Source organism: Malaya genurostris, chromosome 2 (assembly GCF_030247185.1).
Source record: "Malaya genurostris strain Urasoe2022 chromosome 2, Malgen_1.1, whole genome shotgun sequence".
In the NCBI taxonomy this organism is placed as follows: Eukaryota; Metazoa; Arthropoda; class Insecta; order Diptera; family Culicidae; genus Malaya; species Malaya genurostris.
This window is the reverse complement of record NC_080571.1, coordinates 271,068,497-271,212,675: the sequence shown is the minus strand read 5'-3', so window position 1 is coordinate 271,212,675 and position 144,179 is coordinate 271,068,497.

Below are 144,179 nucleotides of genomic sequence, written 5' to 3'. Positions count from 1 at the left end.
ATTAACTGATGAGCTTTGTGATCTAATGTTTTTCGGTTCAAGTCGCGCGCCGTTACTATTGATCTTTTGTTTTTTATTTCATTAGACTTACAAACCACACAATTCTACAATTCTTGAAAATAAATTCGTGTGAAATACATCCCTCCGCTTCCGTGCATCCTAAAAGGTGTAAAATCACAAAAATTTTCCGAACTGTGAAGATAAACTTAATTTGAAAGAATTATGATAGGCTAGCTTTTCAAATTTCCCAATAACTGGCAGCTTCCTTTTTGTTTTTTGTTTTTTGCGCAAACCAATTTTACCGATTAAAAAGATACTTGAAAGCTAATTTTTATAAAATATCACTTAACCCACTTTAATATCTGCGATTTACTGCATCTATTTTCTTCTCAATTTGTTTCTCACTGGATGGGGGATACGACAGAAAAAAGCTATAGCAATGACAATTTTGTGTTACAACGGGAAACAAAATATACACCCAAACCTCCGTTTACGAACACTTTTTTTACGTTAACTCTTTTTACGAACCAAATCCCAAATAACGTAAACTTTTTTTACGAACCAACTTCGTAAAAAGAGGTTTTTGCATCCAATGAAAACAATTTCCGGCTTCATGGAAATTTTCTACAATATGGGTATTTTCGGAACGGGTACTCATCAATCCCGTTCCGAAAATACCCATATTGTAGAAAATTTCCATGAAGACGGAAATCGATGTTTGAAGTGGTTCGGAAATCCAAGATGGCGTTTTCCGGTTTGACGAATTTCCTTAAAAACCCTTACAATGTGGGTATTTTCGGAACGGGATTGATGAGTAGATGACGGAAAACGATGTTTGAAGTGGTTCGAAAATCCAATATGGCGACTTCCGGTGTGTCGATATTCGTTAAAAACCCTTACAATGTTAGTATTTTCGGATCGGGATTGATGAGTAGATGACGGAAAATGATGTTTGAAGTGGTTTGGAAATCCAAGATGGCGACTTGTTTAAAATCCCTTACAATATGGGTATTTTCGGAACGGGATTGATGAGTAGATGACGGAAAACGATGTTTGAAGTGATTCGGAAATCCAAGATTGCATCTTCCGTTTCTTTGATATTGCTTAAAAACATTTACAATATGGGTATTTTCGGGACGGGTTTGATGAGTATATACCGGGAAATTATGTTTAAAAGCGCTTCAAAAATCAAAATGGTGAGTTTAGTTGTATCGGTATTCTTTGACGATCATTACGATATGATTATATATCGTTTAAAAATAAGTTATGCTTCTGACAAAGGTGTTTCCTGCTAATCATTATTGTTTGAATATTGTACTATATTTTCGAAATGACCGTCTGAACAGCTATAATAATTTTATATTGTTATAGTTATATTGTATGCATTCAATATTTTATTGAACAACTGGAAGTCTCAATCTAATATTTGGAAGCAACCACAAACATTAAATTTTTTTTCAAATCAATGACCAATTTTTTTTATTTTCTGTGTTACACTTATAATTTCAGTTGTTTTAGTGTACGTGATAAAGTCGAAATAAGTACTGTTACTCTTATCACGAGACATTTGTTTTTATTTAAACTTGTCAGAATCTCATGTCAACTGGCCCGTCGGAATATGATTTAACATTTTGTAAGCCATTGAGAAAAAGGGATATTATTTAGCTCAAGTGGTAAGAGTCAGTTAGACAACCACATGACACTGAATTTCTAACATTTATGAGCAATTCCAGAAATAAATAACAGATAAACTAGCAGGATCGACTTTCTCCGAATCGGATAAAACAACGTACACCTCTTCAGTATGGCAATCTCTTCTTCCTGATAAAGTACCCCTTTCGGCTCAATATTAATTTTTAGAATGTCGAAATTTAAAACCGTAACAAATCACTTCAAGCATCGTTTTCCGTCATCTATTCATCAATCCTTTTCCAAAAATACCCACATTGTAAAGGGTTTTTAACGAATATCGACAAACCGGAAGTCGCCATCTTGGATTTCCGAACCACTTCAAACATCGTTTTCCGTCATCAACTCATCAATCCCGTTTCGAAAATACCCACATTGTAGAGGTTTTTAAGGAATATCGACAAACCGGAAGTCGCCATCTTGGATTTCCGAACCATTTCAAACATCGTTTTCCGTCATCTATTCATCAATCCTTTTCCAAAAATACCCACATTGTAAAGGGTTTTTAAGGAATATCGACAAACCGGAAGTCGCCATCTTGGATTTCCGAACCATTTCAAACATCGTTTTCCGTCAACTACTCGTCAATCCCGTTCCGAAAATACCCACATTGTAAGGATTTTTAAGGAATATCGATAAACCGGAAGTCACCATCTTGGATTTTGAAACGACCCCAAACATCATTTTCTTGCACCCACTTATCACATCCGTTCCGAAAATGGCCATGTGATTATGGGTTTGCACATTCATTACACAAAACTTTTTTTTACGAAGTAAATTCCAAATAACGTAAACTTTTTTTACGAACCAAATCCCAAATAACGTAAACTTTTTTTTAAGAACTAACATACCTCCATTTACGAATCCCCGTTTAGTTCGTAAATGGAGGTTTCGGTGTAATCATCAAAGTAACGATGAATTTTCATTTACACCGTAAGGCAGTTATCAAATGGACGCAAAATTGATTGGGGAACTGACAGGTGTCTCTACCCAACCGGCGAAAGAGCTAAGAAAATCTATTGAATGGTTGTGTACTTGTAGCGATGTTAGCGGAAACTAAATTCACCAAATGCTAGTGACATAATTAGATATTCACCAGCCCACACATTTCGTATTTTTATACCTTGCCGAAATATTTAACAATCATGTTCTCACCATTCTCATTCCATTCGATTGTTTCTTTTTTCATTTTTTTGCCATGCATGATATCATATCATTGTCAGCCCGGATTGACGGTGCGATGCTTAGGGCGCTTGGCTTACATGCCAGTTGTCGTATGTTCGATCCCCAACCTGCACTGCGCATACTTGCATATCAGTCCCATATGGAAAATTGGCATGTAGAGAAAATGACGATTAAAATTTTATTTCCTAATTTTTTTTATTTATTTTGCTACCTAACGCCAAATCATCGTATTATTACATGAAATATCGGTAATACACCTTTGCTATTCCAATATTGTAACAAATGGAATTATTGAAATTTTATTTCACTGAACAAACCCTCAACCTTTATAGCAATTTTTGAGAGTATATTGCGAATAGATTGCATTCCTCAAGCTAACTCAATACTGGCGAAAATCGATATGGCACGGATTGCATGAAAACGCAGGCTCGAGTCCTGCCTCCGGGCGTATCTTTTTCGAAAAAGTCATTGCAAAACTAAACTTAGTTATGACGACTTTACGTCAAAGCAACAAAAAATATTAAATCGACTAATGACCACATAACAACAACAATTTCCAATTTTTTTTAAATCGAAGACTTTTTTGTAGCTTAGATCCTTCAATAAACGCATGAAAAGTCCGTGAAGTATTTGTTCATTTGCATTAAAATTTATGTTGCAATATTGAATGATTATCGCGTGAAAAACGGAAACACTCCCCTTAATATTCTAGCAGGTAGATTTGTCTATCCTCAAGCAACTGTTAAAAAACTATTCGAATATTTCTGGGAAATATTATTATTATTGTTTTGTCAATCACTTATCAGGTCCTGAAACCCCTAAACACTTTATCGAAGAAGTCATCCTATTTTAACATAATGATCTTGAGATATAGGAACTTCAAAACTTGGATTACACACTAGTGCCTACACGAAGTCGCCAACAATTCCCACTCAGTTTAGAACTAGAACTGATTTCAGATTCTGTTGATGTCATCCGATGACGCCCCAGTGGAAATTAATTATATCGAATTACCCAAGTAACGAGGTAAGCAAACAATAAACCAACCGGACCGGGAAAAGTTCATTTCCCAAGAAGGGTATATTTCAGTGGGCGGAACGGGGTCCCTCTTAGTCCATTAAGCCGTACACAGATGCCATTGTCATTCTGCTTAGCACTTCCGTGGAATTTTCAGTACACGGTGATGGTAGCCTACGGATCGGCCGATACCGAGCAGGAAGAGCTATCTCCGAGGAAACTATTTCCACAGAGCATGAAGGCACGTTTTTCCCAGAAACATTCACTCGGCGGCAAGAAGAGCATGCAACGGAATTAGAACTGCCGTATTGGTCCAGAAACACGTGCTTGGAAGTTGTTTAGAAAATGGAAAGTTTCTTTTCGTTTTCCCGTCATTAGGCACCCGGAGAAGCTGGTGTGTTGATTGTATTTACACCAACCGTGCTAGAAAGGGAAGGCCAGTTATTAACTCGGGGCAGTAGAATTGGAATCGATTCCACTCACGAAGGAAATTGAATTTGAATCTAAAATACTTATTGTTCTGAAAGAATTGCGCAGAGTTTTCAAAGTAATTATGATAATATATTTGCTCCGCTGATCCTTTTCTCGCCACTGAACCTGTTCAAAGGCAATCTCATAAAACTTGAGACCAAACAAAAAAAGGATCACTGCTAATTTCTGGAAGTCCTTTTTATGCAAAACAGTGCCCCTATCGGTCCGAAGATTCGGCCGAAATTGTTGTTTTAAAGAGTTGCTGCATAAAAATGAAGGTCAACAGTTCCCGTATAAATTACGCTGGGTTCGCTCGTAAACAGCAGAACATAGGATCCCAATTTGGATTTAATTTGCTGCGCCGATTCCATTCGCTTCAATCATTTTACTACCGCCGGAGAGGGACTCGGGGCTCAAAACGCCCGTCATCGACGATATTGGCTAGATTTATGTTAGCGCTTGATCCGCAGCACCGGATTATTGCAAATGCATTTGTTGAATGCGGTCGAACGGAGAACACAAATCTCCACCGGATTTGAACTGTCGGTGGTGTGGAATAACTTTGCACAAACCGGATGGAAATTGTTTTGCAGTATAAAATATTGCCGGGGCTTATGGGATAATTGAAAAAATCTGTTATGAAATGTATATAAAAATAAGCGTTTTACGATGAAACATCGATTAGGCAATGGTCTCACTTAAGCTCGACGAATCATTGAAATCGGGTTTGGTCCCCGTTAATGTGAAAATAATTGTAGATACAAATCTAGTTGAAACTGTTGTGTTCCGTTGCTTTGACTGACAGGTCTCGTTATATAAGAAATTTTTGGATACTGCATACCAGTGCAAATTTTTCGGTTTATACTGACTTTGTTTCCGGTTGATTGGCTGGACAATTTCATGGCAAATCTTAAGATCGTACTGACACGAAGAATCCTTACAGGTCGCTGCTCCAACGATGAAAACGGATTTCCCTCACCAACCGAATCTGATTGGCTTTCGTTGGCAAGAGTCAATAATGATGCACTGTTAAAAAACATATCCCAGTACAATAGTTCCAAAACAATTATACTTCTGATAGTTTTGGAATATTGTTATAAAAAACTGTTATCATTAAATTAGCTTGACTGTTAATCTAAACGTAACGCAGAACTGTCTGGAAAACGCTAGATGATGAGATGGAATTTTAAAGATGAAAATGTTTTCCTCGGAAAGAAAGATTTCTAAGTTCGGATGGATGGAATTGATTTAGTATAAGCAACCTGTTTTGAGTAACGTCCCGGATTGGCGGTTCAATGCATAGGACGCTGGTCTTACAAGTCAGTTGTCGTATGTTCGAGCCCCGACCTGGAAGGGTTCTTAGTGTCAGTAGGATCAATAGTATTAGCCATGCAATGATTCTGTACACTAAGAATCGGCTGCGAAGTCTGTTGAAACAGAAAGGCCAAATTCCACAAAAGGAATGTAATGCTAAGTCTTTGCTTTGCTTTGAGAAACTTGAAAAGTCACGTGGAATTTGTTCAAGTTATCAAAAGTTCCACGTGTAGTTTTGGGCAGTAAAACAGTTCACGCGAAACTGAAACTTCAAAGTGAAGTTGAAAGTTTTGTTACGTAGGACTACGTCATTATTTTCTTTATAAAGGTGCGAATTCAAACTACGGAAAATAAAACTGTACAAATAGTGGTGAGGATTTGAACAAAAATAGCTTAACCCATCTTAAATGGATTTTCGATATCCTAACACCATCTCCTTGAAAATATTCACAGATAAAAATATTTTTCAAATTTCACTCAATTTTTAAAGAGCATATATGTAGCACAGATTTAAATATAAAATCGATTCATAATTTTTTATTTCCTAATCTGATTTGAAAGTAGAATACAGCTCGAATTTAAAATTTAAGTTCAATGTGTTTCAAATCAGTTTTGCATTAACGATGATTCACAATCAAATTTTCTGTTCAAGTGAGGCTTATTTTATATTCTTACGATATGTCGATTTAAGGCTTGTACGCAACAAAATCTGGACTGATTAAATTTGAAATAAAACAAATTTGCTGTTAGTTCAATCTGGAATGCTTTTTTGGCGTGAATACGTCTTTCGTTACTAAAGGCGCCTTTTCGAAATTCACCCTCTGGTAGAGTGATAAGTTTTTGATCTATATCTCTTGTTGTGTCTCACTTAACAGCATAGTTTTTGCTGCATGTCATCGAAAACATTATCAGCGTTGCATGATAAAATTTCCAGCTATATGACATAACCACAAATATTTCAAAATTAAAGTTTCCCAAAATGTATGGTTTCAGTATCAAAAATCCTGTTTCTGAATATAGTTTCAGGTTTAGAATTCAATTCCAGATACAGAATCAAGCATTCAGTTCCAGGTTTCAATTACGAATGAATTAGGAATATTCTGCTTTTTATTCGTTGTACATTTTAGGGAAATGAGATGAATATTGTGGAGCATCGAAGGGACTCAATTATTTGGTTCTTTTTGGAGTCTTCACAATTTTTCGCCAAGAGTTACCATATTTTCCTTCTTTTGGTATTAGCAAATCGTTTTTTTTTTGCATATTGCACTTGTGCATCGTTCGTTGTTCACGCAGTGCTTGCTTTAATGTGGGAAAATATACGGCGAGATTCATTTTATGCACCGTTCGCAGTTTGAGTTTCGCTTCAAACAAGGGCAATTACATCAGCATTCAACTGCTGACCGTTTGTATTGGAGTAAAATATATCGAAAAGTGAACAACGAGTGAGAAAATCCTGCAATTTTATGGTCTAAACGAGTTTACCAAACACCTATAAGAATTATTCAACTGTTGAAATATGCACACCGAAAGTGAACATAATCAATTTAGTGAACCATTTGCAGTACACATTTCGTATCAAACGAACGCAAATAAAAGTTCGCGTAGTCACTCACACATTAAATGACGGGAAATACTCACACACAATGCAGAAATAAAAGTAATGTTGTTGATACGCTTAAAAAAGTAACGCTTGTAATACGTATAATTCACAAAAGTTCAACGCAAGTAACGGTTCGTAACACCCATAACATACAGAAAAGTAACGTATGTAATACCTGTATTTTATGAACAGGTGACGCATGTAACGCCTCATAACATATTTACCTTCCAAATGGAACTCCTATAACTTACAAAAAAAACATACAGAAAAGCTACGCATGTAACGCTTACAAGTTAAAAAAAGTAACGCATGTAACGCCTATAAGTTACAAAAAAATGCATGTAACGCTTCGTAACACCTAAAACTTATAAAAAAATGCATGCAACACTTCGTAATGTCCATAACTTACGAAAAAGTAACGATTCGTAATACCTCTAATTTACGAAAAAGTAACGGATATAACATTTATAATTTACAAAACCTGTTTCAATCCACTTAGTAGTGTAATCATGCCTTTCTCATATCAATCATACTATCATATATATTTTCTTCGATTCTTTAAAGAATAACCGAAATCGGTTTGTTTGGCCGTCTACTGACAAAAACTATCAATTGAAGAAGATTTGTGGTCGATTTAGAAATCGATTGCAAAATTTTTCACAGACTTCACCTTATATTTCCGGATCTGGAGGTCGGATCCGGATGAAATTCAGGAAATTAGTATGGAACCTAAAGACCTTTCATTTGAATTTAAGTTTGTCAAAATCGGTTCTGCCATCTGCAAAAAAAAATTTTGTGCATTTATTTTCACAATTTTTGCACATTTTATTCCATAACTCCGGAACCGGAAGTCAGATCCCAATGAAATTCAGGAATTTAGTATGGGATCTGAAGAACCTTTATTTGAATTCAGGTTTGTAAAAATCGGAAATTATTTTAACAATTTTTACACGTTTTACCCCATAATTCCGAAACCGGAAGTCGGACCAAATAATATTCAAGAATTTTGTATGGGATCACAAGACCTTTCATTTGGATCTAAGTTTGTGAAAATCGGTTTAGCCATCTCCGAGAAAAGTTAGTGCAAAAAAACGTTACATACAAACATACGCACATACACACACATATATATTTGGCGCACTCGACGAACTGAGTTGAATGGTATATGACAATCGGCCCTCCGGACATCGATTCTAAAATCGGTTTTCACAGTGATTGCATAACCTTTCTATGTATGTGAGAAAGGCAAAAAGTAACGCATGCAATGTTTCGGAAGGCCTATAACTTACCAAAAAGTAATGAATGTAACACTTATTAATTACTAAAAAACAATGAATGTAATGCCTTATATTTGAAAAAGCAACGCATGTAACGCCACCAACTTTAAAAAAAGTAAATGTAACGCTTATAAATTACAAAAAATACCCATATAACGCTTTGTTACACCTATATAAGAATTTTTTAATAAATATACTCCGTTCATGTACTCAGAATCTGTTAGTTTATAATGAAATATTGTGTCAAAAAATCATCAAAAACGGAAATTCCGCTAAATTGCCGTAATCAATCAACAATAAAATCTTTGAAAACGTCTTTATATGGGACTGGTACAAGGATGCAAAGCATAGAAAATAAAAATCTGTAAATTTCTAAAATTAAGACTGCTGAAACTTGGTGTTCTAAACAGAAGAAGTAAAACTCAATTTTCAATTAGCAACTCTATAATCTGCCCAGCGTTTTTCGAATTTTAATCGAATTTTAAACGATCGTCTCAATCATATTAGATTATTACAACTATTACAAGGTTGCGTGCAAGAAAAGACCGATTACAGTAATTCAAACATTAACAAAATTATATTAATGGTCTCAAGTTACTAACTCAAGTTTAAATGCTTATTATTTTGGATATCGCATGCGAACTATAAAAAACTATTTTTATTATTTCCTATACATTCATTATGTGTTATCACATTTGATATTTAACTTGTTATTATTAACTATTTGTTTTATTTCATCCAATTTCAACATGTATCGCTTGGGTTGATATCGTGCTTTGAAAGGGCACAGTTTGAGTTTCAGCGAGCCAATGTTATTCGTATTCACGTCAATCCGGTCATGTCTCTAATATTACGCACCAGCCTTTTTTTGTTATATTAGCATTAGCATTAGCATTAGAGACCGCCCGTGTGTTGCTACTCCGTTATTGATCTGGACCAATTAAGATTGCAAAATGATTTTTCGAAGTAACATGTTTGGGAATAACACATTGTTTCACACTGTGCAAACTGTATTGAACCATGCATGCTGATCAATACCGACGCCGGCCACGTCCGAATGCAGATCTACTTGGGAGGGAAAGGATTGTTAGTTCGATGCCTGTTGCTACTAAGAACCGAGGAATCCTCTGCATTCCCACATGCATCACAGGAGAGGATACTTTGTTAGTAAATGTTTTAATAATGTTATCATGTGTTTATTGCTCTGGGTAGACGGCTACCAAGAATGTTTTAAAGTATTATCGTTTTATGTGTTACTTTGTGCTGGCAATATAATGCACGAAACAGTCAATCTCAGAAATTGACAAAACTCCGGACAGCCGGCTGTCGAGTATGCAGTCACTCGTTTATGCATCTACCTTTCGCGTTTTTTTAGTCATGCAAAAAAACACATGCGGATTGATAAATCATCTCACTGCTAGGCGGATTAAGCACGCTTTTATAAATGAAACTACGTGATACAAAACAAACGAGCGAATAGGATCTAGACAAAAAAGTTGATTCATTGCATTGAAATATTCTCAACAGTCATTACAAAATCATTATAATTCACCAAACAAAGGTCAACAGATCTCACACGCGTCTCGACTCTCCACCATCTCCGCTTTATTACCCCAATCATTTATTTAAACCATCAACCAGCTATACTAGTTGATCCGGGCAGCCGGCTACTGAGAAAAAACATCAATTTACTATTTGAAACATTAATATCAAGTGTATGTATATATTCAATACACCGATATATGCCATCTCTGCTATTAACCCCGCAATATAAACGGATTTGCGCAATGTTTGATTTTTATCATTCACCCCACAATCCTGAAAGACAATCAATAACATGGAAGAAGAAATCATTCCTAACAAAACTCCTCTCCGAAGCCAGACGGAAACTGATAGGTTGAATAAAGAGACGACCCAGTAAAATAGAGTAATCAGAAGTAGAACATTGAAAACATCTGACAACTGAAAGGAAAAAGAAACTCCTGCAACTGTCGCCCTCCACGACATGGAAGCAGGAACCCAGCGGATCCACTCCTGGTTCACTCCCCTCCGCCGGACTCCACACGGCATCTAGGCTGGTACAGTCCGGAGAGAGCTAACAGGTACCATCAATCTCCCAATGGACCCCAGCCCCTAATATAATATAACATAATATAATACACCATAAAATAATTCATTGCAATGCCTATTTCAAAGTCTTTTTTTGTCCGATGCCCTGACGTGCTTGTAAAATTTTCATCTAATATATATAGAATATTGTCATATATGATATAAATTAGTAGGAATAAAACAAATGAGAGTACTACCAAAATTCCATGAAAATAACAAATTACTCCCCTTGTCTTCATAATGGGTAGTAACCAAATCATTGTTTACTCAAACCTCGACTCGACTGTAGAAAAATGGGTGATGAGCATTGCAAAAGTTGCCATGACACATCCTAGGCAATCCCCCATTTACCCAAACATTGAGGACACCTCTCGCTAGCCTGGTCTATGCAACACGCCAACTACCCAAAAATGCGGAGACGCGCTCTGGTTGATCATCCCAATCCACCCAAAATAAGGTAGCGAGTAATAAGAGTGTATCCCGATCAAGCTCTCGCTGGCATATGCCGTATCAAAATCAATGTTTCAGCCCGAAAAATCTATGTGTCGCATGTGCTGCATTCTCTCGATTATACTCCGTGAAAATCCGTGAGAAAATTTCGAGAATCTTTCATTTTGGTGAGCTTTTCATAAAAATCTGTGAATGTTACAAAATGTATGGCAAAATAGAGGAAAAAATCTATGGTTTTGCATAAAAATCTGTAATTATGGCAACTCTGTCGCAGACTGACGCTACTGATAAATACTTATAATACTAATACTTATAAAAGGTCCTAGCAAAACCAGCACCCAATGCAGATACATGTAGAACAACACAAATATGCACGAGTTGTACAGTACAATTCATGTGTAATTTGACCAGCAATGCCTGTATGTCTGTATAATGCCCTGCTTAGAATGGCGATGATGGACTTTCGCGAGTTTCTGCGGTTGCCTACCCTGCTGCAAAATTTTATTTCATGAACATCACATTCACACACCACGTCAGCGTTGCCAGGTCATTTTTCCAAAAATCTGTATTTGGCGCAAAAATCTATCTGTACCATATCGGTATCAGAATCCCGTAACATAAGTACCAGGAAAATGTCACCAATGCTGAAAGCTGTAACCGAAAATCGGTATTTATCTGTACGATCCGTGAATTATTGGTATTTTGGGAATACATATCTGTATTGCGGTATAGAGGTCAAATATGGAGAAATCGGTATACCTGGCAACGTTGCACCACGTATTGTATGAGGGGCTATTAACAAACCACGTAGACTCCATGGAGTATTATCAAACAGGCTAGACCCGAAGGTATCTATTCTCGGTACCGTTATCGATTTTTACGAATTATGATATAAAACAGTTTTCCCAGACCTTTCATAACAGGCCCAAAGTAAAAGTAGTCAGATTCCTTACACAAGAGATGTCTATGCGATAAAAATCATTAAGATTCGTTGTACGTGGTTTCTAACCTAGCCCTAATTCTTCGGTACTGTGGCACCAACACAATTAATATCGGTTTCTGGACCAGAAAAAGAGTATTGTTATAGTGGTCAGGGGCTGTCCATAAAAGACGTCACGCCGCAAGGGGGAGGGGGGTGTTTCATAAAACGTGACTTTTTGTGACAGGGGGGAGGGGGGGAGGTTTTTGGAATGTGACGTCCAACACTTTCAATGAGCGCACCTTTGAAATACCTAATTATATCACTGCTTTGCCCCACTTCCCGAAAAAATCTCCACAATAAACGTCTACATTCCATAGGAAAACGTGTATTTGTTGATGTAAAAGCTTCTTCTTGTAAATTCGGAAATGAGTGATGCAGGAAATCATTTCTGCTGTGATCAGCAAAAGTGCACGGAGGAGCGAGTAAATTAGCGAAACTAACAAATTTTGCCTAATATGAGTAAAAAAGAAAAAGATGCCTTCAAACGGTTTAACTCAATTTATGCACTGACAATTTTTTCGGAAATTTGATTTTCTAGCATTGACAATAGTATATCATAAGAACCTCTCCTATCTGATTCAGATGCAGTTCATTCAATTGTACTCCATTTGAAAAAGGGCGGTAGATCAACGATTTCAGACGTAGATCATGTCATGTCCCATCTTGATCATATGTGATTTCCTTCACCAACATCAAAGCTTACCGAATCATCCAATGATTGAACCTACATAAATCAAGAATCATTCCAGCTCAAAATCACTACCCATTGTGTGACGGAGGATCAGTACCGACATTGATCGATATGATTTAAAATTCACTGATCAATTGATCTTGAAAAGATTCTCCGGCAGTGATCTCGTTTTGATGACGTTTTGGTCCTTATTTTCTCAGCCCTGTATGCTACACTAAGGAAATATTATTCCTTACCTAAAACAACAATATATCTGTGTACCCCCAGGAGGAGTAAAACAGATGATCCAAATGTTTCACCAACTCCAACCAAATACTTTTGTTAATTTATATAATTGATATTAATAAAGCAATTCCGATGATTTTGGATATGGCATCATGATACAAGTTTTCACATTACTGTGAAAACTGATAGATTGTGAAGAATTCTAAAAGCGCTATATCAGAAAGATCTCACCAGTTTGGGTCCTTTTTTATCGCATCTTTCCTTAGTTTTTGTGCACTCACACTCTCCTAGCATATGGAAGTCACTTGACTTTCAGCCAGTTGTCTGGTCCTGTCCTAGAGAAAAATAGTATCCTTTTCTCCCATTCGCATTCCAGTTAACAACGCGAGATGGAACACGACTACTGTGCGAAAAAAATGCTCTCTTCTCTCGCACCAGCCTTTTTTTGTTATATCAAAACTAACTACAGTTACTTAATTTGACTGCATGAAGAAACTACGAACTTTTGAGATTACTGCAGCCATCCGATGCAGCTGCTTTTGAACCAAATTTTTGAAGTTTTTCTTTAGTTGTTGTAGTTTATATTGAGAAAGTTCTCGCCTTGCGAGAGTCCAATACCAATAGGTCACAACTCCATTCACTTTATACCTTTCCTGGACATCTATGGCCTAGTGACAAGATACCAAATCCGACCGGAATAGTGAGCGAGCATCATGGCTGCATAGGAAAAGTAAATATTGCTTCTTCAGGCATTGTTCACGGTATATTTCCTAGTTTACCGTTTCGCTAGTGATGATGCTCAAGCTTGCTCGGTCACAGCTGTATATTGCCTGCCAAACTAAATATTTTTTTTTTGAAACTTGCCTTTATTCTTCGTCCTGAAATGCTCTTTACGATGTTACGTTGCATGGCAGTATAAATTGACATTCCGAAAAGCTGCTTAAAATAATCCAGCACATAAGCTGAATCGTCAATTACCACACGGAGAACCCGCAGATCACAAAATTACAATATTGCAATTGTTGTTTCACGCCCTGGTTGTTTCAACTAAAATGTTGTTGATTTAACTAACATATCTGTTGATTTTATTATAACCATTCAGGTAACCGAAATTGTTGTATTCAAATTCTGTCACTTGGCGGAGAACGAAGACAGCAAAACGCAGAACAAAAAACCTCTTCATTTCACCAGAAGCGTTTCATATTGAAAATTTTCAATGGTATTTGTGTTAGTTACGTAGTGGTCGTTTTATGTAAGTGAAAGTATGCAGAAAGTATCAGTTAATTGTAAAACAAGTTTTCCATGTGTTAAATAGATAATTTCATCTGAGAGTAATGTATTCTAGGACACTTCATGTCAATGTTATTAAAACCGCTTAACGCTTAAAAATTTTCTGCTAAAGTGAAGTGGTACTATTTGTATTTTCTTGAAATTGTATCTGTAGCATTAGGTTTACCAGCGAGCCATTCTGCAAGTGAAGGAAAAATTTCCTAATTCCCTGTGACCAATTCCCTGTTGAGAATTGTAATCTTTTGGTGCATTTCTATATCCTTTGTGAGTTTAGTGATAAAGATATAAGCAGTTAATTAGGTAGACTTTCGTTGTTCAAGCATTGAACGATTAGCTGCCCCCAGAAGAGGCTAACAGTAAAAAATATTTATTGCAATTGGCGTCTTAAGTTCAAATAACTGAATAATTGGTTGAAACAACTGAGACATTTTTTTGCTTTCATGCATACAAGTAACTTTGCTGGGATTGTGTCTTTGCTCAATTGAACGAGTGACACCTCATTGAAACGTTTCATTGTTCGCTCAGGGTGTTTGGCATTGCTCAACTGAAACGTTTCATTACTTGTTTGTGGTGCGTGTCTTTGTTGGGTGTCGTTGCAAAGCTGCCAGCACGATAAATCAAAAATGACAGATTAGTTAAAACAATAGTCGACTAGTTGTACCAAATTTTAACAAATCAAAATCAAAAAAACAACTAATATTTTAGTTGTTTTGCGATCGCTGGCTTTTCCGTGCACTCAGGAAAACTTCGTCAATTATACGATCTGAGTAAAATTTAATAACAACCCGGCCAAGGAATCTTTCATTTGAATCTAAGTTTGTGAAAATCGGTCCAGTCCAGTCTTCTCCGAGAAAATCGTGTGCATATTTTTGTTACATACACACAGACATTTCGCGTACTCGACTAACTCCAGGTCTCGGTTCAAAAATCGGTTTTCTCAGTGACTGCATAGCCTTTCTATTAAGAAGGGCAAAAACTGTAGTATTTAATAAGAATTGATTAATGCTGAACGGCCTATGAACAAAATGTTATCTAAACTATCTTCGACAATTGTTTGAAATCGAGCAATCTATGAGAAATCGATTTCTCTATTTGTTGCTTTGATAAACGGTTGCATTCGATTGCTTTCCAATGAAGCGCATTAAACTTGAACTATTAAAAATAAACCTATATAAACCTAGCGTTGTGATAAGGTATTTCTCTTGTCATTGACGCAGTCTCATCAAAGCATTTCTTGTCTTGTTTTATTAAGATAATATCTGTAATTAGTCGCGATTTAAAATATTTGGGTCATCGAAATCCGATCAAATTGAACGGTAATGAATTTTGTCGTGTATGTCACGTATACCATTATATCTCCGGAACCAGAAGTGATAGCGATTTGATCTGTAAACTTGAACAATGATTAAATACTAGCTTTCAAACGAGCCGAAGCTTGTTGGAATCAGTCAGCCAGATTCTGCGCAGTAAAATTAAGAAAATGGATCATTTTGTCTAATACTTCATAGTGTGCTCCTCCTCCCCCATGCTGACTCCTTCTTCAAGTAAGTAGGATCACAAACATACATAAATCAAATCTCACAGTATGAGAGCCCCAAATCTTTAATAAGCAGATCAACCAGCAGAAAAATTGTTGCTAAGAATTGAATTAGCCGCCTCAGACAAAACCATGCACATTTCCCACGCATCGTTGATCGGCTGGTAATTAAATGTCTATTTAGTGACGTACATTCCAAACAAAATGAGAATAATATAGTCAGTAGTATTCAGTAATCAAGTCAAGGTATGATACCATAGAAGATTTAAAAAAAAACAAACTATTTTCAATTACTACGTATTATTTTCCTAAGATTTTATTGCAGGTGAGTGAGACATGTATTCGGGTCTTATGTCCTTGTCAGGAAGAAAGAGAGAATCTCTAGAACCCACTCGGAATGAAGTCACGAATCTGTTTGACTAGACTCATCTTCCGTTTTAACTCTGGTGAAGGTTTAGGCCACGGATCGCGTCAGTATTGAGGCACCCATATGGATTTTACTGGTGGCTCATTACATTAGAATGGCTAGGAAATCCAGCTGAAACATATCAAATTGTTCCGCAAAAAAAACCGTACAGTTGGGTAATGTTCAATGAGTCTATTAAAAGTTCATGTCATAATATATATCCACTATTAAACCCCTATCGATATTGGAATTAAATTACTGTCGATATTTTTCTACAAGCAATGGCATTTATATGCCGTAGTCATAATTGTGGTCACAATCCGATATATTCCTGTACATAACTCGTGAACGTCGCTCAAAGCGGAAAATGGATCAAGCTCATATCAAAGCGGTGTGATGTTATTTCCGGACAGACATTATCTAACTCTAAAAATGCTGATTCGAATCTAAAAGTTAAATTACTCATTAAACTCGGTAATTTTGCCCCTCCCACCCTGTTTCACGAGTGACGATAATTAGCGTCAAGGCTTGAACTCCCATTGTGGTGGCCGCTGGTAGCATAAAACGTGCCTGTTGCTGGCGGTAGAATGAGCATCACCCTTTCGGCTTTCGGTGTGTTGTTAATACGATAATGTTTACCATTATTAGGATCGTTTTGAACCATAAGCGATGCGACCAACGGTTCTGTGGATAAGGTGTAATAAATGGGATTTAACAAATTGAGCACTTGCACCGAGTTCCGCACTACAAACTTCAATAAATTGGTCTGCTGTGCAAATAAAATTAATGACATTGAGCGCTCGGTATCAGTGGATCGTTTAATTATGCCACACCGATGAACGCTTTGATAATATATGGTGCGTTAGAAGGCTATCATATCACACGCTTCCATCGAAAAGGGAGTTTGCCCACAAATTTTCATGATATTAGCACGAAATTTTCATGGAAACGTCCGTTTCACAATTTTGCTTGAAAAGATACAAATTGATTCACCATATTCTTTAACACTTTTATCTCTTTCTTTAGAAAGATGTATTCTAACGACTCGTTGCCACCGTTTGTTTGAATTGAAAATCTTTCATAGAGATTGTACTCCTGAATCGAATCAACAACTTGTAAAATTCTGTGCGAGTGAAATATTGCGTAATCTGTGAAATTCATATTTTTTACCTTTCTCATATAGAAAAGGCTTTGCAATCACTGTGAAAACCAACTTTTTAACCGAGGTCCGGAGGGCCGAATATCATATACCATTCGATTCAGCTCGACGAACTGAGCGAATGTATGTGTGGGTGTCCGTCCGTGTGTGTGTGTGAATGTATGTAACAAAAATATGCACTTACTTTTCTCAGAGGTGGCTGAACCGATTTTCACAAACTAATATTCAAATGAAAGGTCTCATGGTCTCATAGCCTGGAATTGAATTTCATCCCGATCCGACTTTTGATTCCGGAGATATAGGATGATCCAAAAACAGAATTCACTCCGATTTCTCTGCGATGCTTGAACCGATTTTCACAAATCTTAATTTGAATCAAAGCTCATATTACGTTTAAAGCTAAATTTTATCCGGATCCGACTTCCGGTTCAGCAGTTATATGGCGATGAGTGTGGAAGCTTTCAAACTGGCAAATAGAATGACAATACAATACCGCGTAACGTGGAGCAAGAAAACACAAAACGAACGATGCGTGTTTTGTTCTATTTCGTACACGCTATAAAGAAAACGACACGGTCACGGATGTCTACTACTAGTGTGTGATATTGATAGAAGACGGTGCTGCGGTTGATAAAAATTTTTGCTATTTTATAAGTGCGACCGAAAGAATAAAAGAATGTTGATGAATTGAAATTTATTTGAAAAAAAAGCTATTTTTGCAGCCGGTAGTGCAGTAATACCGTGTCAGTGGGTTAGTGATGTTAATAATAGTAATAATAGAAATAATAGTAATAATAGTAATAATAGTAATAATAGTAATAATAGTAATAATAGTAATAATAGTGATAATAGTAATAATAGTAATAATAGTAATAATAGTAATAATAGTAATAATAGTAATAATAGTAATAATAGTAATAATAGTAATGATAGTAATAATAGTAATAATAGTAACATCTTCATTTTTCAAAAGGCACGGATGGGATAACCATCAATCTATAGGTTTGAATAACAGCTTTAAAATAAAAATTATCAAAAAAACATGCTTTTTGCCTTTCTCTATAGAAAGCTATTAGAATTACTGGAAAAACCGACTTTCGAACGGAGCCTCGGACACCCATATTGTTATATACCATTCGACTCAGTTCGACGAGATCGGAAAATGTCTGTGTGTGTATGTATGTGTGTGTATGTGTGTGCACTTTTCGAAGATATTTGAACGCGCTCAATTTTCTCAGAGATGGCTGAACCGATTTTAACAAACTTGGGCTCGTTTGAAAGCTACTGTCGGGCCATTGATCAAGTTCGGAGATCAAATGGTTGTGACTTTTGGTTCCAGATATATGATGGTATAAGTGACGTAACCGACAAAACACATTGATTTTTACCGCTCTTATATATATAAGGGTGCCAAAATTTTGGGATCACCTCTATTTTCGTAAAACTCTAGTGCTCAAAAGTTTAAGCACCTCGAAAAAAGCCTTCATGCAAAATTTGACCTAAATCAGACATGCTTAAGGGGTGCTGCCCGGTGGTAAAGATTTGACAATTTTCGATCTTGAAAAGGTACCATAGGGGGGAGTACATGAAATTTCCAAAATCGAAAAATTTTTTTGATGCCGAAACTCTTAAAACTGCATGAAACATCGAAATTTAGTGTCATCTCAAAAAAAAATTTTTTTGAAAAAATCAACTTTCTGGGACTTTTATTTTCATATTTTTTCTAAGTCCCAAAAAGTCGACTTTTTCAAAAAAAATTTTTTTCGAGATGACACTAAACTTCGACGTTTCATGCAATTCTAAGCCTTTTGGCATCAAAATTTTTTTTTCGATTTCGAAAATTTCATGTACTCCCCCCTATGGTGATTTTTCAAGATATATGAAAATTCCACTGAGTGGACTAAAAAGGCTTATTTTAGAATAGCATCACTGTTCTCATACAAATAGGCAACGCAAATGTCAAGCACTAGTTTGGGAAAATGATGCTGACTGTGTGACATAAACACTGAAGCATGCTTTTGTGAACTACTCGAATACTGGTGTCATAATTAGTATCCAAAATTATTTGATAAAAGTATGAAACATATTTTCATGAGACTGTTATGAAAGAAGAGAAAGGCATTATCACACCACTAGGTGGATTAAGAAGGGTTTTTTTATTTAACTTTTTCGGATTATTTTGTAATTATTGAGAAAAAAAATGAAACATTTTTTTCAGTGTGTATTTTTTTAGAGTGCCCAATCGATTCCCTACAACTTCTTCCTGAACGCCATTTTTGTACAATTAACGGTTTCCGAGTTACAACCATTTGAATAAAAATAAAAAAATAGTTTTCCGATAGATTGCTGTACCGGCTGAGGCTGGTCAAAATACATAGATGATAATGCCATTAAAGTGAGTGTGTACAGTGCCTAACGAATTGTCGTTTCAGTGACAGTTGTTCTTGTTTTCGTATTATTCATGCTCGAAAATGTCTGTTTATATGCCCAATTCTCGCCATTTGCGGGAAGTTTTACTTTTCTGTTACAATTCGAAAAAAATGCAACTGAAGCGCATTGAATGCTTTCAGAAACTTACGCTGATGTTTCTCTGAGTAAAAGAACGTGTCGGGAGTGGTTTCAACGTTTTAAAAATGGTGATTTCGATGTCGAAGACAAACATGATAGTGGAAGAGAAAAAACCTTCCAAGATGAACAACTAGAAGCATTGCTTGATGAAGACCGGGTGAAACCATCACAGGAGCTCGCTACCGAACGCAACTGATGCGCCTTAGTAGCGCGCTAAAAGAAAAGCGGCCACAATATCACGAGCGATATGACAAAGTCATCCTCCAACACGACAATGCTCGGCATCACATCACAAAAGTGGTCAAAAAGTACCTGGAAACGTTGAAATGGGAAGTATTCCCCAGATGTCACCCCTTCTGACTTACACTTATTCCGTTCGATGGCACACGGCCTGACAGATCAACATTTTTAAACCTTCGAAGAATTGGAAAAATGGATTGCTTCATGGATACCGTCAAAAGGGGACTTCTGTTTTAGAGCCGGAATTCGAAAATTGTCGGAAAGATGGGAGAAAGTTGTCGCGACAATACTTTGAATAATACATCTGTAAGCACTTTTTCGCAATAAAGCTCTTAATTTTGGAAAAAAACGGTGGATGCAAAGTTGTACAGTTTATAAGAGGAATATGTTTTATTAAATTCAAATCGTTGTGACTATATAAGAATTATATTAGGATAAGAATTCTATGTAAAAGTGATGCTACGGCGAAGAAAAACTTATGTAAACTGCCTTAAGTATTTCATATTTATGGAAAAAAAAATTTTGAGGTTGCTCCGAAGTCCAAGATGGTGTCTCCCGGATTATCAATATACCTTCAAAACCCATCGTAAACTTGTTTACATTTGAGACTTCATCAGTGAAAACACTGTGCTTTGGTACAACTGGAGTCTCAAGTAGAGATAACTTTACGTATTGTTAGTGTTTTACTTGTACTCCTAGATGACAACCAACAACAGTTTACAAGTTACAGGGATTTCAGAAAATTTTCATGTAAAATACATACCCCTTTTTCGAAAATTAGTAAATTAGTCTCGATCCGTTTAAAACTAGCACTTTGTCACACTGAAGTTTTGTCGATCCTTAATTATCCAATAACAAAACTGTGGTCTTTTATTTCGCGCTTTTTATGTGTGTTTTACGCGTATTTTCGAAGTGACGCGGTTCTTTTTAAGGCGGATGTCTGAAGTTATGCGTTTATTCACTTGAATTTTTTAAAGTTATCCGGTTTTCTTGTTTCGTCTTAGAAATGTATGAAACGCCGGGATCTGGTGTTATCCCGATTTTTTTAAGTTAACTATCTGACACGATTATTTTCAAAAAAATATTTTTTGAGATTACACCAAATCTTCATTTCTAAGACCAGAATTAGTTTCATGCATTTTTAAGATATTTGGCATCAAAAAAATAATAATTTTTGGTTTTGGAAATTACACCAGATCTGGACGTTTTATGCATTTATAACACACTTGGCATCAAAAAACAATTTCGATTTCGAAAATTTGTAGATTTTTCTAAATTCCTAAGTCGATTAAAAAAAATCTTGAGATTGCATTTCTAAGATGTTTGACACCCAAAAAATGCGGATTTCCAAAGTTATGTGGTCCCAAAATCCCAAAATCATTTTTTTTTCAAACGGCTTCTTTATTAGATTAAGGAGTGTATCGAAAAGTAGTTAGCAACATTGATTATTGAAAAGCGAAGCGAAAAAAAAACATTTTTTGACATCAGTTTTCGATATATTGTAGAAAAATTACAATTTTATGCATTTCACTGATTATATTGAAGAAAATCCTAGTTTCTGTGAAACGCTCGCACTTTGGACTTGACATTCTTCGTTAAATTCTGCACAGTTACTTTTGTGACTTTCCTGGTGGCAGCTGTCCAGTTTGTTTTTAACTCCTGCATGTTTTGGAGCACTGTACCTTCCTTCCGAAAGTGCCGCTTGACAATTGCCCAATACCTTTCAATTGGCCGAAGATCCGGGCAGTTCGGTGAGTTGATGTCCTTTTCCACGAATTGTACATTATTTTTTGACAACCACTGTAGAACGGAGTTGGCGTAGTGGGCTGAAGCCAAATCCAGCCAGAAGAGAGGAGGAGCCTTATGCTTTCTGTACAGTGGCAGAATTCTCTTCTTCAAAAATTCTTCCTCGTATACCTTGGCGTTAATTGTGCCCTTCGTGAAGAAAATCGACGACCGCAAACCACAGGTACAAATTACTTGCCAGACCAACACCTTCTGCCCAAACTTTTCCATCGCCACTGTGGTGTCAGCGTCGTCCAGGTCCTGGTACACCGATTTCGTATAATATTGCGGTCCGGGCAGCACTCGAGAGTCTTCCTTGGCGTAGGTTTCGTCGTCGATCAGGATGCATCCGTCTTTATTCTGTAGAATCCGGTTATACAGTTTTCGCGCTCTTGTTTTGGCCTGAACTTGCTGTACCAGGGACTTTTACGGCACCTTCTGTTTCTTGTACGTTTTCAGAGAGTTCCAAACTTTGATCCGTTGAATCATCCCAATGCTGGTGTTGAACTGCTTGGCCAAATCCCGCGTCGACGCCGATGGGTTTTTCCTGATGTACTCAACCACTTTTAAGTCCCGGCCGGGCTGGCTGGGACCCGTTTTCCTACCGGATCGGGGCAAATCCTTCATGGGAAGGGTCGTACCGAACTTCTCGATAACATTTTTGACACTGGTGTGGTGCACTTTCACCCGTTTTGCAATTTCGTTGTTCGTGACACCACTTTCTGAGCCCCAAGTGTGCAGAATTTTCTTTCGCTTTTCCGTATCAATTCGACTCATCATTGAAACGATAAACCGTACCGAAACCAATCGATTGCGCAGCTGTTATTGACATGTAAACAAACATATCACCGCAAACCACGCTGCAAAAAAATTAAGCCATTTCAGAGTAATAACTGTTTGAATGTTGCCAACTACTTATCGATGCACTCCTTACACCAGATCTGGAGGCTTCATGCATTTCTAAAACATTTGACATGGCAAATTTCTAGTTTTGCGTTTTTTATGCGGATTTCCGAAGTTACGCGTTTTTTTTTGCGCAGTGGTTTTTACGAGGTTTGTATCCCCCGCGTAAAAAAGACCTCAGTTCACTGCAAATTTTTGAAATATAACTATAAAAGTTTTCGAAATATAATTATAAAACCATATAACAGAAATGAAGATCAAAGTTCTCTTAGAAAATCCAACTAAGGGGAAAGTGCTAAATGCTCACAAGCTTCAAGCTCTCATACCTGTTGATATATCTCAGGTGGCATTTGGTTAAAAGAACGGGTATTATCGTTTTCTGAGTTAGTAGTTAAATATAGGTTTAGAGATACATATGCTATATCTAACTCTCGTATCCGTACAGTATTTTATATATTGTACTGTAATTTGGACCCAAATACTGTGTACTGTTTTTCCCCTAAAATTTACTGTATTTTAATTTTAATGTGTTTTCCTATTGAAATGTACTTTATTTTTCTCATTAAAAAATAAATAAAGAGTTGTAACTCATCGAACTTATGTTCGATATTGTCGCAATACAAAACGTCCGAAAGAACAGTGACAATGCCCCCGAAGTTACGCGGTGTTTTTTTGCGCGAATTTCCCAAGTTACGCGGTTTTCTTGTTTTGTCTTAGAAATGCATGAAACTTCGAGATCTGGTGCTATCCCGATTTTTTTAAAGTCAACTTTTTGACACAAAAAATTTGTACAGATTGCACCAGATCTGGACGGTTCATGCATTTCTAAGACAAAACAAGAAATTGACATAAAAAAACATCTTCCATATTGCGGTTTTTTCTAGGCGGATTTCTGCTGTTACGCGGTCAATTTTTTTAGGTTTGCACCAAATCTTGACGTTTCATGCATTTCTAAGATACTTGGCGTCAAACAATTTGTTTCTTTAGTTTTGAGGTTTTCTTGCTCGGATTTCCGAAGTTACGCAGTTTTTTTTTACGCGAGACCTCAGTGTATTACAACTATATAGGAAGCTAAAAAATATAAAAATTAAAAAAAAAACATAAAATATATTCGCGTTGAATTTTTGTCATTCACAAAAAAACCAAATTTTTCTCTGTAATATTTAAATCCATTTGATCCAAACATTGCATTGAGGCGGGGCTGGTCGATGTAAGCATGACTTTAGAACACAATTTGCTCTATATACGAAATGGGTCTTCGGAATGTAACTTTCAGAACATGTTGATCAATTTCATACGTATTAAAATATAAGAAATTTGTTACAAACACACTTTGACAGTTTTCAATTCTGATTATTCACAGTAGCCGCATCTGGTAACGGTCACATAGGAGAAACCGAAATTGATGGTTATTTACAATGACATCTACAGTTATTACATACTTAACCCGTTGTTACAGCGATGGATGAGACCTCGTAGTAAATATCAATGACCAGTGAATCGAGCGAACACGTGCTGTTATGGAGCACTCTAATGTCTCCCAACGTAATGGATACGCTTCATATCAGAATTGATCAGATTTTCAGCACACCCACTTATTTCCACTTCGTTTTCTGTTGTGATAACTACTTTAATGGCGGACACCATCAGGCTCCCATTTATCTTCTGCTAATGAGTCCATCGCTTCTATTCACCGGAGCCACCGGGGGGAGAAAAAAAACCCCGACAGCAGTCTCACCTGCACTTCAACTTTCCACACCGAGAAAACCAATTAAAGTTAACCAACTCGTTCGCAAACGGAATGAGTGCGATCGGGAGCTACGCCCGGAAATTCCCGGATTGCCATGGAAAAGTTTTGATTAACCTCAATTCAGAGCACCGCAGCGGACGGACGTGGAGGTATCTTCTTTTGCCCAAGTGGACCGACAACAACAATTCCATTGCGAGCAGTTGAAGACCAGCTCTGAGCTGCAGTATTGGCTGCAAACAAGTCCTTAAAGCAAACGTTCATTCGGCTCAACTTGCAAATCCGGGCTGCGCTTTATGCCAGTAGGGAGATTCAATTAAACAGAACCGATTGGATCCTCTCGAGCGTTAAGACGCGGAACTAAGTTGATGAACCTGAACCGACTGTGAATCTTTCGAAAAGAAGCTAAATAAGTAGTTTCAGCACAGTTTTCCACGAATTGAGTTGCTACTTGTTACACAGGGGATCAATTTTTCGGTGTAAGCTATGTGTGCCTTCCTTCGATTTTGGCAGAGTTTCGGTCCAATACAACCATCGGTTACGACTCCATAGGATTCATGTTGGAATAAAGCTTTGTTACAAAGAAAAAAATTATAATCGTGAAATTTTGATAGACTACCAACCATTTTCATGTATAAATAATGCAATCTAAATCTAATCAAATTTTATAATTTGGAACAATTCCATAGTCAAGAAAATTTTCCTGAAAACTCAATTTATTCATAAGAAAAACCCAGATTGATCACCACTACTAGCCTTATTTCTAGTTTCCCAATTGTAGAGAACGGTTCTCAAAAAGAAGATAGTGTCCGAGAAGAAGAAATTCTCAAGTGACATGAAACAGTGCCGGGAGAAAACGAATCAAAACTCGGCGATGTAATTACAGTTGGTCGGTGTTAGATTATTGTTATGATAAAATTTATAGAATGTGAACAAGCACTCGAAAGGCAGATCCCAGGCACCCGATGCTCTGCAAGGCGTTCGGTGAAAAGCTGGATGGCACAGTGCACTGACAATGGATAGTTTTCTTCGAGACGGTTAATTAATTTTAATTGCGTTTTAATTAGCAGAATCTCTCGACATCGTGATTTTCTGCGCTATGGTTTCGTTTCGTTCAGAAATTCAAATTGAATCGTAAATTTCGTCTTTGCGGGAGATTTGCTTAATTAGAACCTATTATGCCTATTGGTTTCGTTTTAATGAACTAGTTTTTAGAGTAGATTCTGAAGCAGAAGAATCCTAAAAATAATAGATTTTATAGAGCAGATGATATTAACAGCAATTATTTTAAAGTGTCGTGACCATAATTTATTTACAATTGGAGTCTGCTTGCCAAAAAGTTTTTTATGTAATTTCATGATCATAAGATTATATTAAGCAATAGCAAATAGTGAAAACTAACTCAAAGGTCTGTGAAAATAAAATCAAGAAAAATGAAGCGTGAAATGAAAAGAAGTGAAATGTAAGGACGGTAAAGTGATACGTTAAAATTAGAGACTAAAACGAAGAGATTGAAAATTAGCAAAAGAAAAAGAAATGACAGAAAAGTAAAGAGTGAAAAGTATACTAAGAAGTTTTAACAAAAAAGGTGGATGGGTAATGTCAGAAACATAACTGGATGTCGTGAGTACGAAAACACTGACACGCTCCCATCACTTTTCCGAATATCAGTTAGTTTATTGATTGTATGAATTGTGCAAGCTTTCTCCTTTTTCACTAATAGAGTTTGAAGCGATGCACCTACATTAAAGTACAGATTAGTTACATTAACACTCCTAATACCAAGCCTAAAAAAGTTACGCGAAGCACCAAGCCTCAAAAAAAGTTGGAACGGTAACTTTGAGCTATCATAGCTCAGTTGTTACTTGACCAATTTCGATAAATTTTTCACCCTCGAATTTTGTGAAGTTTGTAGATTATTTTAAGTATATCATTATTGGCAATCTTCTATCTTTTTTTTTCCCCCCCCGTTCCAAGTTTTTTTTCGAGCTCAAAACGTGCCCTATCTGCATTCATGAGGCACCTGCATCGCGAATCGGATATTGAGAACTTCAACTTTACCGAGCCATAACTTTGTTGTTAGTCAACCGATCTTCAAAATTTGTTAACCATTGGAAAGGTAATACTTCCAGAAATAAAATGCACTGAAAATACCGAAAAATACCCAAAGTTATAATGAAAACTGTAGATAGATGACCTAAGAAAAGATGAGACTTTTTACAATGATCGTAAATATCACGAAATTCAAAGCGAAAACCTATATATTTTTATACATCATTCGATTGCTAGTGATACCAGCTACAATTTTCGCTCAACTACCATTCCTACACAATCAGAAGAAAACATAGAGAAATCGATGAATTTAGAAATATATATATGAATTTTTCATTTTTTTTCACATGTTTGTATATAACTCAAAAATTAAAGCGATGACATGTACATTTTTTTGATTCAAAATATTGAAATCATTACCAGAAACAATGTATTGATGATCGAAATTATATATCCGTTCAAAGAATCTCAAGAAATTTGGTACAAATACAGAGAATTTGTGTTATTGGGAAAATTTTGCCAAACAACATGAAATCAAAACTTTTAAATTTTATGACATATATTTTTTTATTATTTTATTTGGAAATTTATTATAAACAAAATTTACAAAAAAAAACTGAAACTTGGATTTCACTGAAAATTTTAAAATTTTTAGTAAATAACCTAAAACTCTTAAAATATTTTTGTATTGGACAAACGATCTAAACAATTTTTATGCACAACTCAAACGCATTTGATAACTACTAAAATTCTGATTTTGTTGTAGGTTTGTCGTAGAATCTCAAAAAATAGGTAAAAGATCGGAAATTTTAAGATTTCCGAATTAAATTGCATTGTACAGTGGTCCGGATTCACAATTTAGGGGGACAAAAACATTTGTGGCTTATACTTTAGAGCTGTGATGTCTTAAAAACAAATGATCAGTGAAGATAAGCCATATTCGATGTACATGGTATTAGGGTGGCTCTTATTATTAAGGTGATCCAAAACTTATTTTCCGGATGTATTGAGATAGAGGACTGCATTTTTCGGCAAAATTGTAGGTAAACTTATATCGAGCAGCTTTGCTGAGGACACCATAGTAGTATCTGCAACGGTTTTAGTGTTACAGCTATTTTTAAAGAGCAACTTAGGGTGTTCCTCAAAAAATCAGATTTTTTGCTCTTTGAACATCTTTTAGAGTTTGTTAAAACCAATTTTTTAATGACTGGCGTGTTCAGGTAGCGTTTTCTGAACCGAAGTTATGAGCAAAACTAGCTCAAAAACAGGTTATTTCTAAACTGCTATATCTAACATTGAGGAAAACGAAAAAAATCCGTTTCTTGTATTTTACAGAAAATATTTTCGACCATGTTTATAAAAAAGGCGGAGGAGATGTTTTTTAAAAATTTTTTAAATTATGTTCATACATTGGGTTTTTTCAATGAAAAATATTCGTATCAGTCATTTATTAGCTATATAAGGTATTTTTGTCTTCTAAAGTGTCAAATTAGTTCAAGTGCATATTTGGGAAGAAATTGTTCTGCATTCTTCGGGGAATGCAGAATGGTGTCGCTTTTGTAAAATCTCTAACGCCTCTCGGTGGTTGGAGGTTTTATCAACCGTGCATTTTGGCACCTGCAGATCGTTCAGCATCCTTTCGGGGATGCAGGACGACTTATTTCTTTATGTTTAGTGCTGTTTTTCCACCTCACCCAATTCTCAATTTCTTTTTATCCTTCCCTTCCCATCAGGAAGTTGATGAGAAGCTACGCAAGGCACGAATCTGACTAGGGGAACATGCCACTTGAGCCAATTAGTTCTGTTAACATAGGTGCAGGGTTTCATTCAGTAAAAAGCATTCAAACGAAGAGGTCGTTTTTCGAGACGAAGACAACTGTAAGCTGCAAATAGATTGGTTGGTTGGTGCTAATTGCAAAGACTGCTGCAAAGCCAATATTCGGGGCAATTCCAGTTTCATAAGTGCCTAAAATAGTGGAACTCACTTCACTGAGAAAGATGGCCTAACCAATTTGAGAACTGTTTCAATTTGTAGGTTACACTAGTTCATGCACTAACTTAGCTTTCATGTTTTTCAAAAATCAAACAAAACTGTTTGAAGAATACATTTTTATATGAGAATAAGAGAGATATGAGAAAGGCATCATTACACAACTAGGTTGATAAAAACAAGTTTTACTTAATTTCGTATGATTGTGTTAAATTCAGAATTCTACTTTTCTGAATTGTTTACTAATAGAAAATTCAAATAATTTTCGAATTCTATACATTCCGAAATAATTCTAAGTTTGAGATATTTAAATTTTAATATTCTATCGATTATAATTGATGTCGTTTAGGAAAATTGAAGATATATGTTTTTGTTCTTAATTGCTTGTAAAACAAAAATCATTCTATATTTTTTTTTTAAATTGTAGTTGGTTTCTTTTGCCATGGGTTAGTATATTGAATTCATATAAATTTACGTTCTATTTCTTTTTGTGTTGTCACAAAATTTATTTTATTAATAGAAACAAATTCTACGTCTCTTTGAAACAGATGAAATCAAAACGGATTCCAATATTTTCACTTTTCACTTTTCCAACGTTTCTGGAACGCAATATATATCAGAAATTTTGAAATTTCCGATCTTCTACCGATTTTTTGAGATTTTACGGAAAACTAAAACAAAAAAACCTAATTTTAGTAGTTAACAATTTCGTTTGGGTTGTGCATAAAAATTGTTTAGATCTTTTGTGCAATACAAAAACATTATTATTTTTAGAGCTTGGGTATATTTACCAAAATTTCTAAGTTTTTCAGTGAAATTCAAGTTTCAGTTTTTTTGTAAATTTTGTTCATAATAAATTTCCAACTAAAATAATAAAAAAATATATGTCATAAAATTTAAAAATTTTGATTTCATGTTGTGGCAAAATTTTCCCAATAATAGAAATTCTCTGTATTTGTACCAAATTTCTTGAGATTCTTTGAACGGATATATAATTTTGATCATCAAAAAATTGTTTCTGGTAATGATTTCAATATTCTGAATCAAAAAAATGTACATGTCATCGCTTTAATTTTTGAGTTATATACAAACATGTGAAAAAAATGGTATCACTAGCAATAGAATGATGTATAAAAATATATAGGTCATCGCTTTGAATTTCGAGATATTTACGATCATTGTAAAAAGTCTCATCTTTCCTTAGGTCATCTATCTACAGTTTTCATTATAACTTTGGGTAGACAACCCTATTTTTAGTTTTTTTCAGTGCATTTTATTTGTGGAAGTAGTACCTTCCCAATGGTGAACAAATTTTGAAGATCGGTTGACTAACAACAAAGTTATGACTCGGTAAAGTTGAAGTATTCAATATTTTCTATGCGACGTTTATGCCAAAGGAAAGAAAATTTGAAAGCAGATAGGGCATATTGGGCGCGTGAAAAAAACTTGGAACGGGAAAAATCAAATTTTCATTGGTTTTTCTTTGCCAATCGTCTGCTACAAAGTTTTGGAATCAATCTACGAGCTTCACAAAATTCGAGGGTGTAAAATTTATTGAGATTCGTTGAAAAACAGCTGAGCTATGATAGCTCATAGTTACCGTTCCAACTTTTTTCGAGGCATGGTATTTGAAGTGTTAAACAGCTACTATTCTACAACTATATATTCCAAACTTGAAACAATTCCTTTTTAATTTGCTGTAGTTTATTTTTATTGAAGCTTTAAATTTCGAAGATATCAGATTCTTCTCGAAATTTCAGTATGAGACAATTGCAATGGCCTGGTCTGAAATGTATCGACGATCTTCGGTATGCAAGAGTAATATTAATACTAATAATGATAATAATAATAATAATAATAATATATATATATATATATATATATATATATATATATATATATATATATATATATATATATATATATATATATATATATATATATATATATATATATATATATATATATATATATACATATATATATATATATATATATATATATATATATATATATATATATATATATATATATATATATATATATATATATATATATATATATATATATATATATATATGTATATATATATATATATATATATATATATATATATATATATATATATATATATATAAAGAAAATACAGATTAATCGGTATATATGAAAACCCTGTTTCGCATGGCATATTTTCACAAGACCCTATACTAGTATAAAGATGTGTTCAACATCACCACTTTCGCTTTCGCATTGCCGTTCGTTATTGAATGTGTTAGTGACGGTACAAATTATTTTAATTTCCATCTTGATGAATCTTTTGGTAGGAAATATTGAGATCTGAGATGGTTCTCGTGTGTGCCTTGTTTCGGTAACAGTTGTTCAGAAAATAGTAAGAAAGCGACAAAATTCAACTAGTCCTTTAGGATGATCTTTAGCACTTAAAAGTGCTTTGAATGGGCCATTCTGAACTTTTTGGCTGTCTTTCTACCGGTTTTCGGTGTCATCGTGCTGACGGTGTCTCTTACGTTCAGAGTAGCTGCTTTAACTTAAATGACGCTATTTCTCACATCACAATTCATTTTATACCTGCTACTGGCAGCGGTGTACGGACAGCCCCTTTGGTAAAATTCCTTTCCTGTTCGCAGAACGGGAAACAGTGAGACGACAGGTCCTTGATGTTGCTCTCGTGTCTCTTATTTCGGGAACAGTTGCTCAGCAAATGGTAGGAAAAATGAACCACTCAACTTTTATATGGATGCTCTTGTATAGATGCAGACATCTCGCGTTCTGATTGGCTGGTGCTGTCATGGGTTAAATCAAACAGGTTTTTCAATAGTGTACTATTGAAAAACTTCAATGTTGTTGCAATACACGTTCAAGTTAAAGAATTTTGATTCTATTGGTAGTTAGATTATATAAATCCTTTCACAGATCACTGAGCTATGAGCTTTCCAAATACGAGAAAGGCAAACGCGCCTTATGAATTATTCTCTTTGATACTCGTTTATACCAAACATTTCAGAAAAGTTTAATTTTGAACTATTTGAGATTATGTCATACAACTGAAAATTTTATCATAAAATTGTGATCATATTTCCGATGGCATGTCGCAAGAATTATGTTGATTCATCAGATACAACAGGAGATATTCACGATCAAAAACTTATCACTCTCTCAGAGGGTAAATTTTGAAAAGGCGCACCATAGTAAAGTAAGTCGTATTCACGACAAAAAAGTGAAAAGAAAGGACGGTGATGATGATGAGGGTGAGGGAAAGGCTGAAAGATAGAGACTATAATTCAAAGACTGTAAAGTGAAGAGTTAAAACTATAAGCTGAAAAGCAATGCAAAATAATGAAACACCTATAAGAACAGTGCACTTCGGAGCAAAATAAAAAAATGTTCTGCAAATAGCAGATACTTTACGTCTGTTACGTGTTCAAAGGTGATCTACTAGATGGCATCACATTTTAGCATAAACTTCTCTGCACGGACAATTCGAATATGAATTTTTAAGTAAATTGAAGATAAAAAGAAAAGTGTAAAAGATGAAGTGCCAAAACTAAGCATGGCCGCGATGAACGACCAAAAAGTTTAAATCTGGATAAAATAAATTATTTTCAATGAATTATTTAAGGAGTAGAAAGTTATTACATAGTAGTGAAGAGTGAAACGTAGGGACAGCAACAGGAAAACTAGAAATAATGGGTTTGAAGTGGAGAATGAGAAGTAAAACGTAGTAAGTAAAATACTAAAAGGGACTATGAATGGGAATGAATAATAAAAAGTTAATAGCGAAGAGTGAAGAGTAAATAGTGAAGTTCAAAGAGTGAAAATAGAGGAAATATAAGTGAAGAAAGAGAAAATAAAGAGTTAAAAGTAGAAAGCTAGGAAAAATGGGTTATAAATTAAAACTAAAAGTAAAATTGGAATGAAAATTCATTAACAAAACAGAAATAGTAAAGAACCAAGAGTGAAAAGTGAAGACAAAACACAAACCGGAAGAAAATTTCAAGAATGAAAAGTAAAAAGTAAGTGAAGAAGAAAAAATAAGTAAAGAGTTAAAAGCAGAGCATGAAGGGTAATGCAGTAAAGAGGTGCATGAAAAAGTAAAAAGTAAAAATTCTAGATTAATTAGTAAAAAATAAAGAAAGTATTTTACTGAGAAGTAGAAACGAAAATTTGTTAAAAGAAATGTATAGAATGAAAAACGTGAAGTTATCAGGTGTACAACTTTGCTTCCGCCGTTTTTTTCCAAAATTAAAAGCTTTATTGCGAAAAAGTGCTTACAGATCTATTATTCAAAGTATTGTCCATCGCTAGCGACAACTTTCTCCCATCTTTCCGGCAATTTTCGGATCCCGGCTCGCAAAAAAAAAGTCCTCTTTTGACGCTATCCATGAATCAATCCATTTTCCAACTCTTCGAAGGATTAAAAATGTTGATCTGTCAGGCCGTGTGCCATCGAACGGAATAAGTGTAAGTCAGAAGGGGCGATATCTGGGGAATATGGCGGGTGGGGCAAGACTTTCCATTTCAGCGTTTCCAGGTAATTTTTGGACACTTTTGCGATGTGAGGCCGAGCATTGTCGTGTTGGAGGATGACTTTGTCATGTCGCTCTTGATACTGTGCCGCTTTTCTTTTAGCGCGCGACTAAGGCGCATCAGTTGCGTTCGGTAGCGATCTCCTGGGATGGTTTAACTGATTATTAAGAATAAAATGTAAATTCATAAAGAAAACAAGTAATGAATAAGTAGAAACTTAAGAAATGAATAAAAAGTGGAAAGCAAAAAGTGAATTGTATTGGAAGAAATATAAAAAATCAAAACTAAAAGTATAATTTTAATAGTGAAAAGTGAGAAGTAAGTATAAAAGAAACAAAAGTGAGGTGTGAAAAGTAGACCATGGTTGAAACGTGTTTAATCCACCCAGCAGTGAGATGATACCTTTTTTTAACAATCCGCTTGTGTGTTTTGCATGAATATTCTTCGGTGTTTAAGTTTTCATGACATTATTTTAATGACCGTCGTTTTAAGCGACAATTTAAGATTTTAATCACTCATTACTCTGTAATGTCGAAACTGCAAATCGGATCGAATTTGAATCTAAAAGTGTGATAATCGATTAAACATGCCATGATATGTAAGTTCCACTTTAGAGTTTAGGGTAATTTAAGGTACTTCCAGAGCCGGTATTCAGGAACCAGTATAACACAAACCGATTCGTATGGCCATATGACGAATAAATTACAACAGTTTTGAGTCCAACTTCGAGGCTTTTCGGGATAGTCATCGTCTATATCGGTTTGAATTTTAAAAATTCATCATCTCGAAAATAAGACGATATCGAAATTTTTGTGTAAGCGACTTTTTCCCTATTCGAGAATCGGAAGTCATAATCGAATAAAATTAAATAATTTCTGTATGTATGTATAAAATTAATTGATTTTGTATATAAGTTTATTTTAATTTGAATTTTTGTTTCTGAAATTTGATTAGGCTTTTTTTGAGAAAACGATTGAGCTTTGAGAAACGATTTTATACTAGAACCAGAATTCTAAAATCGGTATGGCCGAAGTCAGATAAATTCACCTGAGTAGCTGTACAGTTTACATTTGTTTCAAAATATTTGAAAATCAGTGAAGACATCTTTCAGAAATCATAGCACGAATTAAATTTTTAGGTGCCTTCTGAATCGAAAACTGAATACCACTTAAACTGAAAAAAGTAAATGTTTTTATCGACTATCCAAATCTGCTAACACGATAAACCTGATTAATTTATGTGGAATAGACATTTTTATACTAATCACCATGTATCCCCGAAACCGCAAGTTGGATCTGACTGAAGAGCAAGATGTTTTATACGATCCTAAAATTTTTCATTTGAATCTTAGATGATTCTTAGATTTCATTTGAATCTTAGATCGGTTCAGCCATCTACGAGAAGACACAATTTTGATTTCGTTTCACATATCATCCTGTAGTTCCGGAACCAGAGGTCGGAACCAAATATAATTCAGGAACTTTGTTTGGGAGCATACGACTTTTCGTATGAATCTGAATATGTAGAAAAGAAATTTTCCGAGAAAATTGAGTGAAATTATTTGTCACACACGCATTTGCTGATCTCGACGAACTGATTCGAATGGTATATGGATGTTATGTTCTTCCAGCATTTATTGCTGTAAGTAGTTTAAAACAATATAATTAAAAAAAAAATTCTGCCATCATCTGGTTTATATATGTCATCTTCGAACGATTATGTTGCCAAAAACGAGCCGTGCTAAAATCGGTCCGAGGCTAAATGTCATGAAAAAGGATGCTGTACACAGTCTTTTGGGTACTTAGAAACAAATGTATGTAACAGTATAAAAAATCGTGTTCTATGTTGCTCCCAAGCATTTCTTTGTCAGACAGCGCTCAAAACTTCTACTGCTGGAATAGGGGAAAAAGTCGTTTACACAAGAATTTCGATATCTCCGTTAAAAATGGACGGATTTTAACAATATTATCGAGAAGTTCGGTAAGACCCTTTCCATGAAGGATTTGCCCGATCCGGTAGGAAAACGAGTCCCAGCCAGCCCGACCGGGACTTAAAAGTGGTTGAGTACATCAGGAAAAACCCATCGTCGTCGACGCGGGATTTGGCCAAGCAGTTCAACACCAGCATCGGGATGATTCAACGGATCAAAGTTCGGAACTGCCTGAAAACGTACAACAAACAGATGGTGCCGAAAAAGTCCCTGGAACAGGAAGTTCAGGCTAAAACAAGAGCGCGAAAACTGTATAACCGGATTCTACAGAATAAAGACGAATGCATCCTGATCGACGACGAAACCTACGCCAAGGAAGACTATCGAGCGCTGCCCGGACCGCAATATTATACGAAATCGGTGTATCACGACCTGGACGACGCTGACACCACGGTGGCGATGGAAAAGTTTGGGCAGAAGGTGTTGGTCTGGCAAGTAATTTGTACCTGTGGTTTGCGGTCGTCGATTTTCTTCACGAAGGGCACAATTAACGCCAAGGTGTACGAGGAAGAATGTTTGAAGAAGAGAATGCTGCCTCTGTACAGAAAGCATAATGCTCCTCCTCTCTTCTGGCCGGATTTGTCTTCAGCCCACTACATCAACTCCGTTCTACAGTGGTTGTCAAAAAATATTGTACAATTCGTGGAAAAGGACATCAACCCACCGAACTTCCCGGATCTTCGACCAATTGAAACGTATTGGGCAATTGTCAAGCGGCACTTTCGGAAGGAAGGCACAGTGTCCCAAAACATGCAGGAGTTAAAAAAAAACTGGACGGCTGCCACAAGGAAAGTCACAAAAGTAACTGTGCAGAATTTAGTGTAGAATGTCAAGTCCAAAGTGCGAGCGTTTCACAGAAACTAGGATTTTCTTCAATATAATCAGTGAAATGCAAAAAAATGTAATTTTTCTACAATATATCGAAAACTGATGTCAAAAAAATGTTTATTTTCGCATTTTATTCAATAATCAATGTTGCTAACTACTTTTCGATACACTCCTTAGCAAAAAGCAAAAATTAAGAAGAAAAAATAAAAGATTGAAAAGTGAATATGAAATGATTGAATATCAAAAAAATAACCAGTAAAGTGTGAAGTGTGAATCATAAGGATCAAATATTGGTAAGAAAAAAGTGATATCATTAACAGTAAATATTGAAAAGTAGAGAGCGAAATATAAAAGTAATGAAATATTATGAACAAAACCGATAAATTCCAATACCCGATGTTCAAGTTCATTCATGAATTGAAAATTCCGAAACAAATCGTTTTTAGCCATCTAGGATTTCTAAATTGAAAAAAAAAATATGATATTAATTTCAATAACTTGTCAAACCCGTCTCGAAACTACTAATGGAATAGCGAATCTAGGGATTATCCATAAACCGAAGTTAAGAATTCAAAAATATAAACTAATGATATCCACTCGCTAAGCGTGGACAAAAAAAAAATATTAATAATTCCATAGAAAATTTATGAGAAATTATAAAATATTATTCAATTATATACTGATGTGATATGTACTTCACAAATTGGATATTTTAAACACTCCGTTTCCCATAACATTTACTTCTTTATGTTCCTTTCATTCTCTTCAGCAACTTCACCATCATCACTCACGGAAGGCCGCTCCAGTCGATGACCAACATGCGGACCACCTGTCAACGTATTCGTAGCCTGGAGGTGTTTCCCGTGGATCCACAGAAACAAAAGACGAAGGCCACCATCGACAAGTGCTCATGTCATCTGGATAATCCCAATGTAAGATCCATCGTATCAGCTACTGTCGACCACCAACTGAAGTCAGGATCATCCAGAGTTGCGGTGGTCAGCATAGGATAACATGCACCAAATACAACAATGTTATAATTCAAGAAACTATTCTAAGAAATCAACAGATAAGAAATGTCCTCGGCATCTTAGAGCTAAGGCACTGATTCTTATTAAATATGATATTCAACTAATCAAAAAGTTGTCAAAAATTTTAAACTGCAGGAAAGTTCATGTTCATAAAGCTGACGTTTTCGTGAAACTGAAGGAAAATTTTCTATCTCATACTGTGGAATTTTTGGTTTCTAATGCAGAATATAGAATGAAAACTCAAAAGTTAACAGTAAAAAAACAATATGTGAAAAAAGGCGGGTGGGTAATGTCGGAGACATAACTGGATGTCGTGAATACGAAAACAACTGACATGTTCCTTAACACTTCCGAATATAAATTAGTTGATCAATTGTATGAATTATGCAAGCATTCCCCTTTTTCACATTAGTCGCAAAAACAAAGAAGGCTTCACTTGATTTCGATTACTGTGAATATCACACAGCGAAAAGTGCACAAATCTAATCAAACTGTTCTAAATTTGCACTAAACTGAGGATATTTACCTTCGATATGCGAGCAAGAAATCCTAATAGTTCTTTAGAAAACTTTTAGTGTCATTAGAATGGCTGGTTTTGTGTGATGCTCTCCACCGTTGTCCTCTTTTCCTTGTTTTTATTACCAATGCAAACGATTGGCAGCTGTGACGTAATCGCTCTTGTCAGAAGCGAAACTAGCTTTGCAAACGACACACAATACATCTACTCGCAGTGGCGACAGAATCCAAACTGTTTCAATTCTTGTTAAGAGGTTTCTTTTTACGTAATTTCGTTTGTAGCTTTTTCACTAAAGGGCGATTCTAACGGCTAAAAAAATAGCCGCATACAGAATTTTAATGTCGATTATTTCATTTCAGATTTGCATTTCATTGAAAGAAACTATCAGGATGCTGTACGGGATTCATTCCTGCCTTTCAGAAGGACCAAATTGTGGAACTCACTACGATATTAAGCCCTGTTCGGAACATTTTTCTCGAACGATTTGTTGTACAGTAGCAAATGTTTTGTTCTCTTCCTCAGAACGCGTTCTGATTGGCTGGTGTTGACATGGGTCAAATGAGACAGGTTTTTCAAAAGTGTACTATTGAAATACTTCAATGCTGTTGCTATACACGTTTAAGTTAAAAAATTTCAATTCTATTGGTAGTTAGATTATATAAATCTTTTCACAGATCACTGAGCTATGAGCTTTCAAAATACGAGAAAGGCAAACGCGCCTTATGAATCATCCTCTTTGATACTCGTTTATACCAAACATTTCAGAAAAGTTAAATTTTGAATTATTTGAGATTATGTCACACAACCGAAAATTTTATCATAAAATTGTGATCATATTTCCGATGGCATGTAGCAAAAATTATGTTGATTCGTTAGATACAACAAGAGATATTCACGATCAAAAACTTATCACTTTCTCAGGGGGTAAATTTTGAAAAGGCAGAATAAATGATTTATTTATTTTTAGTTGGTTTGACGTAAAGCCGCCATAACTAAGTTCAGTTTTGCAATGACTGAGCGGAAACATATATTGGAGAAGCCCAATGAATGAAAACTGACAGAAAAGATGATTTATTGGAAAAAGATACGCTCAGAGACATGATTTATTGGAAAAAGATACGCTGTTAGTTTTTCATTTATTTGGCTTCTCCAATATATGTTTTCGCTCAGTCATTGCAAACCTGAAGAATAAATGATTGATTAACGATAAGTAAAAAGATATAAATGGAAATTTGAATTACTTATTGGAAAAAAATTAGTACGAACTGAAAAACTGCTAAACAAAAGTATAAGCATTGAAGAGTTCTAAACTTCAGAATCGAAAAAACTAAAAGCGTAAATCGAAAAGCACACATGAATACATTAGGCACAGTATTTATAAGGGAATCAAATATTTATAAAAATACGTTAGTCGGCTAAAAAACAAAATCGTATTTCTGCACACTCTGGTGATCGTACGCTAGCCTCAGGCACTCACGCTTTGCAACTTGTATTCGAGACAATTCCAGCTGCAAATGGGATGACATTCTCGTGTGGCTCCCTGAACGTGATGTGTGCGATGTAAAAACGACAAAAAAAATCTCATAACCGAAACCATCTATTTTATTACATTCAACAAGCCAACATTACGCATGATGGAAAATTGTTATTGAAATACATTTTTCCCTTTACCACCCCTTCCACACATCTGCTTTAGGTGCAGTACGACAAGAGTGGCTCATGCGAAATGCCAATTCCTAGTTGGAAAATATGCTTCCATTCATAACAGGCGAGGGTGGTGGCAGTATCTGAAGTTTCATTAAAAAGAGAAAAAAATATATTATACCTTTCAATCAAGACGAAGAGTGGGCAATATAAATAATGAAATTTTGCTCGTTTTCTATCAGCTACAATCATAATGGTATTTTTTTTTAGGTTGACTGTTTATACAACATTATTCACACATGACACAATACATCCTCAACCCATCCTCGGCCGCATCCATGCGCTAATCGGATCGCCTGTATGCGGTTTTGCGCCCGATTCCGTGCGTCGTACGTACCGAAATGAAATTTAATCCATTTTCATTTCCCATAGCGGAAAATAGAATCGAGCAAATAGAGTTTATCCCACTCTCTACTCAATCGCATAGCTCGGCAACGGCATTCTGCATCTGTCGGGTGTAGTGCACCTGATTCCGCCCGGAAGAATAATTTAGTACTGCAAATGGAAGTGTATTTAAATTAAGACTTGGCCATACCATTCCCTGGATTGTGGGGCATGAACATGAGCTGCTGGAGTGGGCACCACTTGACCTTAAGATCATTTTTGTTAAAATTATGAAAGCTAAATAGTTTTCGTGTTTAACACATTCATTCGCTAAAACCATATATAACCTCAAAATTTTGCATTTCAAATTCGCTTCAACAAACCCAACTAATTGATTGTAGTGAACATTTCCATCCAGACTACAACGATTCATCCATCCCCAAACTGGTAAATAATAACTTTTATCGTAACATGTTACACATCCACTCATGATACCCACTAATAAAACCTATTAATGACTTAATATTGAATATAGCCAGGTATTCATTTAATAAAATACAATAAATTATTTTCATAAGCAATATACATTAGTTTTTCTTCGTCGAAGATTCTGTTTGATATAACATGAAAACAAAATGTTCCTTCAAATTTATCTAACACTAATTCATACTAGTCATCAGAAATATTCATTTCGAGGTTCGAATTCCATGTAGGTAATCTTGAAAGACATTGAAATTTTTAGGTATGTGTTATTTAACTTAATAATAAGAGAATATAATAGAAAGATCCAGCTTCCCATTTTACTTTTTGCTCACCATACAGCTTCAAACGATACAGCTCAAGGTAGCGGAAATGGTAAACGCGTGTGCACGGAATACAAAAGAACGCAAGTTCGAGTCCTGCCTCTGAGCGTATCTTTTTCGAAAAAATCACCTTTTCTGTAAGTTTCTCGTTCATTTGGCTTCTTCAATACATGTTTCCACTCAGTCATTGTAAAACTGAAGAAGCTACTGTTAATATCACAATTTGTGTAAATTTTGTTTGATTTACAATACTCATTAACTGAAAATTAATATTTGCTATCTATTGGTCGATCTCATGAAAGTGAGTGACTTCCAACTTAAAAATTGAGGGTCATTAAATTTAAACTACAGTTGTCTTCATGACATAATAATAAGATGTGAGATTTGACTGAATTGTCCACTCTCTCCTTACCTGGAATGTAGCAATGAGCCGGGACCCAAACTGTTGTTATTTGATAATGACTGTTTGATGTGTCGCTCAGATACTATCTGTATTGACCACGAAAAATGGTTCATCTTTAATAATACTGTTCAAGCGATTAGTTTCATTTTTGCTCAAACTGTGAAAAATCTGGTTTTAATCCACCTAGTGGTGTTATAATGCCTTTCCCATAAAACTCATGTTTTCAATAATATTACTAAGGAATTGACTTGACTTAATATTACTAAGGAATTGCTTTTCGACCACTGCTTGCCGTACTTTCAAAACCGGGAGCTGGAAGCCGGTATAGCTGAAATTGGTTCGTTCGGCCAACAACTAGCATAACCTATAAAAAGAAACTGTTTTGAAACAAATTTGGAAGAATTTCATACACCCCAAGTAGCAAATGTAACTTATTGAACTTTCAAGATGTTTTACAATTGATTTAGAAATGTTATTTATGTTAGATATGTTTAGGAATATACATTAAAATTTGTTGTGCAACTTATCAATGTTAAGTTTCACAATACTACCAAAACAATCAGCGGTAGAACAACTTTAAGTACATCTAAAACAATTGTGCAGTAAATCGCCAACTTGTTAATGTTTCACTAGAAGCTCTACAAAAAATTTCACATCGTCATGTAAAACGGGAGTAACTATAACAATTGTGCAACTTATCAAAAACTTTCCAAGCGGCTGTCATAATTGTACCGAGCACAATATACGTCGAAATTGCTATAAATCTTGTGGAAGAAAAGTTAGTGAAATGATTGATGCTCTCCGCAAGGCAAAAAATGCTAAGCCGAATTGATAACCTTGCTGTAAAAAATATATTTCTGCAAAGTCCGCATTGTTTTATCTGCCTCATGAATTTTTAGATCAGTGTGCGCAGTTTTCTTCAGTTTTAGAAAAACATTGCTATAAAATTCAAAACTTGCAAAAAAGTTGTGCAAGATGTTTGAATTGAACGCAAAACTTGCAGACATGAGATTAGTATCATAAAAGTTGCAGGAATACAGCGTTATATACGCAATGAAAACAAAAATCAATCAGATAATTTGTATTCGGTTTTCATCTCGCGAAAAAAAAGCAGACCTGACATTACTTTTCAAAGATATTGAACGAAAAGTTCATTTCATCACAGTTACTCCCACAGTTATATATTACCGCTTGTGCAACTTGTTTTTGCAACTCCAGCACACGGACTACTTATAATACCTACAGTGCGTATCACAAAAGTCGGGTCCTCTAAGATAAATGACTATACTGTGTTGTTGTTTAATTCGACTAGAAGATTAAAACTGATAAAAAACAAAACGTAGAGAATTTCTTTCCGAAATATGTTAATGTTTCCTGTTATTTAGATAATATATGTCATTACGTTGGGTGAACCATTTTCTATTCAACTCACTGTTACAATCGATGCCATATTGCAAAATATTCAAGAAAAAATCATTTCGGGATTTTCCAGGTTTAATTACACATTAGTTTGATCAAAATCGTCTGACAATTTTAACGAATGTTTGAATACACGTATTTTAACACCATTCCGATGATTCTAATTAAAAATAATAGACTTTTATTTTCACAGAAATTTGTGTACAATCATCAAAACACGTTAATTTAAAGGCCCTTGAAAATGTCGAGCGCACGAATACATGTTTCACCATAAAAATGCAGTTCGTTGTTGATTTTTCATTTACAAAACTTAAAAGATTAATTCTACAGTATGTGCATTATCATTTTTCATGTGCAGATTATTTTACAAGATCCATATTTGTGTTGAGAGCAGTTGTATTGAAAATCAAATGTGAAACTTATTTATTAGAAATTATGTTTGTTATGTTTTTGTAAACGTCATTCCATTTCTTGTTTACATTACGTAGTAGATTGCACGAGTTTCACAATTGTTTTATCTCTGATTTTATTACTGCCTTTTTGATGGGATGGACGCATGAGTTTTTGTATCAGTTGTGAATAAATGTAATCGTTGTGAATAAATGTTCTTAATAACGGATGAACTTGAAAGTATGTTGCACAACACAGAAAAATTGCGCTTTTTCCATAAAACAACGGTTACTAGAAGAGTGATGTAAACTAACTTGATAAATAGCACTGTCAGTAGAAAAATACAGGACAGCTACTTAACATGCTACTTGGAACATTTAACCCTGTATTTCCGCAACCGAAAGCCAAATCTTTATAAAATTCTACATCAACTTATGGAAACACAATAATTTAAATTTGAATCTGAATTAATTTAAATAAAGAGCTAGTAGAAAAGAATCATCAGTAAGGAGAGAAAAGTGAAGAACTGAAATTTTATGGGAAAATTTGAAGTGAGAAGAAGTTAGGAGTAAAATATAAAAAATAAAGATAGACAATTAAACAGTAGAAAGTAAATTGTGAAAAGTGAAGAATGAAGAGTTAAGTGAATCTAAAAAAACGACAAAATGTGAAAAGTAATGAGTGAAAAACGAAGAACGACGAATGAACTTAAATAACAAGAAGATTGATAAAAAAGAATGATAAAGTTTAAACGCTTTCAAGCAGCCCGAGTCTGCACTCGTCACAATACTTAACTAACTTCTAAGAAGTTTCTGGAATACATTGCACTGTCAGTTCCTCGCGTAACAGAAAGAAAGGATTAAATTTAGTTTGATTATATGGGCTTGTAAAACCTTTCAGTTGGACCTAAGTTTGCAAAGTTGGATGAGCAGTATCTGAAAAAATCGAGTGCAATTTTTTAGTTCATTTTGCACATTTTATTCCGTTATTCCAGAACCGGAAATCCGATTCGGGTTAAATTCGATAGCAACCCACTGAACCAAGAGAACCTTTCATATGAATTTAGGTTTGTGGAAATCGGTAAAGCCATCTCCAAGAAAATCGAATGCACATTTTTGTTACACACACACAGACATTTTGCGTACTAAACGAACTGAGTCGTATGGTATATGACATTCGGCCTTCTGGGCCTCTGTTCAAAATTCGGTTTTGACAGTGATTGCATAGCCAAAGGCAAAACGGTTGGGATTGTATTTTTGTTATTATTCGACCATTTAAATAAATAATAATGTCTACTGTCTTTCTTTGACACAGCGCCGCTTGAACATGTATTAACTTTTGTAGAACGATTTATCTTTTGCCTAAAAATAGACCTCAGTTTCAGCGATATCCTCTTCATTCGTGCGAAATTTCTTGCCGGCGAACATTTTTTTCAGGTCTATGAACAGCCAGTAGTCGCTGGGAGCTAAATCTGACGAATACGCTGGATGTGGGGGCAATTCGAAATTCAATTCATGTAGTTTTGTCATTGTCTTGATGAAACAATTTATTTTATTGTGCTTTCAGGCGCTTTAGACGAAGTTCATCAGTGGCTGTCCACTCAGATGACGATCGTTTTGATTCCGGAGTGAAATGATGAATCCATGTTTCATCCATTGTCACATATCGTCACAAAATTCAAATAAACATGACCACTGCTAAGAATCGTTAACACATTCTCGTTTTTAATCAACAGCTAGCAAACGCGGCACCCATTTTGAACAAAGCTTTCTCATAGTCAAATGCTCATGCAATATGAAGCCAACACGTTCTTATGATATCTTCACGATGTCAGCTAACTCACGCAACTTCACTTTTTGATAATTCAAAACGATTGTCTGGATTTCACTTATGTTTTTTGGTGTTATCGCCTCATTTGGACGTCCACTGTCTTTACGACCAAGTCAGTAAACCAACGTTTTATTGTTGTTTCTGATCGAGCGGAGTCATCGTAACACTTTTCAAACCATTGCTTCGCTTGAACGGTATTTTCTCATCAAGAAACAGTGTATAATTAAAACACGAAATTATTTTTGATCAATTGTTCTGAAAATATCAAAAGTAGCGTCACTCTTAACGCAATAACTCACAAAAATATTAGTAGAATATCATGAATTTTTCACAGCTGTTTTTTAAAATGTTGTAAATGTTCATTTACATTTACAACATCGCATAGTTTTTTGGGAATATTTTAATGGTTTTAAAAAGAATCGATTTGTGAAGTTTTTCCGATGTTAACAACTCAAGTTCTTAAGTTTCCAACACCATTTATTTATCTGCACCAGAATGAATGGAAATGAAATAAAGAACTTAATTTGGAACCTCGGAATTCAGGTTCGAAATCCGGATTAAGAATTCAGTTCATGAATTTAGTTCTAGAATTTTGGAACTGAACTCATTTTCAGAATCCTTTTCCCACGCTTAATTCTAGAACTGAATTCTAAACTTGAATTCCAAACCTGAAATGAGGAACAGATTTTAGTTCCAGATCCAGAGTTCCGAATTTAATTCGCACATTCAGATTAGGAACCTGAATTTTGGAAAACTCTTGAAATCTCAATTCACGGTGTAATTAAAAGGAGCTCTAGCACCATAATAGTTGTCCATCTTTTACTTCCAAAATTGTCCTTATGTAGAACGAAAATTTTTTTTCCGAAATGTTTTATAACATGAAAAAAATGAATGTGTAAATAGTATGTTCCATAGCAAACGATGAACTTGTACGAACCTTGGGCCCCCTCTCTGAGTACGTACCTGATTTGATGTATGCCATACTAATTAAACAAACAACAAAAGTTCATACATTTGAACTTCTTGGCAGCCGTGCACAACCGAACATTTTTTTTTATTTAATAGATATTTTTATTCAGGCCTATTTGCGTACAAGCTTTACGTGGCCGATCAAGCCGATTTTTTAAATAATTTTTTTTTTGAGTTGGATCTCATTGTCACCCTTTTTCTAGGGGGAGAGGAGCTTCCATTTCCCTCCTGCGAGGATTGAGGGGCACTTCGTTCGTGGTTCGTCTCGTCATCCATTGCCGCATCGAGTGTATTGTTGTCGATTTTCGTCTTCTTTTCGTTGCTAGTTGCTGTAGATACGCTTTGTTGCACATTGTTTGCAGTTGCTGGTTGGTTGGATGGTAAGTTGTAAACTGCAGCTGGTGTACTTTGTTCTATAGGTAATACGTTGGATGGTTTCGTTGAAGGGATTGCTTCACTGTTGTTGGCGACTGTCATAGGTGTACTGGGGTTGCTTAGGGTTGATGTTAGGGAAGCACCGTGGTGTGGTTGTCTCTTTGTCCAGTTTATCACATGGCTTACCATAGTGAACAGCTTTTTGGCAATATTGACATGTGGCCATCTGATTGTCATAGGTAACAAGTGATTTGCACGGAATTTTTGTATCATGACCGAAAATCACATAAGAAGGTATAGGCCTCTTCAAGTGTATGCGTGATAAACGTACGCCATTTAGAATGCCGGGGAAAAAGTTCTTCCACTTTTCTTTTTCGATTTCTCTGTATTGGGACATAGTTTTGCGAATATAAGAATTGGTGACGCTTGAGGGAAGATCATGCACACGCACTTCTATAGCACTATCATCCATATATACTGGAATGTTGTACTTAATGTTCTCGTGCTCCACATAGTGCACATTGTTATTGTGTTTTGCGAATTGAATTGCATCCATCTCTTTATAAAACTGGATGTAAACAACATTATTTGTCTTATTGCATTGAAGTTAATGCAAACGTTTAATGCCAAGATGCATTTTCTCTTTAAGCAAACCTTAAAGTTCTCGTATCGAAGATCGAATTTTGCACTGCCTGAAATCAACAACAATTGTATTCTTTCGTGTCGGCGGTAGCTTTTGTTCGTTTGGTTCACTCATTTTCGAGGTCGTTCTATTGTTCACTACACAATACTGTACTTGGTTTCTTCTGTCCCGAACGTAAGCGGTTTTGGTTTATCGACTGACTTGGATAAGATGTGAAACCGAACTGTGACACAACCGAACATGTTCGGTTCTTCTGTTCAATTAGTGCTTTTCTTCGTGTGTTTCATATACAAGGTAGATTAATTTGTAAAACGAACATTTAAGGGCTTTTTGGTGTGTACAAAAAGTACATATTTCGTTTCTATTTCTTCCCGTTTCGCCTTCGGCTCATCAGTGCTTATAGCAGTTCAAATTGAACCGCAATCTCCTGAAACACTAAGAAATCGAAACGAAATATGTACTTTTTGTACAAACTAAAAAAACTCTAAATGTTCAAATTCTGCGGCGGCCAGTAGTCGGTCGTCACTCGTTTTTATCCGAAACGTCAGACAGGATATGGCACCTAGTAAAATATTTTTAAAGGGTCACATAAATTGTGTGAGCTTTGCGTCTGTTTAGCCGTTCAAATTGATCTGTTAGGTGGAGATGGTGGTTCAATTTGAGCTGCTATAAGCACTGATGAGCCGAAAAAAATGGCAAATCGATTTCCCCGGATAGAAGAAAGTCTCTACAATGACTTTCTCTCATTTTACATCGCACTGTAGTGTTCGTATGTACTTTTTTCAAGCTGTTTTCTTCGTTAGATACAAATCAAATTTTATTAGAAAAGTTTCTTTTTGACCGATGATTCTAGAATGTGTTTAAAAAGGGAAGTTTCTTTAATCCTACAAGCCACCTATAATTTTAAATTTCACACTTTGATTGCTTTGAAATTTGAAAACTGCGGTATTTGTAGAATTGGGGTTTTTAGGTTTGTGCGAACCAATTTTTTTTATTTCGATTTCTGCACGTTATGCCTGCGGCTCATCAGCGCTTGAATAAGTCCGAATTGAACTGCTTCAAGCACTGATGAGCCAAAGGCGGAACGTAGAAAAATCAAAACGAGTTTGTGTTTTCAGAGTTTTCTCTAGTCTTCTACTATAGATTTTAAGAAAGGTGAGATACTGCGGGAAAATCTAAATGATTTGATAAATATATTATTTATATTTAAATTGAAGCGTTTGTCATCTTTAGGAAACGATACCTGAGACTCATTTGAAGGAGATCACGGTAAACCAGAATGCCTTGGATTGGATGGTTGCGCAATCTTTCTCGGACTATCCACTAGTTGCGAACTGACAACTCGATAATTGGTGAGGCATTAAAAAAAAGCTCAATAAAGACGAATAAATTACCTACAATTTTATGAGGTAGAATTTCCTAGAAAAACAAAAATTTCTGCCCATAAAACAAACATAACAAGTTACCAAATAACAAAGGGGAAAAGAATGACGGATTAATTTATATGTTACATATTTATCTCAGCCGAGCGCTTGGACCGGAATTACAATCTGTTTCTGCCAAACGGACACTTTCATTCGTGGCATTGTGCTATAAGTGATGCCCCAGCAACAAATTTATTGACTCAATGAAATTCAACTGTGGCAGAACAACAGCAGATGGCGCACACACAGAAAAAAACAGAAACAAATGCAAATAAATCAAAAAAACTGAAATCACCAGCCTTGATCATCAACCCAATAAAGTGGTATTTCCAATAAGTTTGCACTTGCGCTAACGATGATGCACCTACGCAAACAGAAATTCAGAATTACCCAGGCGGATATTTTTCTCATTCGTGGCTTTCGGAATTGTGAAAAGCTATCAGCCGATTGATTGATGTTTGCATTTCGAGTATGGAAATTAGGCTTGCAATATTTTTTTTTTTTTCATAGCGTCGTGTTCTATGTTTCGACTGTGAGGCGTGTAGCAAAAAATGTTTTTGGAACGTATGAAATGAATATTAAAAAATACATATTGGCGAAATTCAGTTTAGCATTTAACATTTTATCATTTTTCGAAATAATAAAAATTTCCACTTCCATTGATTGATCAATCACCTTCACCAAACAACTCGAAACCCATGCTGCCAATGCTAAGGACTATGGAAACTATGTTACTCATCAACCACTTGACCTGAATTCATAAACCGCCGGGTTTCGGCGATGGGACCAGTTATGTAATTGGCACATCACAAGAGTTAAACTTTCCACCACCAGACATTTACCCCGTGAGTTGTGCGGGAATCTAATTTTTCGCAACCGGTTCCGGTGCGCCCGAGATACCGCATGTCAATTAAAAATAGGTAAAATCCCGCTCGACTCTCGCTGAGGTGGCTCCGTGGCTTCCATTGTGTAGCGGCACACGAGTAAGACGTAGAATTCAATTAAAAGTTTGCCACATGAATAGGAGACGGTTGGTAACATGACAGCAAACCCGAACCACGTTGATTTAAACAAGTTGTCGAGTTTTTTTTTCTCTACTCTCGTGCGACACGTGCGATGACAGTGTCTGTTCGACTCTGTTCTAGCTTTATCCGAAAGTTGTTCGAGCAATTTTACAACTTGTGATCTTGATTCACTTGTATGAACATTGATTTAACGCTTGCGAGCTACTGGTAATGAAATTTTGTGGTACTTTGAAAGGGAAAGTTCCGTTCCAGTGCGGTTAATGACTTTATAACGGGCTTATGCAGAAGAAAAACTTCCGGGTTCGGTTGTAATAACTTATTGATCAAAGTTTTGATGAATATGGATGAAAGATACAAGATTTTAATGAGCATCCCGCAAAGTACAATCTAACAAGTCATGACGGTTTTTTGAACAACTTGTATATTTTGCTAGTACAAACGTGTTATATTTTTTTTATTCAATAATAACATATTCAAGATGCCAAGGGCATTTTCTAATTTAAATTAACGACTAACTTAAAACTAGGATATTATCATTAGGGGGAGTGTCGTATCAAGGTCGCAATAAGGTCCGCTTAGATGCGCTAACTCAATTTCATATTCTCCATTGATACATGATAGCACTGTTTTAAACAACTCAAGCAACCCTTCGAATGGATCTGTATCAATATATTATAAAAACGTACGTGGTCTGCGCACCAAAACAAATGAACTTTTTTCGTTTCGTTCTGCCTTCGACTACGATGTCATTGTTCTAACAGAAACCTGGCTAAACGATAATATACTTGATGCAGAACTCACTGACCAGTGTATCATTTACCGACGTGAACGCAACAATCTTACAAGCCGGTATCTTTGAGGTGGCGGTGTTCTGATTGCAATTGAATAAGGCAATTAGAGCAGTATCATGACTGTCCAAGGAGCGAATTGTCTTGAGCAGATAGCGGTTCGTATTACGTGCGGAGGCATTTCGTTTGTTATTTGTGCTGTTTATTTACCACCGAACTCCGAACCCTCTTTATATGAGCAACATGCAGCCTGTGTGAATGAGCTTTCTAATAAACTAACTGATCGTGATAGAATTGTAGTAGTAGGTGATTATAATTTACCAATGTTGCGTTGGAGTTTTGACGAGAAAGTTGGATGTTTTCTTCCTAATAACGCATCTTCAGAACAAGAAATGTTATAAGTTGAATCCATGATCGCTACTGGATTGCAACAAAATAACAATTTGACGAATTTAAACGGAAAACTTTTAGATTTAGCATTTGTTAGTTGCTCCATTGACTGTTAAATTTTTGAACCGCCCTTACCTTTGAAAAAACTGGATCAGCACCACTACCCTTTTGTTGTCACAATTCAAGCTTCACACACTTTATTGACGAAGGACAATGCAGACTTTTATTATAACTTCAATCAGTGCGATTATCAACTACTGAATGCGGAAATCTCTCGTGTAAATTGGACGGATATACTCAGACAGGGCGCTTTGGATGATGCAGTAGACTTGTTTTATCGTGAATTAGATTCGATTTTTCAACATCTCGTGCCGCGTAGGACATCTATTGACTCAGCCACTCTATTCTCGTCTCTCTTTCAAAGCGTGTTAAGTAATAACTCACCACCTTTGTCAGAATCGTACTTGAATAGTTTACCGTTGTATAATGTGAATCTAGCCGCTGCTGTTTTCACCCAAGACGAGGTGCATAATAATCTACGATTAGTTGATGGATCAAAGGAACCGGGTTCGGACGGTTTTCCGCCATATTTTGTAAAGCAATGCTCATCTGCTTTGACTTTGCCGGCATCCCTTATTTTTAATTGTTCTCTCGCTGAAGGCTATTTTCCTGCGAAATGGAAAGAAGCTGTAATAGTACCAGTTCACAAATCCGGAAACGTACATGACGTCACGAACTACAGAGGCATTTCCATCCTTAGCTGCCTCCCAAAAGTTTTCGAGCGTATGCTGTTGGATATTATTTACCCGTCAGTAAAGCACATCCTCACAACCGATCAGCACGGCTTTGTCAAAAAACGATCAACTACTACGAATCTAATGAGCTACGTTTCTACTCTGATTGACAAGCTTGAAAAACGACAACAAGTTGATGCGGTGTATTTCGATTTTTCCAAAGCTTTTGATTGTGTGCCTCATGTACTCGCTGTTGAAAAGTTGAGACGAAATGGATTTTCTGACTGGATAACAAACTGGATTCTTTCGTATCTTACAGATCGTAGTGCTTCAGTTCGAGTCGGAACTGTACATTCTGATCCTTTTGATATTACATCAGGTGTTCCACAAGGGAGTCATCTCGGACCACTTCTGTTTGTGCTGTTTGTGAATGATCTTTGCAATGAACTGTCGTCGTTCAAAGTAATGTATGTCGACGATTTAAAAATTTACCGAATCATCACAAGCCTTGTAGATTGTTGTGCGCTACAAATGAAAATTGATTGTGCCATAGATTGGTGTGATAGAAACGGCATGAGTGTTAATGTCAATAAATGTAACATAACATTTTCACGAGCTCAGTCTTCAATTTTATTTGAATACTCAATGATGGCGAATCCAGTCAAAAGAGTATCTTCTGTAAAAGATTTAGGCGTAGTTCTAGACCGTAAGTTACGCTTCACCGAACAGCTTCCGATGGTTATTGTTAAAGCTTTTGCCATCCTCGGACTTATCAAACGCAACACTAAAGACTTTAACGACGTTTATTGTCTCAAAGCTGTTTACATTGCTCGAGTGCGCAGTATTCTAGAATACGGAGTTGTAATCTGGGCTCCATACCACAACGTTCACATTGACCGGATCGAACGAGTGCAGAAATGTTTTGTCCAATTCGCGCTTCGAAGACTTCCTTGGCTTAATCGGCTTCAGCTACCACGTTTCGAAGATCGCTGTGTTCTCGCTGCAAAACGCTGCGGATATTTCATCAACGACTTTTCGTTTTTTAATTGCTTAATAATAACATCGACTGCCCCACACTTTTGGCAAGAATTCATATCAATGTTCCGGGAAGATTTTTGCGAAGAATGGACTTCATACGACGATCAGCTCATCGCACACAGTATGGACAAAATAATCCAATGGATGTTTGCTGCAATCAATTCAATAGTGCTTATCATCTGTTTGATTTTATTATGAACAAAGACACATTTAAATTGAAAATATTGTTAAGTTAATGTTTTTAGACTAGATAGATAATAATAAGTCTGTGCGATAATTTTTACTCAAATCGAAGACAAAAATAAATAAATAAAAAAAAACAATGTTCGATTCGGGCAGATTCATCCTACAGTTGGCGATCGGCAATGACCGGTGGATTGAATATAACACGAGTGTCTTCCAGATGACGATTATACGTTTCAATAAATATCACCTTAACCAATGAGTCCACGCCTTTTCATTGCCCGTAATGGAACAATGCAAGGGACCCAGACTAACGATATTGAATAAGACCGTTCAGATAAAGTTCTCAAGTGTTCCCGTATTTTCCCCAGGAAATATGCGAGATACTTTCCTGGCTTCATTGCCCGGAGAGCTTCTAGTGAGCTTAGACTGTCCGTGACAATGAAGTAATGGTCTTTGGGTAAGGTTCAATGATCTCGAGCAGCTAATTCTGCGACGTAAACTGAAGCCGTATCACTGAGTTTGTACGAAGCGGTGATGTTTTAATTGAAGATGCCGAAGCCTGTGGACTATTAATATTAGGGACCACTTGAGGGCGTACGTGCTCCGAAATTCCACGAATCTTTTCTTTCATGGATGTGTCAAAAAACACAGTAGAATCAGAAGTATCCAAGAAATGAGCACATTCAGTAATAGCCGTTCAACCGAGAAGGTTGTGTATAGAAGCGTACAGTTTAATAACGCTGGTTGGTTTACACGCGTTAAATACGACAACGGTTGAACTACAGGTAGAGACCTGTTGGCAGCAGCCGTTAAAACGTATAGTCGTGCTGCATAAGAGAGCCCTAGTGCTGGGCCAAGCTGGTGAAGGAAACAACAAAGGGCGTTTCCCAAACTCTACCCAGGCCGCAATATACAGCCACAAGTGCTAAGCAGGAGAGTGCAAAGGCACATCGAAGAGGAAGAGTGCAAAGGCACATAGAAGCAGGAGAGTGCAAAGGCACACCGGTGCGAGGGCACTTCGGTGCAGAAGCATATCGGTGCGGAGCACTAGGAAGAAGGAGACAAGACAACTCGGTCTTTCCACTGCCATACAACACGCAGGTATACACCGGTGAACTGCGCTGGTTACAGCTGGCGAAGACGAAAGCAAATCGGAATTCGAGTGGTGCTGGATGTCAGGTAGCAGTAGCATCACATCATATTCTATCGCTACAGTGAGCTTCAGCATTGTATCAACGTCCAGATACATCCAACAAGAACATCTAGAGCAACGAGGATCTACACGGCAGTGCAACGGAGATAGACAACAATTTCAAGGTAGAAGTTTTTTCTTTTCCTTTTGATTGAGTACTGTGTAGTGTTGGTTTCAAATTTTATTTTAAAGTTTAGTTAAAAATTTTAATGTAATGGATGAATCCATGGACGTAAATCCTAGCATGAATCCGATACCCCCACGAACGAAAAAATATCAGGAGAGCTCTTCTGGGCCTTGGATAGTCTTTTTTAGACGTATATCAAAGCCATTAAACATTTTTCAAATTAATAAAGGTTTGACATCACGATACTCTTCAATCAAAGAGATCATAAAAGTAAATAACGATAAAATTCGTGTTGTGGTAAATAATTTGAAACACGCGAATGATATTGTCTCTTCGGAACATTTCAATAAAGAGTATAAAGTTCACATACCCTCCAAAGATGTCGAAATTGACGGTGTTGTTACCGAAGCGAGTCTTTCGGTAGATGATTTACTCAAGCATGGTGTTGGTCGTTTCAAGAACTCTATGCTTGAGGGTGTGAAAATACTGGAGTGCAAACAACTGTACTCAGTAGTTCATGAAGAGGAAAAAAAAGTTTATCGCCCATCAGACTCGTTTCGAGTGACATTTGCCGGGTCTGCGTTGCCGTCCCATGTCTATGTCGATAAAATTCGCCTCCCTGTTCGGCTTTTTGTTCCAAATGTAATGAATTGTACGAACTGCAAAAAATTCGGCCACACAGCTACTTACTGTAGTAATAAACCAAAATGTATTAAGTGTGAAGGGCCTCATAAAGATAATGATTGCAACAAGGAAATTGAAAAATGTATTTATTGTGGGAATAGTCCTCATGATGATATTTCAGTATGCACTGCATTTAAAGTGCACAAAGACAAAATTAAGCTTTCTTTAAAAGCACGGTCTAAGCGCACATATGCAGAAATGCTTAAAACGGTCATTGATGTCCCCCCTTTGGAAACCGAAAACGGGTTTTCAAATCTAGAGGAACCAGAGGACTCTGACTCTGACGAAAATAGTGAAGGTAATTCGTTTATCACTACCCAAGGGTCAGTTAAGAGAAAGAAGTCTTCCTCCAAATTACCAAAAAAGACACCTAAAATTTCATCTTCAAAAAAAGATCCCCGTGTTAAACAAAAAAAGTCAAAACCAAAGACTGTGCCTCCTGGTTTGTCAAATTCACAAACCAATCCAGGATCTAGTACAGAAAAAGATAATAATCCAGTGGGCTCCATTTCACAGCCACCAACAGGATTACTGAAGTTTTCGGAAATTGTTGAATGGATTTTCTCAGCATTCAATATATCTGAACCCTTAAAGACCCTCATAATGGCATTCCTTCCAATAGCTAGAACCTTTTTGAAGCAGTTATCAGCTCAATGGCCAATTGTCTCAGGTTTTGTATCTTTTGATGGATAATTTATCACCCATCGCAAATGATACAATCACTGTCCTGCAGTGGAATTGTCGAAGCATCATGCCAAAACTTGATTCATTTAAAATATTATTGCATAGTCAAAAATGTGATGTATTTGCTTTATGCGAAACATGGCTTACTTCAAACATAGCTTTAAATTTTAATGATTTTAACATTATACGTCTCGATAGAGACTCTCCGTATGGTGGAGTGCTTTTGGGAATTAAGAAATGCTATTCCTTTTATAGATTAAACATCCCTTCAACTTCTAGTATAGAAGTTGTTGCTTGCCAAATAAACATTAAAGGCAAAGATATTTGCATAGCTTCGGTTTATATTCCTCCAAAAGCACAAGTTGGACAGCGACAGCTTAATGAAATGGTTGAAGCCCTTCCTGCTCCACGATTGATTCTGGGAGATTTAAATTCGCACGGTATTATGTGGGGTTCCGTTTACAATGATAGCAGATCATCTTTAATACAAAACATTTGTGACAATTTTAGCATGACGGTATTAAATATGGGTAGCATGACACGGATCCCAAGACCTCCGGCACGCCCAAGTGCATTAGATCTATCTCTTTGCTCAACATCAATTCGACTAGATTGCACCTGGAAAATACTGCCTGATTTACACGGTAGCGATCATTTACCAATCATCATCTCAATTAGCAGTAGCAATTGCATTGCTACTTCCGCTAGTATTCCATATGATTTGACAAAAAATATCGACTGGATTAAATACCAAAGTAGTATCTCTAGTATTTTGAATTCAATGGAAGAGCTCCCTCCACTTGAAGAATATGACTTCCTCATTTGTTCGATTCTGGAGGCAGCAGAACAATCCCAAACTAAACGCTTTCCTGGGCCAACGACTAACAGAAGGCCTCCCAACCCCTGGTGGGACAAAGAGTGCTCAGAGGCTAAACTCGCAAAACAAAATGCTTGCAAGATGCTTCTAAAACGGGGAGGAGGAACTCCTCAGAATTTTGAAAAACTTATGGTTTTAGAAACCAAGTACAAGAGCATACTTCGAGCCAAAAAATGTAGCTATTGGAGACATTTTGTCGAAGGTTTGTCAAGAGATACCTCAATGAGCACTCTTTGGAACACGGCCAGACGAATGAGGAATCGTAACGTGGGCAATGAGAGTGATGAATACTCGAACCGATGGATATTTGACTTTGCTAGGAAAGTTTGCCCAGGTTTGGAGGAGATTCCCGTATAATGCCTGTTCCTACGCAGAGCATTATACGGGAATCTCCTCCAAATAATGGTTTTATTAATAACCCATTTTCAATGATGGAATTTTCTATAGCACTCTTGTCTTGTAACAATAACGCTCCAGGGTTGGACAGAATTAAATTCAACTTGGTGAAGAATCTGCCCAACCTCGCAAAAAGACGTTTGTTGGAATTGTTCAACAAGTTTCTTGAGCAAAATATTGTTCCACCTGACTGGAGACAAGTGAAAGTTATCGCCATTCAAAAACCGGGGAAACCAGCTTCCAATCACAACTCATATAGACCCATTGCGATGTTGTCCTGCATCAGAAAATTGTTCGAAAAAATTATTCTACGACGTCTCGACACTTGGGTCGAGACGAACGGTTTGTTGTCAGATACTCAGTTTGGCTTCCGTAGAAATAAAGGGACGAATGATTGCCTTGCATTACTTTCGTCTGACATCCAAATTGCCTTCGCTCAAAAGCAACAAATGGCATCTGTATTTTTAGACATTAAAGGAGCATTTGATTCAGTTTCCATTGATGTTCTTTCAGACAAGCTTCACCAAAATGGACTCCCAGCGGTTATAAATAATTATTTGCACAACCTTTTGTCAGAGAAACACATGCATTTTTCACATGGCGATTTGGCAACACTCAGAAATAGTTACATGGGTCTCCCGCAAGGCTCATGCCTCAGTCCGCTCCTCTATAATTTTTACGTAAATGACATTGACAGCTGTCTAGTAACCCCATGTACACTAAGACAATTGGCAGATGATGGCGTGGTTTCAGTTACTGGACCCAAAGCTATTGATCTGCATAAACCATTGCAAGATACCTTAGATAACTTGTCCGATTGGGCTGCTCATCTTGGTATCGAATTCTCTGCGGAGAAAACAGAGTTAGTCGTCTTTTCAAGAAAGCATGATCCCGCGCAGCTTCAGCTCCATATGATGGGAAGAATGATCCAACAGGTTTTAACTTTTAAATACCTCGGGGTGTGGTTCGATTCCAAATGCACGTGGGGAGGACACATTAGGTATCTGATAACAAAATGCCAACAAAGAGTAAATTTTCTTCGAACAATAACAGGATCTTGGTGGGGTGCTCATCCGGAAGATCTAATAAAATTGTATCAGACAACGATACTTTCAGTGATGGAATATGGATGCGTTTGCTTTCGTTCCGCTGCAAACTCTCATATTATCAAACTGGAGCGAATTCAGTATCGTTGTTTGCGAATTGCTTTAGGGTGCATACATTCGACACATACAATGAGTCTTGAAGTTCTGGCGGGAGTTCTTCCATTAAAAGATCGATTTTGGGAGCTTTCATCACGCCTGCTAATAAGATGTGAGGTGCTGAATCCCATGGTAATTAATAATTTCGAACGACTAGTCGAGCTTAGATCTCAAACAAAATTCATGACAGTATATTTTAACCATATGTCACAGGAAATCAACCCTTCAAGATATATTCCTATCCGTGTCAGCCTCCTAAATGTCCCTGACTCAACTTTATTTTTCGATACATCCATGCAGCGCGAAGTGCGTGGAATCCCGGATCATCTACGTTCGACGGAAATCCCAAAAATATTTTCAAGTAAGTTCAGGCATATTGACTCTGAGAAAATGTTTTACACGGACGGATCGCGAATTGCAGAAGCGACAGGGTTTGGTATGTTCAACAATAATGTTTCGGCCTCATTTAGGCTTCAAGAACCTGCATCTGTTTATATAGCAGAGCTAGCAGCAGTTCATTATAGTTTGAGTGTAATCGTCACATTAATTCCAAACCATTATTTCCTCTTCACAGATAGTCTGAGTGCAATTGAAGCCATTCGCTCAAACATGACTGGCAAGACCGTTTTTCCTGGGCAAAATAAAACAGTGCCTGAACGACATATTGAACAATAATTATCTAATCACTATAGTCTGGGTCCCGGCTCATTGCTCCATTCCTGGCAATGAAAGAGCCGATATTTTAGCCAAACGTGCTGCTATTGAGGGTGAAATTTATGAGAGACCAATTGCTTTCAACGAATTCTATAGCTCGTCTCGCCAAAGAACACTTGCCAGCTGGCAAGCTTCTTGGGATAAAGATGATCTGGGTCGGTGGATGCACTCAATTATTCCGAAAATATCGACAAAGGCATGGTTCAGGGGACTGGATGTGAGTAGAGATTTCATTCGTGTGATGTCCAGACTCATGTCCAATCACTACACGTTAGATGCACATCTCCTTCGAATTGGGCTCTCCGAGACTAATCATTGTGCTTGTGGCGAAGGTTATCGAGATATTGATCATGTCGTTTGGACATGCGTGGAGTATCGTGATGTCAGATCTCAACTAATAAATTCTTTGCGTACCCAAGGTAGACTATCCAATATCCCAGTTCGAGACATTCTTGCTTGTCGTGACCTTTCATACATGAAACTTATTTATCATTTCATAAAGAAAACTGGAGTTTCAATTTAATAAAGGCCCCTTTCAAGACTTAGTTCTGATCCCAGCTGCGTCCATGAGTTCAACCAATAGCTAAATTAGAATAAAAATAATGTAATGATACAAACAAACTCGAAACAGTTTATGAAATTATTAACAAAATGTCTGAAAATAACAGCTTATTTTATAATTTATAGAAGTGAATCGTTTGGTTCAAATAATATTTCCGAGTAGATTTCATAATTAATGACGAGTTACCTAAGATGATATTTAAGTAATAAGAGAATATGTTTTAATAAATGCAAAACGTTGTGACTATGTTAGAATTAAATTAGGATAAGAATTTTATGTAAAAGTGATGCTACGGCGAAGAAAAACTTATGTAAACTGCCTTAAGAAATAAACGTATTTATGGAAAAAAAAAGAAATGAGCACGGTTGAGAACAAACGTTAATATTCTTAGCCATGTAATCAAAATACAAGGACATAAAACGGGTCTGAGAATTAAGCTCGACAAGCCTTTCGAAGTTTTCAATCACCATCGGATTCAAGATATCGCATCGGACTAGCAATCGATATGAGAGATCCCATAATCGATTTTTAATGGTAAAACGCCCGCAAGCACTTCGAGACTCATCGTATGAGTCGACTGCATGCAACCTGAGGCAATACGCAAACAACGATACTGAAGAAGCATCCATATTCCATTACGGACAATATCGTTGTTTGGTAAAGCCTGATTAGGTCTCCTGGGTGGGCACCCCACCAAGTTCCGGTTATCGTACGAAGAAAGTTGATTCTCTGTTGGCATTTTCGTTTCATATACCTAATGTGACATCCCCAGGTGCCTTTGGAGTCGAACCAGACCCCGAGATCAGAGATGTCCATTTCCTCTGTGTGACGAAGAGCAAGAAAAATTTCTCCCCTTGCACTGACAACTTCAACGAGAGCTCTTCTCTTTCACATATATATATACCACTGTTGTATAAAGTGTGCACGCATCTTGAGTGCGTTTGTTTATTTCCTTTTACCTCCTCCAATGAATCGCACCAAAGTGCTAGAGCATTAGCTAATAAATTCTCTTAGGTGGATGCAGATACTTTCACAGAGGTGTACACGCCGGTGAGCACTCTGGTGTATGGTTTGCGTAGAAGAAGCGCGGGGCACGCAAAATCAGCAAAATAAAACAATTTATCGTTAAATTTTCGGTTTTCATTGCAAATTTTTCATAGCAAGGTCAGATCTACTCTCTATTAATTGAAGTTCACAGAAGTGTTCGCTCACCATCACGCGCCAGTGATCACTTGGGTGTATTTAGGCGAGAGCACGTGAGAGCGATTTGTGCGAAGAGAATGTTATTCTCTCGCACCAACTTCTTTCAACACAAGCACGCACTCAAAGTCTGTCTGGACACTGAGAAGAAGTGCGCTTTCCTCTTTGTGTGGAGCGGAGCAAATGTATCCGCAGTGTATAATTGAAACCTATGCCCTGGTGTATCACTCTAGTGAAATGCCATCTCTGCCCGAGATATTTAAATGTGAAGACCTGTGCTATGGTTCCACCCCCTAGTAGAAGCTGCAATTGTGCTGGTTCTCGCTTCCTTGAAAATACAACCAGCTCAGTTTTCTCCGTAGAGAACTCGATACCCATTTGAAGAGCCCATGTCGACAAGTTGTCGCGGGTATCTTGTAATGGTCCTTGGAGATCGGCAGCTTTGGGTCCTATAATGGACACAACGCTGTCGTCGGCAGTGCAAGATGTGTTGACACATTCATCGATATTACTTACGTAAAAATTGTATAAAATACGGACAAATCACCATTCGTGAAATACATGTATTTCTCGGACAATAGATTATACAAAAGGTTATTCAGATTTGACGAAAGACCAAGCCGATGCAACTTCTCGGATAGGATGTTTATGGAAACTGAGTCAAAAGCCTCCTTGATGTCTAGGAAAACTGATGCCATTTGTTCTTTACGAGCAAATGACATTTGAATTTCGATTGAGAGCAACGCCAGACAATCGTTCGTTCCTTTGCCCTTGCGGAAACCAAATTGTGTATCGGAAAGCAAGCCATTAGTCTCCACCCAATTGTCAAGACGAAAGAGAATCATTTTTTCGAACAATTTCCGGATGCAGGGAAGCATAGCAATCGGCGGATACCAATTCCTGGTTTTTGGATGGCGATCACTCGCACTTGTCTCCAGTCGTGTGGGACAATATTACCCGTAAGAAACTTGTTGAATAAATTCAGCAAGCGCCTTTTGGCAGGGTCGGGGAGATTTTTCAACAAGTTAAATTTAATTCTGTCTAGCCCCGGGGCTTTATTGTTACACGACAAGAGTGCGAGTATTTGATGTCGCGGCGCGGGAGATCTTTTGTTCTGGGACAGAGTCTGGGCATACTTTTTCTTAGCGAAATCGAATATCCAGTGGTTGGAATATTCCTCGCTTCCATTCGTGGCGTTTTGGTTGCGCATTCGTCGGGCTGTGTTCCAAAGAGTGCTCATCGATGTTTCTTTTGATAATCCGTCAACAAACCGTCGCCAATAACCAAGTTTCTTTCATTTAGGGGTTAGTCAAATTTTGTGCTAGGGCACATAACCGTTTTTATTATTTTTACGTTTCGTCTTTGACTTATCACTATGCAGACGTAAAGTTTCTGCTATTTACAGAACACTTTTTGTTTTGCAACGGAGTGCAATGTCTTTTCTGATGTGCCGACCGAAAACGTGTTTTCGACTATTTCTGGCCGATGGTTAAGTGCCCTAGCACAAAATTTCGCGCCATGTACACGTTTCGTCTGAGCTTTAATCGCAGTATCGAGATTCAAGCCAGCCATAAACGTGTAGTCTTCCTCCGGAGAAAGTTCTTGTGCTGTTACAACTTAGGCCTATTTCAAAGGTACTATCTTAGATAAGTTTTGGAAAATGAAGTATTCAGTGATATCTTGTGCAAAATGTACATGAAAGCTTCATTAAAGTCTGAGAAGATGTTGAAGCATAATGGGTGGATTCTTCAAAAGGAAACTTTGCTTATATTAAACTCAAGACTACCACGTATGCAAATGTCCTACATCATCAGATCGAGCAATTCACATAGCTGTTTCTTGAAGTGTTTTATTAGATCATGCATAGAACATCAATTCATAGAACTGCTCTGTGAGTTGAGCCACTTTCGCGCTATCACATCACATAAAAATGAAGATTTTAATGTAAATTCCATTTCTGAGTGTCTCGTGTTTTCTCGGAAGACCAAACTCTGGTCTCGATGCCCCATTTTAATCATCTCCATGGTATCCGTTGATTGCCCGCTGCATGCGGAACAAATAGCTCATCAGATTTTTTTTTCTTTAGTTCTATTCGACGATTCCCTTTCATCGCCAGTGGCATACACAGTAAAGTTGAATGCACATAATACACATCTTTGAGCGCGGTTGGATCGGCACGAATGGGTGGTGGGTGGGAAATATGAACCATGTCTGTGTTGTATTAGTCTTCGGCACACATCACGATCCGGTTTAATGATACGAATATCATTTTCCATAGCTTTGATACCGAGTCTGCCACAGAAAACCGGTCGGTCGGGCATTGAAAGGCGTACAGCAACCTGTGCCCGTGCGGTGGTGAGTCCCAGTTCTAAAACGCGAATTAAAAATTCCATTAGCAAAAACAAAAAGGCGGGAACAAAGTAAGTAATCTCCCGTGGCGAAGGATTGAATGGATGAAGAACCGGGCAGGACACCGAACATGAATATTGCGCAGTTGCTCCATTTACATGAGGTTTTTTTTTAATTTAGGGAAAATGAAAGCCCACTGTTTATTCAGGCTTCTAGCAGATAGAACCAACAATCGCAGCCGGTTTTCGAAAAATTTTTGCAGCGAAACCCCAAAAATGAGAGATTGGAATCTTGTGAAGTATCCTTTCAGAACTTTTAACTAGTATAAACTGAAGTGTTTCAAAGCGTTAGAAATGGATGTCTAGCAAATAGAAAAACTATTAAAGCCGAGATTCATTATAATGGTTTTGGAAGGAAAAATCAGTTTTCAATTATATGGTCCAATTTCGCCTGCTAACTTCTCTATCGAATCATGCCTTCGAGCAATTCCAGAAATTAATGATAGAAAAGAAGGTAAAATCAGGATCAATTTGGCGCTTTCAATTGCTTCAATTGTTTTGCACGGATGGGTAGATCAAGTTGACTCGAATTGATTTTTAAAATGCCACCCCGTATAATAAGGTCATATAAATACTAAAAGAATTTCGTTTACGTTTCGCCTTGGACTCAACAGTGCATAGCAGTTTAAATTAAACTACTTAATGCGAAACTCGGCAGTTCAATTTGAACCGCTCAGCAGACGTAAAGGAGGGATTGCTAATAACATAATACGAAGCTATTTAGAAAACAGAATTCAATATGTTTCAATCGATGGAGAAACAAGATCTTCAAAACTAGTAAGCATTGGCGTACCACAGGGAAGTAATATCGGGCCCTTACTGTTCTTGCTATATGTTAACGATATATGCAAGATTAATCTCTCAAGTATTCCAAGGTTATTTGCGGATGATACGGCTCTGTTTTATCCGAATGCCAATACAAGTGCTGTTATAACAAACATGAATAACTACTTGCTGATTTTAAAAGAATACATCTCTAAAGATCTGCTCTCTTTGAACCTACAAAAAACTAAATATGTCAAGTCCCAATCACCAAGGAAAGTTCTTCTCACTCTTCTCAACATAATCATTGAAGAAAATGTTATAGAAAGAGTGGAAGTTTTTAAATATTTGGGAATCCATCTGGATTCTACGTTTTCTTGGGAACATCATTTAAAGGAAATCGAAAAAAAATCTCATCATTGTGTGGAATTTTAAAGCGTGTAAGTCATTTTCTACCACAGAAGACACTTATTCTGTTCTATTTCGCTCATATTCATCCTCGCTTGAGTTACCTCATTGTTGTTTGGGGTAGAGCCTGCAAGTCAAAATTGAAGAGATTGCAAATACACTAAAGTCTCTTTTTACACGGTTTTTTTATACACGGTTTTATTTACACGGATTCCGGAATTAACACGGTTTTTATTTACACGGTTTTCGCAATTAACACGGTTTCTAATGAGAGTTTAATAAGCACTGTCATTTGTTTTTTGAGAAAAAATTTAAAAGAGGGAACAGGTTTTCTGTAAGAAAACGATTATGAGAGCTAATTTAAAGTTTGAAAGTTAACTAAAATTATTAATTCAACAATTCACGGGATCATTGACTGTCGTTCCATAAAATGATTAATCAGTTTTCAGATCTTGAATCCCTGTTGTAAATTGATATCATCGAGAATTTCGTAGCGTTGAAGAACTAGTCGGATTTACTAATCTCGTCAACTCTTCGTCATATCAAACAGTACAGTATTTTATACCCATTTGAATTCTATAGCTCTAGTAGTATTATGATTTACGCCGATGAAATGAGTTTCTTCAGCATGACACATAGTAATACCTTTTCTAATTTGATCCATATTCATCTCTATGAATTCTTCCCCTTTGATTCTGTCGCTGCGTGCATAGATCTTCACCCAATACCTATGTCTTCCCACTCAGTTTAGTTGAGAATGACTGTTAAGATCGTTAGTGTTTACTACACATTGTACCTTCGGAATCGAAAAGAACTTATTCTCAAGATTTTTTGTAGTGAAGGTGTTTATGGGTTCTAATTGAATGTATTATCGTTCTTTTGAAAACCGGATGCAATATACAGAAGGCATGAGCCATTTAGAATAATTTGCTTATCGTACAACGCGTTTCCTAAGTGTTCTAATTTTAATTTGTCATCCAATGTGTTTTATCAAGTATGACTGGACCCTTCTTGTAACCTCAAGCTGTTTTTTAGATTTCCGTTTTTATTGAAAAATAACAGTTACATTTTCACAGTTATGTAAAGCAAAGCCTTGGTATTACATTCCTGTTTTGGAATTTGACCTTCTGTTTCAACAGACTTCGCATCCGATTCAGAGTGTACAGAACCATTGCATGGCTGGTGCTACGATTCTACTGACACTACGAATCCTTTCAGGTCGGGGCTCGAACATACGACAACTGGTTTGTAAGATCAGCACCCTATGCATTGAACCGCCAACCCGGGACAGTTATGTGCACCTTGCATAAATTTGGGGGTTAAAAAATAATCTTTTTTCCCTTCAAATAATCAAAAGTTATATTTAATCCAAAACAAAACAAAACAAATAATCAAATCTACGGTTTTTGGAATTATTACGTAAAATTTTTCACGCAGTTTTTTTTGCACGGTTTCCGCAATTACCACGGTTTTCTTTTACACGGATTTTTTTAACACGGTACGTAACCCCCGTGTAAAAAGAGACCTGAGTGTATTGCAAAATCGTTGTATCAGAACAATATTCGATCTACCCTTTCTATTTCCTACAGTTCAGCTTTATACAGATATTCCTCATAAAATCTTACCCATTCTAGGTATCTGCGATGAACAAACATGAATCTTAATCCACAACATAATACATAATCCGGAGACTTTTCACAATATAACAATAAATACAACACCTCATTACACATCGTCACTCATTCAAATCCAGGATCAAAAACTACTTAAGAACTCGTATACGCCAATTACTAATCTAAGTTACTAATTAAGTATTTGTGTCTTTTATTCCTACATGTTATGAGTAAACCGTCTACAAACAGCTAAATGTAATTATTAATTCAACGCGTTAGAATCACCTAAATTGTAACTATTCGTGTTAATATATGTGCTTCTTTAAAAGGACAAACAATCCATTAGAAGTTCGTTAATGTTACTTCAAGAAATTTAATATTTTCAGCCATTTTAGATAAGTATAGTAGTAATTCAATATTTGTTTTATAATTGTTGTTGCCAATGGCTGAAAATGGTGCCCATTACCAGGGGGCTCAAATACGAGCCTTTTGGTGTGGGGGAGAGTGGAGGGTTAGTAAAAAAAATCTACTATTTGCAGAACACTTTTTGTTTTTCACAGAAGTGCCATGTATAAACTGACGTGCCGAACGAAAACGGATTTTCGACCATTAACTGGCCGATTCGGCGTTGGTCATTCAGGGATTCAAATTGCACTGCCGAGTTTTGCATTAAGCAGTTCAATTTGAACTGCTGTATACTGATGAGTCTAATATGAAACGTAAACAATGGTTATGTGCCCTAAGCACGAAATTAGGCAAATCACTGAATCTTTGTGAGCTCGATTAGCGTCACCTGAATATATGTTCTATGTCACCATAGAATCATTCTAAGACCAGTAATTTGTATTTGAAACTAAGCCAAGAACATAATTGATGTACTCAAAAGAATCGGAATGAGAAAAGTGCATACATTATCACAACGAAACATGTTCAACGATTGCTGATCATCATATTAAATAAATGATAATGGACACGGACGAATTAATCTCGCCACCGGCTTTAAAGTGAATTTAGAGTGCTACAATTAAAAATTAGGGCACTTTATATGAGACATCTCTGTTTGATCGAACTTCATTTGAAATATGCGTGTGGCATGTTGCCAACTATTTGAATTTGACATTCGCCCTTCAGTCGTAAAATCGCATCATTACTACAGAGGCAACGCGTCAAAATTTGGTTCGCACATCGTAAAAATCCAAGCTATTGACCTACCAAGTTTATGAAATTAATAAATGAGGCTAATTCAACTATCTTCAATGTATTGAAAGTGTTTCATTAAAGTTTGCAAAGTAATATCTCGTCTATTCATATGGCTTGAAGAGCTACATTCAAATCACAACTGCGACCATCAAAGTAGAAATTTATTTGCAGAAGCGCTGATAAAAATTCTACTAACACATGGGCTGAACAGTCGCGGGCCTAACACATAGATGGCGCTTGTTTTATTGCAGGCACCTTTTTGCCTCTCTCATATAGAAAGGTTATGCAATCACTTGAAAAATCGACTAGTAAAAACTGGCCCGGAGGGTAATTCGACTCAGTTCATCGAGCTGAGCAATGTCTGTGTGTGTATGTATGGTCTCACGGTTCCATGCGGAATTCCTGAATTTTACCCGGATCCGACTTCCGGTTCCGGAGTTATGGTAAACTGGTTCCCGGTCTCCGGTTCCGAAAGCGCCGGAAATAGCGGTCATATATAACAAAATGGATCTCACTCACTTTCCTCAGCGATGGTTTGAGCGATTTCCACAAATTTAGATTCAAATGAATGGTCTCATGGCCCCATACAAAGTTTTTGAATTTCATACGGATCCGATTTCCGGTTCCGGAGTTATAGGTCCTACCAAAAATTACTGCATATTTTCGGAGACCACAAAGTTTGTACGTCATGTTAGTTGGTGGTCGTACGAACCGACTTCGATTATACCGAATCTCGGGATCCGGTAATGGAAGTACATACATATAATATTTAAATCACTTCGTTTTCTTAAGGAAGACCTACACGAGTAAAGCGCTGTTCCATCCTGCATGTTATACTAGTTAGTGCACAAACAATCCCTTGGTTTCTTTAAAAAATCGAAGAGAAACATTTTGAATAGTACAGTAAAAAAAGTGTTTCAATTTCACACTGCTTCTTGATGGAAAAATACCGTTCAAATGAAGCAATGGCTTGAAAAGTGTTATGGACTTATGGAGAAACAACAACAAAACGGACGTCAAAATGAGGCGGTAACAATATAAAACAGAAAATCCTCAAAATCGATTTGATTGATCGAAAAGTGAAGTTAGCTGACATCGCAAAGATATCAAAAGAACAGAGCTTTCTCATAGTCAAATGCTCATGCAATCATTTGACTATGAGAAAGCTCTGTTCAAAGTGGGTGTCCTGTTTGCTCACTGTTGATCAAAAACGAGAACGTGTTGATGATTCTGAGCAGTGTTTGGCCATGTTTAAACGTAATAAAGCGGAATTTTTGCGTCGATATGTGACAATGGATGAAACATGGATCCACCACTTCACTCCGGAATCAAAACGATCATCATATGAGTGGACAGCAACTGGTGAACCTCGTCTAAAGCGCCTTAAAGCACAACAATCGGCTGGAAAGTTTATGGTCTCGGTATTTTGAGATGGCATCGCTGAGAAATCGAAGTGAATTCTATGTCTTTCTTCACCACTTTTGGTGCTTTCGGAACAAAAAAAGGGGGGACGAGTAGTGCCGAATTAAGTTGTTATGCTCATAAACTAACAATCTCTGCAAACTATAAGATTTATCAGACATTTTTTATGGGATTTGTACCTGCTTTTGTATTTACATCTACTTTCATGCACATATTTGGAGCAGGAAATTGAATGTAAAGTTACTTCTCAGGTCTTTACTTCTCAATATACTTTAAAAGCAAATCTAAGCGTAAGTTGAAATATATTGTATAATTCATTGAAAAATCAAAGCTTTATAATTTACGTTTACATCGATACCTCATTGGTGACGATATCGCCACTGCGCAAAGCTTACGTTTACATCGATGATAGTTTTCAATCAAATTTTTTATTCAATTGATGTCTATTTCAAAGTATCATTGAATTACATGTAGTGTAAATTTCATAAATTTTATGTGTGTAATGATCACACTTTATTTCCGAAACCGAAAGTCGGTTGCGAATAAAATATTCTAAAATTTTTTAGGACATATACTATAAGTCCTATCATATGAATCTTATTTTTTGAAAATCGGTTACGCCGTTTCAGAGAACGTTGAGTGCATATGTTTTTTCTAATTTTCAAATATTACCATGTAACTCCGGAACTGAAGGTCGGATCCAAATGAAATTAAATGGCAGGTTATACAACTGTATGGCATTTTATTTGAATTGAAGTTTTCAAAAATCGTTTCAGCCATCTATGAAAAAAGTGAGTGCATATTTTTTCCATTGTTTTGGTGCATTATCCTGTATCTCAGGAACCAGAAGTCAGATCGGGATGAAATTCGATAGCAGGCTATGGAACCATGAGACCTTTCATTTGAGTGTAAGTTTGTGAAAATCGGTTAAGCCATCTCCTAGAAAAGTGAGTGCATATTTTTACCTTTTTTTATAAATATAATATTCGCTCAAATTTTCCGAAGCCCGGAGGGCCGAGTCTCATCCACCAATCGATTCAGCTCGACAAACTAAATTTGTTAACAAAGAGGTCGAGATTTCAGAGATGGCTTAACCGATTTTGATCAAACGAGTCGCAAATAAAAGATATCTCACTTCTTGAGTTATACGAGGTTTTGTGTTAAAATTTTCAGAATTTTATACGGAGATATCGAAATTTTTGTGTAAGCGACTTTTCACCTTATTCCAGTAGTAGGAGTTTAACGCGCTTGATGATAAATCGATGTTTCGGTGCAAAGTGAAACACGATTTTCAATACTGTTTGATGCTATTGTTTTTAAGCACCTAAAGGACTATTCACAGAACCATTTTCTACGACGTTTCGATTTAAACACGGTTCGTTTTTGGCAACATAATCGTTCGAACATGGCATATGTATTGAAAAGATGGAAGTATTTTCAAATTCAAAACAATTTCATATTTGTATTTATTTATACTGCTTGCAGCAATAATTTCTGGAAGAACCCAACTTCTTACACTCTTATACCATTCGAAAGAATTCGTCGAGATAAGGAAATTTGTGCGTGGAAAATAATTTTATAAATTTTTCTCGGAGATGCCTCAACTGATTTCTACAAACCAAGACTCATATGAACAGTCCAATGCTCCCATATAAAGTTTCTGAAGTTCATTTTGATCCGACTTTTGGTTCCGGAATTATAAGATGAAATATGTAATGAAATCAAAATAGTGTCACTCATTTTGCTCGTAGATGGCAGAACCGATTTCGTCCATCTAATATTCAAATGAAAGGTCTTAAGGTTTTGCCTTTCTCATATAAGGCTATGCAATCGCTGTGAAAACCGACTTTACAACCAAGGCCCGCATGGCCTAGGGTCATATACCATTCGACTCAGTTCGTCGAGATCACAAAATGTCTCTGTGTGTATGTGAGTATGTGACAAATAATGTCACTAAATTTTCTCAGTGAACCAATTTTCACAAACTTAGAATCAAATTAAAGGTCTTATGGCCTCATAATTATCTTATATTTCATTTGAATCCGATTTCCGGTTCCGAAATTACAAGGAAATATGTGCAAATTTATTAAAAAATGTGCACTCAAGTTTCTCAAAAATTTCTTAACTGATTTTTGCAAACTAGGATGCAAATAAAAGGTCCAGAAAGTCCCCGAAAAGCTGATCCAGATCCGACTTTCGGTTCCGGTATTACCGGCGATCAGGGAAAACTTACTGCTAAATTCATCCAGTTATTTGGTTAGATTTTGTTAGTTAGTCAGTATATAAAACTTCTTTGGGACAAATAGTCCTCGGTTTCCGCTTCCGAAAGCACCGATAATAGTGAAGAAAATCTTCAAAACCGGAACTCACTTCGATTTCTGAGCAACGGTTAAGCCGATTTTCACGAATCATGATTCAAATTAAAGCACTCATTGTCTTTGAATAAACTGTGCAATTTCATTCTGATCCGACTCCCGGTTCCGAGATTATAGGGCGATGAGTGTCAAAACATTCAAATCGTCATGACGATGCATGAAGTCATGAAGACAATGACAATGCAAAACTAGTACTTTGTTCAATTTCGTACAGCGTGCAGGGTTGCCGTATAAAAATTTATAATTTTCAGATGGAAACAATGTAAATTTCTAATTCTTTTATTCAATTTGTACCTACTTGTTAGTGTTATTACAATATCATGATAACGATGCTTTCCAATAAAAGTACACATGTTGCCTTTTTAATGTAGAAAGTATATGCAATCTCTTGAAAAATTGACTAGTGAAAATTGGCCCAGAGTTCTAAGTGTTTTATATCATTCGACACAGTTCATCGAGCTGAGCAATGTATGTGTCTGTGCGTGTATGAATGTTAGTATGTGTCAAATAATGTCACTCATAAAATAAAAAATATCATAGTCCCATAGGTTGCTATTGAATTTCACATCCTTATTTAGAGCGACGATACAAAAAAGGGTAATATTCTTCTAGACTTGGCTTCCAACTGATTCAATTTGTAGGCTATATTAGTTACTAACTAAACGAACCGACTTCGGCTGTACTGGTTCCAAGTTACCGGTTAGAGAAGTACCGGAAATATTGGTCAAAACGTTTAAATCGAGACTCATTCAATTTTCTCACAGATGATTTGATCGACTTTCACAAACAGGCTCAAATAAAAGTTCCTATAGTCTCAGAGGTTGCTGTTTAATTTCATTCGAATGCGACTTCCGTTTCCAGAACTATAGGGTAAAGTGTGTTAAATCATTTAGTGCGACAATGCAAAATAAAGAAAAATTCTTATTAACTTGACATAACTGTTTACAAATTGAAAATATTATGTCGTTGTTAAATTGAACGAATCTGATTATGGCTGATTCATCATTCTACGTTAATCTTAGTCTACTAATGCGATGCAGTTATAATCAAGAAATTTCATTCATAACTGGATTGAAAACAGATAGCTAACAATTTACTTGATTTATTATCCAAATTCATGTTTTATGCAATCACACTTCATTACTAGATGATAAAACGTCTTGATAAATGTATTCCTGTATTTACTCCTTTTTACCTGTTGAGTTGTATACAGTATTTGGAATCGAAAAGCTACATTCTTGTGTGTGAGTTTGTGTGATTTACTCAAAGGGAGCCTTAAAGCAAACTTATCCATTCATCGATGAATTATTCAAACCATGCTTATCGGGTAAGCAAATAATTCAACCTTTTCCGTTTGCACAATCGTTCCCGTTCAATATTCGGGTCGTAATTTTCGGGGGCACGTTGGAGAAATACGACTATTGAAAAACCATTCCCGGTTTTGCTCGAACGGGACTACTAAAAGTAAATGATAGTAACTAGGGTTCATAACAAAACTTAACGGTTATTGTTATACGCGAACCAGTCGTTGGAAAATGAGCCGAAACCGAGATTGCCCCCATTAGCATTTTGCCAACACAAAGCAACCTGCCATGCATGGTTCGGGCTCGGGTCCAAACTCGACAACCGTTTCGGTTTCGATTCTCTGTCGCTTTTGAGTACATTACGCTTATTGAAACATATTGCGTTTCGCCATGTTAATGATGGCCGCAGGTTTTTTGTCAAAGGCAATACAGCAATGATGTGTATGGCACACAAGAAACTGATTCCCCGACCGACGGGTCTCAATCGAAGAGGATATCCGATTTCCACAAAATCTAACAAAGTATCCTCGTTAAACCCGTTTTTCCGATTGCTGCTTATGCTCCACAAGTATGTAGCAAAGAAGATTGCTACTGCTGCTGATCGAATTACAGTTTGACGTACCTTCCGGATGGATTCCGGAATCGATATCCGGTTGTTTGTTTTGAAACATGCAAGAGACGCGATGCAGTGGTTTATATCAAAAGGATATTTAAGCCAAATGAGCAGAAAACACAAAGAGAAATAATTTAGGAGTTATCCTAAGCTCGTACTTAGAGCAGATAATTGTATTTACTTTTCCTTGCGTTTCGTCTTAGACGCCCCAGCGCATAACAGTTTATGTTGAACTATTATGCCACCTAGCAGTCCATCAGCAACCGCTAAGCAGAACGTCTTTAGTAACGTGCCAAACGAAACCGTTGTTTTCGGCTTTTACTGGCCGTTGGCTTTGCACTTCGGTGAAAAGCAAAAAGTAATTTGGAGATAGCACAAACTTTACGTCTGCTTAGGGGTTTTTAATGGACTACTAGGTGGTATAATAGTTCGATATAAACTGTTATGCACTGACGAGTCTAAAACGAAACGTAAAGAAAAATAAACAAGAACTTCTCGCAACAACTTGCACGATAGCAGTAAGAGTGGGAGCTGGGTTAAGCTCAGATTCGAATAAAAACGCCATTCGAATTGAAACAAACATAAATATCTGCATGGTTCACGGTTTTGTCAAAAAGCGATCAACTACTACGAATCTCATGAGCTGTTGAAAAATAAGGACGAAATGGAATCTCTGATTGGATAACAAATTGGATTCTTGCTTATCTTACATATTACAGCTCAAACAGAAATTTACATATTGTAGTTCCTCAGCTCGCGTCGGAACTGTACATTCTGATTCTTTTGATATAACATCAGGTACTTCCCAAGGGAGTCATCTCGGACCACTTCTCTCTGTGCTATTTGTAAATGATCTCTGTCATGAACTGTCGTCACTTAAAGTAACGTATTCCGACGATCTACAAATTTACCGAATTATCACAAGCCTTGTACAATGAAAGAGCCGATATTTTAGCCAAACGTGGTGCTATTGAGGGTGAAATTTGTGAGAGACCGATTGCTTTCAACGAATTCTATAGCGCGTCTCGCAAAAGAACACTTTCCAACTGGCAAGCTTCTTGGGATAAAGATGATCTGGGTCGGTGGATGCACTCAATTATTCCTAAAACATCGACAAAGGCATGGTTCAGGGGACTGGATGAGGGTAGGGATTTCATTTGTGTGATGTCTAGACTCATGTCCAATCACTGCACGTTAGATGCACATCTCCTTCGAATTGGACTTTCCGAGACTAATCATTGTGCTTGTGGCGAAGGTTACCGCGATATTGACCATGTTGCTTGGACATGTGTGGAGTATCGTGATGTCAGATCTCAACTAATAAATGGACATTGAATGTGTCATAAATTGATGTGTTTTCTGAAAATCTTGAAGGACATGATATCTCTAATTGAAATATTCTGGAATCCAAAATGTAATCAATTTTATGACATACTTCCTTCTATCACCTCATCTAAGGAACAGGGAAAAAAAGTTTCTTCTATTTATATCAGACTATTGAAAAAAAATCCCTAATAAGACCATACCTATTTATTTACTTAGCAGCCTTTCTAAATTTCAACTAAATCGCATCCGCCATCCCTAAAGACGTTGTTGTTGAAAGAGTTCAAAGATTCAGAAGCATGACACATCCAAATTTGGGGTGAAGCCAGAGAGACAGACTGAACAGACTTGAACTTGACAGATCGCACGGAGTCGCGCGGCAGAGCTACGTCCACTCATGCCAGAGTGAGTGCGATGCGATCGGTCAGTAGTCGATTCGCAACGCATCGAGTTCACTTTGACATACTTGTCATTTTTCTGCTGAACTTGAGTGGACTGAGCTCTGCCGCTCGACTCCGTGCGATCTGTCAAGTCTCGCTTCGCATTTTTTGTCGTTTTCTCTCTGGCTTCATCCTTACGATAAATCAGCGATTCCAGGACCATTACATTTAGGTTTGCATACGACCCCTCTTCTATCTCATAAAACTTGTTGTCTATACCCAAAAAATTAAACTGAAAAATGAATCTATCGGATCATCTCGGGTAAAAAATTCCTTTGAAGCACACAACACACCGGTAAAGTTTTGGGCCGATTCGCAAACTAACACTACAGAGTAGAAGTACTACAGTACTTCGGAACATGGTCCTGCCAATTGAAAAATATTGATCAATTGTCAAACCGAGGTTGATGAAGAGTGAAATGGTGACTCAGTGACAAACATAGATTGAAATGAAAGGTCTCTTGGTCCCACAGGTTGCAATTGAATTTTACCCGGATCGAACTTCCGGTTTGGGAGTAATGGAGTCAAAAATGCTAAAAAATGAAGAAAAGTGCACTCGATATTGTCAGAGACCGCTGAACCGATTCTCTTCAACTTAGATTCAAACTAAAGGCCTTATGGTTCAATAGTCTTCTATTAATATTCATTTGGATCCGACTTCTGGTTCCGGAGTTATGGGGAAAAATGTGCAAATGAACTAAAAAGTTCAATCGATTTTTTCAAAGATCGCTCTTTCAAATTGTATAAGCTTAGGTTCAAATAAAAGGTCTTAGAATCCCAATAACCCTACCGAATTTCATCCGGATACGACTTTCGCAGTTACAGGCTGATAAGTATGAAAATTTCTTCAATTGAACACGTTTGGTTAGTTGATGACCAAATACACTGATTTTGGTTACACTGGATGTTCGTTCCCGATTCCGGAAGTATCGTGTACTCAAAACCGAAAATAACTACAAATTCTTAAATAACGGCTGAACCGATTTTCACAGGCTTAGATTCAAATGAAAGGTATTATGCTCTCATAAGTAAGTGTAGAATTTTATCCGGATCCGACTTTCGGTTCCGGAATTATAGGGTTAAGTGTGTATAGAATTGCAACCCATAATTTAGAGCGATGATACAAAAGAGGAAATTGTTTTCTAAATTTGGCACAAAATGGTTTATGATCAGGTTGTGTTAGTTACTGTGCAAACAAACCGATTTTCGCTCAGTTCCCAGTTCGCGGTTCCGGAAGTCCCGAAAATAGTGGTCGAAAATTGAATAACGGAACTCTATTCATTTTCTCAGAAACAACTGAGTAGATTTTCACAAATTTAGACTGAAATGAAATGTTTTATGGTCTCATAAACTGCTATTTTACGTGAATATTCTCTTAATAGAGAGGGAACAGTGAAAACATTCGTCGGTATTGTCAATGGAACCAATCCTCGTTAGTCGTTAGTCACCTACGAAAACCAGCAACCAAGATGTCAAAAGTGTCAGGAAATCATAAACCGTGGCAAGCCTTGTGAGAAAATTGGCAAAAAGACATCTCGACTCATGGTCAATGGAACTTCTCTTACGCAAGTCTCAAGTAATTCAATTACTTCACAGGACAGAAATTAAAAACAACTTAACACTCCTAATACCAAGCCTAAAAAAGTTACGCGAAGCACCAAGCCTACAAAAAAGTTGGAACGGTAACTTTGAGCTATCATCGCACATTTGTTACTTGACCAATTTCGATAAATTTTACACCCTCGAATTTTGTGAAGTTTGTAGATTATTTTAGGTATATCATTACTGACGATCGTTTAGGAAAAGCTAATGAAAATCTGATTTTTCCCGTTACAAGTTTTTTTTAAGCTCAAAATGTGCCCTATCTGCATTCATGCGGCACCTGCATCGCGAATCGGATATTGAGAACTTCAACTTTACCGAGTCATAACTTTGTTGTTAGTCAACCGATCTTCAAAATTTGTTCACCATTGGAAAGGTATTACTTTCAGAAATAAAATAAATTGCTTTTGCGTTGTACATAAAAATTGTTTAGATCTTTTGTCCAATACAAAAATATAATTATTTTTAGAGTTTAATTATATTGACCAAAATTTTTGAGGTTTTTCAGTGAAATCCAAGTTTAAGGTTATTGTAAATTTTGTTCATAATAAATTTCCAACTAAAATATTAAAAAAATGTCAACTAATTTAAAATTTTTGTTTTGATTTTGTTTGGCAAAATTTTCCCAAGAATAAAAATCCTCTGCATTTGTACCAAATTTTTTGAGATTCTTTGAACGGATATATAATTTTGTTCACCAATACAGTGTTTCTGGTAATGATTCCAATATTTTGGAGTAGAAAAATGTACATGTCATCGCTTTAATTTTTGAATTATATAGAAACATGTGAAAAAAAAATTAAAAATTCATATATATTTATAAATTCATCGATTTTTTAAGGTTTTCTTTTGATAGTGCAGGAATGGTAGTAGGGCGAAAATTGTAGCTGGTATCACTAGTAATCGAATGATGTGTAAAAATATATAGGTCATCGCTTTGAATTTCGAGATAATTTACGGCCATTGTAAAAAGTCTCACCTTTTCTGAGGTCATCTATCATTATAACTTTGGGTAGACAAACCTATTTTCCGTGTTTTTTAGTGCATTTTATTTCTGGAAGTAATACCTTTCCAATGGTGAACAAATTTTGAAGATCGGTTGATTAACAACTCGGTAAAGTTGAAGTGTTCAATATTTTCTATGCGACGTTTATGCCAAAGGAAAGAAAATTAGAAAGCAGATAGGGCATATTGGGCGCGTGAAAAAAACTTGGAACGGGAAAAATCAAATTTTCAGTGGGTTTCCTTTGCCAATCGTCTGCTACAAAGTTTTTGAATCAATCTACGAGCTTCACAAAATTCGAGGGTGTAAAATTTATTATGATTCGTTGAAAAACAGCTGAGCTATGACATCTCAAAGTTACCGTTCCAACTTTTTTTGAGGCTTGGTATTTGGAGTGTTAAAACTTTCATCATACAAACTATCAACTGCTATAAAAGTACAATGAAAGAAAAAAAAACGGAACCAAAACGATGACTATTCAGAAATATTCATCGAAATCGTTCCATAGATTTTCATATCAGCGGTTCGTCATTGTAATAATTTTCTAACCCATTGTGCAATGTGTATACTAAGAATTATACCACTTTGCCCCGATCACTAGCAGAGCTCAAAATTTTCACGCATTCTCAATGACGAATCTAATCCAATATCCCCATATTCGTTACTTAACAGTCTCATTTGTAAATGACCGACATCAGAACAAGCAAAGAGAGACGAAGCATATTCGTTTCTCATTGAAAAAAAGAAAGAGTATAACCGCCAACGTCACTCTTTCCTCTATCAAAAGGCGGAACCAAACTAACGCCTGCAGGGAGAATCAGCATACATATTTTAAATTCTCATTCTTTCATCGATGTATTGAAAATCTGCGACGCTTGGCTATAAAGAGTGTCTAAAATATAATAAATAGAATTAATAACATCCCAGAACCACTTCGGAAACCTAAACTACTACATATTCGAATATCAACAGGTAAAAATCATTGTGAGTCGTTTTCTGTCATTATCGATTTTCAAAGCTTCGGTTGAATATCGTCCTACACAATATGCGATGGGACTAAAAACTGAAAATGAAAATGGGCAAATGAAAGAAAGAACACAATTTTGATGAAAGAGAGAACACTACTATTCCGCTTATGGCGTTGAATGCACATGGATTGCGTTCTCATAGTGTGCAAGCGAAGCTGAGAGTAAAATTAATTTCTCGTCATTTTCGTCTATTTTGAGTCAATAAAAATGACTTTTATTAGCGCTCCACTAGTGTGGCCGGAAAGTGTGCTGTAAAAACCGCCATTACTGTCTGGAACCCGTTCCATAGCACCTCTCGCTCGGCATTGACATTGAAGAAGAGCCAGCCAGCAACTAGGAACAAAAGCCATCCAATGGGTAAGCGAAACCGATATGATCAATCCGAGTGACACTCAAATTCGATTGCTACATTAGGGCTCTGGTTTCATTAGTTTCATTACGTTACACACAAGTGATGTTTGTTGGCCAGTTAACCACAATCTGTTGGTGAGAGCGCCTGTTGGGTGGGTGTTCCCGTTGTGCCCCCCGCTAATGTCTGTGGTAGCGAATTGAGCTGGGTTACGGGAATTATATTTCAATCTTGAAAGCAAACACATAATATGATGAATAGCTGGTCGCCTTTGTGCAATCAAGTGTGATAAATAACTGTGGGATCTGTATTTAAATGATTGAAACGCGGCTAATTTCCGCACAGTCGTAATTATTCTGAATAACTTGTTGCAGCATTAGCATAACATCTTCCGTTTTTGATTCCACCAATCGTCGCCACTTTTCCATATTTAGCACCAGACATTTCTTCGTTTCTTTCTCTTTATTTAAATACCATTTCTTTACATTATTCACGATACTGCATCACCTGCCCCATTACTCGGCAGCTTCTGCTTTGGCCAGAAATTATACTTCATTTCCATGCTAATTTAATACTTGAACGAATACAAATAACGAGAGAATTGTATTCAATTTCCTCGTCCAAGCGAAGAAACAATTTCCTCGCTGCCGCTCGCAGATTTTTTCACGCGAGTGTTTCTGAAACGAGATTCTGTAAACAGGGACACCAGACGGTTTTTCTTAACCTTCACTTGGACGATGCGATAGAACGGATAGATTTGTTTGTATTGAATTCTAAAAACTCCAAAAGGTATGAATATGAATTACATCATAGGCCTCCTAAGTGATGCGCTTCCAAGGACTACCTCAGGCCGATTCATTTCAGTTACTGTGGAGCCTTTAATTATTAGATCAAGAAACTATTGACTTCGTTTTGATAAGGAAGGTTTGTTTTTTATTTTCAGTGTTGAAAATCTCGTGAAAGTTCATTAGCAATGAAACGCTGAAATTCTGCCAAATCCGGAAAACATTAACGTTGAATCGTACGGTTCGGCTTGCGAAAAAAATTCAGTTCTATCATGCCTAGAAACACCCCAACAGATCTTAGAAACAAACAAATCATGACCAAAACTGTACTATACGAGACATATCCGACCAAATTTAAAGGACATATTTTGATGGACGATCTAAATTACGGCAAAATAGATTTTGAAAAATTTCCAGCTCATAAACTTTAACTCACTAAACTAAGGTGCTCCGGTCAAGTTTAAGTTTGTCTTTTGAAATAAATCTGATTGCAAATTGATTATTCGGCAAGGCATGTGTAGTTGGTGAAAAAGAGCAAAGCCTTTTATCGCGGTAGCGTCTGCGAATGGATCATTTTACAAAGAGAGATGTCTCCGGAAGAAGGATTTGCCTTTCATTCGATCACATAACGGTCCCGTGATGGTTTGGACTGACTTAGCTAGTTGCCACTACCGTCGGAAAGTTATCGAATGGTATAATTTCGATTTTATTGAGAAATAGATGAATCCACCTAATTGTACAGAGCTTCGTCCAATCGAAAAAGGCGAGTGGGTAATGTCAGAGACGTAACTGGAAGTCGTGAATACGAAAACAACCGACGTGTTCCCTAACACTTCCGAATATCAATTAGTGGATCAATTGTTTGAATTATGCAAGCATTTTCCATTTACACATTTTTCGCAAAATCAAAGAAGGCTTCACTTGATCTAGATTATTGTGAATTTCACACAGCGAAAAGTGCATAAATCAAATCAAACAGTTCTAGATTTGCACTAAACGGAGGATATTTCCCTTCGATTTGCGAGCAAGAAATCCTAATAGTTCTTTAGAAAACTTTTAGAGCCATTAGAACGGCTGATTTTGTGTAATGCTCTCCACCGTTGCTTTTTCACCAATGCAAATGACTGGCAGCTGTGACGTAATCGCTCTTGTCGGAAGCGAAACTAGTTTTGCAAACGACACACAATACATCTGCTCGCAGTAGCGATAGAATCCAAACTAATCCAATTTTTGTTGAGAGGTTTGTTTTTACCTGATTTCGTTTGTAGCTTTTTCACTAATGGGCGGTCCTAACGGCTATAAAAAATCCTTTCACAGATCACTGAGCTATCAGCTTTAAAAATATGAGAAAGGCAAGCGCGCCTTTTGAATGATCCTCTTTGATACTCGTATATACCAAACATTTCAGAAAAGTTTAATTTTGAATTATTAGAGATTATGTCAAACAACTGAATATTTTATCATAAAATTGTGATCGTATTTCCGATGGCATGTAGCAAAAATTATGTTTATTCGTTAGATACAACAAGAGATATTCACGATTCAAAACTTATCACTCTCTCAGAGGGTAAATTTTTAAAAGGTACCCCATAGTAAAGTTAGTCGTATTCACGACAAAAAATATGAAGAAATGTGGAAAACAATCGCAGCACCGTCTGAATTAGAGAAATGGGGGAAAAACCTGTTGGTTGTGGTGTAATGATGCCTTTCCCATGTATAATATTGTGATATTCTATTAAAAAAATTTCTCATACACATACAGAATGAAACAGTACTTTGCTCGCGTAGGTCATCCTTAAAAAAAAAGGAAGTGGGATCACTATTATATGCATTTCCGGCACCGGACCCCGAAAACCGGTATAATCGAAGTCGATTCGTACGACCACCAACTAACATGACGTACAAACTCTACTAGTTTTTATTGAAATTTTGAAGATTTTATACAATTTTTCCATCGTACTCTAAACGACTATTGAAATTTCTGTTGTATCCGAAAATATACAGTAATTTTGGTAGGACCATAAAACCTTTCATTTGTCCCCAAAGATTGAGATTAACGATTTTAAGTCCAGTTTACAACATGTTCTACGGTTTTTGTTTCGCCAGTTTAAGTGACGGTGTACAATATTTAACACACTTTACCCTATAACTTCTGAACCGGAAGTCGGATCCAGATGATCCAGATGATATCATTTGAATCTAAGTTTGTGGAAATCGGTCATACTATGGCTGAGAAAAGTGAGTGAAATCCATTTTGGAATATATGAACATTATTTCCGGTGCTTCCGGAACCGGAGACCGGGAGCCGGGTTAGCCGAAATCGGTTTGTTTAGTTGCCTACTGATACGGGCTGTCAATTTGTGTGGTTTTGAGACCAGTTTAGAATAAAATTTCCGGTTTTTGTTTCGCCGGTTTAAATGACGGTGTACAATATGTAACACACTTTGCCCTATAACTCCAGAACCGTAAGTCGAATCGGGATGAAATTCCGTGAGACCTTTCATTTGAATCTAAGTTTGTCAAAATGGGGCCAGATATCTTCGAAAAAATCTAGTGAGATTTTTTTTTGTGGAAAATTTTATTCGAAAAGCTATAATCTATGTTTCATATCTGCCTTCCGAAATTTGTGCCCACTTTCACATTTTTTCCATAAAATAACATGAAATCGATATAAAAATGATAAAAAATATTTTCCAGCAATAATATATACGGCACTAGAAGGGTAAAGAGTTGAAAAATGTAATTAATAAACTCGTTTTCCGATTCTCTCCGAAGCGACTGAACTTTGGCAATTTTTGAAATTTCTAAAATTTCTATAAAAAATGTGCACCTCGTTTCGCCATCGCTTGTGAAAAAATACTCATGAAATTGTAAATTTTCACTAATCGCACTGTAATACCGGAACCGGAAGTTAGATTGGGATCAACTTTTCGGGTACTTTTAAAGAATGTTAAAACCTTTTATTTGCTTCCTAGTTTGTAAAAATCGGTTAAGAAGCGTCCGTGCCTTGAGTGGCTGGCGACGAGCAGCCATGGACCGAGTTATGTGGAGACGTATTCTTGATACAGCAAAGGGCGCCCTAGGCCTATAGCTGTTAGGTAAGGTAAGATTCCAATTCACATCGTCATTTACATTTTTTCTATTCACAGAACTATTGGATGTGAGCCGATTCGGAATATAGCCAATCTGCAATAATAACAGTAGGATTTGTAGTGTTTCTCTCTTTTCTCCATACATTGCAAATGTAGAATTGGAAACATATAATATTTATTAAACGATTAACAAAACTACTTCAATTATTAAACTTAAATCCAAATGTCTATAATTCAGGTAATATTTTGTTGCAATTTCTTCTAATTAAGTATAAGTACTAAAATTGAAATCTATGAATTTTAAGAAAAGGAAATCATCGTTCATTTTAGTCCATCATAAAAGTCAAAGCAATTGAAGTTCAGAGACTTGATGTTACGAGTGCTGAAGTCGACGATAGCCACCATTTTGAGTTTTGGCATGGTGCAATGTAAGCTAAAAAAATAATGAATAAATTTGTCACATTTCAATGTGTTTTTAACCAAATCTGAAAGAACCTCCCCTTAAATGAAAATATTGTATCATGATGTATCATCAATTGATTGTAAGTCATAAACATTATTCAATTACACACTAAACAAGTTGAAAGCAGGCACGCTTACATTATATGAGAACAACGCAACCTAATCGTGTCCGGAGGAATTAAACTACAATCACTTTCAAGACAAAATGTAGTTATGTAGTTTCGGGTAGTTTCGTTTTGCTATTACGTGCCACTTTCTTTGCTGAGTGACGTCTGGTGAGGTCTGCTGAGAGCATATCACCAAAGGAACAGCTACGAGAGCTACGTGATCTCATTAAATTGCCATAAAGCTGTTCGCTTTCCATGTTTGACAAAGAGTGCAAAATGACATCCAAAATAATTGATTTTTTTTCGATTTCTCGGATGGTTTACCTCTTAACGATACACGTCTTCGATTGCTTTTAATAACCGCATTAGATTCAACCATCTGGAACGTGACACTTTCAGTCTGGTTCACCACGGTGATGTTTGGTACCTAGCAGGATGCCACACACGTTGTGTTTTATTGAAGCATCATGCATAGTAGAAAATAGTTGTACATTTCGTTATTGCATTTCGAGCTTCTGTTTTAAAAAAGTCTGCACCTGATTCTTAGCAGACAAGGCAGTTCCATTGCAAGTGATTCAAACATAATAGAAACATGTGAACATATGACAGCTATTTTAAAATGAAAATGAGTGGGTTTAAGTCAAAGAAAGCCACGGTTAGCTCGAATCATTCTGGCAAACTGGAGAGGTTGTGTTTTACTTTATTGCGTTGCATTGTGACGATGATCTTGTCGAATTGCATAATGATATCGTCATGTTATCTGCTGACTGTTCACTAACAGTTGCTTAAATTGAACATTTCAACAGCATGATGACCACCATTGTAGGTCACCGTCATCTCCACCGTACACATGAAACGATAAGAGATTAGGATGAGGGGAAATATTGATGCTTTACCTACTTTCCGGAAGGACGACGACCCATCATTCTTTCGGATAGGTGTCACGGAGATAAAGATATTGCTACGTAAGGGTCCTAGGATTCATTCGAAGCTTTAGATTTTGTCCCATCTCAAGCTTCGAGTGAATCCTAGACCCTATACGTAGCAATATAAATAATTGCCATCTATTATATATTCGAACTATGAGTTTAAATATATAATAGAGTTCACTCACACAAAAGTAAAAAATAATTAAACGATCCTACCAGTATCCAACATGCTGTATGGTAGCGTTTATGTATACGTATTGTACTTGATCAGCATTTCGGTGCCACGATGCAAGAGACCGATATGCAAATCGGCTCTTATCACCGTTTCACAGTCAAGTTCCAACATCATGCACAAAAACATCCTACGCAGCCGGATGCTGCGGACCGAGATTGATTCTTTCCGATAGGGGCAATCTTGCTTTTCCATGGCGGAGTTTCTCACTTGGCTATTATTCCAGGCGGGTAAATAACGGCATTATAAAACTATCAGATATTCTCCGCCTTCGGATACCAGTTCCCGCTATTTCTATTTGCTGAATGGCTGTTTCGTTTTCAACTAGATTAACCGGTGTAAACACGAAAAAATCTTATCATCCTGTCAGTAGTCTTGAAAATCGAAGAACTTGGAAAAACATCCCATTTTGTTTCGAGATCTCAACAACCAACGGGAACTATTTTCACGGAAAAATTTTGAAGGGAGCAAATGATAATCAAGTGAAAACAAAAGTACGGGTGTGTAATGTTAGAGACATAACTGGATGTCGTGAATACGAATAGAACTAACACGAGTTCTTTATACTTTCGAATTCGAATTGATAGCTGATAGATTGTGTGAATTGTGAAACTTTTGACGTCAATTATCTCATTTCGGATTGGCATGTTTCGTAGAAAGAAACTATCTTGATGCTATACAGGATTCATTTCTGTCTTTTAGAAGGACCAAATTGTGGAATTCTCTGCGATATTCAGCACAGTTCGGATCGATTTTCTCGAACGATCTTCGCACTGCGAAAAGCGCACGAAGTAAATCAAATTATTTTGGATTTTCACTAAACTGATGATTTTTACCTCCGATTTTCAAAGAAGTAACCTTAATAGTTCGTTAGATAACATTTAGAGCCATTCGAGCGGCTGATTCTATATAATATTGTCCACTTTTCGTTTTCTTTTTCTCCGATGCAAACGACCAGTAGCTCTGTTGTCTGACGCAATCGCTCTTGTTTTAATTGAAACTAGCTTTGCAAACCAACCGCAGCACATCCGCTCGCAGTGCCAAATAATGCCAAACTGGTTTAATGCATCTTCTCGCCCTGACGTCGGCTTCCATCCAACGCACAAGAAGAAATGATCGATTTTCGACCACGGTTTACCTTTTATAACGTTCAGTTGAAGATATGTGCCTGACTACCTCAAAATCGTTGTCCTTGCGCGAAAAACCCAAGCGAAAGTAAAGAGTTTTCTGCGTTGTTTTTAAATTTTGGGAAAACTTAATTTTTGAGTTGTTTGTGGTTATCTCACACTGTTCAAAATATTATCATAAATTTCTGATCATATTTTTGATGAAATAGTGAAAGAATTATGTTGCTGCCATTAATACAAGTCGAGATATTCACGATTAAATTCGGCCCATTCTTCTATATGGTTAATTTTAAAAAGGCGCCCCATAGTAGAGTAACTCGTATTCACGACAAAAAAAAGGACATAATTGACAAAATGAATAGTTTCTACTGCAGGATTTGCGTAAACGTTTTTTCTAAAAAGTGTTCCAAAAATTGCCGACATCTCACGAAAAGTAAAATTGTCAAATCAGTTGAACTTAGATTTGTTGAAAAATATCTGTTTAACAAAAAATTTAAAATTTGCGGTTCATGTCGTTTGGAGTTGAACAAACGAACTGCTCTACCTAGTAGCGATGACTTATCGAGTAGTGAAGAGGAAAATGCTCGTACGGATGTTTAGAGTCAGGAAACAACACCATTAGAGTCAACAAATTCCAACATCATCATTCAGTAATAGCCGTTCAACCGAGAAGGTTGTGTATAGAAGCGTACAGTGTAATAACGCTGGTTGGTTCACACGCGTTAAATACGACAACGGTTGAACTACAGGTAGAGACCTGTTGGCAGCAGCCGTTAAAACGTATAGTCGTGCTGCATAAGAGAGCCCTAGTGCTGGGCCAAGCTGGTGAAGGAAACAACAAAGGGCGTTTCCCAAACTCTACCCAGGCCGCAATATACAGCCACAAGTGCTGAGCAGGAGAGTGCAAAGGCACATCGAAGAGGAAGAGTGCAAAGGCACATAGAAGCAGGAGAGTGCAAAGGCACACCGGTGCGAAGGCACTTCGGTGCAGAAGCATATCGGTGCGGAGCACTAGGAAGAAGGAGACAAGACAACTCGGTCTTTCCACTGCCATACAACACGCAGGTATACACCGGTGACCTGCGCTGGTTACAGCTGGCGAAGACGAAAGCAAATCGGAATTCGAGTGGTGCTGGATGTCAGGTAGCAGTAGCATCACATCATATTCTATCGCTACAGTGAGCTTCAGCATTGTATCAACGTCCAGATACATCCAACAAGAACATCTAGAGCAACGAGGATCTACACGGCAGTGCAACGGAGATAGACAACAATTTCAAGGTAGAAGTTTTTTCTTTTCCTTTTGATTGAGTACTGTGTAGTGTTGGTTTCAAATTTTATTTTAAAGTTTAGTTAAAAATTTTAATGTAATGGATGAATCCATGGACGTAAATCCTAGCATGAATCCGATACCCCCACGAACGAAAAAATATCAGGAGAGCTCTTCTGGGCCTTGGATAGTCTTTTTTAGACGTATATCAAAGCCATTAAACATTTTTCAAATTAATAAAGGTTTGACATCACGATACTCTTCAATCAAAGAGATCATAAAAGTAAATAACGATAAAATTCGTGTTGTGGTAAATAATTTGAAACACGCGAATGATATTGTCTCTTCGGAACATTTCAATAAAGAGTATAAAGTTTACATACCCTCCAAAGATGTCGAAATTGACGGTGTTGTTACCGAAGCGAGTCTTTCGGTAGATGATTTAATCAAGCATGGTGTCGCCCATCGCCCATCAGACTCGTTTCGAGTGACATTTGCCGGGTCTGCGTTGCCGTCCCATGTCTATGTCGATAAAATTCGCCTCCCTGTTCGGCTTTTTGTTCCAAATGTAATGAATTGTACGAACTGCAAAAAATTCGGCCACACAGCTACTTACTGTAGTAATAAACCAAAATGTATTAAGTGTGAAGGGCCTCATAAAGATAATGATTGCAACAAGGAAATTGAAAAATGTATTTATTGTGGGGAAAGTCCTCATGAGGATATTTCAGTATGCACTGCATTTAAAGTGCACAAAGACAAAATTAAGCTTTCTTTAAAAGCACGGTCTAAGCGCACATATGCAGAAATGCTTAAAACGGTCATTGATGTCCCCCCTTTGGAAACCGAAAACGGGTTTTCAAATCTAGAGGAACCAGAGGACTCTGACTCTGACGAAAATAGTGAAGGTAATTCGTTTATCACTACCCAAGGGTCAGTTAAGAGAAAGAAGTCTTCCTCCAAATTACCAAAAAAGACACCTAAAATTTCATCTTCAAAAAAAGATCCCCGTGTTAAACAAAAAAAGTCAAAACCAAAGACTGTGCCTCCTGGTTTGTCAAATTCACAAACCAATCCAGGATCTAGTACAGAAAAAGATAATAATCCAGTGGGCTCCATTTCACAGCCACCAACAGGATTACTGAAGTTTTCGGAAATTGTTGAATGGATTTTCTCAGCATTCAATATATCTGAATCCTTAAAGACCCTCATAATGGCATTCCTTCCAATAGCTAGAACCTTTTTGAAGCAGTTATCAGCTCAATGGCCAATTGTCTCAGGTTTTGTATCTTTTGATGGATAATTTATCACCCGTCGCAAATGATACAATCACTGTCCTGCAGTGGAATTGTCGAAGCATCATGCCAAAACTTGATTCATTTAAAATATTATTGCATAGTCAAAAATGTGATGTATTTGCTTTATGCGAAACATGGCTTACTTCAAACATAGCTTTAAATTTTAATGATTTTAACATTATACGTCTCGATAGAGACTCTCCGTATGGTGGAGTGCTTTTGGGAATTAAGAAATGCTATTCCTTTTATAGATTAAACATCCCTTCAACTTCTAGTATAGAAGTTGTTGCTTGCCAAATAAACATTAAAGGCAAAGATATTTGCATAGCTTCGGTTTATATTCCTCCAAAAGCACAAGTTGGACAGCGACAGCTTAATGAAATGGTTGAAGCCCTTCCTGCTCCACGATTGATTCTGGGAGATTTAAATTCGCACGGTATTATGTGGGGTTCCGTTTACAATGATAGCAGATCATCTTTAATACAAAACATTTGTGACAATTTTAGCATGACGGTATTAAATATGGGTAGCATGACACGGATCCCAAGACCTCCGGCACGCCCAAGTGCATTAGATCTATCTCTTTGCTCAACATCAATTCGACTAGATTGCACCTGGAAAATACTGCCTGATTTACACGGTAGCGATCATTTACCAATCATCATCTCAATTAGCAGTAGCAATTGCATTGCTACTTCCGCTAGTATTCCATATGATTTGACAAAAAATATCGACTGGATTAAATACCAAAGTAGTATCTCTAGTATTTTGAATTCAATGGAAGAGCTCCCTCCACTTGAAGAATATGACTTCCTCATTTGTTCGATTCTGGAGGCAGCAGAACAATCCCAAACTAAACGCTTTCCTGGGCCAACGACTAACAGAAGGCCTCCCAACCCCTGGTGGGACAAAGAGTGCTCAGAGGCTAAACTCGCAAAACAAAATGCTTGCAAGACGTTTCTAAAACGGGGAGGAGGAACTCCTCAGAATTTTGAAAAACTTATGGTTTTAGAAACCAAGTACAAGAGCATACTTCGAGCCAAAAAATGTAGCTATTGGAGACATTTTGTCGAAGGTTTGTCAAGAGAAACCTCAATGAGCACTCTTTGGAATACGGCCAGACGAATGAGGATTCGTAACGTGGGCAATGAGAGTGATGAATACTCGAACCGATGGATATTTGACTTTGCTAGGAAAGTTTGCCCAGATTCTGTTCCTACGCAGAGCATTATACGGGAATCTCCTCCAAATAATGGTTTTATTAATAACCCATTTTCAATGATGGAATTTTCTATAGCACTCTTGTCTTGTAACAATAACGCCCCTGGGTTGGACAGAATTAAATTCAACTTGGTGAAGAATCTGCCCGACCTCGCAAAAAGACGTTTGTTGGAATTGTTCAACAAGTTTCTTGAGCAAAATATTGTTCCACCTGACTGGAGACAAGTGAAAGTTATCGCCATTCAAAAGCCGGGGAAACCAGCTTCCAATCACAACTCATATAGACCCATTGCGATGTTGTCCTGCATCAGAAAATTGTTCGAAAAAATTATTCTACGACGTCTCGACACTTGGGTCGAGACGAACGGTTTGTTGTCAGATACTCAGTTTGGCTTCCGTAGAAATAAAGGGACGAATGATTGCCTTGCATTACTTTCGTCTGACATCCAAATTGCCTTCGCTCAAAAGCAACAAATGGCATCTGTATTTTTAGACATTAAAGGAGCATTTGATTCAGTTTCCATTGATGTTCTTTCAGACAAGCTCCACCAACATGGACTTCCAGCGGTTATAAATAATTATTTGCACAACCTTTTGTCAGAGAAGTGCATGTATTTTTCACATGGCGATTTGGCAACATTCAGAATTAGCTACATGGGTCTCCCGCAAGGCTCATGCCTCAGTCCGCTCCTCTATAATTTTTACGTGAATGACATTGACAGCTGTCTAGTAACCCCATGTACACTAAGACAATTGGCAGATGATGGCGTGGTTTCAGTTACTGGGCCCAAAACTATTGATCTGCATAAACCATTGCAAGATACCTTAGATAACTTGTCCGTTTGGGCTGTTCATCTTGGTATCGAATTCTCTGCGGAGAAAACAGAGTTAGTCGTCTTTTCAAGAAAGCATGATCCCGCGCAGCTTCAGCTCCATATTATGGGAAGAATGATCCAACAGGTTTTAACTTTTAAATACCTCGGGGTGTGGTTCGATTCCAAATGCACGTGGGGAGGACACATTAGGTATCTGATAACGAAATGCCAACAAAGAGTAAATTTTCTTCGAACAATAACAGGATCTTGGTGGGGTTCTCATCCGCAAGATCTAATAAAATTGTATCAAACAACGATACTTTCAGTAATGGAATATGGATGCGTTTGTTTTCGTTCCGCTGCAAACTCTCATATTATCAAACTTGAGCGAATTCAGTACCGTTGTTTGCGAATTGCCTTAGGCTGCATGCATTCGACACATACAATGAGTCTTGAAGTTCTGGCGGGAGTTCTTCCATTAAAAGATCGATTTTGGGAGCTTTCATCACGCCTGCTAATAAGATGTGAGGTGCTGAATCCCATGGTAATTAATAATTTCGAACGACTAGTCGAGCTTCGATCTCAAACAAAGTTTATGACAGTATATTTTAACCATATGTCACAGGAAATCAACCCTTCAAGATATATTCCTATCCGTGTCAGCATCCTAAGTGCCCCTGACTCAACTTTATTTTTCGATACATCCATGCAGCGTGAAGTGCGTGGAATCCCGGATCATCTACGCTCGACGGAAATCCCAAAAATATTTTCAAGTAAGTTCAGGCATATTGACTCTGAGAAAATGTTTTATACGGACGGATCGCGAATTGAAGAAGCGACAGGGTTTGGTATGTTCAACAATAATGTTTCGGCCTCATTTAGGCTTCAAGAACCTGCATCTGTTTATATAGCAGAGCTAGCAGCAGTTCATTATAGTTTGAGTGTAATCGTCACATTATCTCCAAACCATTATTTCCTCTTCACAGATAGTCTGAGTGCAATTGAAGCCATTCGCTCAAACGCTGCTGGCAAAAATGAACCGTTTTTCCTGGGCAAAATAAAACAGTGCCTGAACGACATATTGAACAATAATTATCTAATCACTATAGTCTGGGTCCCGGCTCATTGCTCCATTCCTGGCAATGAAAGAGCCGATATTTTAGCCAAACGTGGTGCTATTGAGGGTGAAATTTATGAGCGACCGATTGCTTTCAACGAATTCTATAGCTCGTCTCGCCAAAGAACACTTGCCAGCTGGCAAGCATCTTGGGATAGAGATGATCTGGGTCGGTGGATGCACTCAATTATTCCGAAAATATCGACAAAGGCATGGTTCAGGGGACTGGATGTGAGTAGGGATTTCATTCGTGTGATGTCCAGACTCATGTCCAATCACTACACGTTAGATGCACATCTCCTTCGAATTGGGCTCTCCGAGACTAATCATTGTGCTTGCGGAGAAGGTTATCGGGATATTGATCATGTCGTTTGGACATGCGTGGAGTATCGTGATGTCAGATCTCAACTAATAAATTCTTTGCGTACCCAAGGTAGACTATCCAATATCCCAGTTCGAGACATTCTTGCTTGTCGTGACCTTTCATACATGAAACTTATTTATCATTTCATAAAGAAAATTGGAGTTTCAATTTAATAAAGGCCCCTTTTAAGACTTAGTTCTGATCCCAGCTGCGTCCATGAGTTCAACCAAAAGCTAAATTAGAATAAAAATTATGTATTGATACAAACAAACTCGAAACAGTTTATGAAATTATCAACAAAATGTCTGAAAATAGCAGCTTATTTTATAAATTATAGAAGTTAATCGTTTGGTTCAAATAATATTTCCGAGTAGATTTCATAATTAATGACGAGTTACCTAAGATGATATTTAAGCTATAAGAGAATATGTTTTAATAAATTCAAAACGTTGTGACTATGTTAGAATTAAATTAGGATAAGAATATTTTGTAAAAGTGATGCTACGGCGAAGAAAAACTTATGTAAACTGCCTTAAGAAATAAACGTATTCATGAAAAAAAAAAATTAATACAAGTCGAGATATTCACGATTAAATTCGGCCCATTCTTCTATATGGTTAATTTTAAAAAGGCGCCCCATAGTAGAGTAACTCGTATTCACGACAAAAAAGGACATAATTGACAAAATGAATAGTTTCTACTGCAGGATTTGCGTAAACGTTTTTTCTAAAAAGTGTTCCAAAAATTGCCGACATCTCACGAAAAGTAAAATTGTCAAATCAGTTGAACTTAGATTTGTTGAAAAATATCTGTTTAACAAAAAATTTAAAATTTGCGGTTCATGTCGTTTGGAGTTGAACAAACGAACTGCTCTACCTAGTAGCGATGACTTATCGATTAGTGAAGAGGAAAATGCTCGTACGGATGTTTAGAGTCAGGAAACAACACCATTAGAGTCAACAAATTCCAACATGATTGTTTTCAGTCAGGCAACATTAGAAGCAACGTCAGAAACATCAATAGAGACAACGGACTCGTTCCAGAATACATCCCAAAAAAATAATATTGATATTTTTAATGAAACAATATCCAGTATTGCCGTGGCCCCAATGGACAAAAGAAAAAATAGTTCTGTTAAATACACTATGGAAAAATATCACGAGATAATGAACACTAATTCAACTAATCTACTGCAATTTGCGTCAACTTGCATTAACCATATAGAAGAGAAAGCACAGGTCGACGTTATATATACTGATTTGAAAGCAGCCTTCGATCGTATCGATCACGAAGTTCTTCTTCGTAAGCTCAGTTTACTTGGCGCCACACACCAGCTAACTACTTGGCTACGATCTTACCTCACCCAAAGAATTATACGTGTTAAATTAGGTTCTTGTGAATCGTCCGCATTCACCAATAGATCAGGTGTGCCACAAGGTAGTAATCTGGGTCCCCTGCTGTTTACTCTCTTTTTCAATGATGTGGCTACGGTTTTGGGTGCTGGATGCAAGCTTATATATGCTGACGATCTCAAGCTCTATCTAGTAGTAAAGTCGATTGAAGACTGCTATCGATTACAAACCGTATTAAATAGTTTCGTGGAGTGGTGTCGCTCCAATCTGCTGATCATTAGCATCGCTAAATGTTCCGTAATGACATTTCATAGGAAGAGCAATCCGATCATCTTCAGTTACAGTATTGATGGTATAAACCTACATAGAGTCAGTGAAATCAGCGATCTCGGCGTTATTTTTGACCACAAACTGAATTTTAACTCTCATATAGCTAACATAACTAAAAAAGCGTATAGGCAACTGGGATTCATTTCAAAAATATCCCGCGACTTTACTGACCCATATTGTTTGAAATCACTTTATTGCTCTTTAGTCAGGCCAATACTTGAGTTTGCATCGCCAGTTTGGAATCCACATCAGCTAACTTGGAGCTTGAAACTTGAAAGAATTCAGAAAAGGTTCATACGATTAGCGCTCAAGAATCTACCATGGCGTGATCCGCAGAACCTTCCACCATACAAAGATCGTTGTCAGGTACTAAACCTTGAATCATTAGAACGTCGTCGTCGTATACAACAAGGCGTAACAGTAGTGAAAATCCTGAATGGTGAAATTGATGTACCCGAACTGCTATCCCGTATAGATCTACGAACCTCTAGGAGAACTCGCGATGTATCGTTACTATCGACAAGATTTCATCGCACAAGTTTTGGATATCACGAGCCAGTTACTTCTATGATACGCACTTTTTCACAAGTAGATAGTGTCTTCGAGTTTGGCGACTCATCAAAAAAATTTGCATCCATCATACGCAGACTACAACTTCTGTGATATATTTTATTTTATTTAATTTTTGTATGTATTCTGCTTTTAATCAACGACAATTATATTAGTGTTATGTGTATTATGTCATTATTTTTAGTATAGTTGAAAAGATAGTGGTTTTTATGCCTGTTTGAGAACTATGCCATTGGATGTGTTGGTAAACTCAAATGGGCTTTTTCCCACTCAAATCATTTAGACTGCAATGTCCGATGATTCAAAACAAATAAATAAATTAATAAATAAATAAATAAACACCATTAGAAGACTTAACAGATCGGCTGAAAAGTTCGTATCGTTTCTATGAGAGGGCGCCACTAGAATTGAATCCATACCATTTTCAGTTAGTACCAACCTTCAAAAGATACGTGTATGAATTTGACAGCTGTCTGATTATTAGTTTGTGAGATATTGCATTTTGAGTGAAGCTACTTTTGTTATTGTGAAAAAAATGGAAAAAAAGGAATTTCGTGTGATGATGAAACACTATTTTTTGATGAAAAAAAGTGCCGCCGATACCAAAAAATGGCTTGATGAGTGTTATCCAGACTCTGCACCGGGCGAAACAAGCAATGAGAGGTAATCGCTAAAACTAAGGCCTATTTTGAGGCATAGACAAATCGTACTACAAAAATGGTATCGAAAAGTTGGAATATCGCTATAGTCGCTGTATCGCCTCTGATGACAATTATGTTGAATAATAAAAACGAATTTTGGCAAAAAAATGTGTGTTTCTATTAAACGATAAGAACTTTTCAGCCGAACTGTTATTTAAGAATGAGAAATCTTAAAAAAAATTCAACTCTCGAATATTGTCTAAGAACTTAAAATGAAATTCTTTCGGGAAAGAAACTTTTTTTTTAATAAACTCAAACAACCATCTGAAAATCGTTACAAAAATGACAATTTTCCGATTTTCATTATAAACCGCTTTATCTCGCGACTGGTAGCATATAGCAAAATTTTGATTAACATTGTTTTAATTTAAAATTTAGCGTTCTTTCAAAAAATTTTGTTGAAAAAAAAATTAAAAAAACAATACACAATTTTCAAAAATTTACATTATTTTGAAAATGTGTAATTTTATATACTTTAGCTACAATATATAAAAAAACAAAATCCCTTTTGAATTTCAAGTGTTTTTTTTTTTTCAAAACCAAAATCAAATAAAAAAATACAAGAAAAAATTGACCATCGATTTTTTATGGCATTGCTCTCATGCATTTATCAACCATGACCATTCAGAACAAATCAAAACTTTTGAACGACATAGTCGATATTTATAGAGGAAGATGGGGTAAACCGTACCCCCGAGGCACAATGCACTTTTTGCTTTTCTCAAAAGTTACCAAATTTTTCACTGAAATTTTAATGAAGGAAGGTAAGGTAAGGAAGACGATTTTAATTTTGTAACCAGTGAACTTCTTTGCCAATCATTCGGGTTCCTAAAATTAGTTCTAATACAGACGATGTATTTGCAATTTGATAGAAAAATCGTCAAATTTATCGTCTCATATTTTTTGGGGGCAAAATGGTCCGAATTGTGTGAGGCAAAATGCTCAAGTAGTCGCTAGCAAAAATTATCCATAAGTTATCAATTCAATGAATAATAGTGAACAATCTTCCACCTGACAAATATTTCGTCAACGAAAAGTCTAATGCTTTCTTAAAGAAGAAGAAGAAGAAGCTTTATGAGGGTGCATATTGCCCCGTGGTTGTCATGAGCTTTAATCCATTATTTTGATGGATGTTTACCCGTTGTTTAAGATCATCCTGTCTCTATGTTTAGATAATCGTCACTTCGCGAAATTTAGAATGTATATTTTTCATGTTTTCCATGATCGGGCGTCATGCCCCGCATATATTTCAATAGACTATTTTTAAGGGTTTTAGAAAATAAGATATTCTAAGTATTTTTCAATGTATTCAGCGAGTATTTGTACGTAATTTTGAGAAATAATGATTACGGAAGATAATCATGCATGAAACTCTTCCGTTTTATTCTCTATAGTTAAGATATAGCTACATTTCCTTAGGGGGTGCATTTAACCCATCTACCCCTAATTGTTGATACATAATTGATATTAATATGAGAATATAAAAATGTTGAACTTTGGAGTTTGAAAACGCTAGTTGTATTAGTTTTCAACTGTTTTCACGGTTCGTGGATGGAGGCTGCTACATGTTCTCATTTTGTTTGAATTTGGACTATTTAACATAATGTATTAAAAAATTAGCCAAACGAAATTTTCCGATTTTGAGTAATGATCTTTTGGAAATTCTAAGTCGAAATTCGGTCGATAAATGCAAGACTTGTAATTTTCAAAAAAATATAATTCAAAAACGAAAAAAATCACTATAATATTCTACTGAAATGTTATGGGGAACGGTATAGTCGATGTCTTTCACTTAGCCTCATATCCAGTCCCGTACATAGGATCAGAAAATTTTTCTGGCCCGCAGAGGCGAATGAGCTTAAAGTTAAAAGTTCTATGATAACAACAAAAACTGAATTTTTAATTTGTAAACACTTATGTTACGTTAAAATAGATTTAAATGCGACAACCCTTGCACGATACACGAAATTGAACAAAGCACGCTGTGTGCTAGGCGGTGGTGTTTTCTTCCTCCGTAGCAATACGTACCGATGCTTACCGGTTTTGCATCGATTTGTATTACAGTTTGAAAGTTTTGACACTCATCGCCATCTATCCATTCGGAACCGAAAGTCGGATCTGGATGACATTGCACAGTATTTTTTAAGACAATGAGAGCTTCAATTTGAATCATGATTGGTGAAAATCAGTTGAACCGTTGATGAGAAATCGCAGTGAGTTCCGTTTTTGAAGTTTTTCTTCACTATGACCGGTGCGTTCGGAAGCGGAAACCGGGGACTAGTAGTTCCAAAGTAGATTTATATGTATGCATGTATGTATGTGTGAAGCCACCATCAGTTCAAGCCATTACCAGTGTATGCGGGTAGACTTACAGTAGATTCGAATTTGATTATCAGACAGATTTCATATAACTGCTGTTAAGAAGGCCAAATGGGTTTTGAGGACCTTTGGCACCTTCCGGCCATATAACAAAAAAATTCGCTATACGAGCTTAAACCCGCCTGATGGTTTGTTTGTTAGAAAGGTACGTCTTACTCATTTCAGACCTTCAGGGAGAAACAATAAGCTTCCCCCATGTGACTCAGGTTTTCGTATATTTTCGTAACAAATGCTGATATAAGCCTGGTGACGTTAGTAGTTAAAATATCCAAATTTCCAAAAACGAGTATCAAAAAGCGAAAAAGTGTAGATATGATATGTTGATCGGGAATCCACTCCATCTTCCAGTCAATCAATTGTAAGATACCCTGTTGCACTCCCTGCCCCTTTCCGTTGTCGATATAATTGAGGATAATACAATACAATATAATATAATATAACACAATGAAACATTATAAAATATATTATATAATAAAACATATAATACAATATGCAACAATATAAAAAAATATAATATTATACAATACCTCATATAATACAATTAAATAAAGCATAAACATGCAAAATATACTATGATAAATATTGCACTTTAGGATGGGTTTTATCTCATAAGCCATGTCGCACCCTCTCATTCTGCTACTAACGCATAAGGCGATAGCACCCAGTCGACGCCGCCCTATTGTCCAAATGTCATCATAGAAACATGGGAAGGCATGATATAGGAACTTGTAAGAACTTAGTTATCTCACCATTTGAATACCAGTGGTGCCAAAGTAGATTTACAAATCCACAAACTAGCAAGGTCTACCAGCTAGTAATCAGTAAGTTTTATAATTTCGGAACCGGAAGTCAAATGTGAATCAACCTTTCGGGGATTTTTAAAGAATTTCAAGACCTTTCATTTGCATCTTATTTTGTAAAAATCGGGTAAGATATTTCCGAGAAAATAAAGTGCACATTTTCTCATAGATTTGCACATATTGCCATGAAATTTCGAAACCGGAAATCGGACAAAGCTGCAGTTCAATAGCGAGCTATAGGACAAAAAGATCTAAATGCACGAAACGTCCAAATCTAGTGTAATCTCAGAAGAAATTTTTTTTGTGTGAAATATGACTTTGGGACGATGAGAATTTTGAGATTTCCGAAATGCATGAAACGTCGAGATCTGGTGTTATCTGAACATTTTTTTTTGAATTTCCGAGTTGACTGAAAAAAAATTTCGGGATAGCATTAGATCTCGACGTTTGATGCAAACGCAAAAAAAACGCGTAACTTCGAAATCCGCGTAAAAAGAAAACGCATAGAATTTACCGAGTGTCGAGAGTCATATTTTAATCGATTCAGGTCGACGAACTGAGTAAATATCTCTGTGTGTACAGAATGCAGCAGAATAGAAGAATAGAAACTATTTACACCTATGTGCCACTCGAATCAGTTCGTTTAGATCTGAAAATGTCTGCGAGTGTGACAAATAATGTCGTTCAACCGATTTTTACAAACTTAAATTCATATGAGAGGTCGCATGATTTCATCCGACTTCCAGTTCTGAAATTATGTCACTCTTTTTTCTCGTAGATGTTCAAATTTCCTGGTTTCTTATCAGATCCGATTTCCAGTTCCAGAGATACAAGGTGATTAATGTAAATATGTCAACTTCAAAAGTTTTTTTTTGTAAGTGACCTTTTGAATAACGAATTCCTTAAAATTGGATCATAATTTTCTCGGGTTTGCAGATTTTGATAGTCGATGCAAAATAAACTGGTGAGTAAGAGCGTGTTTATCATGGCTTGCATCGGTAAGTGACGGTAGAGGGAATCTCTGTCTTTGGAGCTTTGAAAAAAAAATTAGTCGGAAAAATACTGAAATTGCGAAGAGTGCCATTTACGCAATGCATCGTTATGGTATGTTCAGAAGTGGGTTTAACAATTAAAAAGAATCAAAAACTGTCGATTTCAACGTTTAATAGAAAAAGTAACCAAAAAGGATGATAAACGAATCGTGCATTTGTTTTCGCGCATACCTAGCTTGTGCTTAAGTCAAGGACAAGCGAAATCGTAGCAAAAAGTCACGTCGTTATGCGGGAACATCATCACAGGAAACGAGACCTGGATCTTGCAAGCAAATAGTAATCCCAAATACCGGAGCCGACTCCGTACTGAATGGAAACGAAGAAAATGCATTGTGACACTTAATTGGCCTTCGCAATCGCCTGATGCAAATCCTATGGACTTATCCCAAGCAACAATTCGAATGCCTCATGGTTCTGATTGAAATTTATAAAAGTTTTGTAATTGATTCTGCAATCACAACCGGTTTAATGACAACTAATATAATAGTTTTCAAAGCTTCTAAAAAACGCTTTATCCAGACTAACAACCACACTTTTTCAAAGTGATTAGTTATAGTTCCTATTTTTACCTATGCATGCACGATGGAAATGAAAGTGCCTGAAATTTTTACATTCAGAAAACGCCTCAAACTCGGAAAAAAAAATAAAGACAATTTTACTGATTGCATTCAAAACCGACATGACACACACACATATTCAAGAAAAATGTTATCAAAATGAAAGTTTTTTAAACAACACTAAAACTCGAACATTTTATATTCCATGAGCTTTGGACGTTTTTTAATCCCTAGAATCTGCCACATCCGATTATTTCCCCGTCAACACCCGTTTCAAAAGGATTAGTTGTATTTGGTAAAGATTGTCCCAGAAAGTATGGACGCAACCAAAAACCGCTGCCATTTCGCAATGGTTCAGAATCTGTCAATTTCTGTGGCTGCGTCCTGTTGTTTACACTCTTCTCTAACCACTTGTTCAGTTGTTTATTCGTTTTCATTAGTTTGTTTCGAAATGCGTGGACATTCAGCAAGACAACGTCGAAAACTTGTGTACAAATGGTGCACATAACGCGGACTGTCACTGAGAAAGATAGCAAAAATGGAAGGAGTAAATGAAAAAGCCGTGCGAAATGCAATCAGGAAGCTCGGCGAGGATAACACCTTTGAGGATAAACCGAAAACGGGTCAAAGAAAAGGTCCTGCTAACCCTCAGTTGGATAAACGTATACTGAAGGCGTTCGAGCAAAAGAAGGAGGTTTCAGTTCGGGATGTGGCCAAAAAAGTGGGCACTTCGAAGTCAAATGTTCTTCGTGTTAAAGAACGTTTAAATCTTCGAACGCTTATAGGTTCGAAGAACAACCAAAACGTAGTCCGAAACAAGAAACATCGATCAGGCCGAGGGTTCGAAAGCTGTACAATACGATTCTGCATAATCATGGACGACGAAACCTACGTGAAACTCGATTACAAATCCTTGCCGGGACCACAATATTATACGGTGCGAGAAGGGCAAGTGTTAAACCAGTCCGAGACATCGATTGAAGTCGAAACATTTGGTAAGAAAGCTATGGTCTGGCAAGTAATTTGTAGCTGCGGTAAGATTTCGAAACCCTTCATCACCACTGCTTCAATGAACAGCGAAATATACATCAAGGAATGTTTACAAAAACGACTTCTACCCATGATTCGAAGCCATAAGGATCCTGTTGTCTTCTGGCCAGATCTTGCTTCTTGCCACTACTCAAAATCAACGGTAGAATGGTATACTACCAAAAATGTCACTTTCGTCACAAAAGACATGAATCCACCAAATTGCCCACAACTTTGACCAATTGAGGAATTTTGGGTATTAACGAAGGCACATCTTACGAAACATGTCTCGGCAGCCGAAACCATTCAACAGTTCGAAAAAGATTGGAAAAAGGTGTCAAAACTTGTCGCCAAGAAGTCTGTACGGAATTTAATGAGGAACGTTCGCAAGAAGGCGCGCCAGCTAGTCTACAATGGCTAAGTAGCAAATGTTGAGAATAATATTCTGTTGTTGTAGTCTAATATTATCAGTATATCGGAAAAAAATTGAATATTTAACTCTTGTGATTTATTTACAGCGAAATCAAAGTACCTTCTGGGACAGTCTTTACACTGGATTTTCGACGGTTTGCTCATCCGGAAGCAGTTAGAAGTGTACCTGCTGTATTGTTCCATTCCTTTGATAGTAGATCTTATTGCAATTTATTTTCCTAAAATGTTCGACAGCCTCACTAGTATGTATTTTTTTGCATTTGATATACGTTCTATTTCTTTTCTAAATTGACAACACGACAACAAAGCTTTCTCTTTGTCGATCAAGCAATATATCAAGCATGCAATAAAATCGATCTCGGTTTCAAATCGAACGGTATCCACTTACTTCACTCAATTTCACCGAAAGTTAGATAAGTTAGATAAGGTTTTCTTAGTAGTCTATCAAGTTTCCCAACAATTCTGCTGAAATCGTTTTCATTTTTACTTTATAAAGTAACTAATCGCCAGCCAAACGATTTTACTTTCACATCCAATCGAAGTTACTTTGTTTTCGGGCAATGGCTGTTTGGTACGCTAAACTTACAACAGTGCCAAAAGCATCGGACAAGTTCATCGCAAGAGATCGAACGTGTTTCCAAGAATAAAGTCACCGGTTAGCGGCAATCAAACTGGGAAAAGTTTTCGCTATCTGAAAAATCCTTCCAAGAACAGCAAATAACAACCGTCCTCGACGTTCAATGATGCACAAACAAAGATCTCCGAAAGTAAACAAAATCATTTCACGTTCGAGAAACAGCCGAAAAGACACACGGTCCATCGGAGGGAGGGAAAACACGAGTGCTCGAGTGCTAATACAATATCAAAGCGCCTCATTGGAGATAGATAAAAAAAAACGTAATGGTCGCTAAGGTTCCTTTTCTTTTCCCTTGGACTACTAGCCAGCGGAAGTTACAGGGGAAACAAAAATGGGACAAGTCACGAGACGGGCATTTTCATGCCGGGGGAAATTGTTTGGAAATATGAAACGTTATTTTTCATCGGATGGTCCGCCTCGGAGGGAAACAAAAAGGTTTACGGAGCTTGTTTGGTTTTCGGTTGCCTCTACCAAAGCCTATTCGATATTAGACCTTGAAACTATAGTAAGGAGTTTCAAGCACTGTCTGCTTGTTCAGAACGCTTCTGTTGGTTGTATGAACATTTCACGATACAGTATTTCATAGAAAATGCGAAAATTTTGACTTAATAGCCTTGTTCCATAAATTACACAGAAAACAAATTTACACGACCTGTAAATCAATAATACTATGAAATAGACTTCAGTTGAATCAAAAATGTGATTCCCATTTTACGATAGATGTGAAATTAAATTGGAGTGCATCGACTTTTCCATGAACAAGACTGTATGTTTCAGAAAACGCTTAATTTGTACTGAACTTAGTCATGGCGGCTTTACGTCAAACTAAAATTAATAAATCGTTAAAAACAATTGCGGTTTGATTTTCCGTAACAATCTGCTTCTGGTAGGAAAGGGCAGACAATCAATACAACCTTCATAGGGGTCTGTCGCTGACGATGTCCAGCCAGCGACTGCCACCATTAAAGAAGGTGACAAGCGATTATAAATACACTCTCCTACTCAATGCTTGATCGGAGAAATAGGTATAAAGCGAGAGGACTAGTGTTTGATGGACAGAGAAGATGTTTGGATATAAGGTATCGGTCGGGTGACGGCCAGGATGTAGACCATGTTCGATGTACGTTGCTACTATGTCTGTGAGTTTTAGTGTGGCTAAAGCAAGATCAGAGTGGCGAAATGGTAGCGCGTATGCACGGAATGCATAAGAACGCAGGTTCGAGTCCTGTCTCTGAGCGTATCTTTTTCCAAAATTCATCTTTTCTGTTAGTTTTTCTTTCACTTGGCTTCTCCAATATATATTTCCGCTCAGTCATTGCAAAAACTGAGCTTAATTTGTAACTTTCCATTCAATTGCCTGCTCCAAATATGTGCATGAAAATTGATATGAATTCACAAACATTTTTTATCTGTGTAGAAACTTTGAGAAGATGGAAGATACGTACATCAGACTAAAAGCTGAGGCCAAGCGGATTGGACTAGACATCAATGTGTCAAAGACAAAGTACACGAAAGGCAGGGGCTCGAGAGAAGATAACGTCAGCCACCCATTACGAGTTCTGATTGGTGGTAATGAAATCTAAATGGTCGACGAGTTCGTGTACTTGAGCTCACTGGTGACTGCCGATAATGACACCAGCAGAGAAATTCAGAGACGCATATTGTCAGCAAATCGTGCTTACTTTGGACTGCGCAGGACGCTTCGATCGAGCAAAATCCGCCGTCGTACGAAGTCAACTATCAACAAAACGCTGATTAGACCGGTTATCCTCTACGGCACGAGTCCTGGACAATGCTTGCCGAGGATCAACGCGCACTAGGTGTTTTTGAACGGAAGGTGTTGCGAACCATCTTCGGCGGAGTGCGGATGGAAGACGGTACGTGGAGAAGGCGAATGAACCATGGACTGCACCAGTGGCTGGGAGGACAAACCCTCGTCCAATCGGCCAATGTCGGGCGGTTACGGTGGGCCGGGCATGTTGTTAGAATGTCGGAGAACATCCCGGTTAAAATGATTCTCGATAATGATCCGACCGGTATAAGAAGAAGAGGCGTGCTGCGGGCAAGATGGATCGATCAAATTGAGGACGACCTGCGGACCCTTCGCAGCTACCGAGGCTGGCGGCGAACAGCCATGAACCGAGTTGAATGGAGACGCCAGCAGAGACCCGCGTGGTCTACGACTGAAAGAGTAAGAGTAAGTAAGTCTAAACTGATTTTCAAACATTTCGAATCAAATGAAAACAATACAGCTTCTCTGCTGAATTTAACTGACTTCGGCTACACCGATTTTCGAATTCCGGTTACAGTATTGAATCATTTCTCACAGCTCAATCGTTTTCTCAAATCAGGCCAAATCGAATTTCTAAAACAAAAATTCAAATTAAAGGATCCCATACAAAATAATGAATTTTATCGAATTCTGAATTCCGATCCTGGAATTACAGGTAATGAGTTTTTAAAATTCAAACCAATTAAGAAGATGACAGTTGGACTCAAAGCTATTGCAATTTATTCGTCATAATAATTTATGGACATACGAATCCTTGTGGGTTATGCTGGTTGCTGAATACCGGCTCTGGAAGTACCGTAAATAATGACGAAAAACTCCAAAATGGAACTTACTTCAACATCTCATGGAATGTTCAATCGATTGTCACACGCTTAGAATAAAATTCGATCCGATTTACGATTGAAGTCTTAAATTGCCGCTTAAAACGACGGTAATTAAAATAATTTCATGAGAACTAAACTACCGATGAATATTCATGCAAAAAACACATGCGGATTGATAAAAAAGGTATCATCTCACTACTAGGTGGATAAGGTACGTTTTTTTTTAATGTACAGTCTTGTTTATTGCAATATCAATGAATTCGAATTTAATTTTTCATCGATTACGGTATTAAATCAGATTTTCGCTTCAACTGGTGTCTATTTCATGGTACTATTTATTTACATGTGCGTATGGTACAGAAAATTTACTAACTCATGTCATGCACTAATTCCTCAAACATCGCATCTTAGCTTTATCTTGATTCTAATGATTCTAACATTCCTAAAAGTAATTTTTCTTTGAAATTATTTGGCACGGTTTATCATCCACATTGCATGTAGTAGTTATTTTATACTGATTTTGTCAGATAGGCGTTTTACTATGGAAAGGTTAGAGGAAAGTTGGGAATTCTGAACCACATATTGACTCTTACTCATAACTCACCCGCAAAGCGTAATTTTCCAAAGTTGAAGAAATAGTCCAATTTAAGAATTGGTATTTATTTCAAAGTTAGAAGGAATTTTTTTTGTCGATGACAAAATAATCAAACTTGTCATTATTATATTGAATTTGCAAATTCAGACGTATGTAACGTTTTTTTTGCACTAATTTTTACGATTTTTTCAAGCTCAAATAAGAGGTCTTATGATTCCATACATAACTCCTGAATTTCATCCGGATCTAACTTCCGATGAGGTGATGAGTTTCCAAAATTTCAAACCATCTTATGAAGCGTACTGGTACGTGCATGCAGTGGTACGGAAAGAGAAAACACAACACCGCCTTTATGAACGAAGCACGCTGTGTGTGTGTGTGGTGTTCGATTTCAAACACGCGGCAAAGAAAACTAAAACCAACACCGGAGCTCAAATTTGAAAACACAACGGCTCCATCTGCACCGAGCACACTAGAGCTCGAATTTTCAACTATTTTTAAGAAATCAAAACTACAATACAGGCACGAATGTGTTGTATGGTGTAGTGATGTCTTTTTAGCTTCAAGTAACAATGCAGGAGAAATTTGGGGTGAAACGGGCATGATAGTGAATTTTGCGATTATTCTAATTATCATCAATCGATTTTAAAGTAGTTTTGTCATAAGAAATACCTACCTTGAATATATTCACATAGATTTACTATGAAATCATTGAGTAAAGTTACGTTTTCATATAGATATGCATTCACTGTAAAAACCGACTCTTGACCGAAGGCCAGGAAGACCAAGTATCATATACCATTCGACTCAGTTTGTCGAGATCACAAAATGTCTGTATGTGCATGTGTATGTATGTATGTATGTATTATCTGTGTGTATGTGACAAACAATGTCACTCAATTTTCTCAGAGATGGCTGAACCAATTTCTACAAACTCAGATTCAAATGAAAAAAATACGGTCCAATTGACTGCTATTTCAATTTATCACGATTCGACTTCATAATTCATAATTCAAATTGAAGCTCTTATTGTAGTATCTTGAGCAATTTCATCTAGATACGACTTCCGATTCCGAATTTTATGACGATGAGTGTCAAAACTTTCAAACCGTCATACAAAATGACGGTGCAAATCCGCTAGATACTGGTCCGGAAGAAGTATAACCATCGCCTTTGCTCCGTTTGCAGTGTGTTTTGTTCAAGTTCGAATAGCGTGCAGGGTTGTCACATACAAATCTATATTTTTCAGGAAAAAAATATAAATCTCTATAGGGGGATCAAAATTCTGTATTGAAAAGTTGTATATGAAAATGATGAGAAACTAACCGCTACCAAAGGAAACAGTCATTAAATTGAATCTGAATATCACAGCTCACGATAAAATAATTGCAAGAAAAGTTAATAGAGATAAACTGTCATTAGCAGATGAAACCGTTAGTGTGTTTGCCATCCTTGATATTCTCATTTGTTAAATTTGTTCCCACTTGTTAGTATTATCACAAATTTATGATAATGATTCCACTCGACGAAAGTATACCTTTGCTTTTATCATATAGAAAAACTATGCAATTACTTGAAAATTTTACCAGTTATAATTGGCACGGAGGGTTAAGTGTCCTATACCATTAAACACCGTTACTCGAGCTGATCAAAGTGTGTGTGTGCGTGCGTGTATATATGTATGTATGTGTGTGTGAGTATGTGTAAAATAATGTCAGTTAGTTTTCTCAGAGATGCCTTGATCGATTTTCACGATTCATCTTTTAGTGAGTTTGGTGATATTTGATGCATCAATATTTTTGCCTTATGTTTGTCACTACTCAATTTACCTGAGTGTACACACTTAAAAAAATCTCTGTGATTTTACATTTTATAAGATGCACATAAATGGAGCGTCGCTGTTCACGCAAAATCACTTGGTAGAACATTTAATATTGTGTCTAAAACTCCATGCATGAAATTCGTTGAAATGAAAAAAGAATACTGATAGTAACCGCCGCGACTTGAACCGAGAATCATTGGATCGCAAGTACGTCTGTTAATCGACTGAGCCACAGAAGCATACATCTGCTTGGTTGGTAAAAGGTGCATTTAAATTCATACAGTCGCACCTGCTAGCAGAATGAAAGTTACAGTCAAAACCAGTAAAATTCAAGCTATTCTAACATTAAGTCCTTACAAATGAAATTTTCCGTCATTTGACAAATTAGGTCTTTATGAATTACATCGTATGAGAAATTAAATCACCTGTAATATTCAAAAGTGTGTTTAAAATCTCACAATTTGGGTAAAGTGTGTTTAAAATCTCAAATTGTCGTTTTGAGTGACGATGAAAAAAAAATACTATTTTGTCATAACTGTTTACAGCTTGAAAAGGTTGTAATAGTTTATACCTAAAGAAAGTTTCTAATTTTATTCAAGTTTGAAAAAAAAAGTTTCTTTGCAAAATCTTCTAGTGGGAGTTTTGAAACTAAGTCTTATGAGAAAGGTGTGTAATGATACACCATTAGGTGGATTAAAAACGTTTATTTTTCTTTTTCAACCACAGTGCAACGATGCAAAATACGGAAAAATTCTTCTAAATTTGGCTCAAAACTCGTTCAAATTGTATTTTGTTCTAGTTTCCGGTTCCGAAAGCACCGGATACAGTGGTCAAAAACTTTGAGTCAAGATTCAATGAAAAGTATTTTTTAAGGAATCCCGTATATTATGAAAATATGAGTAATTTGAGAAAGGCATCATCACACCATGTGTAGATTAAAAGAAGTCTTCGATCTGACCAATACACCCAAACCTCCGTTTACGTACTTTTTTTACGAACCTACTTCGTAAAAAGAAATTTATGCATACAATTAAAAAGATTTCCAGCTCATTTATATTCCATGGAAACTACCACAATATGGGTATTTCAGGAACGGGTTTAAAGAAAGTTATGTTTGAGGAATTTTAGAAATTCAAGTTGGCGACTTCCGGTTTATTTATAATCCTTGAATGCCATTGCAATATAAGTATTTTCGAAACGGGTTCGATTAGTAGATGTTAAAAAACGATGTTTGAGATGGTTCTGAATTCCAAGAGGTCGACTTCCTGTTTGTTGATTCCTTAATAATCCTTACAATACAGGTATTTTAGGAACGGGTTTGATGAGTAGAAGTTGGTAAACGATGTTTGAGGTGGTTTTAAAATCCAATGTGGCGACTTTCGGTTTATTTACCATCTTTGAATGCTATTACAATATGGATATTTTCGGATCAGATCTGATAACTACACACCTTTTTTCTAAGAGTGTATATACCGGGAAATGATGTTTAGGCGCGTTTCAAAAACCAATATGGTGAGTTTAGGTGTAGCGATAGATCATGAAGACCATTATGATATGATTATATGCCATTTGAGAAGTAGATGTGTTTTAGAAATTGATTTTTGCAATTGGTTTTTTACTGGAGACCACCAGTTCATCGATTTTGTTTGAATATTGTTCTATAAGAAAATTTTCGAAACAACCTTAACAAGCCTTAAGCTTAACCTAACTAGTAGACGTCAAAAAATAAATCTTTTACTCCAAGGTGACCTCAAACATAAATCTTTTACTCCAAGTCAATGTGTGTCATGCGTTCTTAAAAAAAATATTTTCAGTGTTACGCAGATCACAGTTTTTTTAGTGTACGTGATAAAATCTAAAACTGAATTGTTACTTTCATCAGTATCTATTTGTTATCGTTTGTAGATTTTCAGCGTCTATTCATCAAATCCGTTCCGAAGATATCCACTTGTAAGGGTTCTGAAGGAGTATCAATAAACCAGAAGTCGCCATCCTGGAATTCAGAAACCTGTTCTGAGAATGGCCATATGATTGGGGTTCCCACATTCGTTACATAAATTTTTTTTTACGAAATAAATTCCAAATAACGTAAACTTTCTTTTACGAACTACCTCCATTTACGAATCCCCGTTTAGTTCGTAAAATGTGGTTTCGGTGTACTCCACTTTGTATCCCGTGCCCTAATAATATTCTGAAATGCAAGGAATAATACTATCTGTATTTTGTAAAACAATTCAATAAGCTAATTCAAAGTCAAAAGATGAATTAGAGCCGATTTCAAGACAAATACACTTCAGGAATCGAACATAAAGCCGATTTAAAGTTTACAACCATTGGTTACCTACGTGATCTCAACTAAGGTCACTCACGTTTAGAAATTAATGTGTCATTAAAATGGTCCAAACGACAAGTGGGGAAACAAAACGAATCTGCATCCATCAGCAACTTATCACAGGATTTCCCTGATTTTGTGTCCGGAGGTGCAATGGAATGATGTTACTAATCTGTTTTCTTCCGTCCGACTATCAACTAATAATTTTATTTCAAAGAAAGCTAAAAATAACATGTCCATAAAAGAATCAGTTTTATTATTTGGTTAGATAATTCATCATCGGAGATCGACAGTATTTGCGAAATGTCACACATGCAGAAATTGACGGAATGAACCCCACCTCACCGGTTCGATTGGACGCGGCTTTCCAATCAAGCCGTTCATAATTAATATGCACTTTGCTGTATTGGCGGAATGATGTTATTAGCTTAACATTGCATTGGCGGTATTTCCAGTTAATTACCCATTTGGACTGGATTTGCTGATGATAGCATCGCTTACGGCACATTAAACAGAAACATCTCAGTCAATTTATGCGCATCAATCAGGTGCTGCAATGCAAATAAGCACAAGCAATGGTTTCGAAGTCGTGTAAACAACAGAAATCCATTTAAAGTGGTGTAAACAGCTGCATTCCAATTCTGTCCGCAAACAGTTTCCTTGGCTCGGAATTAAATATTGATTCATGTTGCAGCCAGTGCTGCTATATTCGCCAGCTGAGAGAAATGTACGGATGATGAACAGAGAGCTTAGAATTCTGCTCGGGGCCAGCCTTTCAACATATCCCCTAATTACTATTCCAATTTAATCCATCCCGAAAGTTTTGCTCTATTTGCATACACGAACAAGGTCGATACCGCTCACTACAGTTGGGTTCTAGTGTGTGTATGGGACAGATTTTATTTTCAATTTTTCGAATGTTTTACCCACCCCTGTCATGAGGCATTTTCGTTTAGTTTTTGAGCTTGGTAGATTTGGATTACCTTCACAGCTAATTGTTTTCAGAAGTTTGATAGTTTGATTGAGTTCATGATACAAAGTAGTAAATATTTCTAAATCTAAAAATTACACACGATATGTTATACTTACCATATTTGGCATTACGAAAACAAACCCTCGGTTGTAGAAAACAATTCCTTTTTATTCTACAGCAAGTCATGCAAATGACAAAAGTCAAAACATGAAATGAAATAGATGAACTCAATTTTTCGACACTTCCGGCCACGTGTAGATATCGATGTTGGAAACCAAACCAAAAAGAACATAACGTAAACTTATTTGGTTTCATCTCATGTGCTGAAGCACACGTGGGACTTTGCCAAGCAAGGTGAAGAATGAAAATGGTAGCTCGAATATCGAATGTCCTCATAAACGAAAAAAAAAAGATTGTATCAAAAACGTTTCTTGACTGTAAATTTGTTCATATCAGTAAGCAAACACTTTGTTCACCTTTGATGCACGACTATTGAATTATTGATTGAATTGGATGAAGAACTCGGTTGCGTTACGGCGAATGTAGGTTAAGCAAAACTTATTTTCTGTAGGATAAGATCCTGGATTTTGGATAGAAAAACAAACAAACGAAAATGATACATTGAAGAGTAACTGCCTACGAATGGAAAATCAATCTGGTTTAAGGTGTAACGACTAGTTCATTAAAAAAGTAGTGATCAGTACGTGCTTCCTAAACCAAAAATTTCACTTTATTCCAGCACTAATCACTAATCACTAACGATGTAGATACTGAACCTCAAACGATTTGGATTACACCTGGCAGCCGGTTGTTAAAATGGAGTTCACAATTGTGTTTGTGTTGATTGACACTAGTTCATCCAGTTTTCGATTTCCATTTCGATGTTGACTGGTGCGGCAGAGAATAATGATAATCACGTTGACAGTCATTGTCAAGGTTACCTGAAACACTGACAATATTTTTTGGAACTGTTCATAAATCAGTCTTTTCAAAGACTGCTCATCCAACGAACCATTTTCCGAACTAATCAGTCTTTTTCAGTCAGTCTTTTTTTGTCACACATCAATGATTCGTGTAACTAACTAAGAAAAACACATTTGCAAAAAAAAAATGGTTTTATTTATCAATGCAATCTTCCTCGAAAGCAACACAATCATTCCAACGCTTCTCTAGCTCCTCGATACCGTGCTTGTAGAAGGATTTGTCTTTTGCCTCAGAATAGGCTTTACATTCAGTAGTTGCTTTTTCATTTGAGTTGAACAGCCAGTAGTCATTGGGGTCAAGATCTGGACAATACGGTGAATGAGTAAATTGGTGTACTGCCTTGGTGAAACAATGTTTTTTCATTGACATATGAGGTCATTTTTACTAAATTTTTGCATACAATCGATCTTAAAACACTATGTAGTATTCCTTGTTGGATTGATTTCCTTTCTCAAGATAATCAATGGAGATTATACCATGTGATAGCTAGAATACTGAAGCCATAACTTTTCCATATGACTGTTGTACCATTGAATGCTTTGGACGGGCCTGCAATGCTTAATCCATTGTCACATACAGACGAAAAATCTGCATTATTTTTCATCAACACGTTCTCCGGTGAACGACCAAAATGGTTAAAACTGGGGTAAAATCTCTTTATATATATATATATATATATATATATATATATATATATATATATATATATATATATATATATATATATATATATATATATATATATATATATATATAATGGATGCAAGTTTGTATGTTTGTAATGCCATAACTTCGGAACTACTGAACGGATTGCCACCAAACTTGGCACAGGTACTTCTTGCATTTCAGAGATGGTTTAAGGAGTATTTTTGTAGGGGAGGGAGCGTAGCAAGTGTCATAAATAAGGGGGGGTCATGGAAAAATTCATATAACTTGACAAGAATCGATATGTTTTAGAGACCATAGAAACATTTTGCATACCTTAGATATGACTATACAGGGGGTGGATGTAGCAAGTGCCTTTAAAAAGGGTGCTGTAATATTTAAAACAGCATAACTACTGAAAGGATTGCCACTAAACTTGGCACAAATACTTCTTGCTCTTCTGAAAAGGTCATGAGTGTATTTTAATAGGGGAGGGAGCGTAGTAAGTCTTCTTAACAGGGGGGGTAATTCAAAATTTATCTAATTTGACGAGAATCGATACTTTTTCAAGACCATGGAAACATTTTGCATATATTAGATATGATTATATGGGGGGTGGATGTAGCAAGTTCCTTTAAAAAGGGGGGTGTAATGTTTGTAATGCAAAACTCCGCAATCTCTGAACGGATTGCTTCAAACATGGCACATGTACTTCTTGCTTTTCAGAGATGGTCATAAACGTATTTTTATGAGAGGAGGGAGCGTAGCAAGTATCAATAACATTGGGGAGTCATGAAAAAAATTATAGAATTTGGAGAGAATCGATACATCTTTAAGACCAAAGAGACATTTTGCATACCTTAGATATGACTATATTGAGGGTGAATGTAACCAGTGCCTTTAATAAGGGAGGGGGGGGGGGTGGTAAGAGTCATATTTGTAACGGCATAACTTTGAATCTACTGAACGGATTACTATTAAACTTGCAACAGATACTTCTTGCTGGACATTTTCAGGGAAGAGAGTGTGTAGCAAGAAGTCTTTAACATGGAAGGGGGCAATGATCATTTTTGTATAATATAAAAAGAATCGATAATTTTTGATGACCATCCATACTCTTCGAAAAACTCAAATATGGTTTTTCATTTCTCCTCTAAGAAAGAAGGTTTAATGTGAAGTCGATAGAATTTTCAAAAAAAAACGATTCAGTACAGATATTATTTGCACTTCAGATTATCCTAAGAGCATTTTTAAGGAGGGAGGGAGGGTGATTGTTAACTCCGAAACAACTCAATAGATTACCACACCTCACACCTAACTTGGCTCAAGCTATTATTGCTGCTGATATGTTGCTTTAAGGATATTTGAAGGGGGGAGGGGTGTTGTAAGCGTTTGCTAACAGGGGGAATTTGAGGCAAAATGTTTCGAATATTTCAAAAATAGACATTTTCCAACAGCAGAAATATTTATAACAACTTAAAGATGTTCGATATAACAACTCATTAAATTATTCCTAAACTTGGCACAGGTACTTTTTGAAATTCAGAGGTTATAAGGATATTTTTTTATTTTTCTCCACGAGCTTAGATATTCACTGCAAAGGTGATCTAAAGAAGGAAAATTGCAGAAAGTACCTCTAAAAAGGGGTGTTTATTGTAACGGGGGGAACGGTTTTGTTGATCTAAACGGCAAGGAGAGGGTTTTGAACAGCAATTTTCATCTGGAGAGCTGTATTAAGTTCACTGAAAAGGAAAGCTCAGTACAGGGCCCGGCACTCGAAGTGTAACCAATTAAAAAGGCCATAAATTCAGTTTGGAAAATTACTTTTACTTAATTCAAAGTACAAAATGTGTAAAAATAATACAAAATTCAGAATCAATTCACTTTTGCTCGATATGACCACCTTTTGCCTTGACGAATCGCAAGCTGCCCGAATGTGACTTGCAGGTGTATTTTGGCCCACTCGCGGACAATAACTTTTTTCAGCGCCTCGAGACTGGTGTATCTTTTAGTTCGGACTTTGCTCTCCAAAATGGCCCAAAGAGAATAATCCATTGGATTCGCATCTGGTGAATTCGAGAGTCATTGTGTGGACGTGATGAAGTTCGGAACGTTGTTTTTCAGCCATTCTTGGTTCACTCGAGCTTTGTGAGACGGTGCCGAGTCCTGCTGAAACGTCCATGGTCTGCCACCGAAATGTTTGTCTGCCCACGGCTTCAAAGCAACCTCCAGAATACTTTCCCGATAATATGTCGCATTTACCTTGACGCCAGGCTCGAAGGTCTGAAGTTGGTTACACTTCGAGTGCCGGACCCTGTATAAAATTTATTAGACGAGAACGCTTATTGACAAATACAGATAACAGATCGGCTGAAAAGTTCATATCGTTTCTATGAGAGGGCGTACCAACCTTCAAAAGATACGTGTATAAATTTGACAGCTGTCTGATTATTAGTTTGTGAGACCGGTAAGGTTATGGCGTCTGTATTTTGGGATTCGCATGGTATAACTTTCATCGACTACCTTGAAAAGAGAAAAACCATCAACAGCGACTATTATATAGCGTTATTAGAGCGTTTGAAGGACGTAATTTCAAAAAAACGGCCTTATTTGAAGAAGAAAAAAGTTTTGTTTTATCAAGACAATGCTCCGTGTCACAAGTCGATGAAAACCATGCTGAAATTGAACGAATTGAGCTTCGAATTGCTCCCTCATCCACCGCATTCTCCAGATTTGGCCCCCAGTGACTTTTTCCTGTTCTCAGACCTCAAGAGAATGCTCGCTGGTAAAAAAATTAGAAGCAATGAAGAGGTAATCGCTGAAACTGAGGCCTATTTTGAGGCAAAGGACAAATCGTACTACAAAAATGGTATCGTAAAGTTGGAAGATCGCTATAATCGCTGTATCGCCTCTGATGGCAATTATGTTGAATAATAACAACGAATTTTGGCAAAAAATGTGTGTTTCTATTAAACGATACGAACTTTTCAGCCGAACTGTTACTATTTTATATCAAAGGAGATTGTTATGTTATTTCAGGAGATAGGGAGTGTAGCAAGTGGCCCTAAGGAAACTATGCAGAAGAGCTTGGAACCACCGACGCAGAGATGGAACGGAAGCATTCGTGTCGGCTCGAAGGGCTTACAAAAAGGCTCTTCGATCGTCTGAACGAAGTGGTTAGAAAAACCTTTGCACAAATGTCTCTAGTCTCAACGAGGCAAGCAGATTAAATAAGTTACTTTCGAAGTCCAAGGACTTTATTGTCAGTTTCTTAAGAACTTCAGATGGTGAACACTTGTCTGATGAAGGTGATGTACTTCACTATCTTTTTAACACTCACTTTCCAGGATGTATGGATCCATCACCGACAGCTCTTCCCGAGACTTTTTCAGATAGTTACGATTCTTAGGTCCTTGCTCGAAGCGTCGTGACGATTGAATCGGTCAAATGGACAGTTGAGAGTTTTTCTCTGTACAAGTCTCCTGGAAAGGATGGAGTTTTTCCAGTATTACTGCAAAAAGGATATGAACATTTCAAACATGTTTTGAATAAAATACTTACTTTTAGTCTTGCGACAGGATATATTCCAAGAGCTTGGCAGGAAATAATTGTCAAATTTATTCCCAAATGCGGTCGCGACACTTATGAGAAAGCGAAGAGTTTCAGGCCTATCAGTCTTAGCTCATTTCTTCTTAAAACAGTGGAACGCATAGTCGATCACTTTATCAGGAATGCTAGTTTGGGCGTGCATCCGCTACATGGAATGCAACATGCTTACCAGCGTGGAAAGTCCACTACAACCCTGTTACATGATGTTGTGTACAACATTGAAAAATCTTTCTCACGAAAGCAATCTTGCTTGGGAGTTTTCCTAGATATTGAAGGTGCCTTTGATAACGTGTCTTTCAATTCAATTCTGGAAGCAGCCCGTGGTCATGGCATACCTTCAAGTATCACAAATTGGATACACGCAATGCTTAGTAATCGATTTCTTTGTTCATCGCTTCGGCAAGCAGACTCAAACCCAGATACATTCATTGGATCTACACAACTATTGTTAGACCAATTTTAGCATATGGATGTCTTGTATGGTGGCAGAAAGGAGAAGTCGCGACAGTTCAGTCAAAGCTAAATCATCTCCAAAGGATGGTCCCAATGGCGATGACAGGAGCATTCACGACAACTCCTACTGCTGCTCTAGAGGCGCTACTGTGCATTAAACCACTACATGTGTTCCTAAAACAAGAAGCATTATCTTGTGCATACCGTCTTAAGGTTACAGGGCTTTGGAACAGTAACCCATTAGATTATGCTACCAGCCACGCTCGCTTGTGGTCTCAAATGGTTACGTATTTGCTCGCTCCTAGTGACCTAACTCTCACATGCAGTTTTCCTTTCAAAACATTCAATGTAAGCTATCCTCTTCGTGAGGAATGGTTGTCTGGTTGTCTGGAACGACAACTTGATGAACACATAGTTTGTTTTACGGACTAGAGCAGTCTCATTCACTTGGTAGATACCGTACTGTGTTCCAAGCAGAAATCTACGCGATTCTGTGTGGAATACAATCGGCACTTCAGCAGAGAATCTGTGGTAAACGAATTTATTTTTGTTCCGACAGTTAGGCAGCCTTAAAAGCACTCAGTTCGAATGATTCACGGTCGAATCTAGTGATCGCATGTCGAACACAAATTGAAGACCTCAGCATTTCAAATGCTGTTTACTTCTTATGGGTACCCGGCCATTCTGGTATTACTGGAAATGAATGGGCTGATGAGTTGGCTAGAGCTTGTGCAACGAATGATTTCGTTGGTCCTGAACCAGCTTTACCACTTTCAACTAGTTGGATAAAGCACAAGATTCGTTCTTGGGCTGCATCCAAATATGCCAGCTACTGGCGCAGCTTGCAACCTTGCGCTCAGACAAAAGCATTTCTACCAGATTTAAATCTGAAAATGTCAAAGTGTCTACTGCATTTCTCCAAGCATCATTGCAGTATTCTAGTCAGAGCTCTGACTGGACATTGCAAACTCAATTATCACATGGCTACTATTCAATGTGCTGAGTATTATTCGTGTTATTTGTGTGAATGCGATTACGGTACTTCATATCATCAGATATGTAACTGTCCCGCATTGACGCAGCTACGTATCCGGGTTTTTGGTTCTCCATACATGGTTGAATCTGTGCATTTTTTTTTTTTTTTTTTTTTTTTTTTTAAATAACTATTTATTGGAATATGAGTTAAAATTAAATTATTAAGATTTAAATTGGGTGTTCAGCCACAAGTGGTGACTTTTCAGCCCTATTATATATATATATATATATATATATATATATATATATATATATATATATATATATATATATATATATATATATATATATATATGATTTGGTTATTACCATGAAGACATCATTTGCTTCCGCAATTCTGAGATTTTTGTGTAGGGAAAATTCTAAACCTACTTGTATTGTGTAATGGGGAAAAGGAACTTATATACTAACTTACTAACTAATACAGAGAGCGAATCGATTCAATTGAAGATTGCATCGATTTTTGTCGGAATTTGCTTATAATATTATGTGACATTACATCTAATGGTTCTATATTTGTGAGTCTGTGTAACTCATTTGTACTAAACCAGGGAGGACGCTTCAGAATCATTTTCAGAATTTTATTCTGAATCCTTTGAAGCGTTTTCTTCCTGGTGGAACAACAGCTTGACCAAATTGGTACCGCATAAAGCATGGCTGGTCTGAAAATTTGTTTATAAATTAACAATTTGTTTTTTAGACAGAGCTTAGAATTTCTGTTTATAAGAGGATATAAACATTTAATATATTTATTACACTTTGCCTGGATTCCTTCAATGTGATCCTTGAAAGTGAGTTTTTTGTCATACGTTAAACCTAAGTAATTAGCTTGATCAGACCATGTCAATTCCAAGCCATTCAATTTGAGAATGTGATTATTGTTTGGTTTTAGAAAAGAAGCTCTTGGCTTGTGAGGAAAGATAATTAATTGCGTTTTTGCTGCATTTGGTTTAATTTTCCATTTTGACAGATAATCACTGAAAATATTTAAACTTCTTTGTAGGCGACTGCAGATCACTCTTAGATTTCTACCTGTGGCTAACAGACTTGTGTCGTCACAGAATAGCGATTTCTGACAACCAACGGGTAGATTTGGTAGATCAGAAGTGAAAATATTATACAAGATTGGAGCTACACTCGAACCCTGCGGAACACCGGCTCGTACGGGTAGCATTTCAGATTTACAATTCTGATAGCTAACCTGAAGAGTACGATCAGTTAAATAATTTTGAATCATTTTGATCAAATAAATAGGAAACTGGAAATCAGACATTTTTGCTATTAAACCTTTGTGCCAAACACTGTCGAATGCTTTTTCTATGTCTAGAAGAGCAACTCCAGTGGATAACCCAGAAGATTTATTTGCTTTTATCATGTTCGTTACTCTGACAAGTTGATGAGTAGTTGAATGTTCATGACGAAATCCAAACTGTTCTGGTAAAAAAATTGAATTCTCATTTATATGAGTCATCATTCTTAACAAGATAATTTTTTCAAAAAGTTTACTGATAGAAGAAAGTAAGCTAATTGGGCGATAACTTGATGTTTCTGCTGGGTTTTTATCAGGTTTTAGGATAGGAATTACTTTAGCGTTTTTCCATCTTTTTGGGAAGTAAGCTAATGAAAAACACTTGTTGAAAATTTTAACCAGGAGTCTCAAGGCAACATCGGGAAGATTTTTAATAAGAATATTAAAAATTCCATCATTACCAGGAGCCTTCATGTTTTTGAGTTTCCTAATAATTGATTTAATTTCATCAAAATTCGTCTCAAAAATGTCATCGTGTGATAACACTTGGGTTGAAATATGATCATACTTCAGTGAGACTTCATTTTCAATAGGACTCACAACGTTTAAATTAAAATTGTGGACACTCTCGAACTGCTGAGCTAGCTTTTGAGCTTTTTCACCATTTGTAAGAAGTATTTGATTTCCTTCCTTGAGAGCAGGAATTGGTTTCTGAGGTTTCTTAAGAACCTTAGAAAGTTTCCAGAAAGGTTTAGAATATGGTTTAATTTGTTCAACTTCTTTAGCGAAATTTTCATTTCGCAAAAGAGTAAATCTATGTTTAATTTCTTTTTGTAAATCCTTAACTATGTTTTTCATAGCAGGATCACGAGAACGTTGATATTGTCGTCGACGAACATTCTTCAACCGAATGAGCAGTTGAAGATTGTCATCGATGATAGGAGAATTTAATTTAGTTTGAGCTTTGGGAACTGAAAGATTTCTAGCTTCGATAATATAATGATTCAAATTATCAATTGCTGTGTCGATGTCCGCAGAATTTTCTAAAATAGTTTCATGATCCACATGATTTTCAATGTGAGATCTGTAATCCAACCAATTAGCTCTATGATAGTTGAAAACAGAACTAATTGGATTAATTATAGCTTCGTTGGAAAGTCTGAATGTTACTGGAAGATGATCTGAGTCAAAGTCAGCATGTGTAATCGGTTCACTACAAATGTGACTTTGATCTGTTAGAACCAGATCAATTGTAGACGGGTTTTTCACGGAAGAGAAACAAGTAGGATTACTGGGATGAAGAACTGTAAAGTAACCAGCTGAGAGTTGATTATGAAGTATTTTACCATTACTGTTATTTTGCCTACAATTCCACTGGACATGCTTAGCATTTAAGTCCCCTATTACGAAAAATTTCGATCGATATCTTGTAAGTTTTTGCAAATCGCCTTTAAAGAAATTTAATTGTTCGCCGGTGCATTGGAATGGCAAATATGCTCCAGCGATGAAATAAATTCCATGAATGGTTTCAACTTCGATTCCCAAGCTTTCAATAACTTTAGTATTGAAAGAAGGTAAAATTCGATGTTTAATTTGCCGTTGGACAAAAATGGCAACTCCACCACCAATTCCAGTAAACCTGTCAAATCGATGAACCACATAATGTGGATTACTTTTCAATTTTACATTTGGTTTAAGAAAAGTTTCTGTCACAATGGCAATATGAATTTTGTGAACTTTGAGAAAATTATAAAATTCATCTTCACTCGATTTCAAAGATCGAGCATTCCAATTTAAAATATTCAAATAATTATTTAACATCACTGTTAAATTTTAAATTCATTATAATATTATTTGCAAATTTCCATCCGATTTGAAATGCTTCAAAAAGTGATGAAGTCGAATTCATTTGGATGATCATTTGAAAAAGTTGATCTTGTAGGTAGATCATTTTATTTTCAGTTATATCGCCTAAATCGACTTCATTTAAAGAAGCGAATGGCATTGAAGGAATATTTGTAGGTAGACTGCCATTAGAAGAAGATGATTTGGCCGGTCTACCTATTAATAAATTGTTTTCGTTAGAAGAAGAACTGCAAGGCGGTCCTGTGTTTTGATTATTTACATTAGAAGAAATAGGTGATAGATTTCTACCTAATATACCAGCATAACTGACATTAGAAGAAGATGATGACGAGGTCGATCTACCTGTCAATAAATTGTTTTCGTTAGAAGACGAATTGGCAGGTGCCTTAGAAGAATTTTCAGGTATATTCTGTAAATTTAAGGTCGTTGATTTGACTTGTTGTCTAAGCGAACGAGCGTTTAAAATTTTTTCTCTGACAGGACATTTCAAATAATTGGATTTATGATTTCCATTGCAATTTGAACATGAAAATTTATCAGTGGTTTCATTCATTGGACAATCGTCTTTCGAATGCGATTTACCACAATTCAAACACCGTATATCCATATGACAATTTTTGGTTCCATGACCGAAGCCTTGGCAACGACGACATTGCGTTAAGTTTGCAATACGATTATGCCGTTTATAATGTTCCCAATGAATTTTAATGTGGGAAATGAAACGTACTTTTTCTAAAGTTTTCAAATTGTTTACATCACTTCGATTGAAGTGTATTAGGTAAAGTTCATGGGAAATTCCAGAGCGTGGTTTAGAAGTACCATTCGCTCTTTTTTTCATAAGTATTACTTGGGAAGGGGCAAAACCAAGCAATTCTTTTAGTTCATTTTTAATTTCATCAATACTTTGATCATTTGATAATCCTTTCAAGACAGCCTTGAAGGGTCTGTCTGATTTTATATCATATGAATAAAATTTATGAAGTTTTTCGGACAAATATCGAATAAGACGTTCGTAATCTTCCAATCCATCCACCAAGACTCGACATTCTCCTCTTCGTCCGATTTGAAATGAGACTTTTACTTCCGGGAGAAAAGTAGAAAGCTCAGTACGGAATGCTTTGAAGTCGGAAATCATCACCGTCACTGGTGGCATAGATTGATGTTTCTTCCCAGAACGACAAGCGTCCATTTTGGGAATTTTTGAAGAATTTTCTTCTATGTCGCTACAATCGGATTCAGGAAGAATCTCGTAAATATTGTTAGACGGCATAGGATCAGCGGAAGGGAAATCCGTCCGTTGTCTTTTATTTTTACATTCAGATTCTATAAGATCGTGAATGTTATTAGAAAAATGTTGAATAACGGATTGTGATTTATTCCGTATTGAATTATTTTTAGCCTTAGGCTTGTTGCCTTTCCGGTTGGACGCAGGCATTTTTGAAATTAATGAAATTTTAAATTAAATTAACTAGGCTAAATTAGTCTTCGATTAGACTCCTAGCTAGCCTTAAAAAAGGCTGATTAATTTCTTAGTTACTCTAATATCACTCTTTGTATCACTTAGTCACTCTAATATCACTCTTTGTATCACTTAGTCACTTAGTTAGTGATTCAGGTAGCCTTGAAAAAGACTGAAGCCTTGAATCAATGAAACTCTAGGTAGCCAGAAAAAAATTCCAGGAGCCAAGAGCTATACGCGTGCGGTGCGAACGACTGTTCAACACCGACTGTTGAATCTGTGCATGCGGAGCTAAAATTGAAGGATATTCTCTCGTTTCTCATCCTATGTGGTAAGGAGCTATAGTAAGAAGGGTTCATCGTTCTTCCTGGAGTGAATGAATCCTTTCTGTATTCACCTTAAATAGGGTTTAGCAGATTGTTTGGCATTCTTTAGGGGGTACCGAATTTACTTCTGCTCGTACATAGTGCGAATCGTTCTACATACTTCCGAGAGTGCATAATGGTGTCGCTTTTGTAAGATCTCTAAATCCTCTCGGGAGTTGGAGGTTTTATTAACAGCAGACTGTTCGGGACCTCGTAGAGGTTCAGAATTTACTTCTGCTTCCACTAAATGTGATTCCCAGCAGATTGTTCAGCATCCCTTAGGGGTGCAGAATTTACTTCTGCTTTTTTGTGTTTTTGTGTCGTCAATTTTCCCCATCCTCCTAGTCCAAACCTTACCATTTCCCTTCAATCCTTCCTTCTATATATATCGGGAAAATGATGCTAAAATCAAATTGATGGCAAGGCACAAATCTCCAAATATCAAGGGGAACGTGCCATTTGAGCCAATTTGTTCTGATTCGTTGAGAACTTCGAGCGCGAATGTTTCAATCACTGAAATGTATACTAATAAATATCCTCCTCCTGTAACACTTGTGGAGTGCGCAGTAGTGTATACGGCATCTAGTAACAACAAATGTTGGAGTTACAACCCTTCCTGTTCCCTACTCGACCTACATTCGGACTTGGCCTGCCCCGACACTGATCATTCTTTTCTGGAGTTGCCAGAAGATTCAATTAGCCAATTCATGGATTGATTATTCAAATATTTTTCTGCACAATATCAGCTGATCCCGATCATTACCGGAGTGACAACCAGGAGTGTTCGGTCAAGCTTAAGCTCAAGCTCAAATACGAAAAACGGAAGAAAGAATCATCAATAATCTAAATTCCTGCTCTAAACAAAAACTCTCTTCTTGAAAAACATTCACTTCATCTAACTAAGATTTGTTTTTTTTTCAATTATACAATTATGGAATTCAGATTGACGAGGTATGTCACTTCTCGTACTCGTAGAATGCGTAAATATTCCCTTTCCCAATTAACGTTATTACTACGGTGAATAATGCGCTGTTTGTATTATCAGACCGAGGTAATAGCTATCAACACCCAAACTCCAATGCCTTATAGCTTCAACTTCAAACATTAATTATTGTCACCCGCCCCGAGTGGAAGCTCACTATTTGCTCATTAGTTAACCCATTGAACCCTTGAGGACCGTGTGTAATTCATTGCAGGGAGTATGATAAATAGAAGTAGCCGATTTGAAAATATCCGAATCCATCGTAAAAAACTACAATCCTACTTTATCATTCCATTAGAGATTCCCTCCAAACTCGTATCATCTCATGGGACAATCAACTTATTACTAGTTGATTTAGATGTGCTGTTTAATTTTACTGGCACATTTGACCGTAAATTGATTCCGAAAAAGCAAGTTATCAAACTAACTTATCTCCAAGTTCGTCTCGCGTCCATAATCGAGAAAATTCTCGTCACGTTTGCATTCTGATCTTTACAAGTTCGTACGTTCACGATGACGATGATGTTTATGATGATGCTAACACGGAAAGAACATCAGTCGGTAGGTTTTGGTGTTGGTGGTGGTGAGGAACAACATTTCATAGGAAATATATTTTCGGCCTTTAACAGCCCGCCCCCCATCACAAAGAGCCACAAACTCCACCGCTTCTGTTACAGCATGACCTGAAATAGACTGTTGCTGGACTGTTGAGTTCAAATTCTAGCGTGTTGGCTCGGTCAGAGTATTAGCTAAGGCTTCCAGCAACAGCATCGAAGCGATTTTTAAATTTTCTGCATTTGGTTCAGTGTTGGGAGTTACGTTGTGAAAAATGGAGACAACGATGAGTTGAACTTGAATATTAATTTTATGGGTTGTTGTGAAATCGTATCAATGAAACATCTGTATAATTCATACATCTCTGTCAGAACGGCTCAAAAGCGAAGCCATGCTACACTCTTACCAGCTGATACCTAGTTCTGGGTAAAAGTCTACCCAAATCAACTAAAGCACATCTTCGCGTGTTTAGGTAATTGGCATATTTCATAGACCAGTCATTTTTTTACGATCAAGTCAAAGTTTGAGTAGATAATGATTTAGTTACTATTCATTATGAACTCAAACAGAGTAATCGGTTATTTACCTAAAATTTGGATGGCAGCGATTTTTTTTTTCTGCCTAAATTTGGGTAACTCATAGAACAAATGTACAATAAGTGATTTCTCCTAACAAAAATAGCAAACTCGATTTTCAGTGTAGCTCACGACCCGCAATGCTTCCTTCAAACAAGGATCGATGGCTTTGTTTCAGCGCTTATTTGTGATGATAAACGGAAATATTGAATATGTTACTCATTCTCGAGATGGCTTCACTGAATCATTCGCTGACGTATGCCGCAGAATAATCTAGGCTGACAACATTCTCAGAAAAAGTTGAAATGATTTATGCGAGCAACGTTAGTTATTTCATCCACACCACATCCCGCGTTTGATAATATATGACTCCGGGGATTGCTTCGGGTGGAGACGGCTAATATTACGCTATGTCAGCATATGATTTGCAGATTAATAAGGAAATCCGTTAAATTGCAAATCTCCTAGGAATCCTGCTGTACGCTTAGAAAATGGATTGCAATTCAGACATACTTCATGTCGGATGGCTTACACTAGGGATGCGAGATGGGAATCCGTGGAACTAAAACACCTGTGGATTTATACCTACACTGGTAAAAAGCACCTTCAAACACTTTGTTCTTCATCGGTAGTCCAATGCTAAATGGAGATAGAAAAAATTCTCATCACTTAGGTGTCATGTATATATCACATTAAATTTCTAAAAACTTAGCTCTCTTTTCTTCTCATGTCATAATTATTCCCAACTTTTCCCTTTCTCATAATTTTTGGGATTGGATTGTTTGGAGAATTTTCATTAGACTCTTGAATTGGAGCTGCAAATGAACCACTCATAACTGGAATGAAAATTGATCGCAATCTAAGAACATAGAACTCCCGTTGGTAGCCACCAGTTAGCTAGTTAGAACTGAGCATATTTTCAGATCTAGGTTTTGTCTCGAATGCACAGTGGTCTCAATCATATCAAAAGACGCGTTTTTGCCTTTCTCTATAGAAAGGTATTAGAATTGCTGGAAAAACTGACTTTTGAACGGAGCCTCGGAGACCCATAGTGTTATATACCATTCGACTCAGTTCGACGAGATCGGAAAATGTGTGTGTGCACTTTTCGAAGATATTTATACGCGCTCAATTTTCTCAGAGACGGCTGAACCGATTTTAACAAACTTGGGCTCGTTTGAAAGCTACTGTCGGGCCATTGATCAAGTTCAAAAATCAAATGGCTGTGAATTTTGGTTCCGGAGATATGATTGTATAAGTGACGTAACCGACAAAATACGTTGTTTTTTACCGCTCTAATGTATACAAGGGTGCCAATATATCGGGACTACCTCTAATTTCGTAAAAGTATGAAATATATTTTCATGAGACTGTTATGAAAGAAGAGAATGGCATTATCACACCACTAGGTTCTTAGTGTCAGTAGGATCCATAGTACTAGCCATGCAATGATTCTGTACACTAAGAATCGGCTGCGAAGTCTGTTGAAACAGAAAGGCCAAATTCCACAAAAGGAATGTAATGCCAAGACTTTTAGGTGGATTAAGAAGGGTTTTTTAGATTAGCATCACTCTTCTCATACAAAAAGGCAACGCAAATGTAAGCACTAGTTTGGAAAAATGATGCTGACTGTGTGACATAAACACTGAAGCATGCTTTTGTGAACTACTCGAATCAATCTGAATCAATTGGTGTCAAAATTATTATCCGAAATTATTTACAGACTGTCCCAGAAAGTATGGACGCAACCAAAAACCGCTGCCGTTTCGCAATGGTTCAGAATCTGTCAATTTTTATGGCTGCGCCCTGTTGTTTACACTCTTCTCTAACCACTTGTGCAGTTGTTTATTCGTTTTCATTAGTTTGTTTCGAAATGCGTGGACTTTCAGCAGAACAACGTCGAATAATTGTGTACAAATGGTGCACAGAACGCGGACTGTCACTGAGAAAAAACAGCAAAAATGGAAGGAGTAAGTGAAAAAGCCGTACGAAATGCAATCAAGAAGTTCGGAGAAGATAACACATTTGAGGATAAACCGAAAACGGTTCGAAAAAAAGGTCCTGCTAACCCTCATTGGATAAACGTATACTGAAGGCGTTCGAGCAAAAGAAGGAGGTTTTAGTTCGGGGAGTGGCCAAAAAAGTGCCCACTTCGAAGTCAAATGTTTGTCGTGCTAAATAACGTTTGAATCTTCGAACCTATAAGAAGTAGAAACAAACCAAAACATAGTCCGAAACAAGAAGCATCGATCAGGCCGAGGATTCAAAAGTTGTACAATACGATTCTTGCTGGAAATTTGAACAGCATAATTATGGACGACAAAACCTACGTGAAACTCGATTACAAATCCTTGCCGGGACCACAATATTAAACTACTACATATTCAATTATCAATATCAATGTGGAACCAATTTCAACAAAGTTTGAAAATGTGATCAAAACAGTTTTAGGAAAAAATAGTAGTCACAACTTAGAATTGCTTAAATTTATATAAAAACACAAATCCTTGCCGGGACCACAATATTAAACGGTGCGAGAAGGGCAAGTGTTAAACCAGTCCGAGACATTGATTGAAGTCGAAAAATTTGGCAAGAAAGCTATGGTCTGGCAAGCTATTTGCTTAAATGAACAGCGAAATATACATCAAGGAATGTTTACAAAAAAACGACTTCTACCCATGATTCGAAGCCACAAGAATCCTCTTGTCTTCTGGCTAGATCTTGCTTGCCACTACTCGAAATCAATTTGCCACTAAACGAATCCACCAAATTGCCCACAACTTCGACCAATTGAGGAATTTTGGGCATTAACGAAGGCACATCTTAGGAAAAATGTCTCGGCCGCCGAAACCATTCAACAGTTCGAAAAAGATTGGAAAAAGGTGTCAAAACTTGTCGCCAAGAAGTCTGTACAGAATTTAATGAGGAACGTTCGCAAGAAGGTGCGCCAGCTACTCTACAATGGGTAAGTAGCAAATGTTGAGAATAATATTCTGTTGTTGTAGTCTAATATTATCAGTATATCGAATAAAATTTGAATATCTAACACTTGTAAATTATTTACAGCGAATTCAAAGTGCGTCCATACATTCTGGGACAGTCTTTAATAAAAGTATGAAATATATTTTCATGAGACTGTTATGAAAGAAGAGAAAGGCATTATCACACCACTAGGTGGATTGAGAGGGTTTTTTTATTTGTACTTCAGGGATTGATTTTCGATCTTTCATGTCTTCAAAAGAATTCCTGTTTGATATAGTCCGCTTCTTTTAATATAACCAAAGTTGTCATTAATCCACCTACAAGTTGCACACAAAACGACATAGAGCATTGTTGTCTTCAATAATCGATCTTTTTTATTATTCAGTCCTATTTGCGTAGAAGCTTTACATGGCCGATTAAGCCGTATTTTAAAATTGATTTTTTTTCTTGTATTGGATCTCGTTGTCACCCTTTTTCTAGGAGGAGAGGGGCTTCCATTTCCCTCCTGCGAGGATTGTGGGGCACTTCGTTCGTGGTTCGTCTCGTCATCCATTGCCGCATCGGTGGTATTGTTGTTGGTTTCCGTCTTCTTTTCGTTTTCCATATTGTTCGCAATCTTGAGTTCGTTGCTAGTCCATGTGGCCATCTGATTGTCATAGGTAACAAGTGATTTGCACGGGATTCTTGTATCCTGGCCGAATGTCACATAAGAAGGTATAGGCCTCCTCGAGCGCATGATTTTCAAACGTACGCCATTTAGAATACCATTTCGAGATCGTCCTATTGTTCACTACACAATAGGGGAGACCGGGGCTAGTTGGCCTAGTTTCGCTTTCGGAATTTCTGTACTCTTTCTGGTTAGACTTTTTGATAAACGCTTTGCTCTGTCATGAAGACACATCTTTTGAGCACATGTGTGATTTTTTCATTCTTGTATGAAAATCAGGAAAAGAGTTATTAACAAACAAATGCGGAGAAAAAAATCGGCCAACCAACCCCAAAGCCGGGGTAGGTTGGCCGAGTTTTTAAAACGTGCTTAATCCACCTAGCAGTGAGATGATATCTTTTTATTATCATTTGCATATTGTTTTTGCATGAATATTTTTCGGTGTTTTAGTTCTCATGACATTATTTTAACTATCGTCGTTTTAAACGACAAATTGAGATTTTAATCACTCATTACTCTGTAATGTCGAAACTGCAAATCGTACTGAATTTCAATCTTAACGTGTGACAATCGATTAAACATTCCATGAGATGTCGAAGTAAGTTCCACTTTAGAGTTTTTCGTCATTATTTATTGTACTTCGAGAGCCGGTATTCAGGAACTAGCATAACCCAAAATGATTCGAATGGCCATAAATTAATACGCCAAACAATTTACATATTCTATATCGGTATGAATTTTAAGAACTCATCATCTGTTATTCCAGAATCGGATAAAATTCATCAATTTTGTATGGGACCTGAATTTTTGTTTTTGAAGTTCAATTTGGCGAAAATGATCGAGAAATTTTGAGAAAATGATTGAGCTTTGAGAAACGATTCGATACTGCAACCAGAAATCTAAAATCGGTGTAGCCGAAATCAGTTAAATTCATCTGAGGAGTGAGAAATTGTAGTGCGAAATAAAATTTGGGGGTACATTCCGAATCCAAAAACGAATACCGCTTAAACTGAAATAAATTTATTTGGTAATCGACTATCCAAATCTGCCAACCCGATAAACCTGATTAATTTATGTGAAATTGACATTTTTATACTAATCACCCTGTATCTCCTGAACCAGAAGTCGGATCTAACTAAAAAATAAGATGTTTTATAGGATTTAAGACCTCTCATTTGAATCATAGCTGATTCTTAGATTTCATTTGAATCTTAGATCGGTTCAGCCATCTACGAGAAAAATGAATTGCATTATTTTAATTTCGTTTCACATATCATCCTGTGGTTCCGCAATCAGAAGTCGGATCCAAACGTAATTCAGGAACCTTGTTTGGGAGTATACAACTTTTCAAATGAATCTGAGTTTGTAGAAAACGGTTTAGCCATCTCCGTGAAAATTGAGTGAAATTATTTGTCACACACGCATTTGCTGATCTCAACGAACTGATTCGAAAGGTATATGGGTGGTATGTTTTTCCAGCATTTATTGCTATAATTAGTTTAAAGCAGTATAATTATGGAATTGCTTTCTACTCGAAAATTCTGCCATCATCTGGTTTACATATTCGAACGATTATGTTGCCAAAAACGAACCATGCTAAAATCGGTCCGAAGCAAATTGTCATGAAAATGGATGCTGTACACAGTCTTTTTGGTACTTAGAAACAATTGTATGTAACAGTATAAAAAATCTGTTTCACGTTGCTCCCAAACATTGCTTTGTCATACAGCGCTCAAAACTCCTACTGCTGTCATAGGGAGAAAAGTCACTTATACAAAAAAAATCGATATCTCCGTTGAAAATCGACGGATTTTAACAATTTGTGGCTTGTTGGATAGCTATTACCGTGCAGAATTTAAGTCTGAAAACATATTCTGTTTTCAAGGTTAATTGTGACAGATACTGTCAAAAAAACAGAAAATTTGGACATAAAACTTCGTATAACTCATAAAGTAAACATCCGATCTCAAAACCATTCAATAGCGTTCTGGGTGACGGAGAGACCTTTCATTTGCGACTAGTTTGATCAAAATCGGTTTAGCCATCTCTGAGATCTCGACCTCTTAGTTGACAACACACATACAGACATACACACATACACACACACACACACACACACACACGGACATTTGTTCAGTTCGTCGAGCTGAATCGATTGGTATATGAAATTCGGTCCTCCGGGTCTCGGAAAATTTTTCTAAAGTTTGAGCGAATTCTATAACTATTTTTGCCTTTCTCTATAGAAAGGTATTAGAATTGCTGGAAAAACCGACTTTCGAACGGAGCCTCGAAGACCCATAGTGTTATATACTCAGTTCGACGAGACCGGAAAATGTCTGTGTGTATGTGTGTGTGTGTGTGTGTGTGTGTGTGTGTGTGTGTGTGTGTGTGTGTGTGTGTGTGTGTGTGTGTGTATGTGTGTGTGCACTTTTAGAAGATATTTGAACGCGCTCAATTTTCTCAGAGATGGCTGAACCGATTTTAACAAACTTGGGCTCGTTTGAAAGCTACTGTCAAGCAATTGATCAAGTTCGAAGATCAAATGGCTGTGACTTTTGATTTCGGAGATATGATTGTATAAGTGACGTAACCGACAAAAGGCGTTGAATTTGAACGCGCCAAATTTTCTCAGAGATGGCTGAACCGATTTTAACAAACTTGGGCTCGTTTGAAAGCTACTGTCGGGCCATTGATCAAGTTCGAAGATCAAATGGCTGTGACTTGTGGTTCCGGAGATATGATTGTATAAATGACGTAACCGACAAAAAGCGTTGTATTTGAACGCGCTCAATTTTCTCAGAGATGGCTGAACCGATTTTAACAAACTTGGGCTCGTTTGAAAGCTACTATTGGGCCATTGATTAAGTTCGAAGATCAAATGGCTGTGACTTTTGGTTCCGGAGATATGATTGTATAAGTGACGTAACCGACAAAAAGCGTTGTATTTGAACGCGCTCAATTTTTTCAGAGATGGCTGATCCGATTTTAACAAACTTGGGCTCGTTTGAAAGCTACTGTCGGGCCGTTGATCAGGTTCGAAGATCAAATGGTTGTGACTTTTGGTTCCAGATATATGATGGTATAAGTGACGTAACCGACAAAACACGTTGATTTTTACCGCTCTTATATATAAGGGTGCCAAAATTTTGGGATCAACTCTATTTTCGTAAAGTTCTAGTGCTCAAAAGTTTAAGCACCTCGAAAAAAGCCTTCATGCAAAATTTGACCTAAATCGGACATGCTTAAGGGGTGCTGCCCGGTGGTAAAGGTTTGACAATTTTCGATCTTGAAAAAGCACCATAGGGGGGAGTACATGAAATTTCCAAAATCGAACATTTTTTTTGATTCCAAAACTCTTAAAACTGCATAAAACATCGAAATTTAGTGTCATCTCAAAAAAAAATTTTTTGAAAAAATCAACTTTCTGGGACTTAGAAAAATTTTCATATTTTTTCTAAGTCAGAAAAAGTCGATTTTTTCAAAAAAATTTTTTTTCGAGATGACACTAAATCTCGACGTTTCATGCAATTCTAAGCCTTTTGGCATCAAAAATTTTTTTTCGATTTCGAAAATTTCATGTACTCCCCCCTATGGTGATTTTTCAAGATATATGAAAATTTCACTAAGTGGACTAAGAAGGTTTTTTTTTAGATTAGCATCACTCTTCTCATACAAATAGGCAACGCAAATGTCAAGCACTAGTTTGGAAAAATAATGCTGACTGTGTGACATAAACACTGGAGCATGCTTTTGTGAACTACTCGAATCAATCTGAATCAATTTGTGTCAAAATTAGTATCCGAAATTATTTAATAAAAGTATGAAATATATTTTCATGAGACTGTTATGAAAGAAGAAAAAGGCATTATCACACCACTAGGTGGATTAAGAAGGGTTATGAAAGTCCCAGAAAGTTGATATTTTCAAAAAATTTTTTTTTGAGATGACACTAAATTTCGATGTTTTATGCAGTTTTAAGAGTTTCGGCATCAAAAAAAATTTCGATTTTGGAAATTTCATGTACTCCCCCCTATGGTGCTTTTTCAAGGTCGACAATTGTCAAACCTTTACCACCGGGCAGCACCCCTTACGCATGTCCGATTTAGGTCAAATTTTGCATGAAGGCTTTTTTCGAGGTGCTTAAACTTTTGAGCACTAGAACTTTACGAAAATAGAGTTGATCCCAAAATTTTGGCACCCTTATATATAAGAGCGGTAAAAATCAACGTGTTTTGTCGGTTACGTCACTTATACCATCATATATCTGGAACCAAAAGTCACAACCATTTGATCTTCGAACCTGATCAACGGCCCGACAGTAGCTTTCAAACGAGCCCAAGTTTGTTAAAATCGGATCAGCCATCTCTGAGAAAATTGAGCGCGTTCAAATACAACGCTTTTTGTCGGTTACGTCACTTATACAATCATATCTCCGGAACCAAAAGTCACAGCCATTTGATCTTCGAACTTGATCAATGGTCCGATAGTACCTTTCAAACGAGCCCAAGTTTGTTAAAATCGGTTCAGCCATCTCTGAGAAAATTGAGCGCGTTCAAATATCTTCTAAAAGTGCACACACACACACATACACACACACACACACACACACACACACACACACACACACACACACACACACACACACACACACACACACACACACACACACACACACACACACACACATACATACACACAGACATTTTCCGATCTCGTCGAACTGAGTCGAATGGTATATAACACTATGGGTCTCCGAGGCTCCGTTCGAAAGTCGGTTTTTCCAGCAATTCTAATACCTTTCTATAGAGAAAGGCAAAAAGGTAAAAATATGTAAAACACATCAATTGTATCAATAAATGTTTTCATCAGTTAAAAAAGTCTGTATGCATCATTTTTATTATGTAAGTACATGAAAAAACTTCCCTTCTTGGTTTTTGAGTCTTTTTAACTATTCTGGAATTATTTTCGGTAGCATAAATGAAATTTTTCCGTTTCCCTTTTACCTTTCCCCCCGCCAGCGTTCGCGTTTACACTTGATTTCATTTTTTACTCCTCCAATTCTGCTTTTATCAGAGAGTTGATAAATTCGGGATTCACGACTTTGACGCTCCTCCGAATCAGCCTAAGGGAGAGGTCTGTTATTTTCTGGATGGCTTACAACTGCAGCAGATTCTATACTTATGGACGAGTTTTGATCGAGGTTAGGTCAATCTGCGAGAAATCCTGTCAGGAACTCTAAATGCTAAAAGTTTTGATGACATTTGATTCATCATATTTTCTATCGCCAATTTCCAACTTTTAATGATTCTAATCTCAAATTTTTATTTGTTCATGGTTTTAATTTATTTCCATTACATATTTCTCAAGTATATTTTTCCTTATAATCATGAATATAGACATACAATCCAATTCCGTCCAAAAAAGGATAACATTTCACGAATATCCAAGTGCACTTTACTCTAAGCTAAAATTACAACTTAACCAACAATCCCGCACAAAACTCAGCCAGCCTGCCCCAATGAATGTTTTCGAGAACAATTACGATTAACAAAAATAAAAGTAAGGTTATACTGAAAACCAATTTGTAAAGTTTTGAATACCCTTTTCAATGGTACCACGTTTTTGGAAATCAAATATAAATTGATGCGCGTCACACGTATTTCTTTACTAAAACAGAAATTTACTCAAAAGTGCCGAAAAATGATGCCTTTCTCATATCAATCATACTATCATATATAATACTGTGGTATTCTTCAAAATAATTTTGTTCAATTCTTAAAAGAATAACCGAAATCGATTTGTTTGACCGTCTAGTGATGAAAACTATCAATTGAAGAAGATTTGAGGTCGATTTAAAAACTTTTTACGGGTTTTCGCCCTTTTCAGTGATGGTATAAAATTTTTAACACACTTTACCCTATATTTCCGGAACCGGAAGTCGGATCCGGATGAAATTCAAGAATTACGTATAGGACCACAGGACCTTTCATTTGAACCTAAGTTTGTGAAAATCGGTCGCGCCATCTATGAGAAAATTTGAGTCTTATTATTTTCTGACGCATACTGTACAGTCCAAGCTCCTTCAAATGTGTTATAACCATGTGAATTTTGTTTAAGGCAGATTTTATATGCTTACCGGTTATAGCCTTTCTTTTTTTTCTTCTTCTTCTTCGTCTTCTACTTCTTCTTTCTGGTTGGCGTCAGCTCACTTGAGACGACGCCGATTGATGGCACAGTAACTTAGACTATATTGCCAGTAAATGAAGTAAAACGAAAATCTCGCTGTGGGGCTACGTCGAGTGACCAAAGTACGAAAACAATTTTTTTCTTACTCGCAAAATACTAGAATTTTCACATTTTCAGATTCACCTTCAATGATCAGTTTTCAAAACAAAAACAAACATTTATCGCATGGCACAGAAACCATGCGATAAATGTTTGTTTTTGTTTTGAAAACTGATCATTGAAGGTGAATCTGAAAATGTGAAAATTCTAGTATTTTGCGAGTAAGAAAAAAATAACATGACTCATCCAAAGCCCGGAGGGATCAACAAGTGAATCATGGTTAGTAAACTGGATTCAGTACTATAATTATACCATTCTATCCAAGAGATCGTAGACCTAGCTTCAGTATGCCATTCAGAATCTCCTTGAAATTTGACAAGTGCAATTTCATAAACCACAATATCCGTTTCAGTATGATTGTCGTAACTTTGTTGACTAACTTTCTGCAGTAAAACAAAAAAAAATGGAATACAGTATTACAACCAGCCGCAAGTTGGTTCCCACTTCCGCCAATTCAATTTCAATTGTTTCCCATTGTGGAAAAGTAACATCAGTATAATCCGTTGTGCCTCCTGCTGATAAACTGTGTATAAGCCCAGAGCGATTGTCTCATCACCCGTTGGTTGCGGCAGTCAGGCCCACTTCGAAAAAATAAAACAGCGAAAACTTTTCCATGATTCGAAACAATTACTCTGCTGCGAAAATAGGGAGGAACACGGTACCTGCCTACCACACTTGTGTATCGAGTTTACAGAATTGTCGCGCTACGGATGCTGCCGGATCAAGCAACACACTCTTCCCCTCCCTTGGGGACCACCGTATTGTAATTAAAATAAACCTCGTGTTGAAAGGTTCAACAATTACAACAGAAATTAGAGAAGTGAAGTTTTGTGAGTTTCTGCCAGGGCGATTTTGCCATTGGCGGAAGAATGGAAGAATGAGTGTTGGTTTCAGCACTTGTGCTGAATTGTTTAGTTAACTATGAATCGGGTCGCATGGAGGGTACTTTATTTTGTTTCGACTTTGTTGTTTCGACTGGGACCGGATGATGGAGTGCTTGGATGTCAACGCGAATGTTGGAGTTCGATTATGTTTCAGGGGGGAAAATAAAGGAAATCACGCGTTTGCACCAATACGATTGGGAAATGATGGAGGCGCAATGTGATTTGATATAAGTTTTTGGATTGTTGTAGTGAATGAAAAAATTTTATCATACAAGAATTGCAAGAAACACAAACTCAGGATACTTAATCACAACACTTGGAAAACAACCATTAAGTCTACATCCATTCAAAGTTTATATCGTTTGTGTACAGTAATGACCACGGACGCAACAACGTGCGTATAAAGTACTATAAATCACAGACTCCCATAAAGCAATTCCAAGATAACAAACGAGTAGAAGTTCCCGGCAATCTCCACTGAACCGACTGATGTCCTACGCCCAACAACGAAAACCTTCATACTTCATTGCTTGCCACCAAGTAGGTGAAACGGCTCACTTCTTCCTGTCAATCGTAATTCACTGTCCGAGATGATTGGATCGGCCAAGGGTGACCGGGTTTTCGGCTGAGTATACCATAATTCCGAGCTCGCCTTCCTAGCAATGGGAAAGGAAACCCGGCCAGGACCGTTGCACATGGTTTATCGATTGACATCGGCGGGGATGTGCGAGTATTTGTGTCACCCATAAGAATGATTGCGCGTGATAAATTGATGGTGATGTATTTGGTTCTGCCCCGGAATGAATGGTATCTACATCATCAGGAGCTGGTTTGCTGTACCAACCCTCCCCCCCCCCCCCCTCCCCTCAAAAGAGTCTAATATAAACATGCACATTGTCGAACGCAGCAAGTTCTAGTTCATACAGTAGGAAGAAATATCTGTTGTTGAAATGTCAGAGATATCCTTCTTGTACTAAGAAATCAATCAATAATTGTATTTTACGTCGTTTTTGATATTCGCTCAAATTTGGATTAATCTAGGCATCCTTTTCTTCCCTGCACCGGTGTAGTGTCACCGTTAAAAAAGAAAACTCTATTAATGTTGCAGGTACAATTTGAATAAAGCCCTTCTTTACGACCAGAATTTTTGAGTTCACCAAGCCGGTGTGATTCCGTGGTGCTCTGATTGTGCGAATCGTTCGGCTGGCGCTGTCATACCAACATCAATCTACATCAGATCAATCGCAGTAACCGTTGATGCGTGGAACGGATTCACGCGACCATAAAGCACTGCTCACGCATACCTGTGCCGTACGCAGAATACGAACCGAAATGAAAAATTCCCCAACGCTTGCTTCTCTTTGATTCATTAATCATTCGCTGCCGACAGTTAATGAACGTAATTAAATTGAACACGCTTTGCGGTCCTCCAGTGGCTTAGCGGCTCCTGTTGTCGCGGTGCCGTCGTTCAGCGACGACAAAGAGCGTGTTACGGCTTTATATTGGCTTCCACCCTTTTTTCCCTGATGATCCCGTACTGGTGAGGCTTGACAGTCACTTTCGTGGATGATAGTATGACTTGACTTAATTAATTCCACAGGATTTTTTGTTGTTGTTCACGAATAGCTTCTGCGTACCGACAAAGTCTCTGAGCTCACTTTGATTAGCGAGATGAAAGCAATTGATAAACATTCAACTAACTAAGCCTGTGGGTTATTTTTGATCTTCCCCACTCAATGTTTTATGCTTTACCCATCATTATAGCTTGAATTCTAGATTGGTACTTCTCTTAGTACGAGCATAAACATTCATTTGTAGTTGTTGTTGCTCGTCAAATGCAACGCACATTAAAAATTGAATTTTACAGGTTACCTTATCGCTCATACGGTGCAATTCATGAAGACTTAATTTGACACATGATGGAAAACTACATTTGTAATGACTTAATATTGGATTGGATTGATTCCTACTGTAATCTGTATTCGGCCGGCATGTGCGACTGTAGTAATTTATGTGCAGCATTTACCGGCCAAGCAGTTGAGCGTTTCAGTGGCTCAGTCGATAAATGGACGAACCTTGTGATCCAATGATTCTCGGATCTAGTCGCGGCTGTCGTCCTAGTCATTATTTTTATTATTATTTTTTTATTCTAATGAATTCCATATCATGCAATTTTCCACACGCACACAAACAATATAAAGACTGTCCCAGAAAGTATGGACGCAACCAAAAACCGCTGCCATTTCGGAATGGTTCAGAATCTGTCAATTTTTATGGCTGCGTCCTGTTGTTTACACTCTTCTCTAACCACTTGTGCAGTTGTTTATTCGTTTTCATTAGTTTGTTTCGAAATGCGTGGACTTTCAGCAGAACAGCGTCGAAAAATTGTGTACAAATGGTGCACAGAACGCGGACTGTCACTGAGAAAGATAGCAAAAATGGAACGAGCAAGTGAAAAAGTCGTGCGAAATGCAATCAGGAAGTTCGGTGAGGATAACACCTTTGAGGATAAACCGAAAACGGGTCGAAAAAAAGGTCCTGCTAACCCTCAGTTGGATAAACGTATACTGAAGGCGTTCGAACAAAAGAAGGAGGTTTCAGTTCGGGATGTGGCCAAAAAAGTGGGCACATGGAAGTCAAATGTTCTTCGTGCTAAAGAACGTTTGAATCTTCGAATCTATAAGAAGCAGAAACAACCAAAACGTAGTCCGAAACAAGAAGCATCGATCAGGCCGAGGATTCGAAAGCTGTACAATACGATTCTTGCTGGAAATTTGAACAGCATAATTATGGACGACGAAACCTACGTAAAACTCGATTACAAATCCTTGCCGGGACCACAATATTATACGGTGCGAGAAAGGCAATGCTACTCGAAATCAACCATGGAAGTTGACCATCAATGTCAACTTCCCTCTCTGAGCAGCCTAGATAGCCGTGTAGTGTCGGTAGCGGTTTCCCAACTGCTAAGAATAACGCTACGGTCCACCTGTACCGGTGGTATAAGTCCACCAAACAGGTAAGCCGTGTGGCATCCGGCGGAATTATTTTTTACCAAGAATTGATCCACTGGTTTCCTATTCCATGTCGTAAAAGGCCACAAAAATAGGAACTCCTAAGTCAAGGTGTATTTCCGTGCCGATGGCTGAATGGCTGCAGGAGGTTAAACATTGCAGTCGTGAACGGAATATCTTGGGTTTTTCCCTTACTGGATACACGCAATGCTTAGCAATCGACTTCTTTGTTCTTCGCTTCGGCAAGCAGAGAATAGAAAGCTGAGTGTCTGTGGGTGTCCTCAAGGTGGTGTACTATCCCCACTTTTATGGAACCTAGTCGCTGATAGTTTGTTAAGGAAACTTAATAACCTTGGATTTCCGACTTATGGTTTTGCCGACGATTATCATATATTGATGACCGGTATAAGCATTAACACTCTCTTTGATTTAATGCAGCAAGCCCTGCGATCTGTTGAACAATGGTGTTGTCAGGTTGGATTGTCTGTAAATCCAGGCAAAACATCAATGGTGCTTTTCACTCATCGTAGGATAATCACAGGAGCTCGTCCGTTGCAGTTCTTTGGTTCAGAGGTCACTGTGGTCGATCAAGTTAAATACGTCGGGGTTATTCTTGACTCAAAACTGAATTGGTCTGCTCACATTGACTTCAGGATTGAAGGAGCTTGCATGGCTTTCGGCCAATGCAGACGAGCTTTTAGAAAATCATGGGGACTCAAACCCAGATATATTCATTGGATCTACACAACTATTGTTAGACCAATTTTAGCATATGGATGTCTTGTATGGTGGCAGAAATGAGAAGTCGCGACAGTTCAGTCAAAGCTAAATCATCTCCTAAGGATGGTCCTAATGGCGATGACAGGAGCATTCACGACAACTCCTAATGCTGCTCTAGATGCGTATTAAACCACTACATGTGTTCCTAAAACAAGAAGCATTATCTTGTGCATACCGTCTTAGGGTTACAGGGCTTTGGAACAGTAACCCATTAGAATATGCTACCAGTCACACTCGCTTGTGGTCTCAAATGGTTCCGTGGGATGAGTATTTACTCGCTCCTAGTGACCTAACTCTCACATGCAGTTTTCCTTTTAAAACATTCAAAGTGAGCTATCCTCTTCGTTAGGAATGATTGTCTGGTTGTCTGGAACGACAACTTGATGAACACATAGTTTGTTTTACGGACGGTTCTCTGTTGAATGGTCGTGCTGGTGCTGGTATCTACTGTCGTGAAATAGGCTGGAGCAGTCTCATTCACTTGGTAGATACTGTACTGTGTTCCAAGCAGAAATCTACGCAATTCTGTGTGGAGTACAATCGGCACTTCAGCAGAGGATCTGTGGTAAACGTATTTATTTTTGTTCCGACAGTCAGGCAGCCTTAAAAGCACTCAGTTCGAATGACTCACGGTCGAATCTAGTGATCGCATGTCGAACTCAAATTGAAGACCTCAGCATTTCAAATGCTGTTTACTTCTTATGGGTACCCGGCCATTCTGGTATTACTGGAAATGAATGGGCTGATGAGTTGGCTAGAGCTGGTGCAACGAATGATTTCGTTGGTCCTGAACCAGCTTTACCACTTTCAACTAGTTGGATAAAGCACAAGATACGTTCTTGGGCTGCATCCAAACATGCCAGCTACTGGCGCAGCTTGCAAACTTGCGCTCAGACAAAAGCATTTCTACCAGATTTAGATCTGAAAATGTCAAAGTGTCTACTGCATTTCTCCAAGTATCATTGAAGTGTTCTGGTCAGAGCTCTGACTGGACATTGCAAACTCAATTATCACATGGCTACTATTCAACGTGCTGAGTATTATTCGTGTGATTTGTGTGAATGCGATTGTGGTACTTCATATCATCTGATATGTAACTGTCCCGCATTGACGCAGCTACGTATCCGGGTTTTTGGTTCTCCATACATGGTTGAGTCTGTGTATGCGGAGCTAAAATTGAAGGATATTCTCTCGTTTCTCACCCAATGTGGTAAGGAGCTATAGTCAGAAGAGTTCATCGTTCTTCCTGAAGTGAATGAATCCCTTCTGTATTCACCTTAAATAGGGTTTAGCAGATTGTTTGGCATCCTTTGGGGGGTACCGAATTTACTTCTGCTCGTACATACTGCGAATCGTTCTGCATTCTTCCGGGAGTGCAGAATGGTGTCGCTTTTGTAAGATCTCTAAATCCTCTCGGGGGTTGGAGGTTTTATTAACAGCAGACTGTTCGGGACCTCGTAGAGGTTCAGAATTTCCTTCTGCTTCCACTAAATGTGATCCTCAGCAGATTGTTCAGCATCCCTTATGGGTGCAGAATTTACTTCTGCTTTTATGTGTTTTTGTGTCGTCAATTTTTCCCATCCTCCTAGTCCAACCCTTACCATTTCCTTTCAATCCTTCCCTCTTATATATCGGGAAAATGATGTTAAAAACAAATTGATGGCAAGGCACAAATCTCCAAATATCAAGGGGAACGTGCCATTTGAGCCAATTTGTTCTGATTCCTGATTCCTGAAGGCAAGTATTAAACCAGTCCGGGACATCGATTGAAGTCGAAAAGTTGGGTAAGAAAGCTATGGTCTGGCAAGCAATTTGCAGCTGCGGTAAGATTTCGAAACCCTTCATCACCACTGCTTCAATGAACAGCGAAATATACATCAAGGAATGTTTACAAAAACGACTCTACCCATGATTCGAAGCCACAAGGATCCTGTTGTCTTCTGGCTAGATCTTGCTTCTTGCCACTACTCGAAATCAACGGTACGGTATACTACCAAAAATGTCACTTTCGTCCCAAAAGACATGAATCCACCAAATTACCCACAATTTCGACCAATTGAGGAATTTTGGTCATTAACGAAGGCACATCTTAGGAAACATGTCTCGGCAGCCGAAACCATTCAACAGTTTGAAAAAGATTGGACAAAAGTGTCAAAACTTGTCGCCAAGTAGTCTGTACGCAATTTAATGAGGAACGTTCGCAAGAAGGTGCGCCAGCTAGTCTACAATGGCTAAGTAGCAAATGTTGAGAATAATATTCTGTTGTTGTAGTCTAATATTATCAGTATATCGAATAAAATATGAACATATAACACTTGCGAATTATTTACATCGAAATCAAAGTGCGTCCATACTTTCTGAGACAGTCTATAACATGGTTTTCACGTTTTTTTTTGCGTGAGCTGCGACGCTCTATTTATGTGTAAAATCACAAGGTTTTTTCGAAGTGCACAACTGAAGAGCAAATGCCATAATGAAGCAGTAGGCAAAGACTTGGTAATTTCCCTCCACTTCCAGAATGGCTTGTTGGAAGAACTTTTTTGATTCCGTTTTCAAGAATGTTGCTGATAAGCCTAATGCTACAGATGCACTTTCGAGTAGATAAAAATACTATCACTTCACTGCAACTGCAAATTCTTAAGCGTTAAGCGTTTTTCATTACACTGACATGAACTGTCCGAAAATACACCACACGCAGATGAAATTAGAATATTTATACTGTAGGAATATATATTTAATATATGTAGAACTTGTTTTACAGTTAACTCTAATATTCTTCTGCGTACTTTCACTTACATAAAACGACCACTACGTAACTGACATGAATGACGTTTCTGGTGAAATGAAGAGGATTTTTGTGTTGTGTTTTGCTGTTTTCGTTCTCCGCCAAGTGACAGCATTTGAATACAGCAATTTAATTTACCTAAATGGTTTTGACAAAATCAAGACCAGATACCATTATATATGTTAGGGCGTGAAACAACAATTGCAAATAATGTAATTTTGTGATCTGCGGGTTCTCTGTGTATTCAAAACGTTTCTCTTCGATTCTTGAAAGAAACCAAAGAGTTAACAAGGAATAACTAGTACAACCTACAGAATGAAACAGTTCTCTAATCGGTTAGGCCATCTAAGAGAAAATGAAGTGAGTGCCACTATTTTAGGTACTTCCGACACTGGAACCCAAGAACTGGTATACAATGTAAAAACTTTATTTATTATATTTAGTTCTTATCCAAATTTTGAAAATTTCATACGATTTTGACATCGTAGTCTTAACGACGGTGTAAATTTAAGTTAAATTAGAAAATATGCAGTAATTTTTGGTAGGAAGATACAACCTATTTTTTTACCCTAAATTTGGAATATCGGTTCTGCAATCACTGAGAAAAGTGATCAAAATCCATTTTTGAGCATACGACTAATATCTCCCGTCGTTAATCGAAAACCGGGAACCACGAGCACTGAAATTGGTTTGTTTGGCTGCCCACTGATAATGGCTTCAGTAGTTCAGAGGCCAATTTATTTTTTTTCACTTCACAATATTCTGAATTTCTCTTCACTGAATTTCACCTGAGGGCTGAGGACAGTACCGTAAAAAGGTAGGTTTTTTGCTATTTTCCCGTTTCAAATTAAATTTTCTTAGAAACGGTGCAGAACATAGCAAAACCCACCTGACAATGTCTTCGAAATTTAGTTGAGAATATTCTGTGAAATTTTCAGAATGATTCATTGAGTTTAGCGGTCGTGTTGTATTTTTTTCAGACTGAAGAACTGTTGAAAATTGGAACGCTCGGAAATGCATACCTCTACTTGTTCATCGAATATCTCGGCTTTGAAGGCTTGTATCATAAATCTACTGTGACAAAGTCTAGATAATTTAGTTTAGATGCGATTAGTACATAAAAACATATGTGTTATCGCGATAAAAATAAAGTCTTGTGTTTTTTTTTCGCTTTGGTGTCCTGATAGCATTCTAAAAAAGGAGAGAGAAATAAAATTGGTTCGACAAGGCTGCCAAATACACAGACATTCAATCTTTGTGAGAGTTGAATATTTTTTCATTGTTCATTGGAATCCATTTAATGTCCAACCCATACGATAGATTAATGTGATAAAACTTCTCATCAAAACAATAAAATGTATGTGGGCAATCCGGTACAGTTTGCTCATATACGCGAGAGTACAAGAGAAATACGATGAGCAAAGGGAGTTGAGCGATCCACGTGGTCGATTTTAAACTCAACACGTGGCCCTCTGTCCACAGACCTTAATGTCAGTTCGTGTCAAACCTTTCAGGAAATTTCAACTATGAGTTATTTGTGATCATCTAATACTAATGAAAAATTATGTGATGAATTTTTACCATATTTCCGATGAAATGAAGAAAAATTATATTACTGTCTGAAATACAACAAGACATATTCTCGATTAAGTTCTGCTCATTCTAGTACAAACGATATAAATTAAGCTTAGTGGATCTTATAAATATCGAATTTCTTTCATATCTTAAATTCGAGTGCATTTAAACACTGTTGAAAATAATTGCCTGTTTTTTAACACGGGCACATGATTCCGGAAACAGAAGTCAGATCCGGATGAAATTCTTGACTTTTGTATGGGCCCACAGAACTTTTCATTTGAACCTAAGTTTGTGAAAATTAGTTACTCCATCTCAAAGGAAAGTAAGTAAGTAATTTGAAATTGAAATTTTTTTCACTAATCACCCTTTAATTTCAAAAAAGGAAGTCGGATCAGTATGAAAGTTCCATTTATAGTTGTACATATCACCATGTGATTCTGCAACCGAAAGTCATATTCAATCTTCTATTAGAATCTAAGTTTGTGAAAATCGGCCCTGCTATTTCCGAGAAAATTGCGTGTACAAATAATTTACATACATACATCCACATACACTAACACATAACTGAGCGCCCTCGGTTCAAAAGTTGGTTTCCGCAGTGATTGTTTTACCTTTCTTTATAGGAAAGGCAAAACTCTTTTTTAAATATAGCGTCAATACATTTTCACAATCAACCAGGCGGCCCCAAGAAGAAAAAACCAATGTTCGGCGGCAGTTGTGCCATGATCACTGAGGCACCAAAATTGTAATTAATTGTGTCGATCCTTTTCCGTCTAATCCACAGCAAGAAATGATCGAATATAGTCCACGAGAAATGGCAAAATTCTGGTACGAGTCCATTCGATTTGCAAGTAACTTTGTGTGTGATTGGTATGGAAAATAATGTATTTTTCACTGGTGTAGAGATTTTTTCCACTCAAAACTAATTTTAAAAAAAACGTATGTGTTTTAAGCCACATTATTTTTGAACAATTATAACTCATAGTCTACAGATTCTACAAAAACTTTACTTAAGAAGAAGTTGTAGGTAATCAACAGAAATTTAAAAAAAGCTTTTTTCGAAAAATTTAAATAAAATTTATTTTTCAAAATTCATTGTTATTCCATCGCACGATTTTTTTTTAAATTTTATACCACAAGAAAACGGTCAGATACAAGAAAAGTAATGAATATTTACAAAAGTGTATGAGATGATCGATAAAAAAGATTTCCCAAAAAACACTTTCGATAGGAATAAATGTATCTGAGCAATGAAATATTATTCTCTAAGTTACGTTCAATGGTATAGCACGTAGAGAGCTTTTTGCCTTTCTCTATAGAAAGGTATTAGAATTGCTGGAAAAACCGACTTTCGAACGGAGCTTCGGAGACCCATAGTGTTATATACCATTCGACTCAGCTCGACGAGATCGGAAAATGTCTGTGTGTGTGTGTGTATGTATGTGTGTGTGTGTATGTGTGTGCACTTTTCGAAGATATTTGAACGCGCTCAATTTTCTCAGAGATAACTGAACCGATTTTAACAAACTTGGGCTCGTTTGAAAGCTACCGTCGGGCCATTGATCAAGTTCGAAGATCAAATGGCTGTGACTTTTAGTTCCGGAGATATGATTGTATAAGTGACGTAACCGACAAAACACGTTGATTTTTACCGCTCTTATATATATAAGGGTGCCAAAATTTTGGGATCACCTCTATTTTCGTTAAGTACAAGTGCTCAAAAGTTTAAGCACCTCGAAAAAAGCCTTCATGCAAAATTTGACCTAAATCGGACATGCTTAAGGGGTGCTGCCCGGTGGTAAAGGTTTGACAATTTTCGATCTTGAAAAAGCACCATAGGGGGGAGTACACGAAATTTCCAAAATCGAAAAATTTTGCTGATGCCAAAACTCTTAAAACTGCATAAAACATCCAAATTTAGTGTCATCTCAAAAAAAATTTTTTTGAAGAAATTAACTTTCTGGGACTTAGAAAAATTTTGATATTTTTTCTAAGTCTCAAAAAGTCGATTTTTTCTAAAAAAATTTTTGTTGAGATGACACTAAATCTCGACGTTTCATGCAATTCTAAGCCTTTTGGCATCAAAAATTGTTTTTCGATTTCGAAAATTTCATGTACTCCCCCCTATGGTGATTTTTCAAGATATATGAAAATTCCACTAAGTGGACTCAGAAGGCTTTTTTAGATTAGCATCACTGTTCTCATACAAATAGGCAACGCAAATGTCAAGCACTAGTTTGGAAAAATGATGCTGACTGTGTGACATAAACACTGAAGCATGCTTTTGTGAACTACTCGAATCAATCTGAATCAATTGGTGTCAAAATTAGTATTCGAAATTATTCAATGAACGTATGAAATATATTTTCATGAGACTGTTATGAAAGAAGAGAAAGGCATTATCACACCACTAGGTGGATTAAGAAGGGTTTTTCTAAATGCTGTCATTTTCGAGATACACCGAAGTCTTTTTTATGCGAGTTTACGTACCGCATAAAAAAACCGGATAAAAAATCGCATAACTCTGAAAATTCGCATAAAATCAAAACCGCATAACTCTGAAAATTCGCATAAAAACCGCTTAAAAAAGACCGCATAAAAAAAGACCTTAGTGTATATAAGAAAAAAAATCGAGAAAATTGATATTTCATGAGAATATGCCTTTTTCATAAATTAGTCGGGATTCTCCATTGTCATTTTCTTTATTTTTGGAGTTCTTATGGAATTTTGAACAAATTCTCCTTTGACGTCAAGACACTGGGAGCAGCTGCTTTCGAGATATATTGAAAACAAAATCGAAACAATATCACTGGTTTATGAAAATACACTTCTTTTTTAAA